Source organism: Equus asinus, chromosome 17 (assembly GCF_041296235.1).
Source record: "Equus asinus isolate D_3611 breed Donkey chromosome 17, EquAss-T2T_v2, whole genome shotgun sequence".
NCBI lineage: Eukaryota > Metazoa > Chordata > Mammalia > Perissodactyla > Equidae > Equus > Equus asinus.
Genome location: NC_091806.1, coordinates 4,320,197 through 4,464,375, shown reverse-complemented (window position 1 = coordinate 4,464,375; position 144,179 = coordinate 4,320,197). Strand labels below are relative to the sequence as shown.

The following is a 144,179-nucleotide window of genomic DNA, read 5'->3' as shown; positions in this document are numbered from 1 at the left end:
TCCATTACATGTTATGATTCTTCATTAAAACAGTTACTTTTCAGAGATCAATTCAAATGATAAAAGTTATTTGCTCTCTATACAGCTGTTCACTTATTTGGAGTTCTCAGTTTTGTTGTCAATCACCTTTCTTTCTTGATGTTAACTATGGGTATTTGTTTCTTTCCCTGTGCCAATTGTTTCCTGCCACACATCTGCATTCAATCTCTATTTGCCATTTTCCAAAAGTCATTTTATCTCTGTGAGTGCATTTTCAAGCTACACCTTCAGACGTTTTAATTAAAAAGATGTTTATTTATTTTTAACTTCAATTTGACTCCTATCTAAAAAACTACTGTTTTCTTTCTTTTGACTTTTATCCTGCAGTTCTGATTAGGGGTATGCAATGGTAAAATTTGTTCCAGAGTAGTAAATAAAATAGCTTAGGGTAGATATACAATAACCCATTATTTGACACCCAACAAATCAAATTTCTCTCCTCCTTTGATTGCTTGTTCATTTGGGAATTTAGTTGAAGGAGTTTGTCTACACGAAATTTATAACACATCAGAAAGAGATTAAAATAAATGTTGAAAATAGTTTATTTCAGCATTTCCGGAACTTCTCATCTCAAGCTCCTCCTGTGAGATGCCTCTTTCTCTTTTGAGTCAACTGTGTGGAGGAGGATTATAAACCTCTACATGTTTCTCCTTGTTCTTATTTTCAAAATAAATTTTTCTTTTGTATCAATAATTTAAATTTGATGAAGATGGAAATATGAACATTAATCTTATTACAACATTTACCTTATTGGGATAAAAGAGAATTGCCATAGTTTTTCGTTCCTTAAAATAAATATCACAGAAAACTCATACAAAACAACTGCTAATCATTGTTTAAATTTGGAAAATATTGAATTGGCAAAATCATCTGGATTATTATCAACATAGATTTCTGGTTCCCAGACCCAGAGATCCTAATTCAGAAAGACCATATGCTGAGGAATATTGATTATACTTTCTAGCACACAGAAGCCAGTAAGAGCTACAGATCTGAATCACTCTTAAAGCTCCTGTTAGAAATGAACCAAAGAGAGGGTCCAGCCTGGTGGCGCAGCAGTTAAATTTGCACATTCTGCCTCAGCAGCCCAGTGTTCACCAGTTCGGATCCCAGGTGCGGACATGGCATCGCTTGGCAAGACGTGCTGTGGCAGGCATCCCACATATAAAGTAGAGGAAGATGGGCATGGATGTTAGCTCAGGGCCTGTCTTCCTCAGTAAAAAGAGGAGGATTGGTGGCAGATGTTAGCTCAGGGCTAATATTCCTCAAAAAAAAAATAATAATAATAAAAAGAAATGAGACAAAGAGAAAGCCCCAAGATGGTTTTCTGGATATAGGAACGTTACGGCAGACATATAGGTATAGATATAATTATAGATATTGTTAAGTGTATATCATATTACTATATAAAGTACTACTACATATAAAATATAACAGAATATTACTATATTGATATAGTAGTAATTTTTGAATGTGCAGGTAGATAATTTTTGGTATATATACATTTGCATATGTATGTGTGTATATGTGTACACACTTATATTTATAAATTTATAATTCAATTACTCTAATGTTAATTAAGTTTTTGCTTATCTCTATATTTTACATAAAGGAGCACTTTAACAATATTATTCACTTAGTAACCAATTAGTTTTTACAGCATTCAATATGATGTACTTGTTTTTCAAGAGGAAGAATTTGCAATTGGAGTCCTGAGAAATGAAAATGTGCACAGTGGTAAAATATAGACATATCATTATTGCTCTTAGTGGGTAAAATATTTGAGAGGAAAGCATATTAGACACATAGCACAATTTAAAATCAATAAAATAATTTTCAACATAGGAGACTTCAAGGGAGAATGTTTTCAAAAATGCTCAAAAAGTATTGCATCAAAAGTTAATTTATACAACACTGTAATAAAATCTTTCAAAATATCTGTTCATAAACCTTGTTAAGTTTTCTTTTTGAAAATGAGCTATTTAATAACACTCTTGGGAAAAGAACTGTAGATCTTTCAAGTGTGAGGATAGATGATATTCAGAAGTAATTTACAAGCTTTTGTTCCAAAGAAGCTAAACCTCTTATAAAAAGGATGAGCTTTATATTAGACTTATCCAGTATACTCAAATTAACTCAGACTGTTTATTCAGACCAATGAACTGACCTGAATAGGCAACTGAGTGAGTCATTTCATTCTAATACTTGGACAGAAAGAATCAATTTGTCACTGTGTATAACAGATATACATTATTATATGACGTGTATATCATGTATAAGCAATATGCTGCTAAAACAGAGCTTCTTATTGATTAGAAGGCTAGAGAATTAGACAAATTTTCTCATTGTAAGAGTCTATGAAAATGAAACGGAGAGATACCACTGACAGCTAAGAAAGGTCATTCAGAGGAACTTTTGATGACCAATTGTTTTAAACCCCAGATTGATGACCTAGTTAAGAATGACCTCACTCTAAAAAAGGAATTAGGGGATTCTGGGAAGATGGTAAAGTGGGAAGCACAAAAAATCTGTCTCTTTACCTAGACAACATTTGTACTTGCACAACCTATCTGATCTTACTATTTTGGGGCTTGTAACTTCCCAGGGAAGAACTGGATGGTAAGTTTTGGTTAATTTCAGTCAATTTCAGCTCTTAGCACAGTTCTTAATTGCTATTCACCCCTCAACCACATGACAGGCAGCTGTGTACATGGAGCAGCTTGTACACAGCTTGTGGGAACTAGAATGGGTGAAAAGGACCCTGCCCTCCAAATTTTGGCGATCTGTGCTCTGACAGCTGATTGTTGCTCCACACAGAGGTGTGGTTCCCCCAAAAAATTAAAAATAGAATTACCATATGATCCAAGAATTCCACTTCTGGTTATATACCCAAAAGAATTGAAAGTAAGATCTCAAAGAGGTATTTGCACACCTATGTTCATAGCAGCATGATTCACAATAGCAAAAATGTGGAAACAACCCAAGTGTCCACCAACAGATGAGTGGATAGACACGATGTGGTATATATACATACAATGGAATATCATGCAGCCTTTAAAAGAGAAGGAAATTCTGCCATACCCTACAACATGGATGAACCTTGAGGACATTATGCTAAAGGAAACAAGCCAGTCACAAAAAGACAAATACTGTATAATTCCACATATATTTGGTACTTAGAGCAGCAGAATCATAGAGACAGAAAGTACATGGTGTTTGTCAGGCATTAGGAGGAGGGAAAAATGGGAAGTTATTGTTTAATGTGTATAGAATTTCAGTTTTGTAATATAAAAAGAGCTCTGGAGATGGATGGTGGTGATGGTTGCACAACAATATGAACGTACTTAATACCACTGAACAGTGCAATTAAAAATGGTTAAGACGGTCAATTTTATCCGTATTTTAGTGCAGTAAACAAAAATCAGGAGAAAAAGGAATTAAGGTGAAAAGAGAGAATTATTTTTCTCAAGAGTTCAAGTATAATACTAGATTTTTACTAAGCCCATGGCTCTTAATCTGGGGTGTGCACCAGAATCACCAGTGAAACTTTAAAAAATTATACCTGTTAGACGGCACTCTGCCGATTCTGATTCAGCAGGTTGTGAATGGAGATCAGACATCTACATTTGTATCAAGCACCAAAGATGATATTTAAGTATGCCTATGGCTGAGAATCATAGGATGAAGTTTTGGCTGACAACAGATCAAAGGCTACAGGCATACATGCTTCAATGCAGGGATGAGGGTTGGAAAGTTGGAGAATGAATGGATGTGCTTCCGTAATCAGTGTTACATAGGGTCATCATAGCATAGTCCATAGCAACAGGCAGACATTGCCCTTGACAATGGCTAAATCAGTCTTTTCCAATTTCCTGATATGTGCCATACTCCTGGACATAGTTCTTTCTATCTATTATTCATGCAAATGTGGGGCACGTTCTCCCTCAGCAGTGACTTTTAGGAAAGTCCTTCCTGATGTCAAGTGACTTTCACAAATCTCTGTGCAGCTACTGTTCTTTGCAGAAAATACAATGTATCTATGCATATATTTTACTGCACAAATATTTCTATATTGAAAATGTGACAAACCAGTGCTTACAAGACCGCATTAAAGGAATATAGTTATAACTGAGAAGTGTATAAAACATTGTTGAAGTGTTTATTTAAAAATATGCTCCAGAAAAATTCTGATATGCTTATAACCTAGGCACATGATTAAGTAACAAAATTTAATACTTGTTTAGCAGATTTAAAGAGTCGTATGACTGCAAAGTCAGAACTTGAGAAAAACAGCACAATTTTTATGGATCTCAGAGCTAACTGAGCTTCAGGGGTCAAATTTTTTGCCTCAAGAAAAGACCACTATCTGGTTAAACTTGTAAACAGGAATTTACGATGGTAGCATTGCATGCACTGCTAATAAGGTGAGTTCCTCCTATGTTAGCAGTGGGGACTGAGTGCTCACAGAATCGCCAGGCTTAAGACAGAGCCTAAGAGCTGTATTTTCTCAGTAGGGCTTGTGGATCTTGGTAGGTCCTTCTTGGATATCAATAGAAAAATCTGGCAGCGGGAAACACAAAGACCAAAAGGGATTATGTTTTTACCTGGACCTTCTATACTCTGGCAAATCAGCATAAAGTCACCAGGTAATTATCAGATGTAATTCCTAATAAGGTCCTCTGTGAACTTACCTTTAGGGTTAATTCATGGAGTATTTACACTGCCATTCTAGCACAACCAGTTCCCGTGCCTGGAAGATGAGTCTTAGAGGTTTCCTTGGTAGTAGCAGCCAGGCTGCATAAGATGTTAAATACTTTACACATTTTTTTGAGTGAAGCATGATTGTCATTTAAATATATTTGCTGCCATTCTGAACATTAAGGTAACAGAACCATATTCATGTCAGCCAGAGAAAATTGAACACAGTCTACTGACTTAAGAAATATTACAAAGTTATCTATTCTTCTGTTTTTATGACATCTATATGAACTGAATGGTTTATCTTGAGCATAGAAAAGTATAGCTTCTTGAAAAATAAATGTTTATTAATTAACATGGCTATCAAAGGGACACTGGGGATGTGGGAATTTTTTCCTGAAATATTTAGGTAAAATTTCCCAAGGATTTTTAAAAAATGCCTACATATCATTCTAGAATTTTATTTCCAATCCACTTCAACTGGAAAAACTTGAAATTAATTGTTTATGTTGATACTATTTTCACTGATTTAGAAAGAAAAATAGACATTTATACACTAAAAAAATTTTCAATTTCGTTCTGCAAAAATAGCAATTCAGCATTAATATGTAAAAATCATGTGCTCACTTAAGAGAAAATTATTTGTGTTGCACTAAAGCAACCTTGAACCTTTGTGATCAAATTAAATTTTTGTCATTTCAGAAATTCGGAATTTTCTCCATCAGCAAAGTTGAAATCCCCCAGATCATATTTGTAGCTACCCTCCCCTGTAGCTCTCTTGTCTGTTCAGTTGCCAAATACTAATGAATTTATTGGAATATTTCATCTCCTCTCTGCATTTGCATCATCTCTCCATCTAGTTTAGCCTATTTCTCATTTACAATGTTACGGAATTCTCCTATTCAACATAATATTCAAAAATATTTAAGTCACTACTATGTGCCAAACACTGTGAAAGACTGGTCATGTGATAGTCACATCTTCCAATTGCTCTTCTTCCATATATTATTCATTTTTTCCTTTCGATAAATTCTACCAAGTTCTCATCATGTGACTTCTCTTCCAAAAGCCTTCAATGTATAATAAATTAAGCATATATAGTTTGTATAACAAACTCCTTATTTGGGCTTTCAAGACTTTGAGCAAAATGGTTCTAAAATATTGTTCAACCGTATTCCCCACTTCGCCATTTTAAGCTCTGTATGCTTTAGTCAAACTACATTGTTCACTGTCGCTAGAAGATACTCCTCATTTTTTCTTTCTCACCAGGATATACTCTTTCCTACTCTTCATTGGTCAAAATCTCATCTTTACTTGAAATTGTCTTTGAATATCCATCCTCTCTGCAGCATCTCCTAGGAACACTTTATTGATATCTCTTTTATAGTGTTAATGTTTGTCTGTTCTATGGTTATCTTTGAAAGTTCAGGGGATTATTTTATTTGTGGCAAAAAACAGAAGCTGGATTCAAAATGAATTAAGTAAGAAAAGAAATGTATTGGCTTGCAGTAATAAAATATATACAGGAAACTAGATCCAGGGTCTTTAAAGTGGTCACCAGAATTTGATCTTTTTTAATCTCTATTTCTTTCTATCTCTTGAGGTTTCCTTTCATGTTGGCTTCCTTCTCAGGTCTGCACCGTGTATACATGATCCTCAGCAGTTACATGGTTATGTAATTATTAGAGCTAGGAAATCTAGTGGAAAAAGAGATTTTTTTCCTTATAATTAGAAAATGTCACTGAATTGATTTGAAAGATGAGAATCACTAAGTTGAAGAGAATTGAATACACTGAGTGGACAAATCTGGATCAAGTGACCAATCCTGGAACTGTGGTTATTTTCAGTTCTACTCAAATCATGCGAGAGACAGTGAGAGAGTGTGTAAGTCAGGGTTTACTGCTTAAACTTCCTAACTCAATGGCATAACCATAAACATTAATCCATCATCTACAGGGTTCAGCTGATCTTCTCAAATTTGATCCTGGTTCTTAGGTTAGCTCTGCTGCGCATATGTCTCATTTTCCTCCTGGGACTAGTGCACTAACCAGGCAATGTCCAAGGTCCAAGAGACCAAGCTTCCCTGTGCAGGACCATTTCAAATTTCTGTTTGTATCACATCTCCTAACACCAGTCAGCCAAAGCAAGGCAAATGCAGAATCAAGGAGCAGGAAGACTCCCCTGCCTACGTTATTAGGTACGTCAAGGGCATGCTACAGAGAAGGAAGAATTGAAGCCAGAAATTCAATCTACCACAGGGAGAATTGTTCCCAGAGGAAAACACAAAATTCTCATTAAAATTAAAGTGAATGGATTCAGATAAGCTAAAATAACAGTAGTAGAGACCATCTGATTGTTATCTTAATCAATCCTTGATATGTTATAAGAATCTCGATGACTAGATTATACCTTATTTAATTTTGAAAGCTCTGTGGTTCATAACAATTTATTCATTCAGTTAATATTTATCCAGTGTAAAATTTCCAATTACTTTTCGCAACATATATTGTAATATTTTCCTACAGGGAGGCGCAGAATTTTCAGTTCTTATTATATCAGTTAGGAACATTTTCAGCTTCAATTAACATATTACTTGATTAACAGTAGATTTAATCAAACAAGTTTGTTTTTTGATTTAAGAATGCGGAGCTATGCAGCTGCTTTTTTTCAATAGTTCATTATCATCTGAGACTGCATCCTTGCAATTTTCTTTGCCTTTACCTTACGGCTGTAAGAGGGCTACCACATCTCCACAGGTCAAGTCAGCATTCAAGGTAAGAAGACATGGGAAAGGACTGGTGCCAACTCTGTACCTACAGCAGAAAATAATTTTTTTTCCAAATTGCCCCAGCAAGCCTCTGCCCACATTTCATTGGCTAGGCCTGCGTCACCTGCCCAACTTTTGTTGCAGGACAGACTAAGAGAGTGAGTATGTCTTTTACACATTCTATGATGAAAGAGCAGAAGAAAGCAGCGTGTCTGGAGATTGGGAATGTCTAGTGAGATAGCCAAACTACAATCCCCATCCTCCTACCCTTACGGAAGGCTACAGCAGACAACATTAAACATTAAACCGCTCTTCTTATTCAACATAGTTCATTAGTCAATCAAACACGCAAGTGGATATTGATTTGAGAAAAAAATCTAAGTGTGAAAAATGACTAATTAATAGCTCTGTAAGCTTGGAAAAGTCATTTAACTTCTCTAAGCCCCTGTTCTCTGATCCCTCTAATAAGAATGATGATATCTTCTTTGAAGGGTTATGGTGAAAATTCAAAGAGAGAGTGAAATTGAAGAGCATCACACAGCATTCAACACAACATTGATTCTCTGTAAATTACAGTTGTTAGTATCATTTGGTAAAGATTGACAAGTACAGAATATTTAACTTTACACAGAACGAGATCCTAGATAAACAGGCTTCCAGTTGCAAGCATTTTGCTTCTTGTTTCACAGAAATGATTCTAAAACTTTTCCAAGATGAGAAAAGGGGAAGAGGAAACATGACTTTTTTTTCCCTAAACATCTTATATTAATATTTAAATGGTGTCTAGTATCACTTTGCTCTCCACTTTTTAAGGATTCTGTTAGTGATGGTGCATTCTACAGTATTTTAAGCTGAATATAGGTAATCTAGTTCTATTATGCAATACAGATTAATCTAACCAAAAGGAGAGTATAACTACAGCAAAAAAGAAAAAGGATAAAGAGGAGTGTGTTTTATACTTATTCTGAAAAATTCCATGCTGTGTAATGCTTAGAAAGAAATTTCCAAATATTATAATTTTCCTTTAGAAAATGATTGAGAGAATATGTATGTAATGGGCCTCACACCCCTCCAGAGAGCTGTGGGTGGCTCAAGGGAGTTTGCTGTGGTGTAAATGGTGACACTGTGAGTCTGCACGGTGCTGTAAAGTTTACACAGCTATTTCATGTCAGATCTCATTTGATTCTCACGGGAGAGTTATCAAGTAGATAATATGTTTTTAACTTTGCCAATGAAAAATGAAGTTCAGAAAGTTTAAACAACTTGCTAAAACTCACAAAAAGAGTCAGGGTAGAATGAGACTAAAACCCAGGGCTTCGGAGCCTAAGTTCAGAATCCAGAGCAGCAGAGGCTGAGTTACTCAATCCATGATCAGTCAGCTGTGCGACTTACAGCTCCGTGCCTCAGTCTCCTCATTGGTAAAGTGAGGTTCTACTAGCACCTACTTCATACATTTGTTATGAGAATTAGGTCAGATTACACCTCAGGGCAATGACTGACACCTAATAAGCAGGCTTAAAAATGTTAGGTATTATTTTTACTAGTATTCTTAGTATGTTTCACTTTCCAGTATCATCTAAGCAGCACAAGGCGAGATGAACTAGAAATGATCTGAATGTCTCTAATAAACCAGATAGTCTCAGTGTCAAGGTGGTAGGTTAGACATCCTGGAGACATCCAATTCTGTGGTCTCACCGGGGAGTTACTGCTCTAGGGAACAAACTGTGTGCCAGTGGACTCAAGTTTAAGGCAATAGCCCCTACTGTCTACATATCAGTTAGCAGATGGCTTCTTCCCTAGTTGATTTCTTCCCAATCTTCATCCAGTAACATAGAAATCTGAAATCTGCCTCAACTTTCTTCCTTCGTTCTATCAGGTCTAACTGTTCTTAAAGATCCTTTCTGTTCATGTGGTTAGCTCAAGTGAACAATTCTGTGCAATATAATCTCAAAGCTGGAACCACATTTCTTATTAAAGAGAGAAGGAAAATACATTTACTTGAATACTTGTTACCAGCCGAGGACTGTGTTAGGTATGCATCCTATAAAGATGAACCTGGAGAGTTCCAGTTCTTAGGAAATTATGTAGAATAAATGGAGGCAGGCATGAAAACTAGCACATTCCATGAAATTTCATGAGTGCTATAATGAAAAATGTGTGCAAATGCTATTGATTACAGATGAAGTGACCTGCAGGCTGGGAAGAGTAGGGTAACTGTTTCGTTTACAGGAGTCACAGACCTGCAGCTGCTGGTTGATTCTAGCCACAAACTAGATGAAATTTGAATAAACTATATAGGCATAAGCTCTCTGTTTAGCATAAGCTTTCCATGTAAGTTTCTCCAAATTTTAGTTTTGACTTTAAGCAAAATATGATAATAACCGTGCATACACCTAATATGGTCCTTATGATGGAGCAGACAAGCAGTGCATGTTACGTAAACACAAGATATAAAGTTCCCAAGAGTTACTAAAATGCAAAGATAATTGTTCAGTGGGAGATACATATCAAAGCATAGATGCAAATCTGCCATTTGAAGTTAGAAATGATGTCTTAATGATCGAGAAATTACCAAATGTAATTTATGTCTTAATATTTCTCAAAGATAAACAACGCAAAGATAACAGACATGAGGATTTTCCATAAATAGTTCAAAGCACTACAATTTTATCAGGGTCACCTTGGTAATATGCAGGGCTTTGAACAAAATGTTTTTTCAGGGCCCCATTGCTCCATAAACAATTCGATTTCAGAAGTTATTCCCAAATACATTGGCCCATGTGGAGTTTAGTAATTTGTCGATGGAGATTTGGAAAATGCATAGAGAAGAGGTGCTAATGTATTTATTACCTTATTAAGTACATGGGGGAATTCTTCACCGATTCTAAGCCCCATCTCGTTCTGTTCAGGGCTGGGAACCATCTCTTTGTGTGCTTTATTATCATGTACATTATTCCTGGCTAATTTTAAATATGTCACATGAAAAAAAGGGCAGAAATGCTGTTATTTCTCACAATATCATGGCTGTTTAGCACCTCTTTGTATTGAAACAATACAGATCTTCCTGCCTCTGAAATTGCCTAATACACGTTTATTTAATGCTGATTAAATCCTTAGTCGTGGCATGGCGTCATTTGTCCATGAATGCTAACTCCTGATAACTCTCTCAAAGCTTGTTATTGTGCTTTGTTGATGCTGAACACAAAGGCATGCCTTACCAAGAGCATGCAAGAGAGTGGGAATGATAATTCATTTTCTAAGTATGTTAAATTTGCTGTTGGAATTTTACAATATAAATCTACAAGAACACATCTTCCAACAATGTCCTCTTTATTTAGGTTATAATCATTGCATTCCTACAACAGGATTTATTTTAGTGTTGATTGCACAGTTGCTACACATGGCCACAAGCAGAAAGTCTAGAAAATATTCCCATGGCCCAAACAAGAAGAGCAGTTGCATTTGCACAGTTCTGTTTCTACCATTTCTGGCAAAGCTTAAGACTAATCTAAGAATGTACATCATCACCACATTGATCAGACATGAGAAAATAATTTTAGGTCTAGAAAGACCTTTGGTGCAATTGTCTGTCTTGAAACCCCTCTCAGCATGACGACCTCACAGGACTTTCTGACATGTAACTTGTAGCCTTATAAGGGGTTAGAGTGACTGCCCTGGGTACCAAAAGCAAGAGACACACAGCACACAGGACACCTGCTGCAACCTGCACTGCCTTTGGATGCTATAAATCAGAGAGGGTACTGTGGTCAGAACACAAATAGGTGAGAGCTGACACAGGAGCCCATGCATGTATCTCAAGTCAGGGTCATCATGGACCAGAGCCCTGAACTCATCCTATGTCTGAGGGGAGTGAACATCACCCCACATCAGCATGTCAGCACCCTTCTGGACTCTCAGTGATCCCATGAAAGCAGTACCATGCTGACTTACCAGGCCACCCTTCTTGATCCTAGCCCATTATTGCAGCCCTGAGATAACCCTCAGAGGTGCAAGTCCTGGAGCTCTTCAGTGCATCTGGTCAATCTGACTTACGGTAAGAGATGTAAACTGTCAAGGAGCACCCTGAAGGGGAGAAACAGGAAGTAGGGTCCATGGGGGTCCTGTCTCTGCAGAGACGACACTACCAGCTCCAGTTAGTCCCAGGAACGAAGGGGACTGAAATATTTTGAGGGAGGCACTCCAAGGAGCAGACAGGGTCCCAGGCACGAGTGCTTCTTGCCCTGATCCAAAGGTGTTACTAAACCTTATCTTTTCCATCAAACATGTACCTACTCTATACCTTATTTCTACATCAGATTAATAAGATTGTAAACAATGTGGCATCCTTGGAAAAGGAAAGATGGAAACATTGAGTTAAACAAAGCTAAGAATGTTTCTTTCAGGGTGGAATTCTCCATGTGTTTTATATTAACTGTGCTTTGGACTTCTCTAGAAGACAGATATACCCTCAGAAGTTACGTACCACATGATAGATTACTCAATAAAACGTGTTTAAATAAATAAAAAAATGAGGCAATAAAGGAATGAAAAAGCATTCAGACTGTTGTAGTAGCTGACGTAGGACTGAATCTCAGGGACTGCATTATCTGGACACAATCCTGGCTCCAATCTCACTTGACATATACCATTGAACATGTTCCTTAATTTCTGTGTGACTCAATTTCTTCATTTTAAAAATGAGAATAAGGTAATTGTCTTGAGTGCTATTATGGAAAATTATGGATAACATAACATAAAAAACAATTAGTTCAATGGCTGGCCCATAGTAGAGAGTCAATATATTTTTCTGACATCATCCCCCTCATAGGAATGCTTTGAAGGTTCTATGGAATGTAAAGCACTTTTTGAACAAAGTCTGGTACATATAAAGTGCTCAGAGATGTTAGCTATTATTACCATGTCTTCTTCTATACCTCTATTCAATGTTAAAATGGCTTCAACAGTCATACCAGTTCAGCTGGAATATCTCTATTAGAAATTTCATTCCCTTTATTGTTTATTGTATTAGTTTTTGAAATCTAGCCTTTTTCTTGTTTTATCTGTCCTTATTCTTAAATACAAATTTTTGGGGGCAACAGCAGTATCATGGGCAAGTTGAAGATCACTATTTCTCTCTCTCTCTCTTTTTTTAAATTAGAGTTCATGCACACCATTGTACGCACCCCTATATGCACTCTCAGAGAGCCCACAAAGAATTAAAATGGCAGATTCCCAAGTGTGCTAAAGAACATACCAAAAAGCCCTGGTGGGCTGGAGCATTGAATAAATATCCATTGACTTTAGGCGAATAAAACATTCTCCCATATTTTGCCAGTATCTGTGGTGCAAAAAATGTCTTTGTGGAAAATAAAGTGGAAAACTTCTATAGGATCTCCTCCTTTGTGAGGTGCACACTTTTGTAAAGGAAGTCATCCTAACTTTACTTCCAATATCCATACATCTTATAATGACTAAGTTGTTGCAAAACAGAATCAATTTGAAAGTTTATCCCCCATCTCTGAGATGGTTCTTCACATCTCATTTCTTGGAGTTAAAATTTTAGAAAGTTTTAAAAAATTCAGTAGATTAATTTTAATTTCAATTCACAAAGTTTCAAATACGTATACTCTGTTATTCATATGATTCTATGGAAGAAGATTAAGCAAATTTCCTTTTTTAGGCAGTGGAGATTCAAAGCTGAAGAATTATTTTACAGATTAATCACTTGCTTTAGAGAAATCCTCATATTGAATTCCAACTCATGGTTCTAGCAGACAGATTCTTATTATTGTTATTATTTCTTCAAATCATTTTCAGACCATCCTGATTATTTCTTTTCCCAAATATCTCTGGGGATTGAGAGAGTCACCTGCATGATATTATCCTTAGTGGTGAATTCTTATTTTTCTTTCTCCTCGAATTCACTTGAGGAGGAAGAGAATCATTTAGGATATTCTGGGATGAAATTTTACATGCATTTTTAAAAGAATTCTTTCATCAACTAACAATAATAAATCTATGTTGATATGGGAATGGGTCAAAGATACCCCATTCTCCATGTACAACAGAGCATACTATGAAGATACTGTTGTTCAAATGGCTGGCATGTAACCTTCTCTTCTGCATCCTGCATGATGTGGAGAGCAATGAGGATGCAGACTTCATGCGTGGCCAGTTTCACTCTGTGCAATAGAAAGTGACTAAGATGGCCTTAATGTTCCCCTCGGTTTGACGAAACTTCAGCCAGGTTTCTTACTGACTATAAGGCCATGACTTTTCTTTTCTTGGAGAATTTACTTTGGAAAGCTCACTATTGTAAATTCTTTCCCTGTCTCTAAAAATGGAGGGAAAACAAAAACAGAATCCAAGAAAGAACTGAGAGAAAAATTTTCTCCCCTGCCTTTCTAGAAGTGTGTTTCAGGAAAGAGACCACCTCCTTTGTTTGTTTGTTTCTTTCTTTTGTGATACACTTTTCAATTTAGCATAATTGGTCATCTTTTGCAGTGTAATCATATAAAAGAACATCTAAATTCATAACCAAGCCCTTGAAATTGTATGTAAACATAATATGTAAATATAATATTGCATATACATCAATAAGTTTTGTGTATTTCTCTCATGTGATTCATATCTTTCGCAAATTTTGTAAAACATTCATTACTCTAAAGAACCACTGATTCAAAGCAGACCTGTTTGTAATACTTATACAGCAAATAAATGTTTACAGCATTTTCATATATGTAGACACATTTGATAACACCATGAAATTTATGAAGCAGTACAGATATAGCTAACCACAATTTAAAAGAAAATAAATAATAAACTATGAAGCAAATAAAATTAAAGGTGACTTATCTATGAACAGAAACTAGTTTGTGGCAAAATTAAAAACAAATCAAAGTTCTATGCCAAAATTATTTATATTACACTATATTATTGTTTATCATTAAGGATTTGAAATAGGTTTAGAACATGCAGTATGGTATGTGATTGCAAATGTACATTTTATCAGAGCACAAGTCAGATGAAATTCTAACTACAAAGTGATGCTGTGGGCATATGGCAAAGTTTGTCAGTGATTTCAGAGGCTGGCAATTTTATACAATTAGAATGCTATTCATTAAATCTTCTATGGTGTATTTAAAATAGATAAGAATGTATCTTTCACATGAAGTAACCACACCTTGCCAAACGTTCGGCCTCATGGTAAGGTGGTTAGAATACAAAACCTCTAAGGATTTCCGTGTCCTTAGTAAATTAGGTAGTGCTGTCTTTTAGGAGGAGTAAACACAATAGGCAGAGGATTAGTTTAAAAGAGCAGAAATGGAAGCTCAAACTATATTTCTGCCTATTGTTCCCTTTAAAAAGTATCTTCAGTCACTCTTATTTTTAGTTTTATAAATCGTTTGTAATGTTGTATATTTCTATTCTATAGTAAGAAGAAGTTCATGAGAATTAATGAAAAGATCAATGTGGCTTTAGGCTTTGTACACACCCAGTAACAGTTTTTATTCTTTTCCCAGGAGCAGAATATGTACCTGAATAATGGTCCTTTACAAGCCAGAAATCCAACTGAGCCCATGCAAAAACATCAAGGCAAGAGCAAGAACTTCAAAATGAACTACATGCTTAATCTTAGATAGCATAATATTAATTGAAAGGCATTTAGTGATAGACTTGTATGCTAACATACTGCACTAGGTTTAACAGGAATCATTTCGAGAGGATAAAGTCGTGGTAGAAATCTAAATTGACTACTTACCATTGATTACATTAGTCAAAAGTTAATGTCACTATCTGTCAGGTATGATTAAAGCAAAAAGGAAGAAGGGGGAGTGGAGAGAAAATCAATAGAATGGTAGAATGGGGGAAAGAAAACACTTTCCATCAATTTTGGAAAGAAAGGACAAAATGATCTATTTGAGAAAATCAAAGAGACAAAACCAACTCAGACTTTATTTCAACTCTTACTTGTCCTACCATGTTCATATTTCAAACTCCCACACAGACGTATACCAGGAAAGAATGAGATCCTGGATGATGTGACGGGGAGAAGATATGGTTCAAGTATCAGAGGTAAGGGCAGACAAAAATAGTTTTGGTTTTGAAAGGAGATCTTTAGAAGAATGTGATAATGATTATAATTAACGTGTACCAAGGGTTTTAGTAAGTGGCAGATATTAGGCTAATTGAGTTATATTCATCAGATTGCTTCATTTTCACAATTGTCCTATGAAGTAGATATAGCCATTATCCTCTTTTTCCGGGTGAAAATAAAAAGCTCAACAAGGATAATTGGATCTTTCGTAAATGTAGTCAGTGGCAAAGCGGGAATTCCAAATGAGGCCAATTCAATTCTAGAGCTTGGGATACTAAGCCCAATGCTGTAATAATATATTTTGAGAATGACTAAAGTCTATGAAAAGTATAGTGATTTGGGGGCCAGCCCCATGGTGTAGTGGATAAGTTCAGTGCACACTGCTTTGCTGGCCCGTTTCACAGGTTTGGATCCTGGGCACAGACCTACACCACTCATCAAGCCATGCTGTGGCGGTGACCCACATTCAAAGTGGAGAAAGACTGGCACAGATCTTAGCTGAGGGCTAGTCTTCCTCAAGTCACAAAAGAGGAAGGTTGGCAATAAATGTTAGCTCAGGGCTAATCTACCTCAGCAAAAAAATACACACACACACACAGTGCTTTAAAAAAGGTTAATATTGTTATCCAATGCTGTGTTCTCTAAGAATGAGTACATGTTTAGAAACTTTTGTTCTCTTTAATATTCACATTTTTATTACTTTTTTCCTAATTACATAAGCAATACAGGCTTATTATAGCACACATCACAGAAATATCCTCTATTGAGACACTTGCAGTAATCCTTAATCATGGATAATATTCACTGTTAACTGATTACTAAATATTTCTCCTGAGACTCTTAGGGTTGGATATATTTGTGGGGTTAAATTTTTTAGATTTTAGAAAGGTATGATAAGGAAATACCATACCTGAGGAAATACCACTGGGGACGGGGTCACCACCACTTTACCCATTGCAGTAATATTTCTTTAGCCAACCGTGTGCCTATTTGCAATGATTAGAATAATTACAACTACAAATCACCTTGTGTCAGTTTATGTCAAGATTTGCTGCCAAATAAGTTCAAAACTAATTAATTTTTGTCACCAAGTATATTACAACAAAAATTTAGAGCTCTATGTTTTTCAGAACTGCTGATAAGTGATTATGGACCTGCATTATATATATATTTTTTCTGCAACTTGATCTTTTTTCACTTAATCATCTTTCTTAAGATACATTTTTTGTATGATTACATAGAGATCCACATTACTCATTCTAATAACTGCATATTATTCCATTTTATGGAAGTACCAGAGTTTATTGCTACTGATAAAAATTAATTTTGGTTATTTGTCAACTAATTTTGACCTCTTTCATCTTTCAGATGGCATTCATCACCTGTCATAATCTGAATGGCCCATGATTCAAATTACTTTTATTAGGCCACTCTCCTGGACATGTTTCTTGTATAATAATTCAAAAATTAATATTCATCCTGAAATGTGCTGAATGATTTCACATATTTTTTGCCAAAATGCAAGCCATTTTATGAAGGAGCGTACTATACTGCAAGAAACTTGAAGACAAGAGATCTTGGATTCTAATTGATTTTCTCTCTAGACTAAAACATGTGTGTGGCTTTGGGCAACTTCAGGCTATCTGGGAATAAATGATTTCATCTTTAAAATGGTAGAGGTTGAAATAAATGGTTTCTAAAAGTATATGACTATATTGCAATGTTTTCCACACATTTTCAGAATATAGGACACAGAGAAAATAATACTTCATCTTTGAGGCATATTGAGAGAAATGGTAGCTGACAAGCTTGACAGCTCTGGCTGCCCCAGGACCCACGGGGGCACCCTAAAAACTTAGGGGATCGATATTCCTGGCACAACACTTGAGAAGTTTTGATATAAAGTATTGATGAAATCTATTTGATTGCCATGCAAGTGACTTCACCATTGGAGCTGTTATAGGCTTTTAGAGTCAAATGGCTTTTTACATCCCCAGGAATATTCGACCTTTGAAAGTTGATTTTTTACACTAGGGCATTTAGATGCGAAGTAGGCAGAACAAAAATCTGTGGTGGTGCAACAAACTTGTTTGGTTTCTAGGCTTTTACTGTCAGGTTGCTCTCTCATCCTCAATCTATAGCTTTACCATGTTGTCTAAGGTGTTCCAGTTTCAGTTACTTTGCCCAAATTCCAGCCAGAAGAAGGAAAAAGTGGATAAAGAATATACTATCTCCTTTAAAGGACACTTCAGAATTCACAACCAAAACGTTCCTTGCATCTCAATGGCAGAAGTTAGTTATATGACCATATTTTACAAGAAAGGCTAGGAAATCGCAGTCTTTATCCCAAATGGTCAAGTGCCCAGTTAAAGTCTGTTGATTCTATTATTAAGGAAAGTTGGGACAGGAGATAATAAGAAAGAAGTAAAAGTATTGTTATTATGGATGTAGTTAACATACATAGCTCTAAAAAAGAAACAGGAATGGATGCTTGACCATTCTTCAATACCAATTGATTTACAGATTTTAGTACATCCATTATAAATTAAGCCAGGAGATTATGCAAAGGACATCGTCAGGGGTTTTATATTTAAACCATCGCTCTTGTACCCAAGAGCTGAGTGAACTTCATCAAGTCATTTACCTTCTCTGAAGCTTTACTCCATAATCTGTAAAGTGAATGGATTGAAGAGAAATAAACGTTATTGAATCCTCTAACTCTAGAATTCTGGAGTTCGGGTGATACGACATGGATGTCATCAGCTATTTCGAAAATAAAATATATGTAAATTACTCTTTTATTTTATTTTCCTTTTTCTCTAATTGTAATTTACCTCACAGAGTTGATTAGGGAAACTTTCTCTGGGTGATGGTATTTGAAAGAAAGACATTATTTTAAATGTTTTATAAGTAGAGGAAATAGCTTTTGATCTTCTATAAGCAACCTAAAATGGATATACAATTTCAAAAGCTTGAAATTTGTTAAAGACAATGTGAAAAGAACTAATGCCAAAAAAATAGCAATTCTCTTAATTTAGCTTTCCAAAATATCATAACTTTTTCCATCTCAAATTTTCAGCTCCAGATAAATTTGAGTAGTTATGCAAAAAACAAAGTTAAAATCTATATAAAAACAAAATGTTTCAGGATAAATTTAAAAGGATTCTAGAGACAGACCTTACACACCTCACAAAAATTAATTCCAAATGTCTGTTTTGCATTTAGACCTAAATTTAAAACGCAGAACTATAAAACTCCTAGAACATATCAGAGGAAATCTAAATGACCATAAGATGCATGGTGATGACTTTTGAAATATCAAAACCAAATACACAATCCATGAAAGAAATAATTGATAAGCTGGATTTCATTACAATTAAAAACTCTGCTCTGCAAAAGACAACGTCGAGAGAATGAGAAGACAAGTCACTGACTGAGAGAAAACATTTTCAAAAGACATATATGATAAAAGACTGTTATTCATAACATACAAGAAAACTTACAACTCAGCAAAAGAAAACAACCAACCCAATTTAAAAAATGGGCCAAAGACCTTAACAGACACCTCACCAAAGATGATATATAGAAATAAGCACATGAAGAGATGCTCCACATCATATGTCAACAGTGAAACGTAAATTAAACAATGAGATACCACTTCACAACTACTAGAATGACCAAATCCAAAACCTTCACAGCATCAAATGCTGGCAAGGAAGCAGAGCAAGAGGAACCGTCTTTCATTTCTGGTGGGAATGCAAAATGATAAAGCCACTTTAGAAGCAGTTTGGTGGTTTCTTACAAAACTAAACATACTCTTACCATAGGATCTTGCAATTGTACTCCTTGGTATTTACCCAAAGCAACTGAAAATTCATGTCCACACAAAAATCTGCACACAGATGTTTATAAAGCTTTATTCATAATTGCCAAAATTTGGAAGCTACCAAGATGTTATTCAGTAGGTGAATGGATAAATAAATTGTAGTACATCGAGACAATGGAACATCATTCACCACTAAAAAGAAATGAGATAATAAGCCTTGAAAATACACGGATAAATATTAAATCCATATTGCTAAGCGAAATAAGCCCAGCCAAAAAGGTTCCATACTATATGCTTCCAACTAGATAGCGTTCTAGAAAAGGCAAAGCTATGGAGACAGTGAAAAGATCAGGGGGTGGCCGGAGGGAGGGATGAATAGGCAGAGCACAGAGCAATTTCAAGGCAGTGAACCTCTTGTGGATGATGCTATAATGGGGAGCACGTATTGTTAACATCTGTTCAAACTTCTAGAATGTACAACACCAACTGTGAACCCTAAAGTCAACTATGGACTTTGGGCGATAATGATGTGTCAGTGTAGGCTCATAGATTGTAACAAAAGTACCACTCTGCTGAGAGATATTGATAGTTGGAGAGGCTGTGCATGTGTGGAAGCAGGGAGTATATGCAAAACATCTGTACTTTGTGCTCAATTTTGCTGGGGACCTAAAACTGTTCTAAAAAATAAAGTGTATTTAAAAAGAAAAGAAAAGTTGAGCAGAGGTTACATAAGATGTTGAAATGAAGGAACACTCGGTTATGAGTGTACTAGAATTCTTTGTACTATCTTTGCAACGCTCTTTTAAATCTAAAATTATTTCAAAATAGAAAGTTAAAGAAGTGAACATATACTAACCATATTTGCACATGAAAAATACATGCATATATTCATAAAAAGACTAGCACACAAATATTCCTCCCAGCAGCTTGATTTTTAATAGCCAACACCTGGAAATAACCCAAATATCCATCATAGGTGAATAAATAAACTCATTCTGGGGTATCCATTCAATACGACACTCTTCAGCAGTAAGAAAGAATAAACTGGTGATACACATGAAAATATGTATGAATCTCGAATAAATTATGAGAGCAAGAATAAGAGTAAACATGGTACAATTCTATTTATATAAATTTTCTAGTAAATACAATATGATCCATAGTGAGGGGAAACATTCGCCTAGGTACAAGAGGCCTGGTAGAGAACGTGGGAGGGAGAGACTACAAAAGGAAAGGAGAAAACTTTTGCAGATGATGGAACTGTTCATTATGTTGATTTGGTATGGTTTCAAAGATTATATATATATATCTATATCGAGAGAGAGATACATACACACATACATATATTTGATAATTAGATATATATTTTATATATTTTATAATTTGATGTTTTCATACATATCAAATATAGATTCATCAAATTGTGCATTTTATATACATCTTGTTTACTAAATGTCAATTATACCTCAATTAAGCTATTAAAAATAAATTGATAAAATGTTCACTTAACTGCCATTTAGAGAGAATTCACTTGTAAATTTTACGTTTCAAATTAAGTAAACAAGTTTTATATATTTTGAAATGAGAATGGACAGCGTATTGCTCACATGAATCACTCACTCATTATACTTAAACAGTAGAATAGTTTGTGAGTAGAGAAAGGTTTATTTCTTTACGTCAGTTTCTCCAAATGAACTTGGGGCTAGGCACAGGTTTTAAGTGTTTTCACAATTTAACAAATTGCTTTCAAACTCCATTATGTTCATACAAGATCTTTCTGAGGATCATCTTGGTATAAAATTTATAGATGTTTTGACTCTCATCAGCCACCAGCCATGCATAGATTTAATTAGCATTTTAGTCAAGTGTTTAAAAGGGTCCAATGATCATTTTAAGTATAATTTTGTCTTAACAAAATTCCATTTCCATGTTCTTAATCTTTAGAGAAGTGAATTTCTACTGTAACCTACACCTTCCTTGGTCTTTGCAAAACCAAATCAAAACATTAAGTAAAGTGGTTTCGCAGAGGTATTTTTGTGGTTATGCAAAATGCAAATAGTGACATTAGCAGGGTAAATGTGTGTTTGTATGTGTGTGTGTTTACTGTAATATTTTATTCTAATTTCTAATAAATTTAAAACATGAGTGGTATGCAGAAAATGCCCCTCAGCATTTGATTTTGACACATAAAAAAGATTACTAATCATCAAATAAGTTCACATTTGTAAAGTGCTTAGAAAATTGCCTGGCATAATCAAACACTCTACATAAGTGTTTGTTAAAAATAATAAATAAATGAATGCTTTTTAAAGCATGTTTCCCATGTTTCAGAAGAATTATATAATTTTGGTCCTCTACACACTGCAATTCTTCATACTGTGTTCTTTATGTGTATAACTGGATTATTAGATTTTAAGGCCCGAACAAAAAGGGGTAAAATGGAAGGAACAATTTTAATCTCTTCACCATTGGCTCCTTCACTTCACCTCTGCCTTCCGCTCCTCCTCTGCCGTCACTAGGCCATCCTTGGTTCTGCCTCTTCCCAAAGAGAGTGTGGTACAGAAGGTCCAGAGAAAGACTGATTTGGTAGATACAGTTAATCTAGTGTTGGCACCCTTTGGCTTTGAAAGATGTCCACATGCTGACTCTTTCTTCCAGGGGTTGCATTTTGGGCTTATTTAGACCCCTTCCCCCTCCCTTCAACCACCATGCATACTCACACACCTGTAGAGAGTCCTGTCACACCTTCAATACTGCTGTGGACTCTTTCCTCACACTCTTTTCAGTTGTGGAGGATACGATCTCTGGATGTAAAAAAATTGTTCCAAACTCAAATCTTGTCTGGGAGAGATTTAATTCACTACCTCCTTTTGGGATAAATTATTACCCATGACAAAATGCTTCAGTGATTTTTCTGATAAACTTTATATGAATTAACGCTTATTCTAGGAAATTAGCTACTCATCTACCCCTATGAATGTCAGTGAATTTCAGCTGATTGTCCTTCAAGTCTAGTAACTTTAACCAGATATTTTTTTCTTTTGCTTTAAGCAATTATCTTACAACTCTCTTTTTCTCATTAAATGATGCTACCAACACTGAATCTTTGAAGTAGCCTAGTAGAGGTCTTTCCCATTGATTTAACATCAAAATACCTCTTTGAAATAGGTTTGTAACCAAATTATTTGAAAAATATTTAGCATAACATATGGCTCCCCCTCCATGTTAGTGCTGGCCCTACATTCCATGCAGATTCTCTCACTGGAATCCCCAGGCACAACTCTCGAGGAGCATCACCTTATGAGAAGGCACCATTGGCTACCTTTTATTGAGTCCAATCTGGACAAGGAAACATTTACCTTGTTTCATGACTATCCGAGAACATGAAGTTCTGTCTCAACTAGCTCTCCACCTATGGACTTTTCCAGGTAAAAGTCATACACTTGTTTTTCTCTCCTCCATACCCCAGATAACACATGAGAATCTTTCTAAATGGCTAGACTGAAGGCCCATTCTTTGGCTTAAGACAGACACTAGCTGTTTCTGACAGAAAAGGGCGAAATTGACAGTCATTCAATAATGCTTTCCCAGGAAATCCTCAACATGTGTTTCCTTCATGACCAGTCTTGCCCCAGCCCTACCATCATGTTTGGCTTAAGTCTGGGTGAAGGGTCAGAGATCCAGAAAGCCGAGAGTCCTGAAGAATAGTCATGCATAGACAGTCAAACATATCTATTTTAAAATAAGGCACATTGACATTTAACTATACTTAATTTGGGGACATTAGCCCAAACCAAGATGTCAAAACAGTCTCTTTTTAACATTCAGTTAAATGTGCAAATAATATAATATCATCAATGTTACACAAGGATGCTTATTCCAGACATCTCAGAAGCAAGTCCAACGGATGCTTCAATAATCAGCTTAAATCGTTTCTTATAAATGATTTTGAAATACAAGTCACTGATAAAGATTGCTCATCAAAGAACAAAACATCTTGCTATTCATAATCAAAAAAGAAAAAGAATGAAAACTTATTATTTACATATGACATACTAAGATGAAGCTATTCTTTATTGTGGAAAGATTAAAGTTTTTGGCAAGATTTTATAAACAAGAGTCTAAAAGACAAAGTTTTAGAACTGAAAATTCATCCTTTTCTTGCAGTAAGAAACTGAAAATCATTGAATCTGTACTGAATTCCCCTTAGCTCGTTATTTCTGAGCTTTTTTTATGGCTATCCCTGGACCCTTTTTATCCAAAATAATGATATAGACAAGGGAAACATGCATCTCTTATTTTTGAGAGTTCTTTTCTTGTTCTAATAAACCACCTCCGAGGTGTCCTGGGAACTAAAATAATTTCACATTTTATTAGGAGCTGTAGTTCGACAGCTCCTACCTGATTCTCTTACTAAAGTCCTTTGTCAGATCACCTCTGATTGTTCATATGTAACATACAGTCCCTGCTGTAATAATCCACTCATATGCAGTGACCTGCATAGCATACATTTAGAGTTCTGCCATGGCTTAACAATCAGCACAATTATTGCAATAGCATGAACATAGATTTTTCTTGCCTATTTCCTGAAAGATTTTACATGATTTAATTCATTTTAAAAGAGTTCACAGTATTTCACTCCCCAGCATCTATCGACAATGTACAAGGCTTAAACCATTTTTATAATCTTTACAAGGAAACGAGGAGATACTTCAGCTCAGCACTAATCCTTTCATACTTTTCCCCGTGTACTTAATTTGATTACTGAAATCCTTGTTTATTCTAACGTAGGCCTTTCCATGGTATTTTAGAAAAACGACCCTCATTAGTATTGCCTTGAGTAGCAAATAAATGAAACCATGAAATCATATTTACAAACTTAAAACTAAGTTTGTAAGACATACAAGTTCCACGTTCCGTTGAACACGCTTTGGTGCTGCTCCTGTTAGTTCTCTATTATACAACTTTCTCATCAAACTTTTAACTAAATGGAGGAAGTTGAAAATTTCTCAGTTTTTTCAGTTATGTTGTATAGGACCCAGATTAATCTCTTGAAGACATCCAAAAATGCTCAGAGGACTTATATGATATTGATAAAAGGTTATTGTATTTAAAAAAACACAAAATGAAGAACAGGTTCTTTGCACAGGTTTTGGTCAAGCACACCTGGGTTCAAATTGTGACAGATTCTTTCCCACACTCCATTCTAACTTACTTGCTCTGTGACCTTCAATTACTTAACAATTTCTGAGCCAGATTCTTATCCTTGCAATGAAATTATAATATTTTATTTACATTAAAATGCTGTATAGAGGATTATGTAAAGTACCTAAAGTCCATTATATTTTCTAGAACAGCATTTCTCAAACTGTAATATGCATTCAAATCACCTGGGGATTTTGGTAAAATGTAGATTCTGATTCAGTGAGTCTAAGGTGGGACCCAAGATTCTGCATTTCCAGGGAGCTCCCCGGGGGTCCTCAGCCTGCCCTTTGAGGAGCAAGGTCCTAGAAGGTCCTCATTAAGCATTATCCATTCTACCTCAATAATAATTGCTTTCTAGACAGGCCAAAATATTCTCATTCTATACAGAAAATAACTCCTTCATTTTTATATTAGTAATCCATGACTCTCAGGAGCGTATTTTAGATCTCACATGCTAGTTGACGCGTCCAGAATTAAACATGGAGTAGAAATACAAATGGCAGGAAGAATTTTTGCTCCCTGTGACTCAAGTTCTAAACAAAACAGAAACTATTTTTTAAGAGTTGAAGTAATGTTTACAAAATTATGAGACACAAACACAGAGATCTGAATCTGTTCTCATGTCATCAATGGCTGGAAGGTTTTATAGACCTTAGGAAATTCTGCAAAAAGGCAAAGACAGATTGACATTACTTTTTGGTCAGATTTTTTGTTTATTTTCAGATACTATCTGCAAAAACAGTGAGATAAACAATGGGGAAATTGACAGAATATTAAATCCCCTTTAGAGGAAAACTGATAAACTACAGGCAGGCAAATGCTGTGAGACAGACAAGCGACTTTAGGTAATCAGAGTACAAATTGCTGCCTGATGGAATCCAAGCAGCAAGAACCTCATTTTGTAAAATACTTGATGACTTTTTATACCGTGATAGCATTTGGGCTTTATGTTGTATGATATTCACCCTGTGACAGGCTAACCTTCTCCCCTCACGAAGTTATCAGTTCTCCGTAGAAATGTAATTCTGTGGCTGTCTTGCCAAAGATGAACTCATGAATCAGTGATGTGGGCAGTGGTGGCATCCCAGATAGCATTCTGAAAAATCCATAAATTCTTTAAGAAAGACTGTTTCTCTACTGCTGTCAGGTCCTGTTATGCCTAAATCACCCACTTCTATTTGGAAACTTGAGGTGATCTGGAAAAGTGCCCTAAGGAGCTAAAAGAAGAGAAAACTATGAAAGTAAAAGGGCCAGGGAGACGGGATGTTTTATTATTGCACAAAGGTCAAGAAGAAAGATGTAGGGTATGTCACTATTCAGTAACAGTTGAAAACACTGCAATTTAATTTAGACCTGGTTTGTATTACAACGAGCAATATGTTCCAAGTCAAATTTTATGAATCTCCAAACAAAAAGCCGGAAACTGAAAAGAAATATAATGGTGTCTGAGTTCCAATATTTTGAAGAACAGAAGAGCATGCATACATAAGTTATCTCACAGGGTAACTTGTTCTATATTACCAAAAGACTTGTCTCATAAGTCTGTTATATCTGACATACACTATGGGCAAGGATTTACTCATATATAACCTTGTAAGCTTGGCACTTAGCCTAGTTACAAGCGCATAATGATTGGTCAATAATTGGAATATATTCCAAATATATTAGGAAGAAAGAAAGAATAAATGATTTTAAGCACAGAGATGTTTATATCAATTTATCTTTGGTAAAATAATTCATGAGGAGAATTAAAAAGAAATACTATGCATTTGAGGCTTTTGTCTTCTCTCATGTTTACTTTGCCCATAGATAAAAGTTTTTTGTTTTTCGTTTTTTGAGGAAGATTAGCCCGAAGCTAACTGCTACCAATCCTCCTCTTTTCGCTGAGGAAGACTGGCCCTGAGCTAACATCCATGCCCATCTTCCTCTACTTTATATGTGGGATGCCTACCACAGCATGGTGTGCCAAGCAGTGCCATGTACACACCCGGGATCTGAACCTGCGAACCCCGGGCCGCCTGAAGTGGAACGTGCAAACTTAACCGCTGTGCCACCGGGCCAGCCCCAAAAGTTTTTTTTTTTTTCAAGTTGAGGTATAATTAACATAACATCATGTTAGTTTCAGGTGTACAATGTAATGATTCGATACTTGTAGATATTGCAAAATGTTCACCACAATCAGTCTACTTAACATCCATTGCACACACAGCTATAAAATTTTAACGTTTTCTTTTACTTTGTGGTGCTGCCCAGCCAGTTGTCCTCTCCCAACTTTCTTGTGAAACACCCAAGAAAACACTGCATAGAGTCTGAACCACGAAAGCTCTGAGAACTAAGGATATTGGCAAAGATTTTCCAATCTCTGGGAGGTCTTACCCTAATTATTACACACACATGCCATAAACTCCCTTAAGATCAATCTTTTGCAGAGCAAAATGAATGAATAAATATTTTATTTACTATGTTTCTTTATTAATTCCCTCAGTCAACAAATTTAAACATAAGGTAAGTTGGTGATAAAATTATGATTGGCTGGAGTGAGGTAGGCTCATAGAACTGTTCTCATAGAACTCAAAGACAGAAAGAAACTCAGAGAATCCTCGTTAAAAAAAGAACCCTGGAAGTACTGAAAGAGATGCTGGGAGCTACAAGAGTGTTAGAAGAATTCAAAAATGTTAAAAGCTAATATAAACAGTATTTTGAGCAAATAACAGTATTGTATTTAACAGAAAAATTAACTAGAAGCATTTGCATTAATATAATGCAAATGGTGGTGATAATCGCCACTGTTTCCCAAATCTGGGGGTAGTTCTGGACAGTTGAATAAGATGAGGAAAAAATGTAAAGGCTTAAATATTGTAAAGTGACATAATTATTTGCAGAATACTTATTATCAAAGTGAAAATCTAAAGAAAAGGGATTGGAGAAGTTTTGTTTTCTTTTAATTTTCTTTTAATTTTTAATTTTTTTTATTGCAGTAACATTGGATTATAACATTATATGGCTTTCAGATGTACATCATAATATATTTCTTTCTTTCTTTTTTTTTTTTTTTGAGGAAGATTAGCCCTGAGCTAACTACTGCCAATCCTCCTCCTTTTGCTGAGGAAGACTGGCCCTGAGCTAACATCCATGCCCATCTTCCTCTACTTTATACGTGGGATGCCTACCACAGCATGGCTTTTGCCAAGCGGTGCCATGTACACACCCGGGATCTGAACCGGCGAACCCCGAGCCGCCAAGAAGCCAAATGTGGGAACTTAACTGATGCTTCACCAGGCCGGCCACACCATAATATATTTCGAATTCTGTGTAGATTACATCATGTTCACCAACCAAACACTAATTATAGTGCATTACCACTCATGTGTGCTTAATCCCCCACTTTGCCCTCCCCCTTTCCCCCTTCCCCTATGGTAACCACCAATCCAACCCCTGTTGCTATGCGTTTGTTTGTCATTGTTTTTATTTTCTACCTATGAGTGAGATCATGTGGTATTTGACTTTCTCTCTCTGACTTATTCCACTCAGCCTAAAACCCTCAAGGTCCATCCATGTTGTCACAAATGTCCGGATTTCATCATTTCTTACAGCTGAGTAGCATCATCTCACTCCAGTCAGAATGGCTATAATTAACAATACAGGAAACAACAAATGTTGGATCTCGTCAAGATAATGGGAAAGTTTTAAACCTATTAAATGTATTCAGCAATATGCTTAGTGACAAAATAAATATACAATAAGCTATAGTTTTTTTACGTGCTATAAAATTTCGTGAAATAAAAATAGTATTCTTATAGCAATAAAATAATAAAATTCCCAGGAAAAAATCTTCACAGATACACACACACACACACAGATTATATGAAGAAAACTGCACTGTTTTAACAAGTGATATAAAAAAAGAAGAAAAATATAGGATGAATCATCATCTTGCAAGGAAAGAGAAGCAGAAATGAGAAAGTGGAGGGAGAGAAAATTGGAACTCTTTCTAACAGTTCCACTCTAAGAAGATTCCAATCAATAGGTGCATAATTAGAAGTTTTCCCCAGCTTCTGCCCCTCAGCAAGGTACAGTTACACCTCAGTATCTGCAGGGGATTGGTTCAAGGACCCCGGAGGACACCAAACTCAGCAGATGCTCCAGTCCCTCGTATAAAATGGTGTCGAATTTGTCTATAACCTAAGCACACTCTCTTGTATACTTTAAATCATCTCTACATTACTTATAATATCTAATATAATGTAAATGCTATGTAAATTGTTGTTATACTATACTGTTATGGAATAATGACAAGAAAAGAATGTCTGCACAGGGGCCTTCCCAGTGGCACAGTGGTTGGGTTCACATTGTTCAGCTTTGGCAGCCTGGGATTTGCTGGTTCGGAGCCCGGGTGTGGACCTGCACACTGCTTGTCAAGCCACGCTGTGGCAAGTGTCCCATGTATAAAGTGGAGGAAGATGGGCATGGATGTTAGCTCAGGGCCAGTCTTCCTCAGCAAAAAGAGGAGGATTGGCGGCAGAAGTTAGCTCAGGGCTAATCTCCCTCAAAAAAAAAAAAAAAAGGAAAACAAACAAACAAACAAAAAAAGTCTGCACATGTTCAGTACAGATGCAATCATCATAGGCCTTTGTATCTACGATTGGTTAAATCTGCAGATGGAGAACTCACTAATACAGAGGGCCAACTATATTTATTTTTGGTATTTGCTGATAATGGGAGAATCTTCCTACTTCTTTAATTTAGCTATAACATCTAAGAATGCTTTGCAAATTAAAAACTATGTTCAAAATAGGTATAATTTCTAGGTTGCTTGTTGCAGGAGATGGAAGAATTACAAAGATCTGTAGTGGTTCTCTTTGGATTCCAACAAACAAGCATCTAAATATAACGTCATGCTGATGACTATCAACAGCATTTGGGGTTTGCTTTTCTCTCTCCTTTCCTCCACTCCTCCCCAGATATTTTTATGTAGAGACAACAAATACTGCCTGAAATTGGATAACTCCTTTCCAAATATCGGAGTCTAAGAAGCAGCCCTGGGTTAATTTCTATGCCAAAGTTGAAATGGGGTAATGGGTCTGAATCAAATGATGAAGGTGGCGAGGGGAAAGATTTACTCACTGAGAGATGGCACGGTCAGCTGGACCATCTTCTTAGACCACAGAAGTCATGAGAAATTTGCTCTCTGATGTTATGCTGCCTCAACCAGAGGGAAGGGTCAGCAATGCCTTCAACATCTGAACTGCCAGAGATCAGCCAGACAAGTAAATGATTTCACTCTCATGCTAATGGTAGAGATAAGAAAACTTTTGCGGAGGAACATTCTAAGCACAGTGAGATTTAGAGATGAGGTCTAGGAAACAGAAATGTACCCCTCTGTGTTCAAGAACTTATGGAAAAAATTATAATAATTTCATTACATGTAAGAGAACTGTAGAGCCCAAAAGCATATGCTCCCTTTTTCCATTTTTTAACACAAACTCAGTATGTCCTGGCAATTCAGCACAAATTCCCAAACTACTGATTTGGGTTATGGTACTGTAATCCACTCTTTTAAAGGCCTTGGGAGTGATTAATTTAAGTGTGGTACACAGTTACTAAAAGAATGGCAGTCCCATGATGAAGTGACTGAAGTGCACCACTTATACATTATTCAGAGGGGTGTGCTACGGCATCCAGGGGCAGTAAGGCTGGTGTGGCAGTCAATCCTCTTGACAGCGGTCCACTATTAATGTGAATCTGGCTACAGCTCCTACCTTTACCCTGACTTGTTAACTACCCAAAATATTCCCAATACATTCTTTTCCTGCTTAATTTATCCAGATTAGTTTCTATCGCTGGCAGCCAAGAACCCGGGTTGGCACAGAATAAAAACATATTTATGTCCAAATCCTACAGTCATTCTAGTTTAAATCACAAATAAAACAAAAATGTATGTAGTCAACAGTATTATTACAGTCATTCTAGTTTAAATCACAAATAAAACAAAAATGTATGTAGTCAACAGTATTATTAAACATTATCTGGAAATATGGGCACATGTAAGAAAACTTGACATAAAAGAAGGAATAATTTTTGATTAAAGTACATACCAAAGATTAGTTGCAGATGATACTATTCTAAAATTAGAAAACCCAGAGATTCATCTGAAATTTTCTATAATGAAAAATTTAGAAATATCGTCAGATAGGTATCAATTAAGCGCATTTTAAAAATAAAAAATTAATAACTCAATCAGAAGATGAAATAGCAACAAATATTTTTATATGCGTAATAGGAACACATATTCTAGTACATAATATATATGGCCTTCCCAGTTAGAAATATAGAAATCTAAAAAAACATGAAATAAATCAAAACAACAACTTTTCCAAACTTTTAAAATCTGAAAAAAATAAGGGGTTTGATATGGTTATCAATTGCTGCAAAATAAACCACCTTAAATTTAGTGGCTTATCAATAACCAAAGATTCCGTGGGTGAGGATTTTAGATGGGATACAATGAGGATGGCTTGTTCTTGTCCACAATATCTGGAGCCTCAACTAGAAAAGCTCAAAATGTTGGGGTGACTCACAAAGATGGGGGCTAAAGTCATCTGAAGCTTCCTTCATTCATATATCTCTTATATGTCTTGTACATAGATTGTAATTTTTCCAAGTTTAGGTTCATCTGGGGCTGTCAACCAAAGCACCTGCACATGGCTTTTTCATGTGACTTGGGCTTCCCAGTGGCTGGATCTGAAGAAGTAACATCCCTACAGAAGAGGCTGCATAGGAGAGCAAGTGTTCCAAGATGGAAGCTGCATGGCTTTCTATGAGCCAGCCCTGGGAGTTACACCATCCCATCTGACTCATCCTACCTGATAGAGACAAGGTACCAGGTTGAGCCTAGACTCAAGGGGAGGGAATGAGACTCTACCTCTTGAAAGTGGAGTTGCAAGGTCACCTTGCAGAAGAGCATGTGGGATTGGAGATGTGGCAGTGGCTACCTTTAGAATATACAATCTGCTACGGATATATAATTTTTCTTTACTGAACATGAAACCAAACTAAAAATACTGCTAATAATCAATGGGAATTTATTTCCTTGATTTTAAGATATAATTATTAAATTTATGGGTATATTATCAATTTAGTACCAGCTTTTCTAGAGAACATGGATTTTAATAACGTTATGTAGCCCCCCTTTAGGAAAGTTAAATTTAGATATTCATGTAAAATTTATTCTGTGGCCAGAAATGCCAGCCAGTACCTTACAAGTATAATGTGATTCCATTCTTACAGCACTACAGTGAGTAGATACTAATATCTTGATCTTATAAATAAGAAAACTGAGGTACATAATCATATAGTAAAATGTACGGTAAATTTATAAAAAAGAAAATGTCATATTGGGACAGAGCTGACAGATCACAATAATAGTCCAAGTTGTACCCAAACAAATTTTACACAAAATAAGGTACATATGTGTGTGTATGCATGTAAAGTCTAAGTGGAGATGGTTTGGTTTATTCAACAACTAGGGCTATAGAATTAACTTACTCAGTAATCTAGGTGAAAATTATTGTTAGCCCTTTTTTTGTATTTTTTAAGTAAACTTTTAGTTTTACAATAATTGCAAATCTCGAGAAAAGTTGAAAAGACAGTGCAGAGACTTCCCAAATACCCCACACCAATTTTTCTTATATTCAATGTACAAGTGTGATACATCTTTCACAATTAATGAACCAATATTATCACATGATTTTTAACTAAAGTCTATATATCACTCATATTTTCTTAGTTTTCACTAAGGTCCATTTTATCTTCTAGGATCCCATCCAGGATACCACATTGCATTTAATCATCCTGTCATCTTAGCCTCCTCTTGGCTGTGAAGATTTCTCAGACTTTCCTTGTTTTTGAGGACCTTGACACTTTTGAAGATTATCGGTTAGATATTTTGCAGTATGTCTTTCAATTTAGATTTATCTAATGTTTCTCTCATGATTGAACTGGGGTTAAGGGGTTTGAGAGGAAGACCACAGCAGTGAAGTGCCGTTTTCATCACATCATATCAAGGATACATACAACATGACTTATACCTCTTGATGTTTAGCATTGCTCACCTGGCTAAGGTAGTGTTTGCCAGGATTCTCCATCGTGGTGTTATTCTTTTCCTACCGTTTCATGACATACTGTTTTAAAGGAAATCAATGTGAGCAGACTACACTTGAGGAGTGAGGAATTTATGCTCCACTCCATTGAAAGCGAAGTATCTACATATACTTATTTGGTATTTTTTGGCATAGGAGATTCTTCTATTCTCCCTTGCTTATTTATTTATTCAATCATTTATGTATATAAGTATGAATTCATGGATATTTATATTATCTTTGTGTTATAATCCAATTCTATCTTGTTGCTCAATCTTTCCCAGTTTTGGGCACTGGGAGTTCTTTCAGTTGACTTTTATGTCCCTTTAGCACGTCCCTATCATTGTGAAACTTTTGGAGCACTTTTCTACTTTCTGGCACTACAAGATGCTGCAGATCATCTTGTATATTTCTTGCCTCAGTCCTGGAATCAGCCATTTATCTAAGGAGTCCTAGACTCTTTTATTGGAGAATAGTAATAGGTCATATTTTACACTCTTTTACTTTGAGCTATTTATGGAACCACAAGAAAATGTAAAAATAACACAGAGTTCCTGCATACCTTTCATAAAACCTCCCCCAATAGTAACATATTAGAAAACTATGGAATGTTACTGTAACCAGGAAACTATATTGTCAATACTTATTTAATTATATAGAAAAATCCATTCTACTTGGATTATTCAAGATTCTGTTCACTGCATTCCGTATGGAGGTCGATAGGAGTTATCCTCTCCACTTTTCTCTCTGTATCTGATTCATTTCTCTCATGTATATATACGGAAAAAACTAAAAGCTTCCCTTGCTGGTTGATTGAATTCATAGGTCTCATTAAATTTCCTCTCTATTCAGCAATATTCCTTACTATTGATGATATTGATTATCCCGATGCTTTCTGATAAATTTTCTTAACTGTGAATATCAAGGAAGAGTTGGAGATTATAAGAACCTTCCTTTCCAGCATGTCCCTATGACTCTTTTATTAGTTTTCTTACCATTTGCCCAGAAACTTTTGAAATCCTCATATTAACAGTTTTTCCTAGAGAGAAAAAACAAACAAATCAAAAAACGATAAAACTGTTTCTCTGTATGCCCCATTTGTACCTATGAGACAATGCCAGCCCTATATTGCTGTTATTACTTTACTCAGTTCTAATTTTCTATTTTGAGGAAAGCTCTTCCTCCTCAAGTAAATAGCAGGGTTGTGATGACATCCTTCAGGTAAATACCTGCTCCTCCCTGCAAACAGATCCTTGACTTGGTCACAAGATGAGGAGGCAACATTAATCATATAGTAACTACCCAGACAATAAAAATTTTATGTGAACCTTGACAGAGAAGGAACCACAATGATAAAGGGACAGCAACTTTCAACAGCTTTAAAACTTTTAGACAAATAGGTTGTATTCTATGTCTAAGCCAATCAAATTCTTCACTCGAATTTGTGAAGAAATACTTAATATTACAATAACAAAACTAATACTACTGTTTTTACTTTCCAAATTTATTCAAGGCTATGGAATAAAAAAATTATTCTTGAATAAATTTAGATGCATCTCTTCTCAAGACAGTAGAGCATTTGACAGATTTGAAATCAACTCTTTGTCACTGCCTAGAGTAATTGAGTTAAAAATAGCTAATGATGGAGTTAGAAAAGATAATGGGACTCCCATATGTCCATTTTAATTAGATTTTAACTTAGTCATTACTTGCCTTCCTTATCCACAACATTTAGGGTCTGAAAAGCAGCTCTGCTAAATAAATGAAGAGCAAAATCAGACGAGAAGTCCAAAGGCTCATGTTTCCATCTCCAGCTGCAATAAGTCATCATGTGTCACAGCCATAATTTATGAGTAAACATTAAATTAAATGCTGGAGAATGAGATCATGATGTTTTATTAATGATTAATGATTAATGATGATTTATCCGATAGACTCAAAAGCTTCTAAAACAAGGTATTTTATTTTAAAAAATCTCTGTTTTTTTTGACAGGAAGAGCAAATTGGAATCGACTATGGATGGAAAACACTAATTATTGCAGAGCCTTTTCTTTTGTGATATAATCAGTTCTGCAGGCATACTTAAACAGAGATAAGAAATGATAGATAATAACTGGAAATAAGTAACATTCCCCTGATGAGAGAGGTTTAACTGTGACTCAAAACAATCTCATGAAAAATAAAATCGAGTATTTGAGGGAGAATTTGTGACTGAAAAAAACTCAGTTATTTGGTGTCTTTTTTAAATGTCACTGTGATAGATTTCGATCAATTCGTTTTGTACTTTTACTGCCTCCAGTCTATCGCTAAAGGTAGGGAAAGCAAACAGCATTCATTGCTCAACATTATGCATTTGGTCACCTGGAATAGTTACTAAAACAGCTACCAAAGGAGGGAAAGTTTTATGAAGCAATTAAGATGATAACATTGACAAGACCCCTGACTTTCACACCACAATAGACCAGTTCGCTTTCTTTTCTTTTGTTGTTGCATTTCTACATTCATTGTCTACAGAATTCTCAGTAGAGTAGAAATCTGAAGACTTGACTTTTAGCCCATTAACACTTCTGGCGTTATGACTAGGGCAGTCTTCTCTCCTCTGGCTTAAGGTTTTGTCCTTGTCAAATTGCTTGAGTCTCCAATTTTCTGGTTCTATCTGTGTACGATATAAACAATTCATCTAACCATTAATTATAATTTCTCCAAAAGAATAAACAAAAAGCAACTTTTTTATATGTAAGATTAGCGTGTGGAAGAGCAGGCAGAATATAGTGGGCTACTTTTTCCCTCGGTGCTGGAAAGTGTACATTTGAAAGTCTGCTTGGAAGAAGGTGTGGAAGTTGTACATCTCCAAAGACGAGCATGACGTACTGAATTTCATCAGAGGAATAAGAGTAATGATGTAAAGCCACAGTTATAGGAAACCTCAAATTCTCCTCCTAAATGCTACCTTCTCCTTCTCTATTTCTATATTTTATCCCTTCCTATAAAAATGGAAGTTGCTCTCAATGTATAACTTCAGGTTTATCAATTGAAACACCAAAAGCATTCCATTTGCTCTTCAAAACACTAAATTTTCAGTTTAGATAGTTTGCCACCAATTGACAGTACAATCTAAAGTCACAGTGTTCAAATGAGAAAGCACCAACTTGGCTTAATATCTAAAGGGAATTTTATATAAACTTTAAAATACTTATAATTATGTATTATCTCTTAATCAAAACACAGAGAATATAATACACTCATTATAGAGTAGCTCCCTGACTTTAGAGGGATTTAATAGTTTTCTAATTTCCCCAATACCACATGGACTTAATTCTCTCAATTCACTGAACTTGCTTCTGTCTCCCAGGGATAGAGTCTCACCATCTGTGTTCACAGGGGCCTGATGCGCAAAGTCCTGACTGGACATTATTAACAGGCACAATCTCTCCATGTAGGCTATGGATGCAAATAATCCATAATCAATTTATAAATCAAAATTGGGGTGAGTTTATTATGAGCCAGTTCTGAGGACCATATAGGCTGGGAGAGTCCTTTCACAAATGAATGGATCACTCCAAAGAAGTGGGGTATGCAGGTATATATTTAAACTTTCAAAGAGCGTGTATCACATATGATTGGAATGCCCCTTTCACAACAGTCATGAGGTTGCCTTGCTGGCACAGTGATTCACACAGAAATTGATGAACACAGCAGACAGCAGGTCTGTGGTCTCCAGCTGGGTGGTCACAGCAGGTCAGCAATTAATCCATAGGCTAGGGAGACATGCTTATCCTTAAGGAAATGCTTATGTGGGGGAAGTTACATCTTTATCTTAAAGGGCTTTGTTCTTGTTTTCAGGACATAGGAAGTACTTAAAGCAGAAACGCAATGCATTCTCAACAGCCAAGTCAGGCCCTTTTGGAAAAACAAGGTCAGAACAAATTAGTTTTACACCAAATGGCTTCCTCATATACCCCAATATATGCTATTACTTGCCCTTTATTTATAAAGGCAAAGCACCATGGAAAGCAGATTATAGAGAAATTATTTCTTAGTCAGAATATGAACACATTAATGAGAATTAGCTGATCGTAGTGATATTCCTATCACCAAAGGGATAAACATAAGCCAATCTTTTTACTGACAAAGAGAAGGAATGATAACCTGTGACTACCCAGAAGTTATAAAAAATACAACCAAAACTAATCTATAACTTTCAAAGTTACCTGAGTCTGACATATATCCTATTGTGGTTTCTTTCTTCATAACTATGATTATTTAAAATAGCATTAAAGCAAAAGACACAATGATTTGACTCATGCAAAGCACTTAGAATAATGTCTGGAATGTAGTAAACTCTTAATAAGTGTTATCTGTGATTCTATGACTCTTCCTATGCCAAAGCAACATTTATAGACAATAAACACTACAGCTTTAGTCAGGTTTCAGTTCACGAAAAAGTGGGTTCTTGCCCTCTGTAATTTGCACGTACTCAACACTTTCTAGAACATGAAAAGAATATTTGTAGATACACTCCTCAGAACACCCTAAGATTACTTGGACAATATAATGACTTTGGCAGGAAAGAGAGATTAGGCGTAACTCAGTCAAAATGACATACAGTGAAAGTGATTGATTAATTAATTAATTAATTAATTATTTTGGCTAAGGAAGATTGTCACTGAGCTAACATCTGTTGCCAATCTTCTCCTTTTTACTTGAGGAAGATTATCCCTGAGCTAACATCTGTGCCAATCTTCCTCTATTTTGTATATGGAATGCTGCCACACCATGGCTTGTGGAGTGTTGCCTAGGTCTGTGCCTGGGATCTGAACCCATGAACCCCGGGCCATCACAGCAGAGTGTGTGACCTCAACTACCACAGCACAAGGCTGGCCCCGAAACTGATTATTTTAAAATACTGATTCCAGTAGTGGCAGCCAGACACTGATAGTTACAGTATTCATTTTGGCAGTACAGTGTGTTTGCTAAGGAGATGAACACATCATAAACCCATTTTGCTAATGCATATAAATTCCCGTCTGCGCTCAATGTGTTCTTATGGATCTTGCTTTATTCACAAATACAAAGAGGACTTTTTGTTTAGGCAGTGCATGTCTCTTCTGGGTTTTATTTTGCCTTGTTTGTTTGCTTTTTGTAAAAATGATTTTGTTCCACATTGCCAATAGAAAAGTTAAGCACAAATGCCTTCAAAAAGACCTGAATGACTTTTAAAAAAACTCTTCCTTTTAGAAAAAAGTCTTCAAAATGAAATGAATATATAGAGAAATTTAGCACACAGCTGATGCAACGCAGAGTGAAGAGTCCCTGCTATGCTCAGAGAAGAGAACAGAGACCCAAGAGACAGTCTGAGAAGCCACAGCAGATGGCCCAGTTAAGCCAGCGCAGGCCAATTAAGGTTGTATTCGGAGCACTTTCTTACCCCTGGAGGACCCGAGAAGAAAGAAAGTAGGAGGCACTGCATTTAGTAACTGTTCGGATTGCAAAGCCATGAGAAGTACGTCCCTGGGAATGAGATGCTTTTCATTTGGACTCTGCCTTTTATTTTATGATTATGATCAACAGCCAGGGACCCTTGACTATGCTGGGTGTTATTTTTATCTTTCAAAGGAGCACAAATGAAGCCCAGTTCCCTGTTGTTGTGTTTTTATTTAGTTCACATTTACTCCCTCGGACATATATCTTTTCAGCAGCCCTGATACTAGGGCTCCTCAAGAACAACCCCAAAGGAATCAGACAGGGCAAGTCTCCCAACAGTTTTAAGCTTCTTCTTAGACTTGGATTGAATTGATATTGGGAATAAAACACTGCTTCCAATTATCAAAAACTTCTCTGAGCTCCCCAGGCTGCTCTACCTGCTCCCTGAAAGTTATTGTGCGTGAGAAACAGGAAAGGATCCAACGACATATTTGGAAATTGCTTTGAATGTGTCCTGTATGTAATCATGGACAGATGCAAATAGTCTGATTTTACATGGGGGTGAGAGAAGCTACTGTTTTGCAGATATTGCTAAGTAGCTGAAGTCAAGGCCCTGCTCAGATATAATTTCAGAGAAAACAAGATGCTTTTTTTTTATCTTCCCCCATCTAATTCTTTCGCAATGACTAAAATTCTCATACTCATAGTCTTGTGACTTAAGGCATTGCAAGCTACTACTAAATCTAAATGTCATTTGAGAAAGATATTTCACATTGATTAACTAGCTGACACTGGGGGAGAAGGGGTGATATTTGTTAACCTCTATTTGTCAGATAGTATATCAGATGCTTTCAAAGTTATCTTCCTTGATTCTAATGATTCACAAACAGAGTAGATAGTATTATTTCCATTTTAAGTATGAGGAAGCTGAGGCTCAGTGAGCTTAAATAATGTGCTTAAATTTGCACCGCTCATAGATTATTCTGAACATTAGTCATTTCAAGTCTAAATGCCTTTTATTTTCACTGCATTGCCTCCCTGGCAGGGTCTTGGGAAAAATGATTGGGGCCACTATGTTTTAATGGTAGTAGGACTGCAGATGTCAAAAAACGCTGAAAAGTACTGTTATGGGGAAAGCTTTTAGTAGTCTTTAATTAATGGGGAAACCTTTAGTAGTCTTCACGGAGGGGGTGGAAGAAGAAGAAGAATGTTCAACAGAGGCATTTATTTGCGCATGTGTGCTTTGGGCATGGGGCAGGAAGTGGTTTCACAGACTTTTTCTTCCCCAAATGTTGATTCCCCTGCATGATTTTTATGTATAGCAATGTAATCAATCCTTCATGCATCCAACTGAGGACCATTAACCCATCAACCTGTGAAACAAAATTAAGGAAACCTCATTGTTAAAACGGGGTTGGGAGGCCAGAAGGGGGAGCTCTCCCAGGCACGACTGCTCCACATTAATTATAGGAAGAATCAGTCAATTACAGACCCCAACTGGAAGACCTGTACATTCCATCCCCAAGAAGAAATCAACTACCCCAGCAACTCAGCTAATGCGAAACCATCACCACTCTGAACTCACACTTTCCACCAATGGACTTTTGTTCAAAACAACCTCTCCCAAATTCCTTCTTTTTTTCTATAAAATAACATTCCTCTCCTTAGCTTGCTAGACTTGCAAATGGATTTTACTATAGCTTGCTTGTCCTGAATTGCAATTCCTCTGCTATTCCCAAATAAACCCATTTTGCTGGTGAAATAACTGATGTTTTACCTGTTTAGGTCAACAAGCCCAAGCTATGAAATCTGGCTGGAGGATATAGCCTCAGAGGATTTGTTCCAAATGAATGCAAAATGTTCTTGGTTCCTGTTATAGGATAGAATCCAACCCCTCTACACAAATTCCTCATAGACCAGATGATTTAGGACAAATGTCTTTACTTTTTGGCTTGTGTTTCCTCCTCTACAAACTAAGTTGATTATGTTTAAAACGGCCCTTAAAATTAGTTTTGTTTCTTCAACAGTGACATCTTTATTTTAAGCTATGTGAACCCAGGCCACACAGAAAACACATACATAGTTGGAATTGTTCTGATTGGAAAGTGGGTTTAGGTAGAGTGATAGAGCCACTTTCACAGACACCAAGGATTCTGCGGGTCACATTTTACAAGACATTGGATAACTAATGTCACTTTCAGGTCTAAAAAGTATACTAAAACACTACATAATTCCTTACTGAAGCCTAGAAACTCTTCAGTCCTCTCCAAAACAGAAGTGAGCTTAGTCTAGCCTGACATGTTCTTTTGTAATTAAAATCATTTGTAAGTGATCACACATATTCTCTGATTTAAGATTAAAAGTTGGTCTGATCACATGAGGAAGGAGGGCAACTGAGATACTCTCTAGAGTGTGTTTGCTCCACCTCCTCAGCTCTGGTGTGTTGGTGCTTGACACTAATGGGGGACTGAACTTTGTGATTTTTTTGAGATATTTATATCAAGTCTCCTTATTTTTAAATATTGATAACTCACTAATTATTTTTCAAATTCTCTCTGGAACAAAGAAAACACGTCTGGAACTTAGATGCAATCCTAGGATTTCCAGGTTGTGACTATTACAGGTCAAGTTTCTTTAAAGCAATGAAATGGTACAAAATAGGAGAGATGAATATTATTACTTTCATAGGTTCTCACTTCAGCACGGGGTGGCAGGTAAAACAGACCTTCATCTTATTGCAAATAAGTCTGAATGCCCTACAGTTTTCAGATGGAGATCAGGGTGGGTCTCTCCTTTTGTGATTTAACTGTAAGTTTTAATGGAGTCCCCAGAGACTTCCCCTTCTTTCACCTGGTGATGGATGCTCCATGCCAAGTCAACTGCACACCATAGCAGCTGCTCCTGAAGGAAGTGTCACGAGGAAACATTTTCTCCCTCCTCCTCTGTTGCCTCCCCCTCTGCTAGTTCTGCAAATCCAATTTGTGCTGTGCCAAGAAAATGCCATCTGCCTCCTACACAAAAGGCAACAGTTTCCTAGACAAGTAAGCATTTTTACAACCCTGTGGAAGGAGTCTGTGGAAGTAAAACTGCAGTTAGAAGGAAGGAATCCACAGCCTACATCTTGACATACCTTTTTAATTGATGCTTTGGTGTCTCCTTCGCTCTGAAAACCATGTCTTACTAAGCAATGGGGAACTTTAGGATCATCATCTCTGCAGGTGAGTGAAAATGAGTTTCTAAAATTAAATTGGTCTCAAGCACTTATATTTACTCTAAATGACCATGTGTAAGACTGGGGGAAAACACCACGAGGCTCAGAAAACAACAAACTTCTTCAAATTTCATGTTCTTAATTACTTTCTTAGATGTTTGAAAAAGAGTATTTTGTAAGCAGAATTAACTTCTTATAGAAACTCGAAAGGAATCACTCCAATCTTCTGCAAGCAATGCATAAGTGGCCTAAAGCTTTCATGGATTTTGAAAAGCAGACTGCTGCAAAGGTAGACTCCATTAGTAGCAATGTGATCTTATGTAAATTATATAATCACACTGAGCCTCACCTATACAATGAGTGGTTTTGCAGATTAGATGATATAACTCATATGATAGGGTGATTCCTTCACAAAGCAGTTTTGCAGATTAGATGACATAATGCAAGTACAGTTCTAGATGCACAATAAACATCCAATTCTCTATATTCTAGCATTTTGCCCAGTGGTGGAATTGGCTACTACCAAGCCAACTGACTTGGTTTGTGACAGCAAATTAAACAAAGTACTTTGCATACATGACTCATCTCTGAAATGAAGGTTATAGTGATACATACCTTTCTTATGTGATGGGGTTCCTTTAAGAATTGAATAAGATAACAGAAGTGAAAGCATTGTGGAAGGTGTAAAACAATCTATAATTCTAGGGTGTAGTTAATATTTGTCATAATCAAATATGAGAGTTGGCTTAGAGGAAGATAATGTTGGAGGAGTTAAGCAGAGGCCGCATCATGAGGGGCTTGATAAGCCATGATAAAAAAATCATATGGTTGGTGGATTGTATCAAAATCAGTTTCCTGATTGTGATGGTGTGTTATAGTTACACAGTAAGTTTCCATTGGGGGAAACCGGGTAGAGGGTCCACAGGATCTTTCTGTATTATTTCATATGAATCTAACAATTATCTTAATTTTTTTAAAAATGGACATAGAAAAATATATGCTTTATCCTGAGGTAAGTGGCCAGCCTTTGATAGGTTTTAGAAGGTTACTGAAAAGAGCAGATTGTTATTTTAGAAAGATTCTTTTGGAGGCATAGTTAAGGGGAGCACAAAAAAATAATGAGGGGAATATATGAAGGAAACTAGAATTTCCAAGGAAGATTTCCAAGTGTTTTAAGTAAGACATTGACATAAAAAAGTGAAATGATAGTGAGAGTGAAGAGAAAATTGTTTGAGGTACATGGATGGTGAAGAATAGATAAGAATTTATAGTTTATTAGACTTGATTATAAGGTAAAGGGAGTAGTTAAGAAAAACGTTCATGCTTCTAACTTGAACAATTAGATGATGGTGACTCCATTTAGTCAAACAGATAACAGTGAAGGACAAGCAGGTAGAGGGAGGAAACTAGAGGATATGGGATTAAAAACTATTGGGTTTAAATATTTGGGAGATAAAAAAAGATGTTCAGTAGGCAGCTGGATACATGCTTCTGGATTCCAGGAGAGAGGTATAGGTTAGTTTCATACCCATATACACACTGCTCATAGTGTTATTTTTATACGTATATACACAGGAGCCTTGGGAGTAGATGAACTTGCCTGAGAAGTACACAAGGAGTAATAAAGTAAGAGAAGCTGGGACAGAACGATGAATTTGTGCCCCTTATTAAGGCCAATTAATGAATGAACTTGTCCTAATAGACATTTAAAATGTCTAGGTTGCTACATAACCTTAATGATTCCAAAAAGGCCAGAAATATCAAAAGAGTGTGCTATCCTAATTTGGAGTCCCCACCAATGAAATAAACTGTTACACAACATGGTTGAAAGAATTAAATATGATACATTTAATGTACTTATAGAATTGTTTCTGGCAGGTGTTTGCTCCTAGTACATGTTATGGCCCTTCTTTCCTCCTTTCTTGAGTTCTCATCTCTTTCTTTTATTTCAAAAATTTTAAGTTCTATTACACAAGTCAACAAACGAGGCAATTTGGATTGTGAAGTGTTAAACTCATAATGTGCTACATTTAATGCTGATTACTAATTTTTTCTCACTGTTCTTTTCTCATCATTAATTTTCCTTTTCCGTCTAACTCATATTTTTCTTTATCATTACTTAGAAACGCATTAACAACTTGTCTTCTGAAAACATCTTGGCTGTTATTTTTTATTTATATCCTTGCTTTGCTGTACATAATTTTACTATTATTCACTCAAATGCACTTTTAAGATTTTTTTTTTAATAGCAGTTTAAGGTTCCCAGAAAAAGTGAGGGAAAGGTCCAGAGATTTCTCTGCCCCCACACTTGGATAGCCCCCCCATTATCAGCATCCTTCCACCATAGTGGTATATTTAATGCAATTGATGAACTTACACTGACACATTATAGTCACCCAAAATCCACAGTTCATGTTCCACTTCACTCTCCCTGTTGTACATTCGGTGAGTTTTAAGAAACGTGTAATGGCATGTATACATCACTATGGCATCATACAGAACATTTTAGCTTCTCTAAAATCTTCTGTCCTCCACCTTTGCATCACTTCCCACCCACCTTCCAAAATCTTTGGCAACCACTGATCTTTCTAGACTCCACAGTTTTGCCTTTTTAAGAATGTCATATAGTTGTAATCTTATAATGCATATCCTTTTCATATTGGCTTCTTTAACTCAGTAACATGCATTTACGTTTCCTCCATGTCTTTTCATAGCTTGGTAACTCATTCCTTTTTAGTGTTGAGTAATATTCCATTGGCTGGAAGTACCACGGTTTATCCATTCACCTACTGATGGACATCTTGGTTGCTTCCAAGTTTTGACAATTATGAATACAGCTATTATAAACATCCATGTGCAGGTTTTTTGCATGGACATAAGTTTTTAATTCCATTGGGCAAATGCCAAGGAGCATCATTGCTGGATTATATTGTAAGAGCATGTTTTGTTTTATAAGAAACAGCCAAACCGTCTTCCACAGTGGCTGTACCATTTTGCATTCCCACCAACAATGCATCAAAGTTCCTTTTGCACCACATTCTCACTAGCATTTAGTGTTGTCAATGGTCTGGATTTGGGCCATTCTAATAGGCGTGCAGTGGTATCTCATGGTTTGTTTAATTTTCTTTGATTTGTTTAATTTGGTTGTTTTAATTTCCCTGATGACATATGATGTGGAACATCTTTCCGTATGCTTACTTACCATCTGTATATCTTCTTTAGTGAGATGCCTATTAAAGTCTTTTGCTCATTTTTTTAATTGGGTTGTTTGTTTTCTTACTGTTGAGTTTTAAGGATTCCTCCTCTATTTTGGATAACGATCCTTTATCAGAAGTGTCTCTTAATGAAGACTAGCATATCAATTATTTCTTTTATGGATTGTGCCTTTGGTGTTCTATCTAAAAAGCCATTGTCATACTCAAGGTCATATAGGTTTTTTACTATATTATCTTCTAGGAATTTTGTAATTTTGAGTTTTACACTTAGGTCTGTGATTCGTTTTAAGTTAATTTTTGTGAAGGGTGTGAGATCCATTTTTCTGTGTGTGGACGTCCAGTTGTTACAATACCATTTGTTGAAAAGACACTCTTTGCTCTATTATATTGCCATTGCTCCTTTGTCAAAGATCAGTTGACTATATTTATGCGGGTCTATTTCTGGGCTCTCTGTTCTTTTCCACTGATCTATTTGTCCATCCTTTTGCCAATACTGTGTCGACTATTGTAGCTTTATAGTACTCAAACGCATTTTTTAAAAATATTCTTTCAACTAATTTTCAAAACAATATTTTTACCAATTAAGTGCCAATTGTAATTCTTTTATCAAAACTTACTCTTACAATACTCTAACTACAGGTGTCAGATAAAGTATATAGAAGCAATTCTGTAGAAATCCCATATGTGCTTTACACCCCATATAGTTCCATTGTATTAGATATTGCCACTTCCGCTGAACATCCCCCTCACATAGTTGACCAGGTGAGTGGCCCATTAGTTCTGCCACTTAGATCAGGGAAGTGATTAAGCCAGGATTATCAATTTAATCATGCCCAAGGAGTGATGTCAAACTATTGTAACTGTCTACATCCTAACCTTAAAGACATGTTCTATCACACGATTTCCTTCACTCATCCAAGAAACACACAATTTCCTTCACTCATCCAAGAAACACACGATTTCCTTCACTCATCCAAGAAACACACGATTTCCTTCACTCATCCAAGAAACACACGATTTCCTTCACTCATCCAAGAAACACACGATTTCCTTCACTCATCCAAGAAACACACAATTTCCTTCACTCATCCAAGAAACTTTGTTGAACCAGGCACAATTAAATAGAAAGAGAAAGCTCTAGTTTCACTCTGGAGAAATATCTAATTTAGTCAATAAAAACGTAACATTGGGTTGGAGGACCAAGGTGGCATAAAGCTTTAGTAAAGTAAGAGATTGGTCAAATTCCAGTGAAGAGCCTTTAAAATATTTCCGTGTATTTGCAATTCATGACCGATTGCAGATACATGGCTTCATGGCTTTGTCACTGTGGATCATGTTGTGCAGTGCTTCCTACATTCTTTTTAGCTGTTCATTTTAGCAGCAATAGAGTTAAGATTTGCAATTTGAGTTCCTGACTCCCGACACAATGTTTCTGAGACAAAGGAAGATGACACAGAGCACTTTTACAACAAACAGAAGGAAGAAAAAAAATCCTGCATCGTCTGATAGAATGGGAAAATGATGACAGCTGAAAGGGTTATCCTGAGCAATTCTGTGAAAGTAGAAGGTTTTGTGTGCAAGTTGTCTTAGATAAAGTTCAAAGGATATATGTGAATGTAATGAGACTAGAGTTTTTGGGGATGTAAATACTCCCATCAAGGTAATCTGGTAGAACAGATACATTCCTGATTGGGTCCCAACTGACTGGTTAAAATTTAGAAGAGAACTGTGTTGATAGGCCAAATCCAATCAAAAGACCATGAAGGGGGCCAGCCCCATGGCCTAGTGGTTGAGTTCAGCACACTCCACTTTGGTGGCCCAAGTTCACAGGTTTGGATCCTGGGCACAGACCTACACCACTTGTCAGCCATGCTGTGGTGGCAACCCATATATAAGACGGAGGAAGATTGGCATGGATGCTAGCTCAGGGCTAATCTTCCTCAAGAAAAAATAAAAATAAAGAGGAGGATTGGCAACAGATGTCAGCTCAGGACTAATCTTACTCAGCAAAAGAAAAAAAAAAAGACCATGAAGAAGAGTCAGAGGCAATGAGCTGAAAAGCAAGGTCATCACCAAAGAAAGCAGAAGAGAGAGAGAAGAAGAGAAGGTACTCAGACAGGAAAACTAAGTCAGAGTGATGAAAAGATGAACTGAAAATATTTTTGGAGGGGCTCCTTCTCCTCTCTAATGAAAGTTGCCTGGTAAGTGCGCATAAAAAGCTGTCTAAAAATATGCCACATAGAGGGAAGAGGGAAGACCCAAAGAGTTCCAATTTGATCCAACAGTGGTATAGATATTCCACTGTATTGAGCAAGAGCTCAGTAGAGTGAAAACTGTTGACAAAAAAAAGACACAGCTACCTTTAGGTAGTGTCACCCAAGCAAGGTTAGAGATTACAGTCAGGCAGAAAAAATAAATCATACATCCTTGTTCATATATTTATTTACTCAATAAGCTGCTGCCACATCCCAAGGATTATACTTCCCATTGGGTATAAAGTAGTAAACAAATTGATAAAGTCCTTGGTTCCACAGAGGTTGTATTTAGTGAAGGAAGAGAGATAATAAACAAATACATACATAATAGTTAATTGACTACACATGTTAAAGAAAATAAACAGCATAAGCGGGATAAATGGTTCTGGGCCCACGTGGGTAGAGGTACTACTCTATGTAAGTGATCAAGGATGATCTTTCTTATGAGTTGACACTTGAGCATAGAATCAAAGTAACACTTGAGTGGGCCCAATAGAAGGAGCCATTGTCAGTTACACGAATCCAGCAGAACAAACAAGATAAAAGAATTGTCTTATGGATAGAATCTAAAAGATAAAAATAACAGTTTGTTTTGTAGACAAAAGTTTTCAGTTCTACACAGTCATATGAAAATTTCTCCCTTGGGTTCTTGTAAATAGGATAGTAAATGGTGTTGCAGAAAATGTCATTTCATAAGATTACTTTAATACAAATGTTTCTTGCAACACACATCACGGTAAGACCACTGCCTTAAATATCTGTTACAGTCAAAACAATGTGGTTCAGATACATAGTCTGTGTTATTTTAATTTAATCCAAGGTGAAATTGAGAAATTTATAGACAATAATCATTACCCATTATCATGACACTGGTGATGCTTCTGAACCACTACTCTAACGAGAGAGGCAGAGGAAAAAATGTGACCATTTTCTCAGTCCAGATGGCATCTTCGCTATCTGGAGTGGAATATTTTTGTGGAGCTTGTCTGAATTAGATGACAGGGCATGAACTGCTAGGATTAGTCAAGATATTCTTTCTTTTAAAAAAAAGGAAAATCATTTTAGATTTTACTCCTACAACAGAACGAAGTAAATTATAAATCCACTCCAACCATAAAGAACTTTGTTCTCTCCTTTGATGCAGTGTTATTTTATATTTCTTTATTTCTAGGAAAGCTTGGATTCCCATTAGTGACTGGAAAATATTACAACTGACACTAGAAAAATGTCTGAAGTGAGCTCCCTCTGATGTGACTAAAAGAATCTCTCGCTGTAATTATCCTTTGACCTAAAGATAATGTCAGTTTTTAACATTTTCACCCTAGAACTTTTGCCAAAGTGGTTTGAATAGAACTAAACAGTATTCTTGCTATTCTGACTGAATATATGAACAAACACACATGTGCCATCCCTAAGAGATAGGGTCAGGGTCTGTGGGGCACTACCATATATTCAGGAAAGTACATGCAGGATATTTCTTGCAAAGTGCCATCATTTCACCTGGTTAATGGAAAGATCACAGGGCAGTTTACAGTATCAGGCTGAACTTGGTTAAAGCCCTGGTTCTGCCACTTATAAGTTATGTGAACTTGGTCAAATGAATCATCTTTTCCAAACTTATTTCTTCGTGTATTAAATGAGATTATTACTGATGGTTTTCTCATAATACAGCTGTGAGAATCAAATTGATGCAAAACTCCTGGACTGCATAGGCAATAAATGCTGACTTCCTTTCTCCCATCTAATTTCCTTCAATATTCATGTCAATTAATATTTGTCCAAAAGTGCAAAAAATATATGTAATACAACTAGGAAAATATTTTGCATGAGAAATTAAAATTCATATGACTGTGCTTTCTATAACCTAAAACATACTTTATTTCTGTATTTGGAATTTTCTGAAATTGCTGTGCTTTTTATAAATATTTTAATGTGAACTGTTTCTTTTTTAAACTATTATTAAATATATGATGAATTGTAAAACAGTGGCATCTTAGAAAAAGGAAATCTGATATTTAGTATGTGGCATAATCTTCACAGTAGTAGTCTAATTATATTATAATATGTGTTATTTCATAAGTATGTTATATTATAATGTTGTTTTCATATCAGAATTATGTAAGACTGGATTTCTAATTCAGACACTGGTAAGTGTAGTAAACAGGTCCAGGAGAAAAATACAGATTGACAGCTATATCAAACTATCTGTAAAACTGTTCTACATTGGGAATGAAAGAAGATGGTTAAACATATTTGTTAAAATTTAGACATCTTTGATTGTAAGACATCAAGAGGGTATGGGATCAAATTTGGATCTGGTCTTTGTCTTCTGAATTTGACAGTTTGAAGGACACTGTTAGATAGCAGTTGATCATCAAAATACCATGTATGATATTGCCACTATCCAGTCTCCTCTACCACTTGGGAACATGGAGGAACACACTTTCTACATACTTTGAAAATAGAAAAGACCACATAGCTTATTCTGCCAAATGGCCTGTAAGTGGAAGAGACATGAGTCACTGCTAAGCCAAAGCATTTAATTGCTGCATTGTCACCTCTCCTGTCTCTTCCCCTACCATAGTAATCGTGGGAAAGTCCACATGTTGTCATGGTAAAGCTTAAATTACCAAAGCCATTCCAGAGAAGACGGGCACCTTGGAGAGTTTCTCAAACTCATATCAGAATTTGTGTGATTGACACGTGGGGCTTATTGTTACTGTGGCTTAACTCAGCCTATCCAGACTAACATGTCAGATGATAAATAGATGCAGTCGCATTGCTGATGATGTCACTAAGGTTGCACTGGCAATATGCCCAGGTATCTGGTTATCACAAAACAGTATTTCTCAGTCTGTTTTTCTTGTATCGTTAATTTCACAGACCAGTCGGGGAACAATTATTTTATGATCATAGAGTGTGAGAAACATTGAAGCTACATCATCCTGTTAGAAAGTTACAGCACAGATGAGCACCTTATGGAATCTGAGATTTCTATATAATATATTGACACACACTGGAGGACTGGAGAAAGCTTCCTTGGGGAACTGGCGCAGAACCGAGCTCTGAAAGATCAGCAGACTGGCGGTCATGCTGCACTGAAATTAATTTTTTGATCTGTACCCCATCCCTTACTCAATCCAACCAATGGAAGAGAAGGATCTTATCTATATCATGACCATATGTGATGCAGCACTTTTTAATTCTCTTCCCTCATTTTTTAAGGGAGATTTGCCTCCTTGGCAAAGATATGCTCTCCTGTACCAGATCATGACTTCCAGAGTAGCTTGTCCTCCCAGGTGGTGGTAGGGAGAGGGTGTCTGCCTGGACCTGGGTGGTTGAAACTGTCTACTTCTGAGGGGCAGAGAAGGGGTCCATTTGATCAAAAGTCCTTGCCATATTATCCATCACTTTTCTTTTTCCTTTTTGTTTTTGAAGTATGTTTTCTTGGTGAGGAAGACTGGACCTGAGTTAACATGTATTGCCAATCTTCCTCTTTTAACTTTTTTCTCCCCAAAGCCCCTGTACATAGCTGTATATCCTAGTTGTAGGTAATTCTAGTTCTTCTGTGTGGGATGTTGTCACAGCATGGCTTGATGAGCGGTGTGTAGGTCCACACCCAGGATCCAACCCTGCGATCCCTGCACTACAGAAGTGGACCGTGCGAGAACTTAATCACTCGGCTGTGGGGCTGGCCCCAATCACTTTTATTTTTCAAAACTAAAGTTTGCTTTGTTTTGCTTTTAAAATCTCTGCCTGATGACTTTGTCTAACTTGGTTTCAAACACAGGGGAGGAAACAGAAGGAACACGTGTGCACAACAGTTAGAAGAAATAGTATGTGTAAGCACCGTAAGCCAGAAGAAACACAGTGTACTTAAATAGCTGAAAGAAGACCATTGTGTCTGGAGAAGGAATGAAGTGGCACAAGACGAATCTAGCGACATATGCAGGGGACACATTATGAAGGGCTCTGGGGCCATATGATGCATTTTCTAATGTATTCCAAATAAAATGGCAAATTACTAAAGTATTTAAATAAGGGAATGGAACATTTTAATTTACATTTGAATATAAATGAATTAGATGATGGAAGCAAGTGGATGCTGAGAGAGCAGCTTGGAAGTCCCAGTTATGCTTGTTCAGGAACAAATATAAAGTACAGCCGAGGGTGATGACAATATTCATGGGGAGAGGAGGACAGAGTCTGTGATCTTTGGGTGGGGGAGTCATTCCTAGGATTCTGGCTTTCACAGCAAAGTTGAAAGTTGTGTATTCACTCATATATTCTTGAGGTATTTCCACTAAAATAGCTATTTGATCTGCCTTCTGATGTATACAGATATACATTGTATTGAAGAATAATATCTTCTTGCCTTATCTTACTAACATCTCTTAAGCATGGGGTTTTACAGTGTATTAAATGCACTGGACCATTAAGTGACTTACCCCATGTCACCCATCTAATTAGAGTGAGAAGTGTTCTATAAGCTAGGATTGCGAATTGCCAGTCTCATGTTCCCTGTGGCCTACTCTGCTACATAAAACAAATATTTGATTATGTCTATTATTTCTCAAAAATCTCCAAAATTTGACATTTGCTTATTAATTAGAATTGAAACTCTTTAGTGGGTAATTTTAGGCTCTATGTGATCTCTCCTTAACCTTTCTTTTTCCCCTTAATAGTCATGCCTTTGTTTACTTTAATAGTTAATATTTTTTTGCGCTTGCCTGCACTATCTTACTGAGATCCCCATTTTTGCTATTCACCTTAAAAGGCTTTCTACCTATTCACCTTTTTTGGCAAAATATTCAGTGAACTGAGTATTGTTATTCTTCTCCATATGGAGAGGAATTTTTATGGAACTACCCAACAGGATGAAGTCTCATCCTTAGTTCAACAGCATTTTCCTTTGTTCACCCCAAGAGCTCTCCCAAATAGCATCTTCTTCTTGATAGTTTTTAGTGGCCATGTCTTATTTCTATTGTTAGATTGGGTGAATAATATCTTGCTTATCATTAGTCCTGTATATATTGTGTCCTAGACAGTCCATAAATGTTATTGATAACATACAAATACGAATTAATCCTTGAACGCAAGCTTCCAGATAATGTTGTATTACGGAATCAGAAGTGAAAAGCTTTTAGGCAAGATAGTCTAAAAAATGAGGAGACAGGAATTACCTCAGATATTAGTAAAGAAGTTGCCTTACCTAGTCATCATTGAATCAACTCATCCTCATACACATATAGGGATTTTTTCCTACTTGTCCTCTACCTTTTTCAAGACATTAAATTTCTTGCAGATGTTAACACATATGGCAATGAGGTACAAAGTTTGTGAGTAGGTTGAGATCTAGAGAGAGGAAAATGACTTACCCAGTCAATTCTGAATACCAATTTAGTGGTCCAAGGATTAGGTAACTTCATGTCAATCATCAAGGTTCTCAATTCTGCACATATCACCAGTAATACATTAATTTTTAATAGGATAGAAACACCCTCACTGAGCAAGATGATAAGAAATGTGCGAAATTCTATCACAATATTAGCTGGCAATGATTCCTTGCTGGCAGTATTAATGGTTGTATATCCTAATATAACAGCAATATATAATTAGTGGTTTTACATATTAATGTAAAGGAGTACAATCCCTTTGTGTCAAAATAAACTGAAAGTTGACCTGAAAAAGGAACAAAACTATTGTAATTAACACATTTCACATCTCCTACTTGAAATAAGTATTTGAGTGTTTCTAGCAAATATCTGTTAAAGAAAGAGTGTGGTGAGGAAAAAAAAATTTGTGTGTGAATTTATCAGTTTGACAGATAATGATTTTACATAGTTATGAATACAAAGTAGAGGTTTGTGATTCTGATATGAAATAGCTTTGACTGTGATATTGGGTAGTAAATAAGGGGATACTTTGAAGAGATGGAATGATAGCTAGTAAAAGGAAAGTAATGTAGCTAAATAAAGCAGTATTTTAAAAATCAAAACTTCTGAGCTAAAAAAATACTTGCAGATAAATATTCAAAATAGCTTTTCTTATTCTATTTTATAAATAGAAATAAAGCAATTAAAATAGATGTGTCAGTAGCATCTTTTCATGAAGCATCTTAAATCGTTATATAGCAGCACATTGCATTTTCTTCTCTGTTGGAAGCATGATGATAAGGAAATGCATTCGTTATTTTATTCTCAAATAGTTTAATTTGCATTCTTGAAAAACTAAGGGCAGTACCAAAGGATTAAAATATATTTGTCCTATGTCTTTACTGAAATGAGACAGCTTGATAATGTGGAAAAACACCAGATACGGTTGGCACAAGACCTTGGTCACTTTCTGATATTTTAACAAATTTAAGGAATGACCTACGTTATCTCTCCAAGCTCCATCTCCAAAGGAATATAATGAATCCAATAAAATGTTATGTTTATCTCTAAAGTCATGAATCAAGATGCATAATGATTAAATATATAACTATGCACCCACTCTTTAAGCACACATTTAAAACCTCTTTCCTCGCACCTACCTCACAGATTTTACAACTTGGTGGGCGATAAAGAATGCAAACGTGTAATTCTATTACACGGTTACTAGTTAACCAAAAATTACAGAGTCTTATGAGTGAATAGAAACTGCAGCTAACCCTTTCATGGAGCAAGAAAAAAGGTGTCCTGGAGGATGTAATTTCTAAAATGAGACCAGAAGGACAAATTGGAAATAACTAAATGAAGGGGGGAGAGCACCTAAAAGCTAAAAGCTCTGGAAAGGCCAGATATGGAAGCATACATCTGAAGTTCACACCCAGAATTGGAAGCATTGCCTGGGCTCACTTGTATTCCTCCAGAGGTATTATAAGCAGGAATAATTCACCTGGTTTTTTAGCATCCTAGAGTGAGTAGTTATGAGATCCTGTTGGAACCTGGGATATGTGTGGATCAATGCAATGGGGCTGCCAGGAAGATTCTTGGGTGTGGTAATCCATCACGCTGGCTTGCCCTGGCAATGCTGTGGCAGCCAGTGATCATCTGTGGTGTGTACACCTCAGGCTATACTGCCCTGGTGACTTCTGTTTCTCTGCTTCCCTGGAGACCAATTTCCTTGTTTGCACTTACAAATGATCCAAATACCTAAAAGTAACCACCTCTTCCCCAGAGTTACATGATCTCCTTGCCTAAGCACTCTTGAGTATGCCAAACTTAAATCCACGAAGCATGCTCCCGCCTCAGAGCGCTTGTGTCTGTTCTTCTCTCTATCAATTAACTACGTGGTTTGTATCATCAGTTCCTTTGGGTCTCTGCTTAGCTCTCACTCTATTGGCATCTTCTTCCTAAGTCACCATATATAAAATAACACTTCTTCATCCATCATTCTCTAGCTCTTTTTCTAGTTATATGTATTTTCACAGCAATTATCGCTATCTGCTTTTTATGTATATTCTATATTCTATCCATATGTGCGTGTTTATCCACTTTTTGGCTCCCTCACTAGAATGCAAACTCAAAGATGTCATAAACTTTGTATATTTCATTATCTGTTGTGTTTCCAGAATAGAGTACAGTAATTAGCTCATATTAATCATTCAGTAAAAATGTGTGAATATGTCCATTCTTCTATCCTATAGGAAAGAATTATTATATAACTTTGAAAATTTTTATTAAGAGCTCGTTAAAATTTTATATTCAAGAATTTGTTGCAGGGATGTTTTTTAGCTGAAATCTAAGCATATCTTAGAAGTGAGGTTTTGTGATAACCCCTCCTCTGACATTTTCTATTCACTGATTTTCATCACAAGTACTTCATGGAAAAATATTTCAAACCAAAAATGGGATGTTGACAGATATAAATACATTTTGAAGTCTGTGGAGCAGTTCACCGAAGAGGAAATTCCTCTAAGAACATTAGAGACAAAGGAGTCTGGTCTGAGGATTCTGACAGAACCTCTACAGCACTGCTTCTCAAACTTTCTCATCTCACGACTATTTTCGACTCTTAAAATATTGAGGACTTCTCACATCCTCAGCTGATGAGGTTCATAGTCAGTGCTATGCTGGAGCCAGCTTGTACTGACCCAAAAGAGCCAATCATTGTGCCTCTCCTCAAATTCACATTCATTTATGTTACTTGGTAGCTTGAAATGAGCCACAGCGGGAATATTCATGCAATGGAAACTGAATTGAAAACGTTAAAAATTGGGACTTTTTTTGAGAGCCAGCTTACAAACCTATTGCTGGTTGTAGTTCTCCACATTTAATAGATTAGAAATTAAACTGAGGAATTTCAAAGCACAAGAATATTGCGAATTCATGAGAGAAAGAAAAATACAAGTAACTTCTTAGTATTATTATGGGTATAGTTTTAATTATGTGAAGCCTAGAATGATTTCAGGGACTCCCTGGGGTCTCCAATCTACACATTTGGAACCACCGTTCAGCAGCACCATGGGAGCTGGAAACTGATTCTATCTCAACCATTCCACCTATGCACTAAGGACAAAAAGTATATAAACATTAGCTAAAATATATCATTATTTCTTGAAAGTGAATAGCCAAGGGAGCGGGCCTGTAGGACTTCCTTATCTGAATGTAACAACACACTCATCCTGCTTCACAGTTTATAAGAGATTGCTTGTCTCTTGTACACGTTAGAAAATATGCATCAGAAATGTGTTGTGATCTTCAGTGATCTTCATGTTGGAACTGGAAAGACAACTGGTTATAGTACTGGCATTGCTCAGATCAGTAAAGACCAGTTGAGATGACATAGAAGTATCTGGACTGAAGGATGTGTTAGTGGCAGAAAGAGTGATAGAACCTTGGGCAATAAGGATCAGTGAAAAACAACAGCCAAGACTGATGCATGGGCTACTGGAACATGATCCAAAGAGATGTCAGCAAATACTTGGACGCACATTGTTTTGTAAACTGCCGAAATTTTTATCTAATAAACAGATAAAGCCTGAACACTAATGAAGTTATTTTTACTTAATAGAAGCTTTCATTGGTATTGATAAACATGGTTTGCCTCAGATTTATCTAGTGCAAACCTTTCCAATCATATTCAGACTGTATTAGTTTTCTATTGCTGTGTAACAATCTACCGCAAACATAGCATCTTAAAACAGCACACACTTGTCATCTCACATTTAGCTTAGCTGGGTCCTTTTCTCAGTTTCTCATACACTGCATTCTCATCCCGGACTCATCTGAAGAAGAACCTGCCTTGAATGTTGTTGGCAGAATTCATTTCCTTGTGTCTGCAGGATTTGAAGACCTGGATTCTTGCTGGCTGTCAGCTAGAAGCCACACGCAGGTCCTAGACATTTCCTGGAGGACACCTGTATTTTTCAGAGACTGTTTGCAGTTTTAGAAGCTACGTGTAGTTCCTTGCCTCATGGGCTTCCTCAACATGGCTGCTTACTTCATCGAGCCAGAAAATAAAATCTCTAGAGCAAGTGTGCTAGCAACAGGGAGGCTTACATAACATAACGTAAATACAGGAGGGGCATCTCACCACTTTTGCTATATAATTTAACTATGAAAGTGACATTCCTTGCCACATTCAATGCTATATTAGTTAGAAGCAGCTTGCAGGTCCGATCTACCTCCAAGGGGAAGGGATCATATAAGAACATGAAAACCAAAGGTAGAAATCACTGGAGGTCACCTCAGAGGGCCTATGTCTATCAACCACAGTAGCCCTCAGAGAAATTGATAATATTTGTAAAGATACTGGAGAAAACTAGAAAATGTGGGGCTTTCATATGGGATTTGCAAATGAAAGTTACTACTCATATCAGTTAATTATGTTAAGAAAATAATCATGAAGTATTAGGAAACAACAAAATATATATTTTATAAAACTTACAAATAAAATGTTTAAATAAGAAATCGGAGCATGCTTCTGTTCACATAAAATTTTTACATCAGGTTTTATCATTGAAATGTTCACAAGAAATGCCTAATCACGATTTTTAATGATGATCTCTTCCAATTCTTGAAAGTTACCATCAAGGAGAAACATTGCTCAAACAGAAAGGTGATAAAATATTTAACACCTTTTTCATAACCACTGAAAAATTTAGATCATTAGAAATTATTTTTAAAGAATCTAACAGCTCTGCCTTTTCTTTCGGGATACGTAGAATGTCAAAAGTTCTTGTGCTAATGCAAATTGATTTCAAACTCAATGCAAAATTTTATATCAAATACATCAAACCAGATAATGAAGTTCCAATTTGCAGAACATGTATATATTATTGGAAAGCCACCCTGAAGTTGGCTTCCATGCCACTAGGATGGCACATCAAACACACAACGGACAGATGTATTTGGTGTAAGAGAACTCAGTCATTTGGGTCAACCTCTGAACTTTACTCACTGAGAGCCCCTGCCCAAATTCCTTTGGGCTGATTACCTGCACTCTTTGAGTATCTGAAGTGGAATTGATCCAATATTTCCATAAGTTCCCTTTTCCACCAAGGTATGTTCTACAGTTCACTGCTGAAAAAAGAGCTTCTAACAAATAAAACCCTTTTTTGGCTACCTTTAGCATTCAAGCTATTTGAGCAGCGTGTGCTGATTTTCCCTACATGAGTAGCCTTCGGGGTATGCTGTTAAATGTTATATTTTTTGGTCTGTACTCAGAGAGTTTGTGATGAAGAAGGTCAGCCAGATATAACCAGATTATTGGCTACAGCCAGCCCAAGACAAGTCAGGCCTCCCCCAGTTAGCCCCCAAACTGGAGGAATTGGTATCTTTGAGTATGACTCACATGTGTGATCCAGCAGTGGACAGCTCTATTCTAGTGTAGTTCAAATGCCATTCAAACAAGCAAAGCAACAACTTAGCTTGATAATTAGTTTTGGACAAGTGATGCCTACATTGGCAAAACTTTGAACAATACAGAAAAGTAATTCAAAACATATTTCAACTGACATGACCACCCTATCTTGGTGATAAACCTTAGAATATTTTGGGGGAATATCTTTCTAGATATTTCAGTCTGTGTATAAGCAGAAATGGGCAGGTAGAGAAAGAAAGAAAGAATGGAGAGAGAGTAAATCTTTACATTGATATAATCATGCCAAACAGGTTATTGCAAAGGTGCTTTTCAAATACCAGTATGTGGTAAGCAGGTTTTCCATTTCTTCAAATGGGTATTTCAATGATCAAGTAAATAAGATTAGAAAATTTAGACATGTATTACAATTTGATTACTAAGTTCTCAATTGAAGGTCACTTTATTTTGTCTTCTTAGGGTAGAAATACTCTGAAATTGTTCAAAGATTGATATACTATTGCACATTTTGACATATATTGCCAGACTGCTCACCAGAAGAGTGGCACAAGAGAGTGTGAAGGATCTTGTTTTGCTTTACTCTCTTAAATACCAGGTTTTCTCAATCATTTTAATCCTTGTCAATCAGACATGTTTCCTTCTAAGCGCTGTTGAAGTGTTTGTTACTATGGTAACTACTTTAAATAGCTTATCAGTTCTTTCAACATTATTTATTGAATCACTTATTTTTCCCAATGATTTGAAATATTATTTTGGCAGATACTGGTAAACATTCTCCAAAAGTTATAGTTTTCACTTTATCCTGGGCACATGGCTGGGTACATTTCTAGTCTCCCTTGCAGTTGGGTAATTGTGTGACTGAGTTCTAGCCAATAGCATATGAGCTGAATTGATGTATGCCATTTCTGGGCCAGAGTTTTTAATAGCTATATTTGTTTACTTGGGCTGCTGTAACAAGTTATCACAAAGTTGGCAGCTTAAAACAGAGAAAGTTATTCGCTCACAGTTCTGGGGACTAGAAGTCTAAAATCAAGGCAGGGCCATGCTGGCTCTAAAGATTCAAGAGAAGAATCTTTCCTTGCTTCTTCCCAGCTTCTGGTGGCTCCCAGCAATCCTTGGAATCAGTTGGCTTGTAGTCGTGTCACTTCGATCTCTGCTTTGCTCTTCATAAGTCATTCTTCTTAGTGTGTGTCTTTTGTCTCCTTTTCTTATAAGGACACCAGTCATTGGACTTCAGTTTCACGCTAAAGCCAGAGTAATTTCATCCTGAGATCCTTAACTAATTACATCTGAAAAGATCTTTCACAAATAAGGTCACATTCTGAGGCTCCAGGTGGAGATGAATTTGAGGGGACACTGTTCAGCCTACTATAGTACCCATGTCTGTCACATGTTGTCTTTCCCCTTTTACAGCCAGTGTAGTGGATAACAACTCGCTGGGCTAGATCTCAGACTTTATCATTCTTCAGAATCATCTGGAAAGTTTGTTCAAACAAAAAGAATGCTGACCTCCATCACCCAGTTTCTGATTCAATATGTCTGAGATGGAGCTCAATATCTGCATAACTAACAAGCCTATTGGTGGTGCTGGCACTGCTATTCCGGTGCCAGACGTTGAGTACTCGTGGCCTCAAAATAAAGAGAAGTAACAATCGAGAGTGGCATGGAGGAAAAGCCTCTGTTGACAAAAAAAAATCCTTCTTTAGACTTTTACATTAGAAAGAAATAACTGTCTTTGAGCCTATCCTCTCCTGACCCATATAAGCCACATTTTTTTCAGGTAGTACTAAATTTTCATACATGCTGGGTGTATTTCTGAACTACCTATTCTCCTGCTTCAAATTGTCTCTTCATGCATCATTACAAGATAGTCTAAATTGCTGTCGCTTCATAAAATGTTTTAATTCTGGTAGAGGCAATAACCTCCAATTCCTCTTGTTTCTCCAAGATTTCCTATTATTCTTTTGTACTCACGCATACAGATATCATTCAAAAGTTTTTATCAGGTCCAAAAGGTTTAAGATATCCATTAAGTTTTCAAATGGGATTGCAATACAATTAAGTAGTAATTTGGGAAATATTAGTATCTTTACAGTATTGAATTTTCAAGAACTACAAATCTACTTTTATTTGGAATTCACCTATATCCTTCAATAGAATTCTAATATTTTCTTTATATAAGTAATGTGAATTTCTTAAAATTGTCCCTGGTGATTTGAAGTATATATTGCTTTTGTGAATGGAGCTTTCTTTGTGCATTTTGTTTTCAACAGCACTGGTCTTTGCTGTAATATAGTAAAATTACTGATATTTGTATTATATTTCCTTTTAGAAGCAACCTCCATATGCTTTTTAGCCTCTCAGGCTCTCAGGTGATTCTGAAATGCAAACATATGAACTTATCAGCAAATAATGATAATTTTGTTTCATTTTTGCTCGTATTTCTATCTTTTATTTATTGGAGTCCACTTGCCTAGTGCTTCCAAGATGACGTCAAATAATTGTGGTGATTATTGATTAAACTACCTAGCCTCCACAAGGCTGAGACGGCTTAGCAGGGCATGAATTTTCCCCGTAGCCAGAGTGCTGACCACGATGTCTCGGTAAGAAGCCCCATGCTTACTAAGTCCACGAGCACTTGGGTGTTCTAACTGCACACGACGGGCCAGATAGGAGCTCTCAAACTGAGGTACATAGATCCAAGGGGTTTTTAAGACGATTCACTGGGTTATAGGAAGAAAATGCATAGTAGAATTTTGCTGTGTATATTTTACATTACATTTTAAGCTTTTATTTTGAATGCTTTATAATAACAAAAATAGCCAGCATTTATTGGTTGTTCATTATGCCATAAATACTATTTCAAGTGATTTACATATATAGTTAGTTCAATCTTCATACCAAATGTTCAAGTGAGGCCTATTTTTATCTCCATTTTAAAAGTAAGGAAACCAATACACAGAGAGTTTATTTAATTTTCCCAAGCTTATAATAGAGGACACAGGTTTTCAATCTCAGCACAGTGGGTGTAGGGATTCCACTCTTAACTTTTGCACTATTTTGTCTCTTTCTATGAAAACTTAGTTTACAAAAAGCCTAAGTATAACACTTATAAATAAATATGATTATATATATTGGGGTGCACTCTCAAAATTTGTTTCACTTCTTTGACATCTCTTCCAGATCTCTGATCCCATAGTCACTCATTGTTGATTGTCAGGCACATTAGAGCACGGTTGCTCCCATTTCAGGTTACAAGGTGGTTAGGACATCATCCTTGATGTAATGGTGTCTGAAATCTGCAGTTCCACAGTGTCCAGGTCCTTTTACTTAATTAACTGTCTTGTAAACTTGTGTTGTCAATGCTTTCCTCTCCAGAATCTTAATCTAAAAATTGGTCCCCATGTACTTATAATTTTCCACCTATTACCCAAAGTAACAGATAATGAAATACGAATAAAATATTTAACACATCATATTTAAACACCCTCTCTTTTATTGTGTCATTGGTGCTATTAGCTTAAAATCTCTGATGTTAATCTCATCTTGTTTCCAGTATGCTCTATATGAATTAATTTGCCAGGATATTAACTTTGAGTATTCTGTACATTATAATAATTCCTTACTAATCTAAGGCCCCAATAGTTGAAGAGTTTTTTATTACTTTTTTTTCTTTCCAACCTTCCTCAGTCAAGGCTAGGTTTTTCAATCACATATTTCATATTTTTTTGCATCCAACTTGAAGTCCAGTTTAAATACACACATACACACAGTTTTAATATCTAGTTGTCAAAATTATTGCCAGAATTAAAAGAGAGAAAGCATCTAATGTACCTAGTCCAATCCTTGGAACATACGATATATTTGATAAACGTTGGCTCCTACCTACATTCATGCAGACCCTCATTGTTATGAACATTAATATACTGACTTAAGGTCCACGGCATAGTGTGTAGACCAGTATTTGGCACATATGAAAATACTCATAAATACTACCTATTCTATCATCATCGTCATCACCACCATTTCATATGCCCAGTAGAGTGGCTGACACGTAGAGGAAAATACTTAAATAGTTGTTTCTTGCTCTCCAACTCCTGTTTTTTTTTTCTCCTCCAACTTAGAGCCCCTCTCATCTCAAATACCTAAGCAACTCATTCACTGATTCTAGATCACTTTGAAGCATAGCTTCAAAATCTAAAGCAAGTCTCAAAGGAAGCATTGGAGAGGACCACATTTTAAAAGGGACAAGGCAACAACATCATTATGCAGTGGTTCAAAGTCAGTGCTTCATTTTTCTCTTTGAGCTTCTGGGAACGTGTGTTGCTAATTTAAATGGACTTCCATGTGGCTATATCTTTAGACAACTTTGATGGCCCTCTAGACTACTGCCTTTTATACAATATAATATAAAAGATTTTTCATTGACTATGTGGAAATATTTCATTTTTAACCTGCACACACCAATTTGCATCTGCAAGCCAGTATGAGTCAGCCATAGGCAATACTGTGTGCCCAGTTGCCCACCGTTTATTGTCACCGAGCTCTACCATCACCCTGAAAATGTTCACTGGAAATTTTCATAATGAAAGGTACATTCTGTTTTGCAGAGGGCTGATTAAGTTGGTTCTATTATATTTTTTGTGACTCAAATTTCTCATTCCCCTCTCTTCTGAAAAGTAATCTTTTATTTGACCAGTTGTTTACAATATGTAGTTAGTAACTACTAGGTTTGTAACATTGCAAAAGAATAGAGCCTACTTTAGTCACTGTAATTCTTTCACTTTGAACTAGCTTTGTTTTGCACTTGATATAAACTTACTGAGTTTGTCACAGGGAAACAGGGGTGGTATTACTCCTTAATAAAATAGATTAGTCATGTAACTTGTGCCCTAATTCTCCTGATCAAAACATCTTAGCACAGGCCCCAGGAAAGTGCGAAGTAAGTGCTTCATTGTGACGTTAAGGAGAGGATTGGTGAGTTATTGCTGCGTAAGAAGCACCTCTCCCCCAAATCTCAGTGTCCTATGATAATAGACATTTATTCAGTTTAGAGTGGGCTCAGGTGAGCAGCTCTAAGCTGCAGCCTGTTTCTGTGTCTACTTAATGTGTTTCTCATCTTCTTGAACAAATGGGCTCCCTAGGGCATGTTTTCCTCAAGATATGGGCAGAGGCAAAAGAGAGCAAGTGAAAAAATTCCTTGCCTATTAAGGCCTGGGCTCAGAATGGCGCACTCTCACTTTCCACTGGGCAAAGTATCTCACCTCGCTGAGCCCAGACTAAAAGAAGAAGGAAGTGCACTCAGCTTCTAAAGGGAGAGACAAAAAGCAATGTGACAAAGGGTATGTGTATAAGAAAAGGTAAGAAAGAATAGAGGCCAATAACTCAGTCTACCTCAGAAAGCAACTGCCAACCATTTAAGGGAGCGCTTTGCTTTTTCTCTTCTTTTCTTTTCTGTATTTTATTTTTTACCTGTTCTATTTTCTTAAAAATCTGTTTTCAGTTCTAAGATAAAATTCAAATTCTCTTGTGGCTCTATATGGAGTATAACTGGATGTCTGATAGCCCCTTTCAGATTTACTTCTAGAAAGTATATTTGATAAACCAATCTTTGATATGTCCATGACCTGTGCACTAATACTGGTCTGGACTTCCCCAATCTAATAATTATATTAATGAAAGTGATAAGAAATAATTATGGATAAAATTTCTTGACTCCTTAGTATTTACCAGAAACTTCGCTAAACCTCTTATGCATGATTTCATTTTAATCTTTGAACAAACCTATGAGGTATGTATTCCTAATATCCCCATTTTACACATGAAAAGAAAAGGCAGAGAGGTTGAGTTTCCCTACCTCCCACCATCAGCAAACGCAACAGCTGAGACTCAAGTCTATATCTGTCTAAACACAGAACTTATATCCTATGACGCTCTGCTTACAGTAAGCCTACTACATTATGATGGTCCATTTGTTTTCTCCTTTATTAAAACTTGAGAACTTCAAGAAATGGGACTATACAGCTTTTAAAATGTGATTCTTGATAATAAACTGTGTGGTGGGCTGAGTAATGGCTGCTCAAAGAGGTCCACATCCTAATCTTCACCGAGAACCTCTGAATATATTACCTTACATGGTAGAAAGGACTTTACAAATATGATTAAGTAAAGGATCTTAAGATGGGGAGATGATTATGGATTATCTGAGTGGTCCCAATGTAATTCCAAGGGTCCTTATAAGAGGATGAGGCGAGGATAAGAGTTAATAGTAGTAGATGTGATGATGGAAGTAAGAGGTTCCATCCTCCAAGTGATGTGAAGAAGAGGCCATCAGCCAAGGAATGAAAGCAGTCTCTAGAAACCAAAACTAACAAAGATAAGGAACGGGCTATCCCCTGAAGCTTCTAGAAGAAATGGAGCTGTGCCAACCCCTCGAGCTTAGTCTTCTGACCTCTAGAACTATAAGAAAATAAATTTGTGCAGTATAAAGCCACTACATTTGTGACAATTTGTTACAGTAGCATTAAGAAACCAATAAAAACTCGACGACAGTGGAGATTTTGTCTATTCTATTCACCATTGTGTTAACAATTATTATAATCGTCTGAGGCAGAATCCCTCCAAATTTATTACATAAATGAATGAATGGAAAAGTGAAAGATTAGTCATGACTTAGAGAAGAGAACCACGAGCTTCCCAATTGGAAAAGAAACTTAAAATGGTGGCCCTGCCCCATGGCTGAGTGGTTAAGTTCACATGCTCTGCTTCAGTGGCCCAGGGTTTCGCTGGTTCAGATGCTGGGTGCAGACATGGCACCGCTCATCAGGCCATGCTGAGGTGGCATCCCACACAGCACAACCAGAAGGACATACAGCTACAATATACAACTACGTACTGGGGGGCTTTGGTGAGAAGAAGAAAAAAGGAGAAAAAAGAAAAGATTGGCAACAGACGTTAGCTCAGGTGGCGATCTTCAAAAAAAAAAAAGAAACTTAAACGGTTGTTATGAGAATTTAGGACATCTCAATTTTTGAGAGGAAGCCTTATCATATTCAAAATCATCAAAACTCCTCTGTGAAGTTGTATTATAGTTTATAACTCATACTAAAAGGTTAATCTTTAAAAAAATTAAACAACTGTATTTCTTGCAGAGTTTTGCAATAGTTTATCAATAGACGTCTCCAGAATGGGTTGTTTTAAGTTATGAGATAGGATTTTTTATTTTAATATTTAGATTGCCCTAATCTGGAATGAAGGAGAAAGCACCAGTTTGAATAAAAAGGAAAACAACGTGCTGTTTTGAGGAGTCCTGGCCAAGTAAACTGACACACAGATTGTATTTAAAACTATCAAGTTTCAGAGAAAGAGAATATTGTGTGGTTCTTGGACTTTCGGTTTTTACCTTTTTGGCCTTTCAAACAAATCTTTAATAGATTAATCTTTTATTGTGTGGTTTCTTGGATTTTTTGATTTCTACCTTTTCGGACTTTTAAAAAATCCTTTACAAGTTAACACTGGGAAAACCTACAAAGAAAACACTTGTTATACTGATATGAGAGGCAAACCAATGATTATAAATATATTACAATCTTGGAAAAAAGAGCAAAATCTCATTCACTATTAATTTTGTTATTTGGGTTAAAAATCTATGCATGTTCAAGTTCGAGGACATATCTTTTTTTAAAATGCTTTTTCAAAACTTGTTTCTACATTTCCCATAGTAGATATGATATGAAATGCTTTTTTCAGCACATATTCTCTGCCAAACCCTGTGTTTTATAAGAATAATTTAATCAATCTCTCTCATACACACACACACAGAGAAACTGAGGTTGGGACAGTTACATAACTTGCTCAAGGACATACAATAATAACTGGTGAGTATGCCTGAATATTTCGACTCAGTGTGATTTCCTTGAAGAACAAATGACTAGAATTAGCATTGTTCCTCTCTCTATTTTGTACAGTTTGGAGAGATAGCATTAAGAGTCAGCTATGTAACTAAAAAAAATTACACCATTATTATTCCAATTTGCATGAAATGATCTCTTAAAGGACTTTCAATTGGTCTCTAAAGGTCATGTCTAGAGAGTTCAGTGCAGACTCAGTCATGATGTAAATGTCACAAATCCTGTTTTCTGACCTGGCATATAAAAAAGCAAAATGGAATGAAATTTAAGTTTGAGAAACTCCTGTATTTCATTTATTGTCATCCAAACTCGATTTTAAACTCCTTGACATTGAAGATTATGTCTCATCTGTTAGCATCTCCCTCCCACATTTTTATATAAACAATCATGTAACTTCAATGCTACATTCTGCTTTCTGCACTTATAATCACAAGCTTTTAAACTATTAATGACTTCATTACCATTTTTAATGATCATGTAATCCATTACGTAATTGTCCCATACTAAACACTTCCCTTATTATAAGAACATAGACTATTTTCCAGTTCGTTACTCATAATAAACACAATGTATTCAGATTATGTTTTCATTCGTAGTTGTTCTGTCTTGTATCATTTGGAGTCGGGGGACTGCTTGCTAAATGTTGTTATCCAGGGCCAAAGGATATGAATTTTTGATGGCTCTTTACTATATTGCCAGATTTCTTTCTGTTTTAACTGGGCCAATTGATACAGACATTAGCAATAAATGAATATTGAATTTTTCAGCACCTTTTACAGCTCGGGGTATTAATCTTTGCTAATTTGATTGACGAAAAACAGTACCTACCTTTATTTGGTTGCTTGTAATGATGACTGTTTTTTTGAGTAATATTTATAGTCCATTTTTATTATAAATTCAAACACAATACTGAGAGAAAAATTTGAAGATATAGAGAATTATAGCAAAGGTAATTAAATCTTCCATACTCCTATTACTCAAAAGTTACTACTGTGAAAATTTTGGACTGTATTTTTCCATTTAACTAACCAACTATTGTGTCTATTTATATGTATATCTACAGCTATCTATATTTATCTATTTAGATATAAAAACAGGTAAAATTTAAAAATATATTGGAATTACATTTTACATAAATATTAGAACACACTCAAGTTGTTTCTCCAAAAGTTTTCTCTTATGAAATGCATATAGCTGGAGTTTCTGTTGGGGGTAAGCAGAGTATTTCAAAGAGCATCCTTCCTGAATATAACACATTAGTGAGGTATAGGCAATTGTAAACACTTTAACAGTATGTAGAAAAGTCCCCATATGTGCACACACACTCTGTCTCTCTCTCACACACACACAGACATAGATGGATACAGATATAGATACAAATGTGTAGATAGATATAGATAGCTATTAAAAAGAGATGGATATACTCTCAGTTGCAGGATTTTAATTTTTACATTATTCAAGCATTCTCTGGAATGGTTAAAATTTAATATGACATGACATGCCATTGCATGACATATATGTTTATGCTTTGAACATTTCTGGAAGGATAGATAATAGTGGAACACCTCCAGGAAATGGGGATAGGTGGGCAAGATAAGCAGATGACTTTTACATATTGTTTTTACAACACTCACTGGAGTGCATACTATATTATTTTTCCTTTGAGCCTCAAATCGGTTTTATCATACTACTTGGTTCATCACACACTATTGTAATTGGCCTATAATGGCCTATACTATTTATCAACTTGTTTTAGAATATAGTGACTACAGAGCCCCTGACACTATGGAAAAGGAAGAGAATGTTACGCAAAGATTACATCTACTTATGTGCTTTTCCCTAACTGAAAATCCTGGCATCAACCCCAACATCCTGAATGCAGACCACCATTCTTCTGAATTTTGTATATGTTCCACTACTTTTATAATGATATGGTTTTATCACACATAAATTTCTTGTGTTTGCTTGTTTGTGAGGTTTTTTTAATGGATATAAGGGGTATCACAATATAAGTAATTTTCTGAATTTTTTTCACACAATATTGTGCTACATAAGATTTAACCATGCTACTGCATATTTTTATTGCATTATAATATTCTGTTTTTCACTAAAATACTATTTATTTGCCCATCTTTCTAAGAATGAGCATTTTCAGGACTTTGATTTTTGTTGCAGACCATGCTGCTATGAACATTCATATCTATGTCTCCTGGGAAGCATGGCCAAGAGTTTCTCCTAGGTATATGCTGGGAATGTAATTACTATTTCTTAAAGTATGCAAATGCTCACTTTTCAAGACAATGTTAAAATATTCTCCAAAGCGGTTGGTTGCACAAATTTATATGCCCAGTACCAACATATAAGGATACTATTAATCCATATTTGAGCCAACACTTGGTAATGTAAAAATTCTTGGTTTGTGTCAACTATATCAATGTTGGAAAGCATCTCTTTCAGTTGTGTTTTGAATTTCCCTGATTTTTAAGAAGCATAAATAAGGATAGTAGCAGGTACCATCTAAATAACAACAACAATAAAAAAGCCCAAAGACATTAAAAACATTAGATGAAAAGCTAAAAAATTCGACTACATTAAAGCTAACAGCTTAGGTTGATGTGGGAAAAAAAACGGTCCTCTAAAAAAGTGAAAACATGAGCCATAAATTGATAGAAAATATTTGCAAAACATGATAAAAAGAAAATTTAAAAAAGTGAAGTCTTATGAATCAATAGGAGAAAGATAAGCCACTTAATGGCGAACATGGGCAAAATATAAGAGCAGATATTTCACAGAAAAAAAACAAAAATACCCAATAAACTATGAAGAAAAGAAATTTATTTTAGAATGATAAAGACTCCTATCAATTAACCTGAAAAAAAGACAATAAAAGAATGGGAAGAAAAAAGATGTAAAATATAGGCAGCTCTAAGGAGAAGGAATGGCCTCCTACCCTCCTCCATTTGAATTTTTGAAATATGCGGGTCATTGCTAACAACTGTGGGCCTATTCACTGAAATAAATACTCCTAACTGGCTTGATTTCAATGAGCAGTTTCTAAGCTTTGTATCAAAGACCCTTGGCATCTGGCACTGATGAAAGGAGATGAAAGACTGCATTACTATTTTTTCCAAAGCTCTGTGAATAAGCCGCCCTGCACTTTGAGTAAGCAAGGGCTCCTGAACATGTTATTTTGAGTCAGATGAAGAGGCTACAATCAGGAGAAAACCAAAGGACAAAAAAAGGTTTGGACACTGGTCTTGCTTTTTGATCAGTAATGGTACTGCCTTTTTTCTCCCTTTTTAATAATGATCTTTTAAAAATAGGCTTTGACGGTATACCGTATTCTTTGAGACTGTATTTATACCATTTTGTCATTGACGCTTTCTATTCTGCTTAAGAAAGGTAAATGTTACCCAGGGGAGAATTTTTTTAAATTGAGGTTTTTCTATTTGAGGAAGAAACCTATTATTGAAATTCTAAAAGCCAGAAAGATACCGTTTAACTGGTGAATTTCAGAGTAATTCACTTTTTTCCTTTTCACATTACAGTTTTCCCCAGTATGAAAACTTCAGGTGACATTTTCTTATGGAATTTAAACTGATATTTTTCTTAAATACTTTGGAGGAGATAGGTGTCATTTATTAAATATGATGAAATAATTATGTATGTAAAACAAATCTTTGTTTACCTTAATTAAATATATGCTGGCTTTGTATGTCTGTTTTCATCTGTGTATGTATATATCTGTATAATGTGCATGTGCATGTATATAGATGCATGGATGGGTGGATATGTGTGTATTTATGTATTTGTATATACACAGAAACACACATAATTAGCTATGCTGTTTTCAAGGGCAGACTCCCCTTGCCGCCCTCCCCTGAGGACCATGAACCTCATTGAATGGTCAGAAATCTCTATTTCCTTTGAATATTTCTCGGAACTGTATAAAAATGCATGACTATAACATACAATTCCAGAAAACTCTTTCTTGTGTGGTGAGAATTCTCCTCATGTTTTGTGAAGGCTATTCCACCCCAATTCTCAGGAGTAGCTAGCCTCAGTCAAGGTTTATTAAGCAAAAATTTTTCAAATTTAAAAATTATTTATAATTGTAACCTCATCTCATAATCCTAGTCCTCTTCTTCTGCTCCATTTTTTCCAGACCAGTTATCACTTTCTAATTATAGAATATATATGCAAATGTAGGGGAGAAGAATTTGCTCCCCCAAAATGTGTCTCTTTGGCTTGATCATTTTTAAGAACAAACACTCAGAAAGAAACTTTGACCTTCCCCCTGTTACCAAACCAGGTGCATTTTTGCCCGCCACCCAGAAAGCGAAACACCTAGATGATGACATTGCAACAGATAGAGGGTTTACTCACAAGGCAGCCACGTGAGGAAACGAGAGCATGAGCCTCAAATTCGCTTCCCTGAAAATGGGGACTCAGGGGTATTTATGGGATGGGGGCAAGGTGGTGTGAAATGTGGAGAGAGGTGATTGGAGGTGAGGAGAGGTGAGGTAATTGATGATCTGTGAAGTATAGCCAGACTTCATGCCTCTTCATAGGACCCATGTTCACAAAACGGTGGCATTAGTATTATCTGAGGGTGGAGTTTTTAGCCTCTTGACATGAAAAGGTTGCAGGCCCATTTTGATGAGTTGGTGGTCTCAACCAGCCTGAAGTAGACAAGGAGTTTTAATTGCTGAAAAACAGCTCACATACCCATTACCATGGTGACCCAGGCTCCAGGGAGATGTTATCTATGGGAGCCTAGTGGGAGTCAGATAGCATAGTGCCTAAGCAGCATAGTTAACAATGGGTGAGTTAAACAGCTAAAAGCTATAATCAGTAATTGCAAAAAGGAAAAGAACTTTAGTTCCTAGGTACTTAATCATCAATGGCTGTTTGCCAGTTTCACCCTTAACCGCCTAAAAGAATTTAAGGTAGAAGGCCTGTTCCAGGAAGGAGATAATACCTTAGATAACTATGTATAATATGAATTAGGTGTGCTATACAGGGAGGAACCTAGCAAGGCCCACTTAATCAGAGTCCTCCCCATGTCCCACTCTCGCTGCAAGGCATGGCAAACATGTGTTCACAAACATTTGCTTTTCCATCTCCATGTGAATTGCCTTCCTCCCTGTTAAAGTCCCAAACCACCACCTGCAGAATCCTCCTTTGTCTTTAGCTGAAGACGGTATTTAAGGCGGCAGCTTTGGCCATTATGGTGAGTTATTCAGTTTTCCTGGGTCTGTTGCATGTATACATGTTATTAAACTTGTTTGATTTTCTCCTGTTATTCTTTCTCATGTCAATTTAATTCTTAGCCCAGCCAGGAGAACCTAGAAAGGTAGAGGAACATTTCTTCCTCCCCTACATGAATATATATACTATATAATTTACTTAATTACTTATACACACTTTATTTTGAATCTCCTTTCACTGAGGATTGTAGGTTCAAAAAAGACAGGACTTTATTGTTGTTTTCTTTACTAATGTATCTCAAATCCTAGTTCTGCTCAATAAATATTGGTTGGATGACTGACATCGTCCTTCTCTGTTTGAAGAAGTAGGATGAGAAGAAGGTGCAGGACGCCAGACTGGGTTTGAAACTGCCTGTCACATTCTAGTTGTATAATTTGGGGCAAATGATATAACCTCTCCAACATCTAATTTCTGCTTGTGTAAAATAGGCATCATTTTGCCTACTCAGAATACCTGATTCATAGGAAGTACTCATTAAGTGATATTATCATTATTGGTTCGCTGACAGTCATGTTCACCTGGTAGTTAATTAAAGTTGAGGCATTGTCTCAAATCAAGAGCATCTGCTCTTCTGTCTTTTCGGAACCCTTTTGCCTCATGTATTTGCACAGCCATGCTGCTCATCTCCTGGTCTTTTGGCAAACATCAGCTTCCCAGTGAGCACTCTGTAGCTCACCATACGTAAAATAAGACTTCCTCCCTCTTCACACAACCCTAACTTCTTTCTCCACTTTATTTTCTGCTTAGCATTTCCTATCACATAAAAAAAATATATTTTACTCATTTTTGTGTAATATGTATATTCACTCCATACCTTACCAGAATGTGCATTCTTTGAGACCAAAGAGTTTTCTGTGGTTTGATGCTATATGCTCAGCTCCAGAAACGGAGCACATAGCTGATGCTCAAGAAAATCGTAACAGATAAGCCATGACTATTTTTATAAACATGGAAATCGAAGCACAAGAGATTAAATAACTTCCTCAGGGAAATATAGCTAATAAATGGTAGATTTGGGTTCAAATACAATTAGTTTATTTCCTGTCTCTGTTATCTGGGTCTTTATAGCTATAGCATCTGTCTTCTAATCTGAGGGACTCAGCATGCTTTTTTCTAACTTCATATCAGCATTACACAGAACACAGGTTAGAAAATGCTGTCCTGTATCACACTGATTATTTTTCATCTATATTTGTCCCAATACTTAGTTGTCGCAAACTATCATTCATATAAAGAATTTACTCTGTTCCTCTGTGACTGAGACTGCTAACTTTACTCTAAAATCTTTATCTCCTGTCATAATTAGAACTCCCCAAATTTTAGCTGAGAAATAAGAACATAGAATAAAGATTATATTTTCCAGCTTCCAGTGCAACTAAGCGTGTACATTTGACCAAGCTTTGGCCAATGAGTTATAATTAGATATGATCAGTACAGCAACTTGCATTAAGTTTCTTATAAAGGAGGTGACTTGATGTCCTCCTTCCTGATGGCAGCCCTAATGGGTAGATCCTGCACAGCCTTCTTGGACCATGAGAATAACCTGTGAGTGGGGACCATGAAAAGCAGAGCAAAGCTAGAAGAAACCTTCAGTCTGAAAACATGAAACTCGGTAACAGGCCTAGACAACCTAGCTGGACTTTTCTGTGAGAGAAATACGCCTCTCCTTTAGGGCATGGGTATTTAAGATTTTAAGTGCTTTGTAGTTTAAATAAATCCTAACTAATATAATTTCTAAAAGATATGCTTGCATCTTGATAGCTAGAAAAATACCTCTTTCCACAGTAACTCTTGTGTGCAAAGAATGGAATATTTTAAAAACAGCTGTTTGCTGGAAGTTGTTATTTCTAATAATCTTTTAAATTCCAAGACTCTGACAAGTAAATATTTGTGTCAGGGAAGTAAACTACAAATTCAGTGAGGAATCTTTATTTTTCTCCCCAAAGTTTTCTTAAACTGAAAAATCAACACTACTATAGTTACATTTTTTGGTTATTTAAAATTTTCATACCATTTTATTCCAATGTGTAAGCTACTCTGGAGGAATGTTAGGATTATAAAAGCAACACAGACTGTGTCTTCATGAGGCCAAGTAAAATAATTCGGAATAATAGGAAGGCCCGATTTTTCAAATGTACTGATTTTGTTCCAAATTTTCACGTTAAATTCAATAATTATTTAAACTTATAATACATTAATGTGCTTTATCATTATGATTTTGACTTTTTCATATGTTTATATACACACACACACAAATATTTTTTTCCATCCCATGAAGTTGGGCATTGTATTGCTTTGGGTGTGGCCCTACTGCATTTCTTGCATTGCCACCTATGCTGGGCATCTGTGTTGCTGCAAAGCACTTCTTGGTGAGCCTATGGTCCAAGAGAAAAATGTGTTCATATCTCTACTCTGAAAACTAGGATCATTAATTTCCAGGTAAATTTAGTTAAGTTGCAATCTTAGGACATTCAATAATCCCAGAGCATGCATTTTACTTGTGTGCAGCAGTGAAGTTGGCTTCTATTTCTTATTTATTTATTTTTTATCTATTGCTTTATTGAACTGGCTAAAATATGTAAGCACATAGATGAATAGAAGAGGTAAGAGAAGACAACCTTGCTTTGTTTCAATCCACCTGAAGGGAAAAATATTCAGTTTTCACCATTAAGTAAACATTAGTTGTAGATTTTTTAGACTTCTTTACCAAGCTGAGGAAATTTCTTCTCTATTTTTATTTATTTTATTTTATTTATTTCTTATTTTTCTGAGAGCTTTTTTTAAAACATAAATAGTGCTGGATTTTATCAAGTGTTTAGTCCATATCAATTGATATGATCATGTGATTTTTCTTCTTTAACCTGTAAATATAGTGAATAAATTTAATTGATTTTCAAACCTTCATCCTTTAAATAAACCCCACTTGCATATGGTGTATAATTCATTTCATATATTTCAAAATTCTATTTTCTAATCCTTTATTAAGAATTTTTTGTCTATATTCATGAAAAATACTGGTAGATTTTCTTTCTTTTTTTTGTACTGTATTTCTCTGTACTGTCTTTTCTTAGGGTCATATTAACACGATGAAATGCATCAGAAAGTGTTGCCTGGTATTATCCAGAAAGAGAGTGTAGAATTAGTTCTAACTCTTCCGTAAACATTGGGTAGGATTCTCCAGTGAAACTATCAAGACTTGAAGTTTTCTTTCATGGGAGTTTTCAAATTATGAATTCAAGATCCTTAACAGTTATAGGGCGATTCAAGTTATCTATTTCAAACAAGGTGAGAAGTAGTAGTCTGTGTTTTTCAAGGAATTAATCCATTTCGTCTAGGTTGTCAAATCTGTGTGTGTATGAAGTTGTTTGTAGCATTTCCTTACTGTCCTTATTGATATCTGCAGGGTCTACAGTGATACATTACCATTCATTCCTGATACTGATAATTTGTTCCATATTTCTTTTTCTTTGTCAGTCTTTGAAAAAGTTTATACATTTTATTCATCTTTAAAAAGAACCAGCACTTTGTTTCACTATGTTTATTCTTTCAAGGCTTGCTTTTTCACGTTGCCTGCTATTCACTCACTGACAACAATTTCCACCTAAATTTATTTCAGGTTTCCAATTGTTTATGATTAAACAGACAGTCCAATTCCACTCATTACATTATGGCTAGATACATTACCCTGAGCAAAAAATTTTCACATTGACAAGTTTCAATTTCAGAACATTTTTCCTTTTTTCAAATTTTAGTGTTCTATTTATAAATTATTTATTCACTGCAAAATTATGCAGCTATTCTACTTCGTTGGCTTCCAGATATTTCACATTTAAAATTGTGTTTTATTTTCAAACGGTCAAACACTCATGGTCAACTGATTTTTGGCAACAGTGCCAAGACAATTCATTGGGGAATAAACAGTCTTTTAACAAATGATGTTAGGACAACTGGATATCCACATGAAGTAGAATGAAGTTGGGACGCTATATCACATTATGTTTAAACTCAAAATGGATGAAAGACTTAAATGTAAAAGATAAAATTACAAAACTTGCAAAAGAAAATACAAGCATATATATTCAGAGCCTCTCTCATACTTGTTTTAGATTCTTTAGATGATGAAATCTTGAACTTCTGAGCAGATGAGATTTACACGACATTTTGGACCTGAGTCGATGCTGTAATTCTTTGAGATCTGGTGGGGGTGGTCTTAGAATGGGGTAAATGCATTTTGTAAGTGGGATGGATATGAATTTTTGAGGCCCAAAGTCCGGAATGCTAGGCACAATAACATCCCCCCCAAAGATGTCCACATCCTAATTCCTGGAACATGTTAATATTTTAGGTATATGGCCAAGAGAAATTAAGGTTGCAGATAGAATTATCAATGCTAACCAATTTATGCTGAAATGGGATATTATCTTAGATTATCTGAGTGGGTTCAATGTAATCACCAGGGTCTTTATAAATGGAAGAGGGAGGCAAGAGAGAGAGAGAGATCCAGAGAGATTGCAGTGGGAGAAATACTTGACCAGACGTTGCTGGCTTTACAAGTGAAGGAATGGGACCTCAAGCCATTGGACGCCAGCATTCTCTAGAAGCTGGAAAAGGCAAAGGAACAGATTCTACATTAGAGCCTTTAGAAGACATACAGCCCCGGCAACATGATGATTTCAACCCAACGAGACCAATTTCGAGCCTCTGACCCTCAGAACTGTACAATAAGAAATTAGGGTTGTTTCAAGCCACCAAGTCTTGGTAAATTGAGAGCAGTCATAAGAAACTAACACATTCATATCTTATTTTCCAATATTTAAATTCCATCCTTGTTTAGCTTTGCCCCTTTACACACTCTTGATTTTTGGTCTTGCTGATACTATTCTCAGGGGCTTAGCAGCCTGTCACACAGGTTATATATAGATATATATCTATATAGGTGTAGATATATATATATATACAGATTCTATACTATGAGTCAAATTTTAATTTCCAAGCCTTTTCTGTTATCTTAGAATAGGTTATAAGAAATATCAAAGTGGAAAAAGAAAACCACATGTAGAAGAGTTGAAAGAGAAATAAAAATAGCATTTATTTTTTAGGTTTGGAATATTTTTTTCTGTCAGGCATTCTTTTTAAGATGTGTATAGAATAAATCTCATTTATAATTAGTGGATGAAATATTCCACGTAATTGAGCACTGTTATATTTTAAGAGAAAATATATTGGTGAGATTCATTTAACAATTTTGTGGTAATATAAAGTCTGCACTGTCTGTGATAGACATGTCCTCTCATTGCACTATTGTAGAGAAGTCAGAGACTACGTTTATGTTTTCACCTTTGTAAGTATGAGTTTTCTGTTCTTTTTACTTTGAAATTAAACAATCTTTAATAATTATGTAGCTTTGTCAACCCAGTACATGGTGAATAAAAATACATGATTTGAAAATGGATTAATCCAAGTTTGAATCTCTGCATTTATACTGTATTGGCCATGTGATATTAGGCAAAATATCAGCCAGTTTCTTCCTTTTCAAAATATATACCTTACAGTGTGGTTATGAGGATTAAATGAGGAGTAAACACAAAAATAGAGGGATCTTATCATTGCGTTGTGCATAATTAATACACTCAGTAGATATCAGAGGCAACTACCACTATCATCATCATTGTCATTATTATTTTGTGCTCATCTTTTTGGTTATCAATCTTTTGCAATTCCATTTAATTTTCAGCCCAAGAAACTTTAATTATACTATCTCTTCAAATATTGCTTATTGTTAACTTTTTATGATATCTTCTTCAAGAACCTAAATATTGGATGTCCACTGACTTTTCTTATCTATATACTTTTTATTGATTTTCTCTTTGTTCTCTTTCTCTATATTCTGAGAAAACCACTTAATTTTGTTTGTCCTCATGACTGATTTTAATACATTAGAGTGTTCATCTGGTTCTCTATTCTTGGAAGATCTCATTCCAAGGGCTTGATTATAATTTTTAGTTTTTAAAATAATATTTCTATTTTTATCCAGATTTCTTTCGTTCCCTTTCCTTCTTTCTTTTTCTTTCTTCCTCCCTCCCTCTCTCCCTGCCCCATTATCAACATCCCACACCAGAGTAGTATACTTGTTACAACCGATGAACCTACGTTGACTCATCATGATCAGCCAAAGCCCATAGTTTACCTTAGGATTCACTCTTGGTGTTGTACATTCTATGGGTTTGGATGAATGTATAATGGCATATATCCATCATTATGGTTTCATACAGAGTATTTCCACTGTCCTAAAAATCTTCTGTGATCTCTCCCTTCATCCCTCTCCCTGATAATTCCTGGCAACCATTGATCTTTTTATTGTCTCCATAGTTTTATGTTTTCCAGAATGTCATTTAGTTGGAATCACACAGTATGTAGCATTTTCATATTGGCTTACTTCACTTAGTAATATGCTTTTAAACTGCCCCCATGTCTTTTCATGGCTTAACAGCTCATTTATTTTCAGCTGTTACTCCATTGTCTGGATGTATCAGAGTGTATGTATCCATTCATCTACTGAAGGACATCTCTTGGTTGCTTCCAAGCTTTGGAAATTTTTTCAAGTTTATTAATAAAGCCATTATAAATATTTGTGTGTGGGTATTCACGTGGACATACGTTTTCAACTCTTTTGAGTAAATTTCAAGAAGCGTGGTTGCTGCATTGTACGGGAAGAGCATATTTAGTTTTGTAGGAAACTGCCAAACTGTCTTCCAAATTAGCTATACTATTTTGTATTCCCACCAGCAATGAATGAGCGGTCCCACTGGCTCCACATTCTCATAACCATTTGGTGTTGTCAGGGTTTTGGATTTTGGATATTCTGATGGGTGTATAGTGGTATGTTGTTGTTTTAATTTTCATTTCTCTGGTGGCATATGATGTACAGCTCTTTTCACATCCTTTGCCACCTATATATCTTCTCCAGTGAGGTGTCTGTTTAGATCTGTGGCCCATTTTTACGTCCGATTGTTTGTTTTCTTATTGTTGAGTTTTAAGATTTGTTTGAGAGGAAGGTGAGATTTTAATAATATAGAATTCTGTTTGTATTGGGGGATTTTTTATTGGATACAATGGAATAAATGCACACTCAAACAAATCATTAAGAAGAAGACAAACACAGAAGAAAGAGAGAAGAAAAGAAAAATAAAGACAATGGATATGAGCAGACAATTCACACACAGAGGAGCCCAGTAAGTCAATAACACATATTTTAAAATTCAAATGTGATAATAATAATAAACATGTAAAATAAGACAATCATAAAATTTCCTTTATAACTTTTAAGAAGGAGCAATATTGGGCTGGCCCCACGGCATAGTGGTTAAGTTTGGTGCACTCTGCTTATTGGCCCAGGTTCATGTGTTCAGATTCTGAGTACAGACCTACACCACTCATCACGCATGCTGTGGTGGTGACCCACATATAAAATAGAGGATGATTGGCATAGGTGTTAGCTCAGGCCAAATCTTCTTAAAGCCAAAGATAAAGGGGCAATACTGGAAAAATAATAAAATAGTGTTGATGGGATTATCAATTGCTAAGGGTTTAACAAGACAATTAGAGAATATACAACAAAAACCTAAATAATGTATTGATCATTTAGACAGAAATTACTTTAAAGATGTTCCAAGATGTTCCCTCCCTAATGAACTACAAGTATAAACATCATTGTGAATTTGTTCTACAGAATTTTTATGGGAATATTAAAATGATATCGTATAACGATGTCACAGCCATTTAAACAGATTTAAAACTATTTATTGAGTAGAATATATTTAGGATTCATTGCTAAGTTTAAAATATCAGGTAAAAACTACATTATCACCATTTTTATTTTACATTTTTTATATTGTGACACATATATCACCTGCTTTCTTGGCATCAGGTGTGATGCTGTTATTTTTTCCCACAGTTTTCTCTGATTTCCAAGTTTTCTGCATTGAGCGCAAATTGTCTTTGAAGTTAAAAAAATCAATAAATTATTAAATTACAAAAAGAATTCCTACTTCATAAGCTTATCAAACTGGGTACACTGAAGACAATTTCACTGGTTCTTAATAACACCTTGTCATCATTAATTATTTTGCTGACCTACAAAATTGTGATGCTCTTAAAAGCTAAAACAATGTCCTTCTACCAAATGGCAGCGGATTGTCTATTACTTTGAGCTTGGGAGTATGATTGATTTAATTTCATCTTTCTTTCCTGGCTGTTAATTATCGCATTTTGCTTTGGGACTTTCCTATAAATAAATGAGTTTGTTATATGGAAATTAGTAATATATTACAGACGCTCAAATGAAATGTTGGTGTAAATGTTTATCTTATACATGTTTCGAATAATGTAAAATAAAAGCTCGGGCTTTTTTAAAAAATACAGTCAACCACAGTCTTAAGATGTACCGAAGCTGGTATCACTCACACTTATGATCTGGTGGATCTGTTAGACCCAAACACATGATGGAAAGTTCTGGTTGCATGGCCATTTGATGTCCCATGTTCAGGTGGCCCTTCTCTGCTATGGTTCAGGAGTTCCTTTTTCTTTTCAAGGTGTGTAATTTTCCATCTGTATATGTCATTCTCTTGTGCAGAACTCTAGAGATCTTTAGTGTTACACTTTCACTGGGGCTTGCAAGAAATGTATTTACATTGCATCTTTTCCCACCACTAATACTTAAAACACAGGGTTTGGCCCAAGTTATCAAATTGCTTGAAACTCAGCCTAGACCTGATACAGAGCCCTATTCTGCTTGGTGCTGGCATTCTTTAATGTCACAACAATATTCCCGTTTGTGCAGAATTCTGTCTTCAGAACCTGAAGAGGCTATGGGGTATAGCTCTTTTTTTGTAGCTGAAAGTTCAAGATGAAATAATTCATCCTTTAACTCGGACAGGATGCCCTGGTGTGCTCCAGATCACTGAGACTCTAAAAATTTTATTTATATACATCACATTATGCATTTGTCAAATCCCATAGAACTGTACAACATAACAATGCAAACTATGGACTTTAATTAATAATAATGTATAAATGTGGGTTCAATTGTAACACACATACTATACTAATGCAAGATATTAATAATAGGGAAAAATGTGCAGGGGCAAGAGGAACTCTTTGTACATCCTGCTAAATTTTTCTGTAAAACCTAAAATTGCACTACAAAGTCAATTAATTAAAAATAAAAATATTTAAAAATTTCTAATTATGCAGTGGGTTTTCATGAATCTAGTTTTTATCTCTTATCCTCTTGAACACGTGTCTTGCCAATACCTCTGATATACTAACCATTTCTTGCTTCCCCAATCCAAGCAACACACATCATCAGCATAATGAACCAGTATGATGTTCTGTGGAATGTCCAGCTGGTCTAGGTGTCTTTAAATAATATAATATCTGGACAAGAGAGTTAATAGAGCTTTGGAACTAAACTGCAAATTTATATTGTTGTCATTTCCAACTAAGTGCAAAAAGTGTCAGATTCTTTTTCTGATAGGGATGAATAAGAATACATTTACCAGATTAATAGCCACATACCATATTCCTGAGGCTATATTAATCTGCTCTAGCGAAAACCCCACATCTGGCAGAACATCTGCAGTTGGAACTACTCCTTGGTTGATTTTGTATCAGTCCTCTGTAATCCTTCAATACCTGTCTTGTTTGTGCAGGAGCAAGACTGGTGCATTAAGTGGAGATAAGATGTGGACCAACAAACATGAACCCTTAGTTCTTTAAGGATAGCATTAATTTTCTCACTGCTCCCAGGGACAGAGCGTTTTCAGAGTCTTCCTTTGGCCTTTTCCACTATAACAGTTCTTACCTCAAAGGCTAAGAAACTAGTGTGGGGGTTCTGCCAACTACCAATTATGTCTACCCCAATTCTACATTCAGAAGCTATGGAAATTGCCATTTAAGCCACTGTGAACTATACCAAGAGCAGGACTCCATTTATTAACTGCCTCTCACTTGCCTCTAACAAGGGGCATATAATGATGATTCTTCAGACCTCTGGTTACCAGCGTCTACTCAGATCCGATTTCAACAGTCCTCAAAATTTGTGGATATTCCTCTTTCTGCAGTGTATGCTTAACCATAGACCACATTAGGGTTCCAAAACAATCTCGAGACTGAACACTGGGTGAAAGATTGTGACATTTTATTGGGATAACTCTTCTCAATCTCCTGATCATACATGCTTAATTTATTTTGATTGTATTAACTAAGCAGTACTCTTGATGGCTGCTCATCTTATGTTTCGCATTTTATAAACCATCTCCATAACCGTCTGTAGGTTAGCCCACTCCATCTTAGATGGCATTCGGATCTTGGCACTCACTTGAAAACTACATCCATTTGGCTTCTAAGAGTTAAGTACCACCACTGGCCCCTCTATTCTTTCAGAGTCCTATCATAGCTATATTGGGAACATCAACACAGACGCCCCCATGCCATTTATGTGTTGAATTCTTGATTCCAATTAAACTTCTAAGTGGTCTATGCTAACTCGTTACCTCTCATCCAGATCACTGTTCTATCTTCTTAAATGACCTTTCAATCTTCCCAACACTCTAGCCTCTTCCATTTTATTTGGTACATAATATCTAGGACGGTCTTTTGAAAACCCAAATCAATGGTGTTTCTCTGACTAAGATCTTCAAAGCCTTTCCAATGTTTTTAAGAAAAAGAAGAAAGCACTTAATATGACCTCAAAAGTCTATGTAGTTTGGCCATGATCTACTCTTCCAGCCTCGTTTCTTACCACACTGAATCTCTGGCCTTCTGTAAAACTAGCTTATTTTTATTCCTTCTAAGTTCTTCCAGTTTCCAGGCTACTGAAAATGCTGTTTCCGTTGTATATAATGTTCTCCATCCTTTATCTGCTTTTATAGTCAAATTCTACTCATTTGTCAGATTTCAGTTCAAATATCCACAATCCACTAGGATTATTCCCTGAGATCTCAGGCTATGACAAATCCTCTTGTTTTATGTTCTCAAAGAATTCTTATTATATCTGTCCAATTTTGGGGAGGAGTAATTCACTTGTTAAATGTGTCTACCTTAACCATGTTTATCCATGAAGGTAAACACTATATTAGCAATCTTCAATACTCCTATTTTGAGTAATTAACACAGTAAAACGTCACAGAAAATGTGTTGATTAAGAAGTGCTCCTTTGGTTACTAAATAATTCTGTCTCTCTCTGTGTCTCTTCCAACCCCATCTCCCAGGGGCACAGGAGTGTCTCAGTAGGGAGTAAAAAGGAGAGACAGAAATGGAGAGGGAGAGAGATAAAGGAGGAGGGTGGCAGGAGACAATTAGAAAGTGATTTTCATCATATTCAAGATTCCTACTTGTTCTAAAGTTCTGAGTCTATTATTTGTTTATCTCTTCAATCAATGATTTCGTTAGACATTTTTCATATTTCATTTAATTGAAACTATTATAATAAAATTTTTATTAGTATCTTTTTCTTGTTTTGGAACTCAGAATTTTTAATTACTTTCACATATTTGAACTTTACTGTCAAGGTGAAATTTTGTGAAATCAGAGCTTACAAATAGTACCCCAACAGCAAACTGGCCTTTATCTAGCTGTACAATGTACTCTTCTCAACATCAAAAATCTGCCCTGAAATTACTGGAAATATCTCTAAAAATATCACTGTGGTAAAACAATGATTCAGTGCTACCAAAAATCATTATACTATGTATAGTAGCTCTTTAATTTGTATTAATGAGGTTCTGAAATAATTCCTCCATTGAAGATAATATTTCAGCAAATTACAAGATCACTTGTTATTTATTTTTTTCTAAGCACGGAATTTCTCTCTCATTAGTGGTGTCAATTTGTAGATCCCCAAATTTATATTTTTAAATTTTTTAAAACTACTCTTGATAGACTCTCCAAGTTTTGACCCTAGTAATTTGTTATTTTTGTTCTTATCAATGAACTCTTTCAAGCTAGGTTTCTAGACAGTTCAAGTTACATCCAAATCTGAGGGGTAGGGCACAAAAGGAGGAAAGGACATGAAATTGTGGGGCCACTTGCAGCACACACACAGCTTGTAGACTATGAGGGCCTTCAGTGAGTCTCCAGCTAGATTTTCTTACCTGCTGGTCTGTTCACAGTAAACACACTCTATAGGTTAACTGCTTACAGCTTGGTTACTCTCTTCTTTATCTACTCTTCTAAGACACTTTCAGGTAGATAATGTAAGAAATATTATAATGTAGAATATGGTTTGGGTTAGGAAGCATAGATTTAATTTATCTCTAAGTCTTTATTAGAAATTAGATTAATTCATCCCTGTGTCTTGCCTTGTATAGAAGTTTCTGAGTTCTTGGGATTGCAATCCAAAGCTTTGGATGGATTTCCTGAACATTTCTTTTTATCAAACCATATATGCATTTAAAATATGCCTTCTAGATATACAGCTATTTGATAAAAAACATCCTAACTTACTTCCATTCCATAATACACATACTAAAATAGTGAATAAGTGTTGCTATTGCATCTACTACTCCGTCTATTGCTTTTATTACTACTATTACCAACGCTATTACTTTTTATTACTGCTACTGTGATTGCTACGACTGTGTGCCAATAGCTCCTTTTTTTTCTTTTTTTTTGGTGAGAAAGATTGTTGCTGAGCTCACATCTGTGCCAATCTTCCTCTATTTTGTATGTGGGATGCCACCACAGCATGGATTGATGAGCAGTGTGTATGTCCACACCCAGGATCCAAACCCGTGAACCCTGAGCCGCCAAAGTGGAGCACACGAACTTAACCACTATACCACCATGCCAACCCCATCTTCTGATTATTTTATAGTGAATAATTACATTATTCTCATTTTCAAAACAATCCTTTAAGAAATATATTAATTTTATGTTTTACTGATGTAATCTTGATACTTAGAGCTGCTAAGTTTGTTGACCCAAGTGGTTCAACTAATAAATGTTAGATTGGGGATTAGAACTCCTATTATTCAGATTCCTAAACCTAAGTTGTCTTAAACATTATTCTATTCTGTTTGCATTATTTGCATATGCACATACGATCCTGCACAGACTCAAGCTCATTTGGAAACAAAAACAAAACAAGAAAATCACTCCATAGCAATAATTTTATTTCTCATGAAGACAGACAGAGTGTTTCCTTTTGTAACTGCTGTGATTGGAATTATCCCAGACCAAGACGGATGTTATGAAATCTCAGGTAAGAAAAAGAACCTTTATTCCATTTCTCAGCTATGTTCTCAGGGAGGCACCTCTACATGTGCTTGACCTTTCCAAGGCTCTGCAGTTTGATTGGATGGCTGCCTCCATTATCACCTTTTACAACCTCTGCTTCACGTGAGAAATCAGGGTGGATGGGAGCGCCAATCAAATACGGAATATTGAAAAGGTTACTGCAGCGCCGCAGACTACAACCTCTCCTGGATTGCGATGGTTATTAACATTCCAGCGTCTCACTCCAATGACAAAGATTGTAATAAGAACAGATGAGGCCAGAGCATGAATGTTATCTTTTTAACAATGATCAGATGGAAAATGGTTGAATGTGGAGGTCTGCTTCATCCATTCTGCTGTTACTACAGCGCCTGTTTATAATCCTGTGAATCGACACTGAATGGGGGTCATGTTGACATAAATCAGGACCAGGGGTGCATCTTCCTGCACAGTGCTTTGGGCCACTCTTTACTATTTATAATTGCCTTATTCTGTGCTTTCTCTCCCTTGTCCTATTTCTACATGGCATTTAAAAATGAAATTGGCTTTTGAAATACAGGGGGCTTTATTTTTCATTAGGACACAGACTCCCTAAAAGAGTCAACCAGAAATGCCATGAAGTGGTTGGTGGAAGAGTATCTTAAAGTTTTATTAAACACACAATCAACTTTACTATTGAAAGCAATATACGGTATTAAATTTAAAGAGCAAGGCTAGTGCCTGAACTGTTATATGGGGCCTAACTTTATTACTGGTAAGCTTACTGTATTTATTTGTTTTGAACAAAGCCTATCAGTAGGGCTGTATTTATATTATACATTTTCTAATATACTTTGTTAAAGGAATTTTCTGTTTCTTTGTTTTTATTTTTTAGAGCCTTTTGCATTTCCAAATACTTTGGAAAATGCCAGAGGACCAGCCTTTCATGAACAATTTGAATTATATTAGCATTGATATGTCCTTGTTAAATGGAGCTGGGAAAACATACATTTAACAAAACATATCCAAAACTTGAACACAATATATTAAGGCTATCTACATATTCCAGTTGATTGCAGTATTTAGAGTTCTCATTAAAAGGAGAAGAACCAAATATTTCACAACATTCAGGAAAACAACAGGACTTGGAAATAAGCAACAGTGTATAGGAGAGTTGTATTTTTCCTTTATATAACAAAACAATTTACTACATCCCTAGGAAAGAAAATATGTTTTTCTGATTAAATTCTTGATGCAATAAATCTTGCATCTGTCATCCATTCACAGCAGCTTAGAAAAAGAAAAAACTGTTACTTTCTTTCCTTATAGCTTTAATTAAAGGTCAGTTCAGATTTTCATAAGCAACTCTTTCTGATGTTTTCTAATCTTGGTGGATATATGAATGTCCCACTGCTGTGCCATAAAACCTGCTGTTTGGGGCTTGGATCTGCTCTGTTGTCATCTCCTCCACATAGCTGGGGCTCTCCTTTTAAATCCAGGGCATCCTACTGTGTGGGAAGCACACAGAACTGTGTAAGACAGAGCAAGAGCTGAGCCATCTGCTTGTTAGAGCTGCTTTCATAAAACAAGAAGGTAACTGACCATTAAATAGAAATATTTCACCTTCAGAAGCCCTAATAAGAAAACAAAAAAAGTTTTATGCTTTGCTCTACTCATACCAATAATCTCAGCTAATTCACTGAACTCTTTACAATAAACTTAGTCATGGAGTTGAGTCAATCCTCTCTCTTTCATTTGGGTCATTTTCCCCCCTAAAATATGTCCTATTCTACTCTAGCATTTTTTATTTGATTCTATCTTGCAGAAGTTTATCAACAATATTTAGTAGGGACCTATTGAATCATAGTAATGCATACCACCTCTGTTGAGCAGCTGCACACAGCTACAGAAGCAGCTACACCGAGGTTGCAACATCAAGAGGCCATCTCACAAAAAGAACACTCAGGGTCATGTGCAGAAAGTCCAGAAGTTCAGAATCACTTGCCCTGTCTAGCATTAATAATTCTCTTGCTCACTAGCTTTACTACTTTGTTTTCACCCACTGAGACAAACCTTTGTTTTCTCCTTGTTTCTATGACTTTCCTTTTACCTATGATTCAGATAACCCACCATAATTATATTCATACTGTTTGATTTGCTCGTAAGTGGCTGAAAACAGCTCAAACTTGATGCAGAAAAGAAGGCGAATGGGGTTATTGGCCTCTTTCTTGAGCTCCGAAAATGACACTAGAATGTTTTCTCCTTGTCTCCATCTCTCACCAATACTTTTCTCTGCTTTAATTTTATTCTCTAGTAAGAGCCTTCAATATGGGGAGAAATAGGCCTACTAGTTACTCAAGATCATATCTTACAAACTTGGTAAACCCAGGAGAAAGAGAATCTCAGAAAAAATCTTTCTGACAAAAGTAACAAGAAGTTATCCCACTTAGTTAGCTTGGGTCACAGATCTGCTCCAGAACTTAGTACTGTGGTTGCCGTGGAAGACTTCTCTAACTTCTCTGTCTGCATTATAGATCCTATCAGAGATGGGGCTATAACAATAGACCCAGCCACATTACATGGACTAAACCGGGAAAGGATCATGTGGTAGGCTGAAAAATGCCCTCTCCCTCTGCAGAGGGAATATGCCCATAGTCTAATCTCCAGAATCAATGAATGTTACCTAACATGAGAAAGGGGACTTTGCAGACGTGATTAAGTCAAGGATCTTGTAATGAAGAGATTATCCTAGATCATCCAGATGGGTCCAACGTAACCAAAGGATCTATATAAAAGGGAAGTAGGAGAGTCAGATTCATGGAAGGAAATATAATAACAGAAGTAGAAGTCAGCAGGATGCCATTCCTGGAAGCATTCTGTGAGCCAAGGAAGGTAGTTGGGCTCTAGAAGCTGGGAAAGGCAAGGAACAGACCCTCCCCAAGAATTTTCAGAATAAACTCAACCCAACCAAGACCTTGATTTTAGCTCACTCAGACTTATTTTGAACTTCTATCCTTTGGAAATGCAACATAATGCTTGTTTTAAGCCATTAAGTTTACTGCAATTGGTTAGAACAGCAGTAAAAAAACTAATAAAGATGATTCTTCCAAAAAATCTTGGGCAGAAATAAACATATATTCATTAAATTTGGGGAGTATCTCATGTTTTGACTGTCTGACAAAATGATTCCAACTCTAAGTTGCCCTTAATACTAGATAAATTATAGACTCTTCAAGAGTTGGTACTATATCCTGCTCATGTTTGTATCCCTCACAGCAACTTGGCCCACAGTCATGCATCTACAAATGCTCATTAAATATATATTGAATTGAATTATTTGGCATTGGGTAATCACATCTACAATGAAAACGACAGTAACACTTCTTGGGCTTGTTTTCGGTATTATGGTAAACAGGAGTTGAACAGAGATAAGTTTGAAATAGATGGAAACAGGCAGAGAGTAAAGCAAATAAAAGGTGATAGAAAAGACTGTGCCTTTCAAGCATATCAGGCCAGAATTCAGTGCAGAGTCTGGTACCCAAATCCACATAAGCATTCTTGGGTGGAATTCTTCACAGATAAGAATAAAACATTGAGTTAAATTTAGGTAGACGGCAAAGAAGCACACACAACTTGGTCATGGAGGCAAGGAAAGCAATATGACAGTGGTTCTCAATCAGTGTGCTTATTTCAGAGCACACGTTTCAGGTTGCAGAGCACCAGCTACAGATGTTATGCTGTAGGAGGGACATCGGCATCTGCATCTTAACAAGCATCCCAGCAGCTTTTGATCCCGTGATCACTGGATGACTCTTAAGAAACAGTAATATGAGGCAATGGCTCAGTCAGAAGCAGCCCAGGCAAGGTGGTATGTCCCAAACACAGAAACATGTGAGAGTCAGTAACCCAGATGAGAACTCCAAGCAGGAGCAAGTGAGGACATAAAAACCAGGTTACGATGCTCAACCATTCACTTTCTGCCTCAGCCCCAAAACTTGGGGTTCTCTTTCCACCAGAATAAGTCTATAATACATAAACAAACTTCTAATCAGGAATTCAGGACATGAAATCTTTGCTAATGATGTAGTCCAGGGACCAACTCCATGAGCATCACTTAGGAGCTTATTAGAAATGCAGAATCTCAGGCTGCACCCCAGTTCTACTGAACTGAATTTACATTTTTTCCAGGTCTCCAAGTGATCCATATGTGCATAAAAATTTGAGAAACACTGATGAGCAGGCTCATCAGCTACCTTCATTATTCAAGCAGCATAGTTTATCAACCAGCCTCCTGACTCTTGATAGGGTGAGGGAATGAGATCCGTAATAAAAAAAGGGAATTGACAAGCCTTATTAACTATTTATTAGGATTATGAATATTAAATATTAAACAGAATGGAATACACTATTCAAGAAAGCAGAATACTTTCAGAGTCCTGCTCCCTATACCCCATCATTTTCAAAATGAATCTGAATAAATAGGTTGAAGGTCAAAATATCTACAGAGAGTCTTTCACTTTCATTAATGCCATAAGCCTGGCTAATTGCTTTAGCACAACCAGCTCTTTCTCCATGGCTTCCTTGCAAATATTAATCTTATAGTCCTGAGAGCAACCTGCATTCCCCTCTTGTCTGTAAAAGTTTGATAACTTGAAATTTTCAATAACTAGATCTTGGCCTCCAAAAACGTGAAATGGTAAAAAGACCTCCAGGGATGTAATTTGGCCTGGATGTCATAAAGAATATATGGACTCTGGAAAGCTAGACATCAAAACTCTTGCTCCTGCTGAACACTGGAGAAAAGGGATTTCTGTGAGATACAGACACACATACACACACCTGGGTCAAACTATAGTCCTTTGAGAGAATCTGAGATATCACCTTGCTGTATCTGTCTGAGAATTGTGCCTTCAGGAGGATAATAAAAATCCATTAGCTACTGTGAACTGGCTTTGTTTTTGCCTTTTCTAGGTACGTTTGGACCCATGGGAAGGGATAACTACCATGATGAAACATCTCATACCTTAACAATGTCTTAGTTTAATTATTTTTATAAAACCTTTAAGTGATTCATAGCTTCCAGACAGTTACGTTCTGTGGAAAACATGATGAAATGTCTTGATTGTGAGATAAAGCTAAATGGGAAGTGAAACATTGCTACAACAAAGATCTTTCATTTTGACTCATTTAGTGAGCACTGGGGTGGGGAAAATTGAGGAGGGGATCAACATAGGAAGAGGAAGAGAATACAGTTCTTGACCTCAAGACAACAGCAATAGGAGAGAAAAAAATCTCAAAATATTTAAGTACAACAGAAGTCACAATAGAATAAACAATACTGAATAGAATACATTTTAAGGAATTACTCTGATAAACAATGAAGAGAAAAATTAGTTTCTAAAGGATAGCATATAAGGCTTCACTGACATAGATTTTAATAACAATTTAAATTTTAACAGGTAGAAAATGGGGAAACAATGGCACAAGATAAAACTCAGAAACATAAACGCCCCTGACTATTTGTAAAATGTATGAATTAAATGTATGTGGAAGCTAAGTGTAATGAGAAGTTAAATGGAGAAACTTTTGTTAATCAATTATATGATGTACTATTAGCAATAGGATGTGACCATTATATGTATAAAATGAAATTAATGTCTCAATAAAAGCAGATGAAATATTTAAGAAGAAAAGATTTATAAACTTAAAAAGGTAGCAATTGAAATAATCCAAAATGGAATAGTGAGAAAAAAAGAATGAAAAAATTGAATAGAATATTAATGATCTGGCAGACAATTCATGCAGCTATGCAGACAAATATTCAAGCAACCGGAGTCCTCAAAGTGGGCTGGGAATAAAAAATACATTTATTTGAAGTAATCATAGCCAAAAATCATCCAGAATTTGTAATAAACCTCAAGCACAAAAAACAAAAAAAATTACAAAGCATATCAAAATGAAATTGCTATAACTGAATAATGAAGAGAAAAATCCTAAAAGAAGTCAGAGAAAAAGGAACATCTTATGTACAGATATCACAAAGATTAGAATGTTAGCAGATTTTTCTTTGGACATATGCAAGTAAGAAAACAAGAGCAAAATCTTTAGAGTACTTAATTAAAACAAAATATCAACCTAGAATTATCTGCCCAGTGAATAAATCATTCAAAAGATAAGGTGCAATAAAAACATATTTGGACATAGAAAAGTTGAAACAATTCATCACTAACCGTCATATGACAAGAAATATTAGCAGAAGTCTTTCATTCAGAAGGAAAATTATCAGATAGAAACCTGGATCTAATCAAAGGAATGAAGATCAACAGAAATCGTTGTTTCTTGGATGAATGTGCAAGAATCTCTCTTATGCAAACCTTTCAGAAACATCATTGACTAAATAAAAATTATAACAAGGTAGTATGGGATTTAGAACATATGGAAAAGTTAAATATATTGACAATAATAGTGCAAGGAAAGTGAGGAGATATAAAAGTGTAACATTTATGGTTCTTTTACTATACAAGTATTGGCCTAATAACACTTGAAGGGAAACTGTAATAAGTTAAACATGTATACTACAAACATTAAAGCAACTAGTAACATAAAAATAACCAAAAAGTTAGAGCCAAAGTCAAATTAAAAAAATGATTTTGAAGGCAGAAAAAAATGACAAGAAATAAACTGATGGGGAAAAGAGAAAACAAATAGGAAAGCAAAAATGCATTTTATTCAAACAATATTAATAATAAAATTAAGTATAAATAGTCAAAATGCCCAATTAGATGACAGAGATTGATAGATTAGCTGAAAAAGCAAAGCGCAACTCTATGAGGCCTTCAAGAAACTCATTTTGAATTTAAAAATGCAAACAGGTTAAAACAAAAAGAACACACAAAAAAAGCTCTGTTAAAACTAACCAAAACAAGCTGAGAAGCTTAGAGGCAATAGTAATATCAGACAAAGAAGATTTCATGATAAACAATGTTATCAGAGATAAAGAAGATCAATTGGTAATCGTAAATCAATAAAAAATCAGAAAAAAAAATTGTGAAAATCCAGAAATACTTGAAAACTAAGAAAAAACACTCCTAACAAACCTGTAAGTCAAAGCAATAATTGACAGGGATATGAGAAAGTATTTTGAACTTAGTGGAAATTAAAAATGCAACATAGGAAAATGGGTTGGATACAGTAAGATAATTGTTTAAAGGGAAATTTATTAGAATAAATGCCTATAGTAGGAAAATAAATCTCCCAAATCAATGACTTTCTCTTTCAATTTCAGAATCCAAAAGGTAACAAAAATGAAAAGAATTGACCTACTATAAAGCTATAGTAATCAAGACAGCACAGGGGCCAGCCTGGTGGCACAGTGGTTAAGTTCGCACATTCTGCTTTGGCAGTTCACTCGGGTTCACCAGTTGGTGTCCCGGGTGCAGACATGGCACTGCTTGGTAAAACATGCTATGGTAAGTGTCCCACATATAAAGTAGAGGAAGATGGGCACAGATGTTAGCTCAGAGCCAGTCTTCCTAAGGAAAAAGAGGAGGATTGGCAGCAGTTGTTAGCTCAAGGCTAATCTTCCTCAAAAAGAAAAAAAAAAAGACCGTGTAGTATTGGTGAAAGGATACAAAAATATATCGATGGAACAGAATAGAGAGCCCAGATATAGACCCACATAAATATAGCCAATTGTTCTTTGGCAAAGGAGCAAAGCCGATACAATGGAGAAAAGATAGTCTTTTCAACAAATGGTGTTGGAAAAACGGGACATCTACATGCAAGAAAAAATGATCTAGGCACAGATCTTACACTGTTCACAAAAAATGAGCTCAAAATGGATCATTGACCTAAATGTAAACCGCAAACTACAGAACACTTGGCAGATAACATAAGACAAAATCTAAATGACCTTGAGTATGGTGATGACTTTTTAGATACAACACCAAAGGCACAATCCGTGAACAAAAGAATTGATAAGCTGGACTTCAACAGATTAAAATTTTCTTCTCTGCGAATGACACTATCAAGAGAATGAGAAGACAAAACATAGACTAGGAAAACATGTTTGCCAAAGACACACCTGATAAAGGACTGTTATCTGATACACAAAGAACTCTTAAAACTCAAAACGAAAACAAACTGTCCAATAAAAAATGAGCCAAAGACTTTAACAAATATCTCACCCAAGAGGATATGAAAATGCCAAATAACCATATGAAAAGATGTTCAACATCATATGTCATTAGGGAATTGCAAATTAAAACAATGACATACCACTACACACGTGTTAGAAATGGCCAAAATCCAGAACACTGATAACACCAAATGCTGACAAGAGCCAGGATGTGGAGCAGCAGGAACTCTCACTCATTGCTGGTGGGAATGCAAAATGGCAGAACCACTTTGCAAGACAGTTTGGCAGCTTCTCACAAAAAAACTAAACATACTTTTACCATATGATCCAGCTAGTATGCTCCTTGGTATGTATTCGAGTTAACTAAAAACTTACGTCTACACAAACACCGGCACACAAAATTCATAACAGCTTAATTCATAAGCACCAAAACTTGGAGGCAGCCAAAATGTCCTTCAGCAGATGAACGGATAAATGAATTGTGGTACATTCAGAAATGGGGAATTATCCAGTGTTAAAGAGAAATGAGCTATCAAGTAGTAAAAAGGCATGGAGAGAACTTAACTGCATACCACTAAGTGAAAGAAGGCAGTGAAAGGCTGTATATTATATAATTCCAACTATACGACACTCTGGAAAAGGCAAAACTATGCAGACAGTAAAAAGACCAGAGGTCATCAGGGGATAGAAAGAGGGAGGGATAAATGGGCGGAGCATAGGTTTTTAGGGCAGTGAAACTATTGTTTATGATACTATAATGGTACATGCATACTATCATATGTTTGTCAAAATCCTTGGAATGTACAACACAACAGTGAACTTTAATGTAAACTATGACCTTTGGGTGATAATAATGAGTTCATGTAGGTTCCTCAATTGCAACTAAAGTACCACTCCTGCGCTGGATGTTGATGGGGGGGGGGGACAGCTATACATATGTGGAGGCAGGGGGTACAAGAGAACTCTGTAATTTCTGCTCAATTTTGCTGTGACTAAAATTTCTCTAAAACATAAAGTTTATTAAAATGAAAATAGAGTAAAGAAAATAATACAGATTGAAATTGGAAACAATTACATAAACAAATATCAATGAAACCGAAAGTACTTCATCAAAAACATATTGCAAATTGACAAACCTCTTCCCAGACTAATCAGAAAAAAAGAGAAAAGATTAAAAAAAAATAAATATCAGGATTGAGAGAGGTGGCATCACAACAGATTATGCAGAAATCAATAAAGCAAGAAAAAAATATAAAGGACATCCTAATTAGAAACGAAGAAGTAAAACTCTTTACAGATGTGTTTTCATCTGTGTACAAGATTCAATGTATTCTACAGAAAAGCTGCTAGAGCTAATAAGTTGGTTATGAGTTAGCAGGAGACAAATCAGCATGCAAAGAAAATTAAAAATAAAATTTAATACTATTTGCAATAGTATCACATAATATGAAATGTTAGGTACAAATCTGAGGAAGATTTGCAAACCCCACTTTCTGAATACTATAAAAGATTGCTGAGTAAAGGTAAAGTTCTAAATTATTGGGAAGAAATACCCTGTCCATGGTCCAAAGCCTCACTATTCTTAAAATATCGGTTCTCTAAATTGATCAGTAAATTCAATAAATTCCCAATCAAAATCCCAGCAGGATATTTTTTGTAGACATTTGTCAGCCAATCCTCAAACTCTTATAAGATGCAAATAGCCTAGAATAGCCCAAATATCTTTGAAAGAGTAAGAACAAAGAAGGAAGACTTATCCTACCTGTCGTCAAGGCTTCCTATGAAATTACAGTAGCTAAGACAGTATGGTTTTGGCTTCGTGATAGACAAACAGATTAACGAAACAAAATACAGAGTCCAGAAATAGATATGCACAAACACAGTCCATTAATTTCTGACAAAAGTAAAGACTATTCGGCGGACAAGGCACAATAGTGCAGCTAAACAGAGCTGTGACAACTGGACACTGACATGCAAAATAAAAGATCACAAACAAAACTACTTCAAAATACATCCTAGACATAAATTAACATGCTGAAACTATGAAACTTCTAGAAAAAGAGATAGGAGAAAGTCTTTGTGACCTTGGTTTCAGCAGAGATTTCTTGGCTACAACTCCAAAAGCATAAGCTATAAAAGGAGAAAAATTGATTAAATTGGGCTTTATCAAAATTAGAAAGTTCAACAATTAGAAAGATATCCTAAGAGAAAGAAGTGACAAGTCACAGAGGAACATATTTGATCATTTATCTCATAAAAGACTTATACCCAGAATATATAAAGAATCTTCACAACTCAAAAATAAGAAAACATACAACTCAGTTAAAAATGGGGCAAACAATCTGAACAAACATTTTACCAAAGATAGATGGATGACAATTAAGAACAGAAAATGAAGTACAACTTTATTACCCATTAGGGAACTGCAAAGTAAAATCACAGTGAGACTGTTTGAAAATTATGAATTAAAAATAGACAAATAACATCAAGTGTTGGTGAGGATGCAGAGCAATAGGAACTCCCATACAGTAATGATGGGACTTTAAAATGGTACACCTAATTTGGAAACCTGTTTGGCTATTTCTTAAAATTAACTTCTCTTACCGCAGGACCAAGATATGACATTTCCAGATGTTTAAGCAAGAGAAATAAAGACATATGTACAAAGCAAGACTTGTACGTGAATATTCATAGCCAAAAGGTAGAGAGACACCTGTTACAAACTGAACTGTGCCCCAGCAAATTTCATATGTAGAAGTCCTAACCTTCAGTACCTCAAAATGTGACTTGTTTGGAGACATGGGGTTTAAAGAGGTAATAAGGTTAGGTGAGGTCCTTGGGGCAGGCCATTATCCAATACGACTAGTGTCCTTATAAGAAGAGGAGATCAAGACAGAGACTGGCACAGGGGAAAGACCATGTGATGACAGAGAAAATGGCTATCTGCAAGACCAGGAGAGAAACCTCAGAAGAAACCAACCCTGGTGATACTTTGATCTCTGCCTTCTACTCTCCAGAACTGTGAGAAAACGAATTTCCACTGTTTAATACACCCTGTCTGGCACTTTGTTACAGCCACCCTAAGAAACTAATACAAATACATTAACAGATGAATGGATAAACAAATGTTGGTGTCCCTATACAATGGAATACTACACAGCAATAAAATGGGAATAAGTCATCGATACACGTAACACCATAAACAGATGTATCTATAAATAATTTTCGTGAGGAAAAGAAGCAGGACACCTCTCAAAAAAAAAAAAAGATTACATTGCTTGTTATTCTATAAAACTGTAGAAAATACATCCTAGTCTATAGTGACAGTAAGCTGACAGCTGTGGGGATTGGGAAGACAAGGAGGGACAGGTTGGAGAAATAACAAAGGGGCATAAGTTTTATAGGTATATGTCAAAATGTATCAAATTATATGCTTTTAACATGTGCAGGATTATTATATTACAATAAACTTTTTAAGTTCTTTTAAATAAAAAAAAAGTTGCATGGTAAGTGGTACATTAAATACATATATATTTTTTTAATATTTTATGTTTTCCTTTTTCTCCCCAAAGCCCCCCCGTACATAGTTGTATATTCTTCGTTGTGGGTCCTTCTAGTTGTGGCATGTGGGACGCTGCCTCAGCATGGTTTGATGAGCAGTGCCGTGTCCGCGCCCAGGATTCCAACCAATGAAACACTGGGCCGCCTGCAGCAGAGCACGCGAACTTAACCACTCGGCCATGGGGCCAGCCCCCATTAAATATATTTTTTAAAGTCACCTGTTTTCAGAGAGTTACATGAAAACCAATAGCAGTGTTCCATGCACTATTTGTAAAGAGATACATTATTTCCAAGCTCAGAGGTCATTTTGCTATAATTTATCCAATACACCTATTTACCTACATGTTGATATTTCTTTTTCTCCGAGGAATAACTAAAGCCTTATCAAATGGGAAAAAACAACAGCAATAAAAAACCTTTTTATTTGCTTGCATATATGTAACAAGACAACTCTTTGTCTGTTTTAAGATCAAGTGGAAAAGTTTGTTTTACAAAGAGAGTTGACCTCATTTTCTGTTTCTGTTCATTTTTTTCTACCAAGTCCTAAATGGTGTATGAGGCAATGCATTTTAATATGATGAAAACATGGTTACAGAGTAGGAGAAAATGGAGAGAACTATTCCTGAATTGTCAGAACTACTTAGAAAGAAAAATTAAAAAAATATGAAAGTTAGAAACATGAGTCCAGCTTTATTCCTCCAGGAAGGTCATCTTGCTTTGCAAAGATTTTATGAATGTCATGAATTAGCTGAGTTAAATGAATCTTCCTCTAGAATGTTGTTACAAAGCTTCTTACCACCCTGCTTACCTGCCTTCTAATCCATATTTACTGACCTTCCATACTGTGTTTCAAATTGGCTTGCTATTGATTTTGATACGGCCACAGATATGGTGTCAACAGAAAGTACCAAATCGAGATGCAAACAATTAGATTAATGACGTGAGTGTAGTAAAATGCATACATTTAAAGTAGATGGAAAACCTGGGATTTGCACTTGAAGCAAATTAGAAGATCCCTATCTTTGGATAATCCAGGTTGCTGGAATAAGCCAATTTAATAAAATCTGTATGTGCTCTGGGGGAGATTCTGATTAGCCATGAGAATAGTGACACTAAGGAATTTATAACATTGAAGAAGGTTGAGATAAAAAGAAAAAAACCAAAATACTCTTCAACATTTAGTCCCATCTAACTTGCCATTATTTCTCATCCTTCCACTTTTTATATGAAATATCAACATAGGATATCCCTGAACAAGTCATGTTTTGTATCTTAGAAAACACTCTACTGTATTTCTGGAACGCCCCTCCCATTAGTCCTTTTCTGGTTAATTTTGTCTTATCTTTCAAATTATAGATCAATTATTACCTTTTCTAGGCAATACTAACTCCCCCACACCAACTTACCTAGAAAGAATTTATCACTCATTCATATGTACTCCCATGAATGTACTAAGGCATTTACATTCAATACTTGTCATTTAATTAGTCTATTTTGTATCAGGAATTTTATTTTTTTCTTTATACATATACTTGTTCTCACCAGACTGAAAGCTTGTAAAGACTAAGGAACATGCCGTTCTTTCTTGTATTCATGACATTTAGCACAGAGTCTGGAATTAGTATCAATAAATGCTCACTGAATTAAGCCATTGATATGACCTTTGAAAATACTGCCTTTCTGGACTGTGTACATCATTCTACACAGATAGCTTATGCATCTAATCTCCAGGCTTCTTTGTAAGATTCCTTAGTTACAAAATTAGTTTTCATTGTAACAAATTATTACATGGGATATATAAAAGAATGTATATTCCTCAAGGAGAAAAAATAAGTAATAACATTTGCTGTATATCATTAAGAAACTTGACCTCTACTTACGGATATTTTTGCAAATCTTCCATTACCTTTTAGGAAGCACTTAGCTTATAGAGAATCATTACAATACACTGGCTTAGAATACAAAGCCGAAGTCAGAGAGAGATGTGTTCAAATGCCAGTTCCATGAGTTTGTGCTGTATCTTTGTTGTGTAAACATGTTTGTGAGTTATTTTAGCTATCTGAACATAGATTTGCCTGTGAGGAAAAAAGGGACAATATGTTGGTTTATTAACATGAGCATTGAACAAAATAAGTATTTGAAAGATTAATAGAGAAAGTGGATGTAGTAAGTACTCAAATGCTTTAAAAGAAAAAATCTGAGGGCTGGCCCGGTGGTGCAGCGGTTAAGTTCACACGTTCCACTTTGGCGGCCTGGGGTTCACTGGTTCGGATCCCAGGTGCGGACATGGCACCACTTGGCATGCCATGCTGTGGTAGGCGTCCCACATATAAAGTAGAGGAAGATGGGCACGGATGTTAGCTCAGGGCCAGTCTTCCTCAGCAAAAAGAGGAGGACTGGCAGTAGTTAGCTCAGGGCTAATCTTCCTCAAAAAAAAAAAGAAAGAAAAAATCTGTTCACCATCACCACTTGCACAACACAAAGCTGAGAGTATTCATCAGATTTAATAAAATAAAAAAAATATTTATAAATGTTACTTTTCTCAAGAAATTTGGAGTCCAGCTAGAGAACTGAAACTTGACCATAGGAAACCAATAAATAAAAATATGACACAAGGTTTAATTATAAAATATACTATCTGATTTAGAATATGATATTATACTTCAAAGAAAGAAGAGACAATTTCAAATTATAGAAATCCTTTCATCTTTCTATGGGAGGTCGTGCAAAAGAACAGGGCATGAGGTTTGACTCATCTGAGAGATTTGGCACGGAGGGGGAAACACAGGATAAATCTACTGAAATATAATATCAAAACAAAATAACTTCTAATATCCCTTCGTTTTTCTTTCTTTCTCTGAATTTACTGGGGATATTATGATTTTAAGCATGTTAGACCAACTACATTTAGGAAGTGCCTTTGTTGTGTCAGCGGCAGTTCTATCAACCAATGTAGGTAAATATCACTGCAACCAACTTCAAAAGTATTTACTAGCTAGTCTCAGAGAGTCATTTATTATCCTTGATTTAGGGTCACTGACTTTGAGCCGTGTTCTGATAGACTTCCTAGAGGCAACCAAACACACTATTTACTACAAAACAAGAAGAATACAGGAGTGATGTCAGCATCACAGAGGAGTGAGCTTCCCCAGTAATCTGTCCTCTCCAACATACAAAGAAAAGAACATTCATACTCCAGCAGAGGACATCCAAACCCAACACAAAAATTGTTGGACAGACCCATGCAGCCATATGATGGAGGGAGGAGAGGATGAAGCCCCCCTCAGAGGAGGTGGAATGGGGTAAGAGAAAACTTCACTCCCTCCCCTAAAGACTGTGATCCAGGATGGCAAGAGGCCTCCGAGAGGGAAGGAACGGGGAGGGGACATTTCTTTGTGGGAACATCAAGGATCCCTGGTGGGCCCTTGCAGCCTAAAGTGAAGCCCTCTACTGGGGCGAGAGCTTTTGCTGGGGGTGACTTCATCAAGCCAACATCCCAAGGGAGCAGATAGCACGAGCAGAGCAAGAAAACCCCAAGAGCACACATGAGAAAGCACCCCTCCCCTCACCCACTCAGTCCAGCTCCACTGCCTGGGCTGTCACTGAGGGCAGAGGGCTCAGAATACACAGCTCTTGACCCCCACCCAGTGGCAATAGGTGATAACTGCAACCAAATAACACCAGGATGAGAAAAAAACAGAGCCCCTCCCTCTAAAAATATCAAACACTAGATCTCCAGACAGGGGAGAATATGACAAGTACCCAGAAATAAGTCCAGATGACACAGAAGTATGTAATCTAAATGACAAAGAATTCAAAATAGCGATCATCAAAAAACTCAGTGAGTTAAAAGAGAATGTAGATAAACAATTCAACAAGTTCAGGAACTACTTCACAAAAGAAATCGAAACTATAGAGAAGAATCAATCTGAAATTTCAGAGATGAAAGACACAATGGAAGAAATTAAACAGAGGAGCATAACAGCATAATCGAAGACAGACATGTTGAAATGCTGCAGATGGAGAAGGAGTGAGAACTAAGACTAAAAAGAAATGAAGAGAGTCTCTGACAAATAGATGACAATTAGGGAATGCAACACAGGAATTATAGGTATTCAAGAAGGAGAAGAGAAGGAGAATGGAGCAGAAAACTTGTTCAAAGAAATAATAGCAGAGAACTTCCCAAACCTAGGGAATAAGAGGGAAATCCATGTGGAAGAGGCTATTAGATGTCCTAAATATGTCAATGTAAAAAGACCTACTGCAAGGCGTATAGTAGTGAAACTGGCAAAAGTGAATGACAAAGAGAGAATACTAAGAGAGGAAGGCAGAAGAAAATAACCTACAAAGGAACTCCCATCAGGCTTTCAGCAGATTTCTCTTCAGAATCCTTACAGGCTAGGAGAGAATGGAATGACATATTCAAATCTTTGAAGGACAAAGACTTTCAGCCAAGAATACTCTACCCAGGAAAAATATCCTTCAGATGTGATGGAGAAATGAAAACTTTCCCAGACCAACAAAAGCTAAGGGAGTTCATAGCCACAAGAACTCTACTACAAGAAATCCTCAAGAAGGCCTTCATACCTGAAAAAGAAATGGAGAAAGGGGTTACAAAGCATGGAGTAAGGAGATAACTAGATACACAGAATCAGAGCAGGATAGTGAATACTCAAGTATAGCATTAAAGACAAAGGGAAGGAAAACACCAAAAACAAAGATAATCTTGTCATTTTAACCACAAACTCGTAACACAAGATGGAATAAGATGTGAGAAAAACAACTTAGGAGGGGAAGAGGTAAGGGACTGAATGGGTTTAGTCTGAGGAAATGAGGCCAGCACAAAAGAGACTGTCCACAAGATTCTGAATACAAACCTCATGGTAACCACTCAACAAAAAAGCAGAACAAAGATACAAATAAGAAAGAAGGAGAAAACAAAGAAACACAACATAAAAAAACTACATAACTAAACTGGTAGACCAAAATACACAGGACAAGAAACAAAGGAAATTGAGACCCAGAACATGAGTGATAAAATGGCAGCATTAAGCCCTCACATATCAATAATAACCCTAAAGGTAAATGGATTGAATTCTCCAATAAAAAGAGACAGAGTGGTGAGATGGATTAAAGAGCAAGACCGAACAATGTGCTGCCCCAGGAAACACATCCCTGCTCCAATGACAAACACAGGCTCAGAGTGAAGGGAAGGAAGACAATACTTCAAGCTAATGGCAAACAAAAGAAAGCAGGTCTTGTCATACTGATATCAGACAAAGTAGACTTCAAGATAAGACAGGTAAAGAGACACAAAGAGGGGCAGTATATAATGATCAAAAGGACATTCCATCAAGAAGAAATAACACTTGTAAGTATCTATGCACCCAACACAGGAGCACCAAAGTTCATGAAGTAACTATTAACAAACCTAAAAGAAGATACTAACAATAACACAATAATAGTAGGGGACCTCAACACTCCACTCACATCGATGGATAGACCATCATAGAGGAAGTGAATAAATTCTTAGATGCTTACAACCTCCTAAAGCTGAATCAAAAAGAAATAGAGTATCTGAATAGAGCATGAGGAAAGAGATTGAAACAGTAATCAAAAGCATTCCAAAGAATAAAAGCCCAGGACCAGATGGCTTCCCTGGAGAATCTACCAAACTTTCAGAGACGATTTAATACCTATCCTTCTCAAGCTATTCCAGAAAATTAGGGAAGATGGAATGCTTCCTAACACATTCTACTAGGCCAACATCACTTTGATACCAAAGCCGGACAAGGAGAACACAAAAAAGGAAAACTACGGGCCAATATTGCTGATGAACATAGATATAAAAATCATCAACAAAATATTGGCAACCCGAATACAGCAATACATCAAAAAGATCATACATCATGATGAGGGGATTAATGCCAGGGACACAGGGATGGTTCAACATCCACAAATCAATCAATGTGATACACCACATCAACAAAATGAGGAATAAAAACCACAGGACCATCTCAATAGATGCAGAGAAAGCATTTGAAAAGATCCAACAGGCATTCATGATAAACACTCTTAACAAAATGGGGATAGAAGGAAATTACCTCAACATAATAAAGGCCATATATGACAAACCCACAGCCAACATCATGTCAATGGGGAAAAACTGAACGCCATGCCCCTGAGAACAGGAACAAGACAAGGATGTCCACTATCACCACTCTTATTCAACACAGTACTGGAGGTTTTGGCCAGAGAAATTAGGCAAGAGAAAGGAATAAAAGGAATCCAAATAGGGAGTGAAGAAGTGAAACTCTTATTGTTTGCAGATGACATTATCTTATATATAGAAAACCCTAAAGAATCCAAAGGAAAACTATTAGAAATAATTAACAACTACAGTAAAGTGGTAGGGTACAAAATCAACTTACAAAAATCAGTTGCATTTCTGTACTATAATAATGAACTTAGTGAAAGAGAACTCAAGAATACAATTCCATTTACAATCACAACAAAAAGAATAAAGTACCTAGGAATAAATTTAACTAAGGAGGTGAAGGGCTTATACAATGAAAACTATGAGACATTATTGAATGAAATAGATAATGACATAAACAGATAGAAAGAGATTCCATGCACATGGATTGGAAGAATAAACATAGTTAAAATGTCCATAATACCCAAACCAATCTACAGATTCAATGCAATCCAAATCAGAATCCTAATGACATTCTTCACAGAAATAGAACAAAGAATACTAACATTCCTATGGGGCAACCAAAGACCCAGAATTGCTAAAGTAATCCTGAGAAAAAAGCACAAAGCTGGAGGCATCACAATCCCTGACTTTAAAATGTACTACGAAGCCATAGCGATCAAAACAGCATGGTACTGGTACAAAAATAGGCACACAGATCAATGGAACAGAACTGAAAGCCCAGAAGTAAAACTGCACATCTATGGACAGCTAATCTTCGACAAAGATGCCAAGAACAAACAATGGAGAAAAGACTGTCTCTTCAATAAATGGTGTTGGGAAAACTGGACAGCCACATGCAAAAGAATGAAAGTAGACCACTATCTCATGCCATACACAAAAATAAACTCAAAATGGATCAAAGATTTGAAGATAAGTCCTGAAACCATAAAACTCCTGGAAGGTAATATAGGCAGTACACTCTTTGACACTGAATTTAAAAGGGTCTTTTTGAATACCATGTCTTCTCAGACAAGGGAAACAAAAGGAAAAATAAACAAGTCAGAGTTCATCAGACTAAAAGAGCTTTTGCAAGGCAAAAGAAACTAGGATCACAACAAAAGGACAACCCACCAATTGGGAGACAATATTTGCAAATCATCTACCTAATAAGGGGTTAATCTCTGTAATATATAAGGAACTCACACAACTGAACAACAGAAAAACAAACAGCCTGATCAAAAGATGGGCAGAGAATATGAACAGATATTTTTCCAAAGAAGATACACAGATGGCCAATAGACACATGAAGAGATGTTCAACATCACTTATCATCAGGAAAATGAAAATAAAAAACTACACTAAAATACCACCTTACACCTGTTAAAATGGCTATAATCACTAATACTAAAAATAAGAAATGTTGGAGAGAGTGTGGAGAAAAGGGAACCCTCATACACTGCTAGTGGGAATGCAAACTGATGCAGCCACAGTGGAAAACAGTACAGAGATTCCTCAAAAAACTAAAAGTAGAGCTACCATATGACCCAGCTATCCCACTACTGGGTATCTACCCAAACAACTTGAAATCAACAATCCAAAGTAACCATGTACCCCTATGTTCATTGCAGCTTTATTCACAATAGCCAAGACATGGAAACAATCCAAATGCCCATTGACTGATGAGTGGATAAAGAAGATGTGGTGTATATACATACACAATGGAATACTACTCAGCCATAAAGAAGACAAAATCATCCCATTTGCAACAACATGGAAGGACCTGGAGGGAATTATGCTAAGCGAAATAAGCCGGACTGGGAAAGACAAACACCAGGTGACTTCACTCCTATGTGGAATATAAACAAGCACATGGACAAAGAAAACAGTTCAGTGTTTACCAGGGGAAGCGGGTAGGACTTGAGCACAGGGGATGACGGGGAGCACGTATGTGGTGACAGACAAGAAATAAGGTACATCTGAAATTTCACAATGATGTAAACTCTCAGGAACTCAAATAAAACACCGTGCATATAGGATCTGCTGGGGATCGTGTTAAAATGCAGATTCAGGAGGTCTGGCGTGGTGCCTGAGGTTGTGCATTTCTAACAAACTCCTGGGTGACGGTGATGCTCTCAGTGCACAGACCACACTTTACTGAGTGCTGAAGAAGTAGAATTTGATCCTCTAGTTCCCTTGCTGTCTATCTGTCTGTTGAGGCATTTATATGTTGTGTTTATAAGCTGGAGACTGTCCATACCATAATCATTTTTCATTAATTCTTAAATGGAACCTGCCCTTGGAACTGCTGCATACCAAACATTGGTTTCCGGGTACTTTTAGTAAATACTTAGCTTTAGGAACTTAACATGCACATATAAAGGCCACAAGGATAAAATGTGGCTCTAACAGTTTGCTGTCTTTTTAACATTTTAAAACTATATACCACCAACTATACCAACACAAAAAGATAGTAAATAAATGTCTGTTTATTGTTCATCAACTAGAATCACAGTAAATTAATAACTTTTGGTATAAAAAAGGTGAATAGATCACAATTATTTTCATATTTTCTCAACGTGTGATTTATCGATACAAAAGGAATTGAGGTTAATGATGCACAAAGATAATTTTGTTTCCTTATTTATTATTCGATATTCAATATAATATTTAAAGTACATGGAATTTTCTTCAGGTATTTCTAAGAATAGTTAGGAAATGCATTGTTGTGCAACAGAAAATAATACTGGGATGAAGGACAGAGCGCTGATCCAACTTGTAACTGACATCACATACGAATTTCAATTTATACTAATTTCCACTAAGTATAAAGACTCTTGGAGATATTACCATCCAGATTCGATTTGACAAAGTTTGGAATATTCGTTTATATGTTTCTCCTTGTATTTCACAATTTCCCTTTCTTCTTCAAGTAGTTTCTATCTACTTACTACCTTGCCTCAGGGGAGATACGTGACTGGTAGGAAAAGTGACATTAAATACAAGACAAATTCTTCCTGGAGTGTTGTTTCTAAAAGCCAATCCCATTATGAGGAACAAGCCTCCATGCACTGAGATGTTTAAGGATAAACACAGACATGTAGGGGAGCAGAGGGCAGAATAAATATTCTCCGAAGACATCACCCTAAGGAAGGGGCCCAGCCTTAGCCTGGAGGGCCATGTGATGGACGTAGGGAGACCAAATCCTGGGCATGGGATTCCCAGCCTCACTGTGCCCCAAGAGTGGCACAGACGCAGGAGGTCCCGAGCACTGGAAGACCAATGTGAACTGAGGCATGACGGGGCCTCTCCAAGGCTTCAACACACCCTCTTTACCTCCAGAGTGCTGGGACTCCAACAATGCCTGAGGTTGAATTCTCCATAGGTCCAGGAGCGTGAGAGTCAAAATTAGATTAAATTATAAGATTTAAGAATATATGTTTTTGTGAACTGTGCTTCAAAGTGCCACACAGACTGCCTTCGTGGGTGGTCCTTCTGCACCCTCACAATGAAGAGTTTTAGCATAAGGTTTCCCTATGGAAATACCTGAGGACCTTGAAGTTCTGACATTCTACCTGGAAAACAAAAAGAATTAGTGCCTACCTGCCACCTACAGAGTTAACTACTAAATCTCCATTTAGAGAAATAAAAATAGATAGACTTTTTCACAGAACATGTAATAGATTGAGTCCAATAGTGGGCACAGGATTTAGGCATTTTTCCAGGGTAAACAGTGAACCCTGCAATTAATGAGCATGTAGTTTCAAAGTAACAAATGCCAATGTGGGAAAAAATGGGTGTGAGGCAAATATGAACATTTCCTGAGAACTTCTACTGACAGGTTCTGTGCAGGACATTGCTCCAGCAAATCAATTTCTACAACCAGTCCACCCTCTCTGCCAGGAACACTCTTCTCCTAGTCATTGACATAGCTTGCTGTAGCACTTTCTTCACGGTTTTACACAAATGGCATTTTTTCAGTGAGGCCTTCCCTTGCTACTTTTTCCAAAATTGCAATCCCCCCAATTCTTTCTATTCCTCTTCTGTAATTAATTTTCCTCCTTAGCACTTATCGCCACCTAACATACTGTATATTTCATCCATTTGTTTATTAAATGATTTCTGCTTCTGGAGGCAGGGACTTTCATTCTTTTGTATACTCCTGTATCCCCAACCCTGGGACCATGACGGACACACAGTAAAAGCTACATAAGCATTTGCTGGAAAAATGGATTCATATTTGAATGACTTACTGAAGAAATGGCAGCTGTATATCCTCATTTTGCCAGATGAGGAAATCAAGGCTAATACAGAATCAGTAATTTACCCAAAGTCACAAAGTTAACTGAAATCTGAAAATAGATTTATCTGAGTCCAATGCTTCTGCTCTTTTCCCTATGACATTCTTTCATTTATATAAAATTAAGTCATTTGAGCATGCACATACACACCAAGCGAGGGGCTAAAAAACAGGAGATAAATAGATGACTAAGACATTACTTCCTACACTCAGCTTGCACTCTAGTGAAGGAGACAGGATAATGAAGGAAATTTTGATAGAGACAAGCATACTCTGGCTGGTTAAATGCTTATTTAGGGAGTTACGGAAAGCTCCTTAGATATTAAGCTCAGACCTGAAGAATTGATAAGAGAATGGAAAAGCAGAGAAATTAAAGAGAAAATTAAGAAGATGAAGAGCAGGTGCAAGATCAAGTGATGAAGAAGCAGAGCCTGTTCATAGACTAGGCCATGACCATGACCCCACAGGTGGTTTAGTGCAGCTAACAGATAGAGTTTGGTTTGAAAAAGTGTAAAAAAAAAAAGTCCAGTAATTAGACTATGAAATGCACAGGCTAGGTTATGAATGTTTTTGCTAGAAGGAACCCATCTAATAGGACAGAGATGAAAATTTTTAAAAAGCAGATGGCAATTCCTTGGGTTTATTGCTACTTTAGTAACTATTCAAACATCTCACATTTTGAAAAGACGAAGTTGACCTCCAGATATCTTTAACTATCCTCCCCCTTCATGCTTGGTTATCCAGCTTCGGACTCAGCTATTCCATTTCAGAGAATGATTCCTTGCCAAGACCTCTGTTGAGGAATCTACTTTCTACACAAAGTAATGATTCACTGAGGTGTATTAGTTATATATTGCTGCATGACAAAATTACCACAAACTTAGTGCATTAAAACAACACACATTTATAATCTCACTGGGGTAAGACTCCAGAAACAGTTTATCTGAGTTCTTGGCTGGAGGTCTCCTAAGATTGCAATCAAGCTTTGGCCTTGGCTGCAGTTTCATCTGAACATGCGTTGGGGAAGGATATGCTAATAATTCACTCCGTTGTTGGCAGAATTCTGTTCCTTGCAAGTTGCTGGATGGAGGGCTTCACTTTCTTACTGACTGTAGGCTAGTGGTAGCCCTCAGCTCCTGGCCATATGGCTGTCTCCATTTGGCAGCCTACAATATAGAAGCTTGCTTTTTAAAGCCACAAGGGAAATTCTCCTTGCAAGACGAGCATTACAATTTTATGTAATGTAATCACATACATGTAATCATGTCATGTGCATCCCAGCACCTTTGCTGTATGCTATTGCTTAGAAGCGGATCACAGGTCCAGCACATACTCAACAGGAGGGGAATACACAAGGTATGAATACCAGGAGATGGGGATCCTCAGTCCACCAAGAGATTGTCTGCCACAGGAGGTTTCTCTGTTTACTTCAATGTGGTGATTTGCTAATTATTCCCCTTCATGGAAGTGAGCGCCTGAATAGTTCCATCTATCTTAATCAGCTTGGGCTGCTGTAACAAATTGACGTAGATCAGGTGGTTTAAACAGCTTTCATTTCTCACAGTTCTGGAGGCTAGGAAGCCTAAGATCAAGGCATTGGCAGATCCAGTGTCTGGTGAGGACACTCTCCCTGGTTTGCAGATAGCTGTGTTCTCATTGTATCCTCACATGGTAGAGGGAGAGGAAGAAAGCTCTCTCATGTCTCTTCCTATAAGGACCCTAATCCCATTCATCAGGGCTCCACCTACATGACCTAATTACCTCCCAAAGAACTCACTTCCTAATATCATCAAGTTGCTGGTTAGGATTTCAACATAGCCATTTGGAGGGGCGTACAAGCACGCAGTCTATAACAGCATCATATAGTTCAGCTGTGTTTCAGAAATTCAGTAGCAAATCTCTGGGCAAAACTTCACAACGCCTTATCCCCACATACAGCTGAGCCTGATATGTTTGAACAATCTCTAGAGATGAGGTTAGTCCCATTTCACAATTGATTAGAATCACCCAGGCTCAGGGGATGCTGTAATTGCAACACCTGTTAATAAATGAGAACAGCCCGCATGATTTTTATGACTCCTCCATTGGAAGCTTTTCTTCTTTGATAATTACAATTTCTTTAGGCGAAAAAGAGCTTGGCAGATCTGGGGAGCAACTGTTCTACATAGCTATGTAAAAAAATGCTAAAGAGAGGTCAGAAAGGGGAGCAGGCAGCCAGATTTCCCCAATTTATGTGAAACCTTTAATCTGCAAAGACCTCATAGGCAATTGTTTTGTAAAATGACATCCAAACAGTTGTAACTGCCAACAGCTATTTCATTCTTGACATCAATTTCTGAAAACATCACCTGTGAAAAGTTCAACATTTAGCATTTCCTATTGTTTTCTTTTTTATTGAGTATAGATCGAAATCATGTGAAAAGTGCCTTTTGGGGAAGAGAACAAATACTAACGACCCCCGGATGAGATAAAAGGACACGGGATTGCGGGGGCAAGAGAGTGGACATTGGAGTCAGACAGCCTTTGCACTACTTCAGGCAAACTCTGATTCCCAGAAACGCAATTAACCTTTCTGGGCCACTGTTTCTGACGTGTAATATGGAAAAATAGATGCTCCTACTTAGTCCTTTGATAGTCTGTGAGAAGAAATAAGGCAGTACTTAAAAGTGAAAGAAGAGTTTTTACCACATTCCCTACATCTCATTCTTCAGTATTGTCTTGGAGGAAAAAAGAGAACAAAAGAAAGACAAAGAAAGGATTAAATATTTCCGGAATTGAATCTGATTATAAAGCTTGATATTGCGTGGGCAGTTCTTCATTTAATACAGTAATAAATTTGGAAAGCAAATTGGTCTAATTCAGCAAATCTCAAACTACTTGTATCGTCCATAAAAACCACCTGGGTATTTGCTTGGAAGGAGGTTGCCAGATTCTGTTTCCACATGTTCTCAATTAGGAGATCACGAGTGGGTCCCAGAATCTGCATTTTTAGCTAATGCAGCCTGATTCAGCTGTTCTCTAGATCTCATTTTGCAATACCTTTATCTAAAATTACAAGAATTCTGATCATTACCTCCTTGACTTTTTCCCCGGTAAACTATACTCCAGTGAGGCCCTTACACATACTGTTCCATCTACGTTAAACACTCGCCACACGCCTCTTTTCTCCTGGCTCCCTGACATCATCTTTCAGGTTTCACTTTAATGTCACTTTCTCCAATGAAGTCCTCTCTACTGCCAGAGACTAGTTTAATGAGGTCCCTCTTATGCATTTTAGAATACTATGCACTTCTCCTTCATAGCAATTACTGTAATTATAGTTAATTAATATTTGTATAATTATTTACATACTATCTCTCTCCTCACCAGGATATAAGATTCCTGAGGCAAGAGACAGTATTTATTTGGTCACTACAGCCTGGAAAATGGCTTGAACATAGTAGGCGCATCATAAATATTTGTTGAATAAAGACAGGAAGGAAGGGAGGGAGGCAGGAAGGAGATGGTATAACCAACCAAAAAATCCTTCCTTCTTTAATAGTTTGAATCGGAGAAGCCTAGAGAGGAATACAAGGGCCACATTGTTTAAACTCATATCCTGGGGTCAAGCCTATACAAACATACCACAGCACAGTCTTTGATTGCAGACTGAAAACACCTTCACTGCCCTCTAAAACCTTCAGCTGAAACCATTTTTGAAAACAGAATAGATTCCATCATGATTCTTCCACATAATCACTTAGGCTTTTTCATATTGCAAGGATAAAGTACGTTCACACAGACTGAAGTTATTTTATTTTTCTTAATCATAATAATAGTTATTACTTAGGAGTCGCAAAGCACATAAAAAAGAAGTTTGAGTATTAACATAATCTCTTTGGGGGGCATTACTTCATAAATTGGAATGGCAAACAAGCCCTATAGAAAAATGGAGAAAGTGCTCAGTATTGATCCAGATAAAATCCATTTCCAGTGTCTGGGTATTTGCAACTATGTGCAGAAGATGTCTCACCTGATGCGATCAGAACAATAGTTGGTAAGTTATTAGAAAAATCAGTTGAAGCCAAGAATCATAAAAAATATACATATGTACCTTAAATATTTTTTAGCCTAAAACATAAAAAATGTATATTCATTATGTAATCTGTTTCTTTTAAGAAACAATTTCTTTTAAGGTCAGGTTAAAATTTTAAAACACTTGTAAACAAATCCTGGTACAAAATGTTTATAGATTTTTGCCTTTTTTTCTCAATCTTTTATACTCACCTCTTCTACCTCTATTCTGACAGCAGTCTTTAGTGGCTTACCTTCATGAAGTCAAATCTTTTAACTTAGTTTGAATAAAAACCACACCTCTCTATCTTTCTGCATTCGCATTTAGTCAGAGTAAGTACTGCACTGATTACAATAAAGAGTGCAACACATTTGGGAACAAACACAATGACGCTTGGTAAGCACACAACTCAACTGGTGAACCCAAAATTGTCCAGGCTTACTTGAAGAGAACCTCCGAGATCCTGACTTCATTGGGACAGGAGACTATCCATCGACCTGGTCAATTAAATAGAAGTCAGCTAAGAAAATATCTTGGGTAGATTGAACTTCTACTGCAGTGGTTGTTGGAAGGTTAATAATGAGAATATTCATAAACACAAGATACTTCTCTAACCTTTCCCAAACCACATTGTCTCTAATTAAAAAGGGTCTTCTCTATTTTGCACTATAGCCATTTTTTTGGATCAAAACCCAGTAACCTGACACTTATCAATTCAAAAGTGACATTACTGGAACAAGTAGAGGCATTCTTGAGAGAGGGGGCCATTTTGGGTAGGTATGTAGTGAGGTTTTGAATTAGAAAGACATGGATGTATAGTTCTGATCTGCCACTGACTAAGACACTTAACATACTTATTGAATATCCCCTGAGCTTCTGTTGGACAAATGATATTCACACTACAGTGAACAAGAGCTAGTTGGCCTAAAGTAGCATGCTTTCTAGGGAATCTTGGGTAATTTTCTCAATTATTTTAAGCCTCAATTGTTTTCTCCATGAAATGATTGAAATAAATGTGACAGAATTACATGTAAAGAGTCTTGTAATGATTGGTTGGTTGTTTCAAAATTTACCTTTAATCTCATGAAATTCCTTTGTGTGAATCAAGAAACAAAAGATTTACACTGCAAAATTCTATTACATTTTTGGCTCTTAAGCCAAACAGACAGACAAACAAAAACTCTCCACTCAGTGTATAAGTCAAAATGATATTGTCATTGGGGTAATGAAAATGTTCTGGAACTGGATAGGGGTGTTGGTTGCACAACACTGTGAATATACTAAATTCCACTGAATTGCACACTTCGAGATGGTTAAAATAGCTAAGTTTTATGTTATATGTATTTATTGGATGAGGTCTCCAGAGGATGTGACCGTTGGTTGACCTACAAGCTGGACTCCTCAATTGGGGGCTCATCACCCACTCTCCTGTCCTTGGAGTATGTGTTCTGCTTGCCTTCCCTGCACTAGAAACTTCCTCAAGGGCACAGCCTTGAGATAGTAATGTGTTGTTGAGACCATCTGAATGGTATACATGACTCAACCCAGTTAAAGCCTCTATATAAACTTTTAAGATTCTGGCAAGTGGGTACAGATCTACTCATCTTGTGGACAGCCAAGACAAGCCTCCTATGTAAGTTCCCTTGCTTATTAAAATTGCCATCTACTAATTTGGAATAGTCTGTCTCTTTCTTCAGTTTCTATTTGCCCTCCTTGTATGGGAGCCAGTTTGCAAACCAACAGTATTCGTCACATACACGTGGTGTGAGAAGATGGTAATGATAAAGAGAGGATATTTGCTGGATTTGTATAATGAGTTTAAGCCTACAATGATTATAATTGAGGTGTCGGGTGAAACGAGAGCTCAATGGTGAATTTAAGTTTTAGAAAATGAAAGGCAATTATATTTTGGGGTATCTGAAAGCAGTAACTGTGAAAATACTGAATAGCGATATCAAAATTAAATAACAAGATGTGTGTGAAGGGCCTAGCACAGATAGGGTAATCTGGAAGTGGCTTTTCCTTCCCTTTATCACCACTAAGTGACTGTGGACAATAAGCAAGTCATTAAGCACTCTGAGTTTCATATTCACTTTACGTGTACTTACAACAAAGGGTTTAAACTAGGGGACATTTAACCTACTTCCTAGCTCTTTCATATTATCTTCTTTATATGACAAATACGCTTCCTCCCAGAATAATAATCTACGGCCTCTTATACTTAGCCGTTCATTACTATACATGAAGCTAATTACTAGTGAATCTATTGCTAAATAGCAATGTGTGCATAAGTGAAACACTTCTCATATTACTAATTTGTTTTAAGTTTAGCATATGATATATGATTGATTAGACATAGACAACTAGAGGGCTCAGCATTCTTAGCAGTTGATATTTAATGACCAAACATTGCATGTGATTTTTCAGTTATAACTGTTTCCATAAAATCCTCCAAAAGAGGGAAATTGAAACCACAGAATTCTGGAGTTAGAAGAGGCTATTACAAATTCCGGGCGTGGATCATTTATTTTGGGCATCAGAAAACTGTGGATCTAACAATTTAAATAATATTCCTAAGGTCAAAAAGAGAATAAGGATGAAACTTGATTGCATTCTGATATTTCTTCCACTGCACCATTGATTTAGAACCCAGATAGCTGATTGTTGTTTGGATGAGTGTATCGTGTTTGGGAGGATTCACAATGTACCATGAATATCCTAGGTAAAGGGGATGCAAAGATGAAGGAAGCAAAGCACTTTCATTCAAAAAATGGCCAAATTAGTGAGGGAGGCAGAGAAGTAAACACAGGATAAAATACACCGTGGGAAATACTTGAGAGATAAGTATAACCTTTTACCAAAACCTGAAGAGAGACAATTAACTTGTAAGGTATAAGAACTGTTAATGACGGTTTCCTATTCGACAGAAATTTGAGTTGAGTTTTGAAGTTTTATAGGAACTTTTTTTTTCGGAAAGTTTTATAGAAATCACCAAGATAATAGACTATTGATGTGATAACAGAAGCAGGATCAGAGACGCGCTACATTACTGGATTTGAAGATGAAGGGAGAGGGCCACAAGCCAAGGAATGTAGGCAGCCTCTGGACGCTACAAAAGACAAATGGATTCTTCCATAGAGCTTCCAGAAGGAACCCGCCTGCCAAACCCCTGCTTTTGCCCAGTGAGACCCATGTCAGACTTCCAACCTCCAGAACTGTAAGAGAATAAATTTGTGTTGTTTTAAACCAAAAAAGAAAAAAAACGAGAACAGGAATAAAGGAATGACAGATGGATAGAAGAATGGAAATGAGGCACTCACAAAAACTATATTTTTTTACATGTTATTAATACTAAGATCTACTTTTCACTTATCTTCTAGATCTTGATTTATGTTTGTTTCCTAAAAAGCTGTGAATAACTAACAAATACTTACTATAAGATTACTCTTTCAAAATATAAACATAATTTTTAAAAGTCAAGCTTTTTTTGCCCTATTACATTAAAAGGAACACTAATGAATTGACTATGGATAATAAGCACATCATTTAACCACTCCGGAGTTGCATATGCACTTTCCCAGTACTTCCCACAGAGTTTAAACTAGATGACCTTTAACCTTCATATTATCTTCTTTATATGACAAATACTGGAGAAAAAAAATGTGCTGGTAATTTGCCTCAGGTCAATTCCTTGGTCTTCTCTGCGCTGCTCTAAGTTCTGGGAATCTGACCCCCACACACTGCATCGCCTCGACTACCTTGCTTCATGTTTCTAAGAGTACACACATTGGGAGGCTCTGGCAGGACATCACATGGTATGAGGAGAAAACAGAATACCTCTTGTCCATTCCCACTTTACTTTGGCTGGAGTTCCTCCACATCTGTATCTCCCCCAGAGCAGCCTTTCCTCGGTTCTCGCTGACTTTCAGTAACATCTTCCCTGGTCCCTTCAGCCTTAGAGGTGGCTATGGTTTATTGTTGGAGCTTGTCCTAGGTACTTTGCCATCCCATGCTTGTTTGCCTAACCCTGCCCACACGTCTCCTACATTAAATTCTCTTCATTTCTCTCATGTGTTTCTTGATAAGACTCTGCCAAGAGCATAAATATGTTAGAATGCACATTCATGGAATAGTTTAGAAGTCATTAACAATGTACAACGGAGTGATTATGATATTAACATACAATCATTTGTGGTGTTGTCCTCCAAGTTTTTCCCTATAAGCATCCATGTATTCTAAGTCTTGGTCAGAATGTTCTAGGCCTGGCCTGGCCTTTTCTTTTATCTTGGTGGTAACTGCCATTCATTGTTCTGACTACAATGATCAATGATCCTTTGGTCTTTTCCAAAGTAGCACATCACTTCCACATTTAATACTGTGGTTAGAGCCTTTCACTCTTGCTTAAGCTGGGAGCCTGTATTTGTGGTTAGTTAGTAGTTTCAGCTCATTTACTGAATTTCTCTTACGAGTAAAAACAAAGCAACAACAACAAGAATACTTAAACTCAAAATATACCATCTTATCATCTGTAGACTTGGGTGCTGGTAGGAAATTATTTTGCATAATGACCTGAGTTGTGTCACTTAGAAGGGTTACCAGAAAGCACTCCTGATGTACACCACTACTTACGACAAAACCTTTCATACACAGTAGGTTAAACTGTTTTACCTAGGAATTAGTATGTATAAATATTTCAGAGTTAAAGTTTTCAATTTTTTTTTCAAAAACAAGTATCAATTATTTTAAAAATGAGATTATTTGACATATTAGTTTCCTAGGGCTGCCATAAGAAATTATCATCCCCTAGGTGGCTTTAAACAACAGCAATTTATTCTCCAACAGATGTGAGGGCCAGAAGCCAAAATCAAGGGTGGGCTCCTTCTGGAGGCCCTGAAGGAAAAATTGTTTCATGCCTCTCTCCTAGCTTCTGGTGACAGGCAGCAATCTGGCATTCCTTGGCTTGTAGCTGCGTAACTCCAGTCTCTGCCTCCGTCTTCACATGGCTTTCCCCCATTTGCATCTCTGTGTCTCAGTTCTTACTCTCCTTTCTCTCATAAAGAAATCAGTAATTCCACTTAGATCTAAGCTAAATCCAGGGTAATCTGACATCAAGCTCCTTAACTTAATTCGTCTACAAAGACCCTATTTTCAAATAAGGTCACATTCACAGGAAATGGGGGTAGGACTTGAATATATTATTTTGGAGGGACACCATTCAAACCACTACATTTGTTTATGTTGTATGTGGTTGTATGTTGGAGCTTCTTCTGCACTCTTACTACTACAAAGAATTGAGCCTACGAAATGATAACCAGATTTGATTATGCCATGAGACTATTTTCTGAGTATTCTAAAAGCTTTCTCTTAGTAGAGCAGATTTTTGCCTCGATGCATGAACATCTGCTGATGTCTCATAAACTAATTTGTACTCTTACAATGGAAAATGATCATGAACTCAGACAGGTGGCTTTTATTGTGGGAAAAGATTCAGAACTCCCTAAGTTTCCCTTTAAGACCCCAGTGATGCTGAAGGATATCACAGTCTGTCGTTAGATTGACATATTGTCTTAGAACAACACTGTGTTTGCCAGTTATGGGTTCTAAGGTCATTCGTTTTTATATGTTTTCTTTCTTCTGTGTTTCCAGGTTATCAATCTTCTAGATTCAGGAGCAATCTATTTCTATTAGAGCACAATTCAATTTCTCTTGACCTCATAGTTACATCTACCATTATCTGATCTGTATCTCAATAAATGAGTTTATCAATGACTGTCCATAACACTCTTCTGTTGCTTATGTCTCTTAGGAAATGAACACAAGAAGACAAAATAAAACAAAATTTAATGTAACAAGCATTTATTGTGTGCCTAATGTGCGATAATTGTGGGAAATGTAACAAAATTTAGTATCTGTAGAAAATAAAACACTCACTGATCTAAGAATCAGGAAAACTAAGCATTAATCATCTGTGTGACTGAGCAAATCACTACACCTCACTGCATCACAAGTTTTCTTAATTGTAAAATGATGGGTTTGTATTAGATCATTTCTAGAGTCCCTTTTAGCTTTTGATAGTTTATGGTCAGATGCTAACAAGTATGCTAGAAATAGAACACATAGAAAATATTCATCTGAGACTTCTGACTCTATCACTGGAAATGAATATTTTCTTAGTTGTGACTTTCACAGTATTACTCTATCCTCATTGATATTTAAGTCCACCTGAGCCTAGCTTATCATTTCAAAACATTATATCATTAGAGGGGCTGGATTTGACTCTATTGACAATCAAAGGACAAATGCCAGCTCCTCTGGAATGTATTGTGCAAAATACATGGCAATAAAGAAGAATTGCTTCAGGCACTCTATACTGTTCCACATTGTGAACATCAGATGTGTTTCATATACAGAATATGATGTTCAACATTTTCATGCATATTTTTGCAGATTCTCTCCACTTAATTGAGTTGTAATTCACATAGAAAGTAAATTTTTTGTTTGTTTTAGAATTTGCTATAATTCTTGATTACACATTTGAATAAATCCAAAAGGCCATTTTTTTAGATTTGCTTACAATAAGCCATTCGTGACTAAGCAGTTTACATCATTGGAAGGAATCAAGAGTAGAAACAGATAACTAGAAATACACTATCCTTCAAAACTGAGACCATAACTTTCCTTCCAGATCTTCCTTGAACGGCTAGCTGGTACCAAGTCATACTTTAGCAGCTAGAAATGTGCTTGGGGGATGTCATTGTTTTATTTAGTTTAAATAATAAACAGTATCTAGATAAGTAAATTGTTAATGTTGAATTTAACAAAACATTTTTGTGTACAATGCTGTCCTAGGTTCTATAAGGTATACAAACATGGCACATTCCTGGCCTCCCAGGATTATAATATAGTAGCTTAAATAAAAGGTTAACTGTATATAGGCAATAGTCACACAAATATTATCTGCAAAATAGGAAGAAATAAAGTTTGGACAGCCTTAAAGAAAGAAGAGATGAATAATGGGAAGATATTCAGAAAAAAATATATGGGAAAGGTGACAGATGTTCTGGGCCTTGAAAAATGAGTAGATTTCAACAGACAGCAATGAGAAGAGGTATGACCTTGAAGTAGCTGAAGTAAGACAGATGGAATGTGTACTGAAAAATAAAACCTAAAAGATAGATTGGGATTAACAAATAGATGGCCTTGAATGCCACGCTAAGCTTGAGAAAATTACTTTTGGAGCATGTTGGAAGTTAAGCTGATACAGAGGCAAAAAGACTAATGGTTTGTACTACTGCAAATAGAAAAGAGAAGATAAATTGAAGAAGAAAATACTGCAGACATAAAGTCAGGAAGAACTAAAATTTGCAGTTGTACACCTTGTCATACACATTTGTATAATAATACTTTTACTCTATTATTTCTTCAAATAATGTTTGTATCACTAAGTGCTTAATAAGCACTCATTAGGATTAGTAAGTCAGACATAAATGATATGCAAATCACAAGTTTTCACGTGCACTGCATAAATACAATTTTCCCTGTAAGTGTTCTAGATACTTTCTGTACCTTTTTTCTTTAGAAGAAGCTTGTCTTTTCCTATCATTGTTATTTAGCCTTTCTTTTGTCTGATAGTTTTCCCAGGTGTGTGTCATTTCTCGAGGCATCTCTGTCTGAGAGTTCAGGAAGTGAGGGAGCCTTTGTAGTGATGTCCCTTTTCTTCCCTCAGAACTTACGTTCTGCATCTTGGGTCATCATCCAGGGTATCAGTTGCATCGCTGCAGCTGTATTTCCTTATTTTCTCTCTTGACAGTGTTCTCAAGGTTGACAAATGGTCCCACCTTGGTGTGAAAGTGAAGTATTTATTCCGAAGCTATATATAAGTTTATGAAATCATCACTTGCTACAATGACTGAAGTAGGAAACAAGGGTTATTACCTCAACAAATTTGAGACCAATACTTTTAAGATTTCTTTCTCAGGCTCTATTTTATTCTTGCATAATCCTTCATTGTTACTGGTTAGTCTAGCTTTAACCCTGAGGATTTCTTGCTGTGGATATATTGGAAACAACTCACACAGAATTATTAACGTGTTAAGTATTCTCAGACTTAAGATTACCCTTCTTCTCTTTTTCCCTTTCAGTGTTCTGTTTGATAAAATACCAACACCCCCAAAAGTGGTACCTAAACTGGAATCATTTATTAATAACACTGAAATTGCCTGTTAAGTTTAAAAGGCACCTTTTGGTAAAAATCCATTTACAAAGCACAGATTAGGGTTAAGGTTATAGCGGGGTCTCTTGTTTCCTTACCCTGAGATTGAAAAACTACAGTTCAAGGCTGACCTGACTTACCCATTCCGTTGTAGGCCAAAGAGCCTATAGATAGTCAAAGTGTAACAAGTCTCCTTCAGTGGGGAAGTCCTGTCTGGTCTCAGTAATACAAAGAAACAGGAAGTTCAAGGGAATTCCAAAGGGAGAGAACAGAACTCCTGCTGTACCATAGAACAGATCAAAGAGATAGAAGCTGAGTTCTTGCTCTAAAAGAACCACAAACCCAGTAAAAATAAGTCCCTATATGTGTCATGCTCAAAACAATAAGATGGGTTACTTCCCCACGGAGTAAGGATATGGAGTGAAGATGTAGCAGCTCCTTCCCAGACACTTTCCCCATATGAAGAGAAGGTGAAGCCTCATCTTCTACGAGCTAAAACGCGGCAAACATGTTCATTCTTACACAGTTAAATATCAGTTGACAATTAAAATTTTCATTCAAAAATTGAATAAAAGGAGGTATACTCAACTGATAATATGTTTGGAGACACAGTGTTGGAGGAGAATTTCCAAAAATTTCTCATGTTACTACATACCTCAGTATTAATGGCCAATTTGTTTCAGCCTATCTTTTCAAAACCGACTGTCTGAGCAAATTACTTTGGAAAGACGGAGAGAGACAATGATCCTCTCTGGCTCACATCTACTTAAATTCCAGGGTGGTGAAGATAGAAATGTCTCCCTCCTGTGGAGACATTGCAGACTGTAAACACAGAGATGGCTCCCTTTTCTCTCCAGAGCAGAGTTGCTTACATTCTAGGTGATAAAATCATCTCTCTCTCCCAGACAATTTGCCAGCAGCCCCTACATAAGATCAGGGCTTTCTCATATTTCTAGCATTTCTAGTTTCGATAGTACACTCCCACTGCAGGTGCGTACAAGATCTTGCTTTCACTGCACTGCCCTGCGGGAACTGGGCTTGAGGAACAAGCACCAAGATGATAGCCTGGCCAGCGCTATTGCTAGTAATAAACTGTCCCTTGTCTCTGACCCAGAGGCCTCAGGTCTCTCTGCCGGTAACTATGAACCTACGGGAGACTAACTTGCTGGCTTTGGAGTCAGGTAAACTCAGACCCTTTAGAGCTCCTGGCATGACAGTTTAATAGATTTCTCTTCTACAATTTATGGAAAAGAAGAAAATATTACTTTGAAAATTAAAAAAATGAAGATAATGCTTATTGAAGGCATACACATTATATTATTTAATCTTCACAATGACTTCTACACTATGCCTGTGAAGGTGGGGAATTTCTCTGTATTATTCTCCGCATTTTCTCTAGTGTCTAGCACAAAGTCTGGCACAAAACAGATGCTCAATCAGTATTTGCTACATGAAAGAATGCATGAATAAATATAAAAGATTAAGTGTGTTTTTACAGATGGTAGATTGCTGTTCAGAGGGGAAACACAATTTTCCTTGAGCCACATAGCTAATAATTAGCAGCCCTGGAACTGATGTCCAAATCAAGGAGATTGCATAGCCCCTAGTGTTTGCACAGTTAGGTCTGAACAATGTCTCAGCTGATGCTGATATCCACTCATTGCATAGAAGTTTCTTTAACAGTAAACGGAATCAAATAACTATATACTGAACTACAATTACAACAAATAACGAAATATAAAATGAATTAAAATTATTTTCACTAGGAACATGCATTCTTTACAGCCTACATGCTGAAATCAGTTACTTCACACCTGCACCTTGATATTGTTTGTACTGAGTATATGTAATTACATGTAACTATTTTAGGTAGTACGTCTATTAGATTATTCAACACACAGAAAAAATAACATCCCCTTAACTCACACAAAGTATTCAAAGTATTTCTTATTTTACATAGATTAACCAGGAATTTCCCTGTGGTATTCATTTATAAGATACTAAGTTCTTTTTTAGAAAGATTCAGAGCTTACATGTAGCCATTATTTAAATAACCCTCAAATCACAATTGAATATGCAATGCATTCACGAATTTTTTATGAAAAGAGAGTCACTCTAATCAGTTGTACTCATAATACTATTTCATGATAAAAGACTGGAAGTCTCCATTATTTAAGTTGGTAAAAAGAAGTTAAAGCAGTTTGTCTGTGAACCATTTCTCTCGCAATTACTGGGACCCTCTGGGGAAAGAAGGTACACGGTCTAGTGTAATCTCCCTGTGAACATTCTGATAGCTGGACTGCCTAGTAAGTGGAGTAATGATATCTAATAGGAGAATACTTCTTTATGGAATGCCCTTAGCAGGGTGGCACTAATTTAGGCTGCTTATGGTAAACAAACCCGGAACCTATGGTGCAATGAGTCATAGCTACCAGGAGAATGTCACGTAAGTTATACAATTATAGTTTATATTAATAACCTAAATGCCTCCCACTGTGTGAGGCATATGTCTGAAGCTAGTGAAGAATGAAAATACATGGATCTTCCCTCCACATCTGAGACCTCTCTCTATGTTGCCTGAGCTTCTCAAATGCTTATATCCTTGAAGTTCCTAGTGAAGCTTGGTAACGGGTAAGACTCTGCTTTGTGTGATTCTTATTTGACAGTCTTGTCCCTTGTGTTAGTGCCTAAGGCTACATTTATTTTTCTTCCTTTTTAAGTTAGAGTAATAAGAATTGAATGATAAATATATTGTTTACCAAAATACATTGTGTGACTAGATGATTCCATTCCCAGAACTTGCAGAAAATACTGCCAAGTATCGACTAACCAATGGCTTTAACAAGTATTACTTGGTTGTATACTTAGACTATTCAAAATTACACAGCCTCCTGTAAGTTCTACTGGCTGTTTGTATTGTGTCTCACTTTTTTGCTATTGATCCAGAAGTATCTCTGAAACATTTCTGTACAACAATGACTCTTCTGACCTCCTCTTTACAGAGATCAACCAAGCTGTCATGGACTGACAGTGCTACTTGGCGGTAAGAACAGAAATGTTTCTTAATCCAGTGTCACGTCTCTATTACACCTGTCTTCTCCCTTTTGTTCTTCTTCAGGCAGATTTTATTTATCAACGCAGGTTTTTTCTTATCAAAAATTTCTCCCTGTTCTGAAGATGAAAGTAACATAATGATGCATATGAAAGCATGCTTTGTAAACAAGTGTGGGTGGCTTTCAAACTGAGAAATATAAATTGTTTCCAAACTATAGTCTCTGAGAGGTCAGAGAGAGGTTTCTCCTTCTCACTGCCAAATACCTGGAATGATGTAAATTTGGTTCATTTTCTCTCTCTCTCTCTCTCTCTCCCCTCTCTGTCTCTCCTCTCTCTGTTTCCCTCACTCTCTCTCATCTATCTGATAAATGTTTACAAAGGAGTGAAACAGATTTGTTTTTAAAAAAGTATGATTTCCTAACCACAAAGATATTTTAAAAACATTAATAAAACAAGAAAATTCCAGAATTTTCACTATAACACTCACGTGCCTTCTATGTGTTTTGTAAATAGTGGTTTGTAGCACATTGTTAAACCATTGGGTAAAAGTATGCTTACTGAGTGTATCAGTTAAAATGAAATGGGAGATTAATTTTTATTTGTGTGTTACTGTAATATATTCAGTTAATGTGGTTTCATCCCATATGGATATCCAGAGAGATACTGTAAATATAAGAAACTATATGGTGTTAAGTCCTTTTGATGAAGGAAATGAATAGAAAATTAAACATTGGTAAATAAATGACTATAATTTGACAAGGCACATAAACTGCTATGCCCAGGCTCAGGAAAAGCAGGTTTCACCAAGTTTAAATGTCACAAAATAGTGAGGCCATTGCCTTGCAAAATCCCCTAACAGGAATACCAGTGCTGCAATTATGTCTGAACCCTAAATTACTTGAGAAATATTTAGAGGCTCTGCCATACTAAGTGTAATGGGATAATACTCTCATTAAGTGCTAGTCAATTATCACGAGTAAGTCAGAATCATTTTAGAACCCAAAGTAGTTGGTTGGATAATTCATTTCCAAGAGCCCACTGTGGCATAATCCTGCTGCAGCCATCTGTATCGTAAGATAAGTTGATTCCCAGGTTTATTACTGAAACACCATGGCAATGTCAGTAAATTTGCCAGAGTGATTTCCCTGTGGTCACACATTCATTTAACCAAACAAACGGCTGTGCCTGCAGTAGGTAGCAGATGCTGTCGGCTGCAGGATACAACATCATCTGAAGCATCTTTTCTCGGGTCGCAACTGAGAGGAAGTGGCAATGTGAAAACAGCCAAGTGATTTAAGCTTTACAAGGACCACATTTTGTTCCTTAAATTCTCTTGTGATTCCCACTATATCACATCCCCAGATTTCCCCTGAATAGTGGTAAGTTCCTGTTGCTATCCATTTGGAGTGGTTCTTAGTAGCATTGAATAATTCAGATATAATGCTAGGGTTTTCAAAAGGCTTACTTGCTACCAATACATGCCAAAGGTAGCTCTCACACCCTCCCTAATTCTTCTCTGTCCCAATAGAACAAAGCACATTCCACATATTAAATGTCTATCTCTGGAGGATTGCTTTCTGAGTTAGCTGAAAGCTCTCGGTTATGTCTAGTGTCATGAGCCTCTTACTATATTTTTATTTATTTGTCTATTCACTATCACCATCTCCAGCTCCTGGTATTCTTACTTTCAAAGAAAGAAACTTGAGGCAGATATTGGGTGTCGGTTCCTACAACGCCCAAAACAATAATCTTTTTGTCTGAATATAAACGCTAAAAAGCATGTCATGCAGCTAGGAGTGGCTCAGGGAGGCAGTTCTTTCCAAGCACCCTTAATCAGACAAGGCAGAGTTGCCCTACCCCTGCCACTTCCTTTTTGCCTGGAATCTCAGACATAGTCACATGGCAGCAGCCATTTTGTGACCATGAGGGAAGGGGAAAGAGAAATCCAGGGTCCCAGAACCAATATCAGCAGACATCTGCCTTCAGATTTCTGCTGTTTTAGGAAAAAGTCCCTATTTTCAAATGAACATAAATTTAACTGTTATTCACAATCAAAAGCATTCTTAAATAAAAGAAATTATTCTTGCACAGAGAAACTCATAAATTTACTGGTAAACTCTCTTATTTCTCAACAAATGATTAGTTGTGCTTTTAGTCTCTTTTTATGAGGTCTGTATGGGAAAAAAAGATGGTCTTCTACAATATAATGTGAAGAAACTATGTTTATCTGATACACCCTGATACCACAGTAAAAATATTACTCCTTTCTGAGTGATACCTGCAAGAGCGGCAAGGGGCCTGTCATTTGCATTCATCACTAACATTGCCCCAATCTGGCTGTGACAGAATGACTCTTAACAGCTTAAAGTAATAAGACCATTATATTATCAAATTAACATGAGTATCTTTTACATGTTCTTTTAGGGGGAAAATATATCTGCTTATGTTTAAGTATGCATGAGGAACCTACTTCTATTTGCTGATTCATTTATGTTTTCTATTTATACTTTTGTCATTATTTATTCCATGTCTTAATTTTAAATCCAAAATAAATTCTTAGAAAATTTCTTTCTGAGAAGAGGCAGATTTTGATTTCTCTTCTATTCCCTCAATCTGGAATGCTTTCTTTCCTTGGCTTTGCGTCCCCAGGGTTCCTAACAGTTGCTTATGCTTCTTGTTTTTCCTTCTCTGATTCCCTCACCGGATCCCCTTCTGTGGGGATGATCTTCAGAACATCCTCCTTGACTATCTTTTCTTATCATGTGGCATGTTCTTCTGGAATTATTGTGCTCATTTGCATGCCTTAATTATGTAACATAATGGTTATGTTCACTGAGTTCACATCTCCAGGTCAGAGCTCTCTCCTGAGATCAGTATGTGCAATGGTGAACTGATCAACTTGCTTTCTGTAGGGGGAAAGGCATAATTTGTAGCATTTGCTAATTTCTGTGGAATAAATACTCCCTCTACAGCCAACTTCAAGCTACCAATGCTTTAACAACTAGCTTACAAAGTTCCTGAATATTAACAATTGGCTTTGGCTCCAGTGCACCAGAGAACCTATCAGATGTCACTACTTGTCTGTTGTGGAATTTCAAAATCAATATGCCCCAAACTAACTCCCCTTATCTTCTCTCCCAGCCATCTCCTTCTCAGTGATTAATACTACTACTTATTTATTTGCTTAAATCAGAGTTCCGGATACCATCCCTGATTTGTTCCTCACCACTATCCTCCATATCTGACCAATAATCAAAACTGTTATTACTTCTTTGTCTTTAATATCTCTCAAAATACTCCAGAGGCACTACCTAAATCTGGATCATTGTTGTCTCTCACTTGGATGACTACAATAGCCTCCTAATTGTTCTCTTTCCTTTTGGCCCACTTGATTCTGCTTCTAACTGATATTCCATACGGTGACCAGTGGGAACTTTCTATCATATAAGACTAATGATGTCACCTTCTTGTTTATAGCCCTTCATTGGTTTTCTCATACAACTTGGATAAAGTTACAAATCCCTCAGGATAATATAAGGGCCTTCAGGGGCTGATACCTTCTAATCTACCAAGTATCATAACCTACCCCACAGACTACAACCAATATCATATAGTCAGATGAAATTAATTATGCTTCATCTGTTGATTCCAAACCTTTACTCATGCTCTTTCTCTTAAAAGACTAATACTATCAATAGTAAAGCCAATATTTTAAGTGTTTAACATAATATGTAACAGGCTTTATTTTAATTTACTTACCAATATTTTTGTTTAATCCTCATCACCAACCTAGTGATGCTTTGTTTTGTTTTGTTTTTTAGGGGCAGAGTGGTCAACCAACTTTTTCAAGATTACACAGCTAATAAGTGTGGGCGCTGTACCCTATTGTTTCTCAACGCCTCAGCCCTCCAACTCTTCATCATCATTACAACTTCTGCTGGAATCTGCCATTTTCAAAGACTCAGTCTAAGTAGAGAATGAGAGTCGAGAAAGTATGAACTTCTGCTGCACACAGTGGTTTCAAGACATTTGCTACTGAAGGCTGCGGAAAATGGGAAAGGGAGTGACAGCTGAAAGGAAACATGGGGTGAAGAATGGTAAATTTAGTGAGAATAGAATAAGTCATACTAGAGTAAAAATCTTGAAATTTTCATGGCTGAAATACAACAAATATTTATATTTATCATACATAGGTGTTTATTATATATGCATATAATAATGCTATAAATATTTTATATAATATACATATATAAAATATTTATATAAATATATAATGTAATACTTATACATTAGATAACATACTTATTTATATTTATTATCATCTGAGGTTCTGGTTACAGAGTCCACAGAGACCCAGGCTGACAGGCTTTTACTTTTTTGTAGCTGCACTACCTGTTACAGAATGTTTGGCAAGGCAGAAGGGAAATAAAGGAATAAAATAGCACAAATGTCTTTCATTTGAATACTAGGTGAATGGACATTGCTAATCTTAAACTAAGCAAATTCTTCTTCTGGAAGATGAGCACAGTACCAGCAGGACATTCTTTGGACAGTACGCAGGAAGAGGTGGAGAAGACGGATTAGGAGCTTGAAGACGTATCAAATAGGGGTTACAGATTTGTGAGTTTTGGAACTGAGACAACTCAAGCTATAAATGTGAGTATGCCAAAAAAAAAGAATGTAAATGAGAAGAATTGAGATCAGTCTTCTGGGAAAACAAAGCCTTGTAAGAAACACAGGGAAAAGAGAAAGTAGCAAAAGAGACAAAGGAGGTAGGTGGTCAAGGAAGAAGGTGTGAGTCAGAGGAAGTGGATTTGGAAAGAAGAGAGGTTTGAAAATGTTCATAGCCAAAAACAGCAGATAATGCCGAAAGGTCTAGAAAAGTGAGGCCATTAGAGTTGGTATTTTACAGGTGGCCTTGGCAAGAGTAGTTTTGGTTTCTTTCCAGTAGTGAAGACAGCCAAGAGGCCCACATAGGAGTAGAGACCTTGGAAGCCAAACCAGTGAGAGTAAAATATTCTCTTAAGATTTCGGAAATGAGTGAACACAAAAATGGAGGAGTCATAAGGGAAGAAAAGCCTCTTTGTATAGTCTAAGGGAAGTTATAGTATTATTTTATGAAAGAGAAAGGAGTTACTGGGAAAGGAAAAATGAAAACCTCTATCATGAACAGGAGAAAACCTCTATCATAGGAGAGGACACTTCCACTTTGAAAGATCAAAGATAATGTCCTTTCAACATGCTTTGAAAGCAATTAGTTTAGATATGATAGAGTTTTTTTTTTTTTTTTTTTTGCTTTAAACGTGTTTAAGGTTTAGAAGGCTTGATTATACGTCAAATTTACATCTATTCTGTATCTTTCTTATAGAAGCCTCTTTGTGTATTTGACATGGATAAGACAATCTTCATCATTAGAAAACAGGTAATGATTTGCATTTTTCATTGTATATTCACATTATTTTCCTTTCAAGCAGTCATTACAGGGCTATGGATTTCTCTCTGGGTTCATTTATCATGGGAAAATTTTTAAAAATACTCAATTTGCACACTTTTCTCTCTTTAATTCTTTTCTTCATAAACCAGTGGGTTATATATGCCATCATATTTTATTGCCTGGAGTAGCTGCTGAACAAGAAAATATATTATTTGCACTCCTGCACCTGAAGATGAAATTGACCACTTCAGCATAATTTTGTCTGAGGTAAAACCAAGAATTTTTTTTTCTTTATAGACATACTCATTATTTTATTTTCCACAAAGCAAATCCATTTAATTTCGTAATTAAAACACTACATAAGGAGTCAGTTCAGTTCTGTCTTTGGCTATGTGGAATATTGGCTCTAGTCTTGTTTTGCAAATAACCGGTGACTATCCCTCATCAGTTATGAACTGTTTTCTTTCATCATTAACATGAAACTGACACTGGTTATTTATTTTATCCTATATGAGTGTTTAGAGGATGGATGTGAATGTGACTCTTTGTTCTTTTTAGAAAATATATTGGGCATTGACATTCTACAAACAACATTAGCTAGCATTTACTTTCTCCAGAAACACGAGAGAAAAAAATTAGCAATTCTCCAGGTACTACCAAGAACCATGACTTTCTGTAATCTACATAAAATATAAATTTTTCTAAGAATTCTAATACTGCTATTTCTCCTACATATATTTCAATTATAATAGGCACACTAGACAGTGACAGTTTAAAAAAGACAATGGTGAATAATAATATGAGAAAACTGTAGTGGCTAAATGTGGTACCTAGAACCAAATTGCCTGAGTCTGAGTTGACTTTGCCACTTAGGAGCTATGTAACCACGGACAAATTACTTAATTGATTTCTCCATGATTTAGTTTTTTCATTTGTCAAATAGGCAAAAATAATAAAAGCTGTATCACTGGATTGTCATGAGGGTTAAACGAGTTAATATAAAGTGTTTAGAGGCACACCTGGAACGTATTAGCGATATGTATTATGAGCTACCACTATCAGCTAACATTTATTTTGTTCCTAAGATGTCTCTAAGAGCTTCATGTGGATGACCTCATTTAATTCTCAGAATACAGCTACAAAATCGACTGTCTTTTTATTCTCATTTTACTGATAGTGACTAAATCCTTTGCCTTCGGTCACATGGATAGTGAATGTAGAACCAGAGTTTTCCTCCAGAGCGCTGGGGTCCAGAGACAAGTCCCTTAACGGCCACAACACCCCCTCCCACCTAGTACAGATGGTTGAAGTTAGCTAAAATCAGAATAATTGAATTGATTATGTGTAAAGTTATACACTGATTCCATGATTCCAAAAAAAATTTGGCGGAATTTTATTTTCAGCTGCTATACTGAATATTAAGCTACCAATGCTAAGAAATTATAGCTTTCTGGAGGCCTATCATGAGAACTTAGTCAAAAAGTGTAGATGCTAGAGAAGTCAAGTAGATTTACTAACTTGCTAAACATTTAAGCTGTTACTTATATGTTTTTAATATTTCTTAGAGTGAAGGACCTAAATGTTTCAGAGTCAAGGACCCCTGAAGAATCTGAGGAAAGATATAGATATTCCTCCCAGAAAGGCATGCCTGTACAATTACACGTACAATAGCCAAAGGCATATATATACAATTTAGAATATAACGTTAGATGTTTCTGAGTCCCCCCTGACGCCCATCCATACACCCCAGGTAAGAAGCTCAGGCTAACATACTATGGAAAGTACTATCTAGCACCCTTGCTATATCTTAGCTAAAAACTCAGTGTGTGCAGACAGAGATAAAAATTTATCTACTTGCAAGTTTATGTTAGCTCACATCTTTCAGAAATTAAGCCTGAACAAATGCGTTAAGCATTTACTAGCTGATTTAAAACAAAATAAAAAAGGTTTCCTTTAACTATAGCTTCATCATACAACCTTGAGAATTTTGAAGTCGAAACATGCTCACTTGGGAACCGTATTCTTGTTTTCTTAAATGATTTTTTTACAGAATAGTTGAGGGAAACAACTTATTTTCCATAATTTTTGCAAAATGGGCAAGGCTCACTAATCTCATTCTGGTTTTACTTTGGGAAATTGTCACATGTGTCTCAAAGAAGTCTCAACCTCCTCCTTCTCAGGGCTGGTCCCTTCTGATGCAGGTCCTTCCTTCATTTTAATAACGAGTAAGACTCTGGAAATTCCAACATGTCTTCCAATCACCAGCATTTCAGAAATATACCCTGGCACATCTCTTCAGGATAACAGGCAAAGTTTCTCACATATGGTAGACAAAGCATATCATCCTAGAAATTTTAAGAAAGTAAGTGAGTTTCTCTTAGGGAAAAAAATGCATGTGATTGTCATAGTTTCCGGAAAACATATATTTATCCAGTAAGAGGCCATACCCCAAAATATGGGGTATTCTATGTGTAAAAATAAAGATTTAGGGGTTTTGAGAATATTTTTTTGTAAAGACTACTGCAGGTCTCAGTTGCCCATGGTTTTTCACTGTCCAACTCTAATTCTTACCCATTAAAAGAGCAATAACTATTTAGTTTCTCTGAGCTTCAATATTAAAAAATAATATATGCATATGTATGTATATATTACATATTTATTTATTGTACATGTATTTATTTAAATTAAATTATTTTATTTTCAATTTTAAAATTTTTAATTGTTAATAATTAAAATAAAAATTAAAGTTAATTTTTTAAAAAATGAAATAAAATAATTAAATTAAAGATTTAAATTAGATTGTTTTAAATGATCCAAGTTTTTGTATTCTTGAAGATTAGTTATGGAGATTTAAGTTTCTCTTGCTTTCAATTTTTCCCCAATCACTCATTATGGAAATTTCAAACTTACAGCAAAGGTAAGAGAATCACTTATTTTTTAATTAACAATGTTTATTTAGGTCTCATTAAATGCAAGGCAAAATAATTGCTTTGAATCTCCTTGAGAAAATATGACATGTTTGCAGGAAATTGTAACTATCAATAGAATCATAAAATGTATTTTGCCTATCTCTAAGAGTTATTTGCATAGAAACCCAAAGGTAGGAGATAGCCATAATCCAGCTAATTTGATTCATTGAGTTACAGCTTTGGAATAGGCGCAAGTGAAGTGTTTTAGAGATTCTATTTCCTGGTCCTGGCACATGCAGGTAAACCATTAGCATGCATGCACACTTGTATGCCAACACACACACACACTGGATTAGACAGTGCATCTGTCCTTCCAGAAAAAGGAATGGGAAAATAGCAAAGTTTTTCTTCCACTGTGTGGATGTACTCTACATAAATATTGTTATCGCTACACAGAAACACAGGTTTATCTTTAAAATGCCATTATCTTGGAAAACAGACTGGGATCCCACATTATGACTGCTAAAAGATTAAGTTTATAAGATCTCCAGTTATTTGGCATTGTGTAGTCTCCTGTTAAAATATTTATTGGCGTTGTCATATACAGAATGCCGAAGGAGATGTTCCATTAAAGGGAATGTGCTTAGTGGGGAACTCTGCAATCATGTTTTCCGTGAAGGAGACAGGCGAATTTGGAGACCCTGACACAGTATTCTTTAGTTTTAACACTGGTTCAATTTAGAGACTATAGTTTTAAAAAATCTTTTTTGATAGAAATTTAAGACTAATAAATATGAGTGAATTTAGTCTCACTCCATCTAGTGAAACTACTAGTAAAAATAACTTAAATGCTGAGTTTTTTGGTTATTTGCACCAGATAGATGGGTCACAGAGTGAGCTACCTTCCGTCTATGATGTTTACTACACTATTTCTGAGGGGATCTGTGAGTACAAAAGCACTGGGCCCAATTATAGTGGCATGTGAATAGAAATTTTTCCTGTCCTTTCAGGTGACCACTGGGAAAAACTTACAGTAATGTTTAAGCATGATACTTCGTAGAATTATTTCTACACATCTTTAAGGAATACATTTTAGCTAAAACTATCTAGTAATGACAGGAAAATTGAATAATCCAATGCTTCACTATTGACAATTTTAAGAAACAATGTATGTCGTTTTGTCATGCAGACCTGGAGTAGGACACTGTGGGTTTAAATGTCCATCCTACCATTTATAAGCTGTATGACTTCGGGCAAGTTAATTTCGCAAAGGATCAATGGTGAAACTTGTAGGTTAGAAGTGATAACAGCATCCATCTCAAAAGTTTACGGTAAGGAATAAATGAGAGAGTATATAAAGTATGCTAGTACAGTGGGTGTCATATAATAAATAATAAATACTAAGTATTGCTATTAGGCACCTCTACCCTGGGATTTTTCCCTGTCTAAAGATAACCAGTAATCTCCAGTTCTTTACCAGCCACTATAATTTAGTTAACCATAATAATGAGTAATGAAATTACCAAGCTGGAATGTCTTCAGTGCCATTCCTTAGGAGGAGATTAGTATAGCAATGGTAGCTAGAGGTACAGTTACCTCACAAAACTGGGGTTCTCTTGCCCAATGCATGTAAATGGACAATTAATTATGGCATCAGCCTTTGGGAAAAGGGATCATCTTTATTCTGCAAAATTGACTGCAGGGAGACAGGGGGCCTGTGCCCTCAGATCTGTCACCCTGATTCAGGATTTTGGGCCAAATTTAAGAGGTTGGGACAACAGGCTGGCACATAGAAATGCTGGTGGGACAGGTTTTGACTGGCAGGCTTCAAGCATTTATAGTAAGGTTTTAACTGTTTATGATGAAGTTCTAAACTTTTATGATGGGGTTCTAAATATTTATGGTGAGATGGGGAAGGAATTTTAACACTGGATTTTCCCCAATGAGGGACCCCCTCACTTCTGATAAAAGCCTGACTTTCAAGTTCTGGTTGTGTCCCGGTCCTTTGCTTCCAGATCTTTGGTTCCGTGGTCATTCCAGGTCAAGATTTCATCTTCTGCGTATGGTCTGGCAATAGGACTGCCATATTTCTAGAAAGACAATTCTTAATCACTCTGTTGATAAGAGATGGGGTCAGTTGAAGTGGTCCTGGAGGGCCCAGCGGTTACAGTACAGGCTTTGGAACCAGACAGCATTTAAGCCCAACTCTGTCACTCTTTGGCTGTGTGACTTTGGATAAGTCGACAACTCTGATGCCTCAGTTCCCTGTATGTAATCTCTATGTAATAGAGATAACAATACCACCTACCATTTATGCTTATTATGAAGATCAGAAACATTACCATTTGAACAACCCGTAGAGTACTGCCTGACATTTAGTAAACATAACTTAGGCGTGTGATAAATAAATGCAAGCAACTGCAATATTTTATGGGTCTTTCCCTGTATTAAATATTTTTATGTCTAGGTTTCAAATACATTCAACAAACATATATTACATGTGCATGAATCAGACTAGGAACTTAATATGTAGCCAGCCTGAATCCTACCCTTTTGTGCATCCAAGCAAAATTCTGAAGCCCAAAGACAGAATCACTAGAACCAACCCAATTCTATAGACAGTTTGAGTTGGCAGCGACTCCACTCGGGATGCTAAAGGACCATATCCATCATCATAAACAACCCCACTGTGTTTCCTTGGCTCAAAGAGTATCACTATTCATTTACATAAGAAATGAAAGAAGTAGGGGAGAAAAAGCTCTTTTTCTTTCTTTCAATATACCCTCACCAAAATCTGATGAAATCAACCTCTTAAATAGTCATCAGTGTAATCTGGGTACTATACACACCTGTAAGTGGGGACTGCAACCTCAGAACAGCTTTTCTTCTAAAGGAGTGCATTTCCCTCAGGGTAATGAGCCCTCACAGCTGAGAAATCTCACTGTGTCTGCTCTTTTCTTTTTTCTTTTTTTTTGCTTTTTGGTGAGGAAGATTGGCCCTGAGCTAACATCTGTTGCCAATCTTCCCCTTTTTTTTCCCCTCCTCAAAGCCCCAGTACATAGTTATAAATCCTAGCTGCAAGTCATTCTAGTTCCTCCATGTGGGATGCTGCCTTGGTATGGCTTGATAAGCCGTGTGTAGGTCTGCGGCCAGGATCCAAACCAGTGAACCCCGGCCCACCAAAGTGGAGTGCATGAAATTAACCACTTGGTCATGGGTCCGGCCCCTGTGTCTGCTTTTTGTAGTTTATAATTCTCTTGTTAAAAATAATTAGATTTTCTTTACAATTTATGTTTTGTCTTTAGGTGATATAATTTCAGGCCTCATATTATCCATATAACCCTTCACTAAATTCCTTTCCAAATCACATAAAATATTATTATTTTTTTAAATATAGAATGATAAAATGCAAGGGAGGGAAAAGATTAAGATTTTCAAATTTTTGAAAAACTCATCCCTATTTCCAAGTCAGTAATAGTTTTCCAATAAATATACTGTTAGGCTTACATAAGATGGGTTAGCTAAGTTAAAGTGCTTTAAGAAAAATTGTGTGCGTGTGTGTTTTATAACACATGATTGTCTGGCAAAGCTCAATGCAAGAAATTAGTCTTCTAGAATCCTGCATATCACTCTATTTTCTCTTTCTCCAAATCAGTGGAGAATTCTTTACGTCTTTGAAGATGTTCAGGGATCATTACTTTCATGAAAGATAAATTGCTGATTGAGGCATAAGAGCCACTTTAGGCCCAAAACAATATCTAAAGCTGTCATTGCCAGTCATTACCCTCATTAAAAGAAATCACGAGACAGCCACTGTAGAGGATTCCATCTAGTGTTCTTGTTCAGACACTTGTTCAGAGTATTTTTACATGGGAAAATTGATAAAACTACTCTTGGGAACACTTGATAGCCATGCAAAATTATAATTTCTCAAGATAGTTGAATATTCTCAGAAGAGCCATCCAGTAAAATTGAAAAGTCCAATCAGAGATTAGCCATATTTGCAACTGATAAGAAACATGCACTCCAAACACATATATAATTGATATTTATGACACAATCCATTGATTAATTCATTGTGAACACTGAACACAATAAATATGACAAGGGTTGTGATAACTTTTGAAAAAGAAATAGGCATCATCTCTTCTCAAGAAATTGAGTCTGATGTTAATTCTTGCCACTAACTTTCTATTTAAGTGGAGAAAAACCTACTTCAAATTTCAACCAACTATTTGAAAGTAAAAGAACTTTTCACCTAATGTCCTTAGCTATGACCGTGTACACTTAAATCACGTTGAGCCATTCACTTAACATCATGTTCAGAGCTTTAAAAACGTCCTGTTAACATAAGATATATCTACCTGCTTCGATCCTGTTTGAGTTTCTGCTCCCTTCCACTAAAATATAAGTTTCACGAAGTCAGAGATGTTTGCTGTGTATGTCGATATATTCTAATAGTTGAATACTGCATGGTGCGTATAGGCACCCAAATAAATATGAGTGATAGAACGAAACCCTCTCTCCTTTTTAGCATCCATGCAGCTTCACATCTTTTTGGATTTGTCTTTTTTTTCCCCTTTATTTGTGATACAGAATAGTGCCTGGGAGCACCTATGTAGAGTCAGACCTGCTGAATTGGAATGCCAGCCCTGCCACTTACTGGCTGTGATATTGTAAACAACCTCTACAAACCCTCCATGCCGTTTCCCTACCATCAAAAGGGAGATAACAGTACATCTTCCAGAGGCTTGCTGTAAGGATTAAATAGATAGCATATGTAAATGTTTTTTTGTATAGAAACTGGCACCTTGTAAGTTCCCGATTAGTGTAACCTGTTGTGGTTATTATTTTTCCAGTCTAGCATTTGATCTGTGACCTTATACTACAAGAAATAAATTATATTCACTGTCTGGCTTTTCCTATGGCTGGTCATTCTCTGTCCCTGGAGCACCATTTGAAACAAGGTAGATAAGCCTATCTTGACTCCTTCAAAAGTGTTATCCTCTGCCCCTGCATGCACACAGACTCTGGACATATTGACTCTTTAGAATGCCTATAACGTACATTCCACATCAGCATGTCTTGCTTAAGCTAGTACCACTCTTTAACCATCTTTTAAATCTCTGTCAAGCTTGGAACGTTCTGCTTTGTGGAGGCTGGGAGTGCTGAGTTTGGGGTCAGACTGGCTGGATGGGACCCCCCTTGACCCCGACTAAGTGGTTATGCAACCTTACTCTGAGCTTCGGTTCTCCCTCCTATAACGTCAGTCCTAACAAACACCAAGAGGATTGTTGTGAGGCTTGGAGAAAACAACACGCAGGAGGCATTTTAGGGAGTAGACAGAATTAGGTATTTTAAAGTTGTGAATTGAAGCAAATATAAAGATTCTGCTCAGCTGGCTGGATTTGAGGGGAAGGGCCATGATGAGGTGGAAGAGGAAACGTGTTTGCAGAAGTTCAACAGGACAAGATTATAAAGACTCCCATGACCCATGGAAGGTTACAACAGATTTATGAGTACAGGTATTTAAAGAAGTTTATGGTAGCTTTTTCTACAGTGTGTATTAGCATGAAATGTTTGTGGCTGAGAGTGTGAGGAGTAAGTGGATGAGCACAAGAAATTCTGTGAAGGTAATTTTCACCATGTGTGAGATGATTTGGAAAGTAAGGCTTCACAAATTCAAATGCCTATATGGGGCTCACTTACACAGAACCATATTTATGAAAACTTAGAGAGAAAACTAAGAACTTAATGAGGGAGCTATCCTAACTAAAAACATTTAAATTCAATTAAAAAGGCAGTTTCAGGCTGGGAAAATCAGTATTCACCCCTTCATATATTCTAAGATGGCAACTGTAAAATGAGAAGGAGGAAATGGATACAAAGGATACCAGAGAGGAAAAATCCCTACGACCTGATGACTGTGAGTGGATTAGGATGCAGTAAGTGTCAACCACAATAGCAACATTCCAAACTTGGATTGGAAAATGATGAATTTGGAGGAAGAACCATTACAATTAGATCCACATTAGGAGTCTTTGATTTCTTCTTTCCTTCTAGTTTACCAGTTATGATATATATTCCAGCCAAGATTTTTAATTGAGATAGTACGTTATCATAGTGAGCATCCCAAAGTAGAAACTATTTCTTTTTACTAAATAGAAGCTTTTCTAAGCCAGATATATTGCCAGAATTTTCTTTTTAATTTTTAAAATCTATGCAATTAATTTCAGTGTTAGCATCTTCTTTCACTAGGAATTGTTTATCACTGAGTCAACATCATATTTTTTCTTTTATAAGGCAGTTTTACTGAGGCTTAACATTTGATGTTGCTAAATGAAAGTGATGCATGACACATATCAAAATGGAAAAAAAACAATCTCCAAACTCCATTTTAAATGAATAGAGCTTACAACCCCTTAGCGAGATGAATAAGCTTTTTTGCTTTATTGGCTTTTGACGAAGTTGTAGATACAAACATGGATTGGCTGATGCAGCAGAAATTTTGCAGTTTAGTAGTTCTAAGATTATTATATTGCACTTGCTAAAATACACACACAACATCTAACAGTCTTTTATGAAATTAAATAGGCCCTGTAATTTTCAATGAAATGCTAAAAGATGCATTTCTGTATTCAGATGCTCTCTCAGAGTAATTTTACCTGGCTAAACATCCATGAAGTAGTTTTATTCTCTCATAATTCCTTATTATGAAGATATCTCTGGTATAAATAGATAGTACCTTTTTCCAATCTAAATCATTCAATAGCACTATAACGTGATATTTGCGTCGACAGTGAAAAATTTGGCTAGGAGAGCTAGATCATGCCAAATAGGTATTTAAATGATGTTTACAAGAGAAGCATTTCATATTTATAGTGTAATGTTAAAGAAAAAGCAGAACACAAAATTGAATACACAGTGTAGTTATTTTCGAACATGGCTTCAAATTCTTTAATACTTTTGTCACTAGGAAGGAAGGTCTAAATACCCATCCTCTTGAACCTAGACAACTTACGACTGCTTCAACCAACAGAATGTGGAGGAAGTAATGCCATGTGTCTGCTGAGACCAGGTCAGAAAAGACCAGGCTCCTGAGATGCCATATCAGAAGTTAGACTACCCTGAGACTGCCACAATGTAGAAGCCACATGAAGGCATTCTGATTGTTGGTCCCAGTTGAGTCCAGCCCATGTTACAGACAAGTGAGTGAAGAAGCCATGTTGCAACTGGACTCTCCAGCCTAAGCTGTCTAGTCCTCTATCATTTGAGGCCCCCTTGCTGAGGACCCAGACATAGTGGAACACGGAAAAGTTGACTCACCTGTGTCCTTTCTGAATTTCCAAATAACATCCTTTTGCACAATAAAATGGTTGTCTCCCATAATGCTTGTGCGATACAAACAGCCCACATCAGCTTTTAAGAAGTGATGATTACATTTTCAGGAATTCTGCGAGAAAATTGTGAAACAGCCATTTTAAAAAATTACAATTCAAAAAATCAAATTAAAAACAAAGTTAACAAATACTCAAAAATCATTACATCTTAATTATTTTACTACTTCAAGGTAGAGATTTTGCCTTAAAAGTTTTTCTGTAATTCCTACTAAATTTGTCATATTTCTACTTAAGTAGTAACTTATTCCATTTTTATGGTTATAATCTATTAAGTATTAAAAGAGAATTCCTAATTATGACTCAATCATAAAGAGATTTATAATAACTTGCCAATCCATCATCAAAAGATTAAACATTTTAGGTATACGTGCAGTGTTAGAATATGGAGGGGGGAATTAAGAGGTGGCAGACAGAGAAAAATAGTGTGTGTTTTCTTCTTCTTCTGAAGAGCTCAGATCAAACGGTATTTTGTTGAATCAGTAATATCTGTTAGTATCTATGATTCTTTTAATGAACACATGCCAAAGACTTTTTAGTAAAAATTCTTCATATTGTACATTAGTTACAGCCACTTAAAAATCCATATAATTCTTGTAAATGACCCTGTAGCCCTAAGAAATACTCTGCCAAACTAAACCCATGTGAAATCTAATTTCACTTGAGCTTCTTATGAAATTAATTTTAATGCTTAATCACACAGTCTTCATGCTGACAAAACCCATACTGAAGTTAACGAGATGGGTATCTCCCAGGAATATCTGGAATTTTTCTTCCACTCAAACGGCAGTAGTTCAAAGATATTGGTTTTAATACTTTCCCCTCTACCAACCTTTCTAAGAAAATTTAAAAACCCTCAAATATGTTAAAACTAAATCTATATGAAAATTAGCTGGAAAGTTAAGGTTAGGTTTCCAACATTAAAAAGAATTCCATGACAAAATTCATTAATTTTATTTTATTTTTAATAAATATCTTTAATTCAAATCACATATTTTTATCTGCTTCTCTCATCTCAAAAATGTTGAAGTCATACATCCTAATGGGAAACAATTTCTTTTAAAAAAATAGCAGAATGGGTTAAGATATTTAGTGTCTTTTGACAAGTCATTATGTAATTGACTTTCAATTCCAAGGGCAATGATTTTTATTATCTCTTGTCTGCGGAATCATAGGATCTCAGTAAGATGTTTCAAAGATTACTGGAAATTTATAATCTATATTACATCTTTAATTGTGTAAATATTTTATAAGCTTCAATTGAAAAACATACACAAGTGTATCACTGCCCTTTAGGGTATCTGTATTTTATTTTTTGAGGAAGATTAGCCCTGAGCTAACTACTGCCAGTCCCCCTCTTTTTTGCTGAGGAAGCCCGGCCCTGAACTAACATCCATGCCCATCTTCCTCTACTTTATACGTGGGACGCCTACCACAGCATGACTTTTTCCAAGTGGTGCCATGTCCACACCCGGGATTCAAACTACAAACCCCGGGCCACCAAAGTGGAACATGCACACTTAACCGCTGTGCCACCTAGGGTATCTTTTGACCAGTCATTATGCAATTGACTTTCAAAGACAAGGGCAGTGATTTTATTATCTCTTGTCTGTGGAATCATACACAAGTGTCTTTGTAAACATTGGATGCGTTCAATATTTCATTTTATTTTATATCCAGGCCTAGAATTAACCTTCTCATACTATGTCTGTGTTTGCATTTAAACGTGGTAAAAATATATTTTTAGTCTAAGATTCTTTTAAAAAATGAATAATTATACATATCAACTATGGTAAAACTGTTTGGGAGATGCTATATTGTTGTTGAAGAAGATTCAGATATGTCTGTTTAGTGCGGGTCATGGTTTAGCAGTCGTTCTCTTACCACATAATGGATGCTTAGAGCTTTTAAAATAAATTGAGGGTGCAAAGAGTACAAAAGTTTGATTTTACACTAATGAAAATGTTGTAAATTTGTAGCCTTTTATTTTTTTATATTTCACTTGTAAATCATACTTCAGTGGAAATAACTAATCACAAAATAACAATTACCATCTGAACTCATATCAAATAGACTTGAATCAGAAACAGGATTAACACAATATGTCAAAAACTCTCATAAAATGTCCAAAGGATTGTACTAACCCTTAATATGCTTTTGTGCATGATTTTTCTATATCCCTTATAAAATAAAGCATTTATCTTGAAATAAAACATAGTAAACTAGAAGATAAGATTTTTATATCTTCAACAAAAAATTACGGCTGACTGTGTAGTTGGAATCTTTCTCATAAAGAGAACTCCAGATTCAGATGGCTTCCCTGATCAATCCTAACAACATTAGGTAAGAAATAACACTAATTCTGTGCAAACTCCAGAAAAGTGAAAAGAAGAGAATATTTCTCCCCTCATTTCATCAGTCCCACATTGATCCAATACAAAGAATGGAGACAGGAAAATTACATTTAAATATAAATGTATGCGCAAAAATTTGAGCAACTAGAGTCCAAAAATATTTTTAAATGATAATACATTATGACCAAGTGGAATTTATCCCAAGAATGTGAAGTTTGTTTAACATTTCCAAATGTCCATCAACAGATAAATGGATAAAGAAAATGTGACACATACATACAACACAATATCCTTCAGCTTTAAAAAAAAAAAGGAACCCTGCCATTCGCAAAAATGTAGATGGACCTGGAGGACGTTGTGCTAAGTGCCATAGGTGAGACACGGAGAGACAGATACTGCATGATCCAACTTATACGTGGAGTCTAAAATAGTCAAAGTCACAGAAGCAAAGAGTAGAATGGTGGCTCCCAGGGGTTGGGGGAGGGGGAAATAGGGAGGTGATAGGCAAAGGTCATAAAGTTTCAGTTATACAAGATAAATAAGTTCCAGAGATCTAATGTATAGCACAGTCTTTATAATTAACAATACCATATTATAGTAGATTATATATGTAAATACATATATAATTATAAATATATATAATACGGTATTGTTATATATATAAAACATTATTATGTATACATACACGTAAAATTCGCTAAGAGGGCAGATCTTATGTTAAGTGTTCCTACCACAAAAATAATAATAATGAAAAGAGGGTGGGAGAAAACTTTGGTAGGTGACAGATGTGTTAATGACCTTGAAGGTGGCAATGGTTACATGGGTGTATATTTATCCCCAAATTCATCAAGTTGTATACATTAAATATGTACAGCTTTTTACATGTCAACCATACCTCAATACATTGGTTTAAAAAATTAAAAAGGGGGCCGGCCTGGTGGCGCAGCAGTTAAGTTTGCACATTCTGCTTCTCGGCGGCCCAGGGTTTGCAGGTTCAGATCCTGGGTGCGGGCATGGCGCCTCTTGGTACACCTTGCTGTGGTAGGTGTCCCACATATAAAGTAGAGGAAGATGGGCACGGATGTTAGCTCAGGGCCAGGCTTCCTCAGCAAAAAGAGGAGGATTGGCAGTGGTTAGCTCAGGGCTAATCTTCCTCAAAAAAAAAAAAATAATTAAAAAAATAATCACTGTCATTCACTATATTAACAGAATAAAAATGAAAAATATGATCCTATCAAAAGATGAAAAATAAAAAATTTGAACAAAATCTAAGTCCAATTCCTAATAAAAACTCTTAGCAAACCAGGTATAAAAGAGAACCGTCACAGCTTAATAAATAGCATCTATGAAAAACCTACAGGTAGTGCCATACTTATTGCTAATAGATGAAATACTTTTCCCCTAACGTCAGATATAAGGCAAAGTCTATTCTCACTAATTACCAACCTCACTGCTAAAATACAAACCTCATTATAGAAGGAAATTTCTCAATGCTGTATCATCAGTACTTAGAACAACCCCTGATATATAGCAGCTAATTAATGTTCTTGAGCAAAAAATGTAAAATAAATATTATTGTTAGTTCAACAAATATAATAGCAGCTTGCTTCAAAATAGATAATTTGGAGGGTGGTAAAAAATAAAGCTTGCGTTTATTTGAAGTAATTATAATTCAATGTACAGATATTTTGATTCTCTCCACGTGTTTGTTTCACACAATATATGTGTAATGATGAATGTGAGAAAGATTAATTACCTTTTCTACATATGAGATACATAAACAAAAGCAGACAAATGTGTGCTTAAATCATTTACTCACATACTATTTATTAAGGTAGCAGTGATGCCTGATAGCAATAGAAAGAAAAACTACGAAGAGAGTAGCTCACGTAAAAGCTGTCGTCGCAATGCAGTGATGTCATCTTTGTTACATCGAGAAGCCCTAGCTGTTTAAAACATTCCAACAGCTTTCAGATGAGTTTTACTTAATGCCACATTTATTTCAGTATTCAGGCTTATGTGTAATCAAGTTGGTAACGTATCCTGGAATTTCTATTTATTCATTTACTTATTTATTATTTTTACTGAAATACTGAGGCGAGTCAAAGTTCTATCATTAATATTTCAGATAAAACAAGGAATTACCTTAATATTTTGCCAGCAAAGATAAATGGTTATCGTATTAAATATGGTTATAACAGCATGCATTGCTCACTGACGCGTTTAATTGACTAAATACGCCTAATTCAATATTGCAGAGCTTTGAATTATCATTCTTATGTAACAGGTACAAATCTCAGCCTATGAATCCAGATGGGCAAGAAATTTAACTGTATTTTTCTATAATTCATGTTACTGCTTATAGCAAGCTTCCACAAATTTCAGGCGTTCTGACCACTTCCCAAAATGTTACATTTAATTTTGGGGGAGAATTTTTAATATGAAAGCACAAGGGGAAGGTGTTGACACATTCTGTTCTTAGATTCCTCTTCCAAGTCCCAGTGATTCTTCTAGAATATTGCCATTGAGGCCATATATGGGCCAATTTTCCTTCTATGACAAGCCTACTGCTTCCATAGGACTAGAATTTGAAAGGACCTTAAACAGAAGACTTACAAGCTTTATAGTACATGAGAAAACTGAAGTTCAGTTTCCTGGGTTTGAATCTCAGCCCCACTGCTCACTATCTGTGTAACCTTGGGCACCCTAATTAGCATGCATGTGTCTCAGTTTCCCCCTGTGAAAAATGGGGAAAATAATATGGATTGCAATGTTATTATTTTAAAGTGCTTAGAACAGTTCCTGATACATAGTAGTCTGGGTGCTGTATGGCTAAGTATTATGGTTATTATATTTGCTGCATGAATTTGCAACAAAATGAAGGTAGAGAGGAATCAGGAATATGAAGGCCAAAATATCATCTTTATTCTATAGCTTATATGTGGCGACAAGTTGATTTCCTAATAATGAACCCCAGATAGTCATAGGCAGCATTGGGAAATCATCACTTCCCCTTCCACACATTGGGGCCTGCTCCTGGAACACTTACAGCCCGGAAAAGTAGGGTAGAATATGGGTTTCCTGGGAGCAGGAACAACATGACTGGAGACACGTATCAAGTTCCACCTTCCAAAACTATAAATGAAATTAAGTGGCTCCTTCCCTGCAGGAGAATATGGGCCTTAGACTAATGACATGGAGCCACATGCCAGGAAACGTTTGGCCATAAGAAATGAAAAGAATTGCTCTCTCCAACAATTGCTTTCAGTTGCCCAAATGTTCTGTGTATTTTCATGTTCCAACCCTTGCCATGTTGTCCCTGGAAAAGAGAGGCTCTGAAAATACCGTGTTGGATGAACAAGTGCTTGAATATGAAAACTGTCGAGTGTTACTGGTGATTCTGATTTAAAAACAAAAACAAGTCTAGCAGTTTATTGTTTTTTTTTTGCTGTTGCCAAAGAATATGTAAACTAATATGCAAACAAAGATAAACAGTGGATTTAAAAAAATAAAAAAGCATTGCGCTATCATTGCATTGAGTGACTGACTGAAGACACCCCACACACATATTTCTTTTAATCACATATCATGTGATGTTCCCTAAGAGATTCTGGATACAGTAGCCCCTCCTTATCCGCCGTTTCGCTTCCTGAGCTTTCAAGTATCCTTGGTCAACCGCAGCCTGAAAATAATGCCACATCATGATGCCGGTGCCATTCATCTCACTTCACCTCACCACACAGGCTTTGTACCATCTCCAATCCATTCACAAGAAGAAGGGTGAATATAGCAATAAGCTATTTTGAGAGAGAGAGAGACAATATTCACACAACTTTTATTACAGTTTACTATGAGAATTGTTCTTATTAATAGTTATCATTGTTAAGCTCTTACTTTTGTTTTTTTCCCATACATAGTATATGTACGGTTCGGTATTATCCGCAGTTTCAGACATCCACTGGGGGTCTTGGAACCTATCCCCTGTGGATAAGGGGGCACTACTGAATCGTGTTTGTTCCAGTCCTCCTTGGCTCTCAGATCCCCCAACTGTCTGAGAGTCCTGAGTCCCCACCCCAGGACTGTGCCGCACAGTAGGGGAAGAGGAAGGGAGAGCTGTCCAAATCTAAGAGCTCTGCTTTCCTCAGAATCTCCTCCTGCTTTCTTACAGAGATTCTTAAACCGTTCTCGGGTAGAGGCACAGAGATTTTCGTTATTCTCCCAGCTATCTTCTTTAGAAGACAATGAGTCCAACAAATATAAAGCTCAAAAAGCAAGAACTGACTTCTGGGAAAAGGGATTCTAGGTACTTTAGCTGGCAAAGGAGGGACAAAGGTTGATATGAGAGTACAGGAAGATAATTGCTATAATTTCAAAATATTATCTATCACACGTTATCATTACATGATTGCTATGAAATTGAATCTTCTAGTTAGTAATCAACATGTGAGACAAAA

At 36.2% G+C, this 144,179-nt stretch overlaps 1 long non-coding RNA gene across 1 annotated transcript; it reads left to right on the top strand.

The window, feature by feature from the left end:
* Positions 1 to 41,265: 41,265 nt before the first annotated feature.
* On the top strand, positions 41,266 to 127,332 carry LOC139040418 (uncharacterized). Its single transcript, XR_011494970.1, has 6 exons — positions 41,266 to 41,413; positions 121,580 to 121,620; positions 125,453 to 125,728; positions 126,101 to 126,287; positions 127,000 to 127,053; positions 127,215 to 127,332. It is a non-coding gene; the product is annotated as an uncharacterized lncRNA (long non-coding RNA).
* The last annotated feature ends 16,847 nt before the right edge of the window (positions 127,333 to 144,179 follow it).